Source organism: Nerophis lumbriciformis, linkage group LG33 (genome assembly GCF_033978685.3).
Source record: "Nerophis lumbriciformis linkage group LG33, RoL_Nlum_v2.1, whole genome shotgun sequence".
NCBI classification, from domain to species: Eukaryota; Metazoa; Chordata; class Actinopteri; order Syngnathiformes; family Syngnathidae; genus Nerophis; species Nerophis lumbriciformis.
In genome coordinates, this window is record NC_084580.2 from 4,974,865 (window position 1) to 5,119,043 (window position 144,179).

A 144,179-nucleotide genomic window follows, 5' to 3' on the forward strand; every position below is an offset into this window, starting at 1 on the left:
ATCTGCCCAGGCATTTACGATCCACTGGCAAATGTTGGCGTATGTCGTCCGGCGCTGTCTGCCCGTCTTAGTGAAGGTGTGTTCGCCTTCGGAGCTGTGTGAAAAAAGCCACCCGGCCTCTTCGCGTAAACTTCCCTTAACCACTCGCTCATCTTTTCTTCATCCATCCATCCCTTCGAGTTAGCTTTTATGATGACGCCGGCTGGAAAGGTCTCTTTTGGCAAGGTCTTCCTTTTGAATATCACCATGGGTGGAAGTTAGCATGGCAAGCTAGAACCACAGTGAAGGATGACTTCTCATTCCCTGTGGTGCGAATATTCACCGTACGTGCTCCCGTTCCACAGTGCGGTTCACAGGAATATCAGTTGCTGTGAAATACGGTAGTAATCCGTGTGCGGATGGAGAGATTGCGTCTTTTTATGAACCGGATCCTTGTCGCTTAGTAGGAGCCATTTTGTGGTCTTTACAGATGTAAACAGGAAATGAAACGTACGGTGATATCCGCGCGTTTTTTCTTCTTCTTCCGGGGGCGGGTGGTTGCTTACAGTAGAAGAAGAAGCGCTATGGGGGCGGGTGCTTTCCTTGGCGGTTGCTTGCGTAGAAGAAGAAGCGCTTCCTGTTCTACCGGGAAAAAAGATGGCGGCTGTTTACCGAAGTTGCGAGATCGAAACTTTATGAAAATGAATCGTAATAAAGCGCACCGGGTTATAAGGCGCACTGTCAGCTTTTGAGAAAATGTGTGGTTTTTAGGTGCGCCTTATAGTGCGGAAAATACGGTACTAGATAAATCAGCTGTGGTTTCAGACATGGAGGGGACAGTGGGCACAGAGGGTGGAAATGTGTGAGAGAGCACTGTAGAGGATGGAGATGGACCTAAGATGAAAAACATACATACATATAGGCACACATATTAATGAGATACTTTGACTATATTAATTTCCCTTCAAGTGTAATGTTTATACTAAGAAATTAAATGTATACCGTGACAGTCTTTTCCTCACCTGATTCATCACTCACAGTTGAGCCTGAGGATGTGGACTGGCTCTGGGCTGATTCTGTGCCTCCAAAGTATTTTAACAATGCTCCTGGGGAAGTTTCACATAACTTATGAGTTGATGTAAAAAATAATGTTTATTTTACTCAAATAAATTACCGTGCTCTGCTGCAAATGTAGTAGTTATAAAATTGCTGTAAATGTGAACATGCAGACAGTAAACAGGAAGGAAGAAAAAACAAAGCTTTAATTCATTATAGTATCTGGTAAAAGTAAGAAAAAAAGGGAGAAAGAACATCATAACTAATTACTTTACAAAGTTTAAAAAAGGGTATGAAGGAAAAGAAACTGATAAGGTGATCTGCCATCTATTACTGTTGCCTGGTGCAGAAGAGTCTAAAAAGACAAATGGAAAAAATAGTAATCTGTGTTAAAAACATTCTAATGTTTGTTTGGAAAATACTTCCTGGCTTTATGTTGTTTTTCTTTAGTACCTGCGTTTTAAAAATGCTTATTTGTTGTTTTAGTCACTGATCGGATTTCAACTACTTTTGCCTGGCTTACCCATTAGAGGGAGACACGTTCTTTCATTCGTCCATTACAGACTGGACCTGAATGAGTGAACATCGTGTCCGTGTTTCTGTTCAATATCCCCCCTCTACAGGTAAAGAAATTTGGTTATTCAACACTTTGAAATGTATTTTTTGCTCTCTGTCTGTAAGGTACTTACCTACATGCTTTAAAGCTGCCTGCGTGTGAATGACCGCGTGTGACTGCGTGCGTGTGCGCGTGCGTGGCGTGCATGTGCGCGTGTGTGTTGAGATTAGTTTGATGCAGAGATGTATTTTTTTAATGTTGTGTAGTCTTTTTTTTTTCATGAGAGTAGAATTTGAGAAGAAAGATTTTGCTCTGTTGTTATTTTGTAGAGGAAAATGTTAAAAGTTAAAAGTCAATGCTTTACTAGTTATATTTGGTGATGATAATTATGCATTTCTATTTGTGTTTACACTAAAGGAGTGTCAGTTCTGATCTGATTAGCTATTGATAAAAATATTACATATTTGTACAGATTAAAGTTCCAGCACAATGCTTTATTTTTCTACTTCTTTCATGTTTTAAATAGAGAAATGTAATGCTTAAAAAAAAGAGTAATGTTTTAAAAGGTGCAATGTTTAAAAAGTATTGTTTAAAAGTGTATGTTTTTGGAAAATTGACATTACAGACTGGACCTGAATGAGTGAACATCGTGTCCGTGTTTCTGTTCAATATCCCCCCTCTACAGGGGTGTAACATTTTGGAGGCACCGCTGGGATTGGGTGAGACGAGGTTCGACTTCTGCCAGCGACAGACGTCCCCAGCTCTCATTCAGTCCCGTTCAACTTACCCAGGGAGGCAGCATCCAGTGACTGAAACGGTGACGGTTGGAGTGTCTACAACGCAGCACAAGCAATCTGAGGTGAACTTAAGGCACCAGGAGCGCCATTGCCATAGTTTAGCACACAAACTACCACTGCAACAGTACACTGAGTCGTTGCCACAGCAATAATGGAGTCAACCGAGACAGAGACATTGCAGTTGGAAATAATTGGACTTTTATGTAAATTATCAGCAGACAATCTAAAAGAACTATGTGTCTCTCTTGCTATTGCTGGAGATGCTCTTAAACATGTGGAAGGAAAAAATAGAGCATCGTTAATTACAATGATAAGTAACCACCTGCAGAGAGAGGAGTTAGAGCAACTCGAGGATATGGGAATGGCAGAGCTCCTCTCCTTCAAAGACGAAGTAGACAACATCTGTAATAAGGTAGCACCAAAAGAAGAGCCAAAAGGACCAGTTCCAGGTCAAACCCCTATCTCCTGGCACAAAGAATTTAAAATAGCTGGACAAATTGGAGAACCAGGACAAAAAGACCGCCTCACATTTTCCAGTTTAGCCCGACAGATTGAGCATGGCCTCCTCAAAGGTTTCCCAGAGACTGAAATTGTTGATGCTGTCATAAGAGCCATTGTTCCAGGAATGCAGCTACGCAGCTACTTAGAGGGGAAAAGTGACCTCACGTTACCGACTTTGAGAAGAATACTCCGCTGTCATTACCAAGAAAAGAGTGCCACAGAATTATATAAGCAGCTGTCATCTGAAGTCCAAGGCACAAAAGAGACTTCTCAAAACTTCCTCATCCGTGCTCTCGATCTAAGACAGAAGATTCTGTTTGCCTCACAGGAGGCGGAGTCAGGCTTAAGGTACGACCCAGTGCTAGTGCAGAACATGTTCCTTCACTCAGTTATGACTGGCTTGCAGAATGATAATATCAAACGGGATCTCCAGCCATATCTAGAGCAAGCTCGTGTTTCTGATGAACTCCTGTTTGAGAAACTGAATATTGCATGTGCCTACGAAAGTGAGAGGCAAGACAAGAAAAAAATGACAACACCACAGCGACCTGTAGCTGTTCACTCTGCTCAGTCTGACCACACTCCAGCTGAAAAGAAGAAAAAAACAAGCCAGTCAAGTCACAATAAGAATCAAACTGATATTCTCAGAACTGCAGGAGATGAAAGTTAACATGTCCCTCTTAAAAGATCTTAAAGCCGAAGTGGCTTCCATTAAAGAGTCTATGCAGCAGCCCTCTTACTTCCCCAGACAGCACCCAGATCCATCAGCTGCACCAGACTGCCCTCCACATCAGTCAGCACCAGTTCACTATCACCCACCACAGAGACACTGGGCCACTCCTGCCCCCGCAGCACAACACTGCTATCCTCAACTCAACCAAAGGTTTGGCAATCAATATGCTCCGCCCACACCTGCACCACGCCGTAGAGCAAGATGTTATGCTTGCCAGCAGACAAACACTGAAGACTGCATTCACTGCTTCAAGTGTGGCAGTAGTGAACACTTCGTAGCTGGTTGCAGAATGGGAAGATTAGGTCCATTCAGAGGGAGTGGTTTAAACGGGCAAGGGTCACCCCAGCGGGGCAGGGAGTGACCGTCTCATCAATCGTGCCCCAAGTTTGTGCAAAGTGTGGTGTACATGGAAGAAATGTGAGGCTGAGACAATGTGCAACATGTAAAGGTGTGTTATACTGTTCAAAGACATGTCAACATGAACATTGGGAAGTCCACAGGAATCAATGTACAACAACCTCATGCAATACAGTCCGAACTACACCACAAAAGAGAAAACAGGTCAAAGTCGCTCCACTAGTTGGAAGGAGATATTTAATTGACTGCCATATTCAAGGTCAGCAGGTTAGAGCTCTGTGGGACTCTGGCTCACACGTGACTGTAGTGAGTGAACAATGGAAAACAAAGCACTTACCACATGTAACATTAAGGGACATTTCTGAACTTCTTGAAGCTGATGAAACTTTAAACCTCATTGCAGCTAATGGGGGAGACATGCCATACACAGGATGGATAGAGGTGAGATTTAAATTAGCTTCAGATGGAGTCCCTACAGCAGAGGTCATTGTTCCCACCCTGATCATTAAGGTAACAATCTTTCTCAACCTATCATTGGCTCAAATGTGATTGGACTGATAGTCGCTACTGAACTGCAGCAGGATAATGCCACCAATAAACAGCAGCTAATCAAAACTGTCCAAGCAGCTTTTCCTGGCTTTGGGATGGATCAGGCTGAAGTTTTTTTGGAGCAAATTACTGCTGAGCAGCAACCTCATGAGTATGTAGCTAAGACGACCAGAGAGCGAGTGCACATCCCCAGACACACCTCTGTAAAAGTAGAGTGTCGAGTTTTGACTGCACCTTTACAAGAGGAGACAACGCTGATCTTTGAGCCTAGTGTTAATCCACAATGGCCAGAGGGCCTTGAGTTTACTGACATTGTTGTGATGTTGAGGAAGGCTGCAAAACCATTCATACTTGTCAACGTGCAAAACCCAACAGATCATGACATCGTGCTCACTGGCAGAACTGTTATTGGGACGGTACAGCAAGTTCAAGCAGTTTATCCAGCGACAGTCTTTGAACGGCCCTGCACCACCCCTCCAGTAACAGTGAGTAATGTGGGAGTAAGGAATGAAAAAGTTTCCGGTGGTGAATGGGATCCCCCAGTCAACTTGGATCATCTCAGCTCACCTGAAAAAGAAATAGTGGAACAAATGTTAAAAGAAGAGTCAGGCTCCTTCTCAAATTCTGATGACGACATCGGCTGTATTGAGAATCTGCAGCTCACCATCTCACTGAAAGACATAGAGCCAGTGGCCAAGACCTACCTCTCTGTACCAAAACCACTGTATCAGGAAATGAAAAGCTACCTACATGATCTCATCACACAAGGTTGGGTGCGCAAATCAAACTCCCCCTACGCGTCCCCAATTGTGTGTGTCCGAAAAAAGGATGGGAGCTTACGACTGTGTATAGACTACCGTGAGTTAAATCGTAAGACTGTACCAGACCGTCAGCCCATCCCCAGGGTGCAGGACATCATGGATGGCCTGGGTGGCAACTCCTGGTTTTCACTCTTAGACCAGGGGAAAGCCTACCACCAGGGGTTCATGGCAGAAGAGAGTCGCCCCCTCACTGCTTTTGTGACCCCCTGGGGTTTATATGAATGGATTCGAATCCCTTTTGGCCTAATGAATGCACCGGCTGCCTTCCAGAGGTGCATGGAAGAATGTCTTGAGGGGGTTCGAGATGACATTTGTGTACCATATCTTGACGATGTCCTTGTGTTCAGTCAGTCATTTGAAAGCCATGTTGAAAATGTCAGAACTGTGCTGAGGCGACTGAGAGAGAACGGTATAAAGTTGAAGCCGTCCAAATGTGAGATGTTTCGACGAGAGGTTCGCTATCTTGGGCGGATCATTTCAGCAGAGGGTAGCAAAATGGACCCTGCTGACACCATAGCTGTCAGAGCCTTAAAAAACAAGCCACCAACCAATGTGGGAGAATTAAGAGCTATCATGGGTCTCCTGAGTTATTACCGTCAGTATATTCGGGATTTTTCTCAAATCGCTGCTCCTCTCTACGACCTCATGAGAACCCCTGCTGATGTACAAAAGACTGACGAACGTGCTAAAAGAACAAGACAGCTTAAAATAAAACACAATGGCGCGCCATCCAACCAGCCCATTGTATGGACAGAAAAACATCAACACTTACTTGAGGAACTGTTGGACCACTTAGTTGAACCACCAATCCTTGCCTTTCCTGACTTTAACAAACCTTTTGTTTTACACACAGACGCTTCCAACCTGGGCCTGGGTGCAGTTTTGTATCAGGAACAGGAAGAAAAACTGCGTGTAATAGCATATGCGTCCAGAGCCCTCACCACATCCGAGAAGAACTACCATTTTCATTCTGGAAAATTAGAGTTCCTCGCCCTTAAGTGGGCCGTGTGTGAAAAATTTAGGGACTATTTGATCAGCTCATCATGCACTGTGTACACGGACAATAATCCGCTCACATATGTCTTGTCTACAGCTAAACTAAATGCAACTGGATGCAGGTGGGTTGCTGAATTAGCGGATTTTCACCTGACCATTCGATACCGGCCAGGAAAGGAAAACGTTGATGCCGACACACTCTCGAGGATGCCATTGGATATTGAGACAATGTTTAAAGATTGTACTGAGGAAATGTCATCTCGTTCGGTACAAGCAGTCATACAGTCAATTGAGTACCCAAATCCTAACACAGTGTGGTCCATGGCTCTGTCTGCTCAGTGTAAAGACATCAACAAGCCAGAATATCAGCCTCTCTCGCTAGCGAAGATTTGTCATGCTCAGAAGGAAGATAAAAATATCGGCCCAGTGATGGAGTGTCGTCAGTTAAATAAGAGACCTGAAAACAAACAGTTAAGATCATTCAGTGTGCAGAGTAAAAGACTGATGAGTGAATGGGAAAAACTTACCTTGGATGATGACGGCATCCTGCGTCGAAAAACAGCTACACGAACACAGCTCGTTTTGCCAGAAAAGTACAAAGCAACTGTTCTGAAGGAGCTGCATGATGATATGGGGCACCAAGGGATTGACTGAACCACCTCGTTGGTAAGAGAACGCTTCTTTTGTCCTGTTGCATATAGATGCAACAGGACATTCAACACTATGTGGCTCGAAGCTGTTCATGTTTGAAAAAGAAGAAGCCCAGCCGAGAGATTAAGTCACCCATAACCAACATTGTCACAACTCAGCCCTTTGAGTTAGTCTCCATTGATTTTCTACATGTTGACCAGAGTGCAGGCGGGTATGAGTACATTTTGGTAATTATTGACCATTTCTCAAGATTTGCCCAAGCGTACGCTACAACCAACAAGTCAGCAAAAACAGTGGCAGATAAACTTTTCAATGATTATGCACTGAAATTTGGATTCCCTCAACGTATCCATCATGATCAAGGTGGTGAATTCCAAAACCAGCTCATAGCACAGCTGAAAAAGACCTCTGGAGTGTTAGGTTCGCGAACAACGCCCTACCACCCTGAAGGAAATGGACAAGTCGAACATTTTAATCGTACACTCATACAGATGCTGAGAACACTGACAGAAAAAGAGAAATCAAGCTGGAAAGACTCATTGAATAAGTTGGTTTTTGCATATAATAGTACGAGATGTGAAGTCACTGGCTTTTCTCCTTTTTATCTTCTTTTTGGGAGGACGCCAAGACTACCTGTCGACATACTTTTCCGCCTGACACCAGCAACAGGTACACCTGACCACAGAGAGTACATGCGAAAGTGGCGAAAAGGGATGCAGGAAGCCTATGAAATTACAAAGAACAATGCAAGAAAGTCAGCTGAAAGAGGAAAAAGAAACCATGATCGCAAAGTGAGGAGCTCAGAGTTGGAACCAGGAGACCGTGTTCTGGTCAGGAACTTGACCCCTAGAGGAGGAACTGGCAAGCTACGCAGCCATTGGGAGGAAATTATCCACAAGGTTGTTCGTAGGGTGAATAAGGATGCTCCAGTTTACGAAGTTGTACCGGAACAAGGAAAAGGGAGAGATAACAGGATACTACACCGCAATCTCTTGCTCCCGTGCGATCACCTGCCCTTGGAAGTTCCCCTAAAAGTTGCCAGACCGCAGAGAAAAAAACCGACAAATGAGGGGACGATCAATACTCAGCAAGAGGATGACAGTGATGAGGACTCAGAGGATGACTGGTTTTATTACCTACCTCTACAGCCTCCTCAAGATGCACAACCGCAGGCATGTAATGAAGAGGAGCATACTGGCCAGTCGGCAGGCACTGAACCTACAAGGACACATGACAAACAAGGAGAGGAACAGGAAGGACTGCTACAGCCGGAGGAGGATCACAGCAGGATTGATTTGCTGGACAGCGATGAGGCATCTGAGGGACTTGGAATTCTTGGAAATGACCCTGTGCTGCCACCTCTGTCACTCCCTGCACATGAAAGCCACAGTGACAACAGACAAGCACAAGAGCGGTCAAGGAGGGAACGACGACCACCAAAGTTATTCACCTATGATGAGTTTGGTAATCCAGCCTGCTACAATATGGATGTCCCAGCCAGATCCATGTACCCAATGCAACATTACGGAGCCTATCAACCAGGGACCCGGTGGCCAGATTCTGTTCAGGCCCCCACCTACCAACCTGTGCTTCTGTACGGGTAACCACTCACATGGACTCTTGTGAAACTGAACACATCACACCCATGTACATACACATACATTCATGGACTCTGACACGCACATTCACACTCACATAGACTTTTGCGAAAGCAGAGTGCTCACAAACACACACATCCCACTACACTCATGGACTTTTGCGAAAGCAGAGTGCACACAAACACACACATCCTGCTACACTCATGGACTTTTGCGAAAGCAGTGTTAATACACACGCACACTCGTCCTGGACTGTTGAAACAGCTGCGATTTAGAATAGACGTTACCGGTTAAGCGCAAGGACTTTGGGTGGGCCGATTGTCTATGCACGAACTGTTGAGAATCTGAATTGTATACTATGTGACTGCCTTATTCGATGAATGTCGAGGACGACATCTATATTGAGGGGGAGTGTGTAGTACCGGTAGTTATAAAATTGCTGTAAATGTGAACATGCAGACAGTAAACAGGAAGGAAGAAAAAACAAAGCTTTAATTCATTATAGTATCTGGTAAAAGTAAGAAAAAAAGGGAGAAAGAACATCATAACTAATTACTTTACAAAGTTTAAAAAAGGGTATGAAGGAAAAGAAACTGTGATAAGGTGATCTGCCATCTATTACTGTTGCCTGGTGCAGAAGAGTCTAAAAAGACAAATGGAAAAAATAGTAATCTGTGTTAAAAACATTCTAATGTTTGTTTGGAAAATACTTCCTGGCTTTATGTTGTTTTTCTTTAGTACCTGCGTTTTAAAAATGCTTATTTGTTGTTTTAGTCACTGATCGGGTTTCAACTACTTTTGCCTGGCTTACCCATTAGAGGGAGACACGTTCTTTCATTCGTCCATTACAGACTGGACCTGAATGAGTGAACATCGTGTCCGTGTTTCTGTTCAATATCCCCCCTCTACAGGTAAAGAAATTTGGTTATTCAACACTTTGAAATGTATTTTTTGCTCTCTGTCTGTAAGGTACTTACCTACATGCTTTAAAGCTGCCTGCGTGTGAATGACCGCGTGTGACTGCGTGCGTGTGCGCGTGCGTGGCGTGCATGTGCGCGTGTGTGTTGAGATTAGTTTGATGCAGAGATGTATTTTTTTGTGTAGTCTTTTTTTTTTCATGAGAGTAGATTTTGAGAAGAAAGATTTTGCTCTGTTGTTATTTTGTAGAGGAAAATGTTAAAAGTTAAAAGTCAATGCTTTACTAGTTATATTTGGTGATGATAATTATGCATTTCTATTTGTGTTTACACTAAAGGAGTGTCAGTTCTGATCTGATTAGCTATTGATAAAAATATTACATATTTGTACAGATTAAAGTTCCAGCACAATGCTTTATTTTTCTACTTCTTTCATGTTTTAAATAGAGAAATGTAATGCTTAAAAAAAGAGTAATGTTTTAAAAGGTGCAATGTTTAAAAAGTATTGTTTAAAAGTGTATGTTTTTGGAAAATTGACATTACAGACTGGACCTGAATGAGTGAACATCGTGTCCGTGTTTCTGTTCAATATCCCCCCTCTACAGGGGTGTAACACAAACAATTTGTGCAAACAACATATCTCACTAGTAACCTGATGCTAAAAACATATTGCTAGCTAGCTAACGTCACCTAGCTAAAGCTAATTACAGCTACAAATCTCTTTGATAAACTTTTTATTACCAAGTCATGCAAACATACCTTTATCATGGCATTTTTTCTCCTCTTCCACTTTCTTCTTCTTCCTTTTTTCTGCACCTGAAAGATATGTCCTTTTTTGTGACATTGTTTTGCCTCTATCTGCGCTTTTGATGCCCAGTGCGCACTGGCATTGCACGGCGGGCGGCAAACGTCACAGGTGCAGCAGAGGCAGTTTTACATTTAAAGAGAGGCAGGAAGAATCACTAGGCCTAGATCAGCAGCAGCACTCTGTTGACCTAAAATTGTGTTTTTGTACAATAATATATCTTTGATCATTTAGAAATCATCAGTCAGACTCGTACATGCAAAAAATAAAAAATTAGAAATTTTTGTTAATTGCTTTTGGGGGCCCCCTGGTGGCCACGGGGCCCTAAGCAAGCGCTTAGTACACAATTTGGAATCCATCCACAAGTAAGGATAATTTCACTTTATGTACTTTATTATGCCGAAAGAGGCGATTTCAGCCACTTGAATGACGGCGAAATCATTAAAGGCTCACAATTTTTAATTCATCCACAAGTAATGCACAAGTAAAGAAAACTTGGATTATTTCACTTTATGTACTTTTTTATGCCGAAAGAGGCGATTTAAAAGAGGCGATTTCAGCCAACAGCCGAGTTAGATATACTTTTCGAGACGAGTGACGCAACCGAGTGACGTAAGCGCGCTCCCGCGTCAGGGGGTGCATATTATGGCAGGGGTGCGTTTTCCGGCACAACACCTGCTCTGATGTACGCTATGTGTGTTGACTGCTTGCTGAGCTAGGAAATGGCTTATTCTTAACATACTGTACAATTGCAACCACTCAAAGGCTGACAGAAGATGGCAAAAGCAAACTTACTAACTTGACCTCTGAACCCAACTTCGTAGGCCATTTTAAAACAATAAAGTCATACCGTTGACTTATATAAATAAAACTTAAATATTTGACTATGGTTTAAAAATTGAATAATAGTTTGAAAATATAAACATTCGCTTTTGACCTCAGCTACAATGGCTTTTTAAGGGGAACTGCACTTTTTTAAACATTTTTAAAAAAGTGCAGATGGATGTTGTTATAATTTTTGAGGGATTCTGAATATTAAATAATAGCGATCAAAAGTTTGCTTACAACGGAGCCTCTGGAACTGTGCAATTCCGCCTATAAAGCCCTTAAAAAACATCCAAACACCTCTATTAAGATTTTATTTACAAAACCACTGAAGTTGGCACGTTGTGTAAATGGTAAATAAAAACAGAATACTATGATTTGCAAATCCTTTTCAACTTATATTCAATTGAAGAAGACAAAATATTTAATGTTCGAACTGAGAAACTGAATTTGTTTTTTGCAAATAATCATTAACTTAGAATTTAATGGCAGCAACACATTGAAAAAAAGTTGTCACAGGGGCATTTTTACCACTGTGTTACATGGCCTTTCCTTTTAACAACACTCAGTAAACGTTTGGGAACTGAGGAGACCAATTTTTGAAGCTTTTCAGGTGGAATTATTTCCCATTCTTGCTTGATGTACAGCTTAAGTTGTTCAACAGTCCGGGGTCTCCGTTGTGGTATTTTAGGCTTCATATTGCGCCACACATTTTCAATGGGAGACAGGTCTGGACTACAGGCAGGCCAGTCTAGTACACACACTCTTTTACTAACAAGCCACACTGTTGTAACACGTGGCTTTGAATTGTCTTGCTGAAATAAGCAGGGGTGTCCATGATAACGCTGATTGGATGGCAACATATGTTACTCCAAAACCTGTATGTACCTTTCTGTGACGACCGGGGCGCATTGTGATGCGGGGTTCGTTCTCTCAGGAATGCAGACGGGCGTCAGACACAGCGTGCAGGTAAGAAAGTATTTATTTAATAATAACTTATACTGGAAAAAAGAAAAGGGTGCTCATAGCACATAAGGCAAAAAACTAAAAGAGCTAGCATGGGAGCTAGAAGGTAAAAAAAAAAGGAGTTTAGCGTGGAAGCTAACAGGTACAGAGCCGGAACAAAAGTCGTCAACTGTTGCACGAAAACAAACTACGAAGCCAGAACGAATGACAGGGAGGACAGACTTAAATAATAATGTCAGTGATGACAAACAGGTGCGTGTCGGGAACAAACGCGGCAGGTGAAAATAATAAGCAGCCATGGCAACAAACTCAGGTGTACAAAACAGGTACTCAAGGAGTCCAAAACTAACCAAAAACACAAGTATCTTGAAAACGTAAATAAAAAATATGATCCGGGCAGCGGATCACAACACTTTCAGCATTAATGGTGCCTTCACAGATGTGTAAGTTACCCATGCCTTGGGCACTAATACACCCCCATACCATCACAGATGCTGGCTTTTGAACTTTGCGCCTATAACAATCCGGATGGTTCTTTTCCTCTTTGATCCAGAGGACACGACATCCACAATTTCCAAAAACAATTTGAAATGTGGACTCAGCGTTTCTGGGTGCTGTTGATAAATGGCTTTCGCTTTGCATAGTAGAGTTTTAACTTGCACTTACAGATGTAGCAACAAACTGTAGTTACTGACAGTGTTCCTGAGCCCATGTGGTGATATCCTTTACACACTGATGTCGCTTTTTGATGCAGTACCGCCTGAGGGATCGAAGATCCATAATATCATTGTTTACGTGCAGTGATTTCTCCAGATTCTCTGAACCTTTTGATGATATTATGGACCGTAGATGGTGAAATTCCTAAATTCCTTGAAATAGCTCATTGAGAAATGTTTATTCTTAAACTGTTGGACAATTTGCTCACGCATTTGTTCACAAAGTGGTGACCCTCGCTCCATCCTTGTTTGTGAATGACTGAGCATTTCATGAAAGCTGCTTTTATACCCAATCATGGCACCGGCCTGTTCCAAACTAGCCTGCTCACCTGTGGGATGTTCCAAATAAGTGTTTGATGAGCATTCCTCAACTTTCTCAGTCTTTTTTGCCGCTTGTGCCAGCTTTTTTGAAACTTGTTGCATGCATCAAATTTCAAATGAGCTAATATTTGCAAAAATAATAAAGTTTACCAGTTCGAACGTTAAGTATCTTGTCTTTGCAGTCTATTCAACTGAACATAGATTGAAAAGGATTAGCAAATAATTGTATTCTGTTTTTATTTACGATTTACACAACATGCCAACTTCACTGGTTTTGTACACAATGTAAGTATATATGTAATGTAGTAACATTATAATAACATTTAATATTTACGTATTTTGATAATTTTAAGCATACATTTCAAAAATGCATCACAACGTTTGCTTTTTTTTCTTCATCACTGATTATTACTCACTGCAGATTTAATGAGAGCCAACAGACATAATAAAACATCCCTTACTGTACAAGGTCTGCTGTCACTAGGATGCCGATTGCTGGGATGTTCATATATTCCCATTTAGATGAAGAATAACCATTATCCTCACGCAGAAACAGGATGGGGGCTGAGGAACACATCTTTTTGTGTAGTTCTCGCCATTTTCGGGTCCTAAATGGCTGTCAAAGTGTACCAATTTGTCGGAATACCTCCTCAGATTTCTCCTGTCCAGGTGAGATGCATGATTTATGATCTACAATAAACTTAAAGGAAGCAAGAAAGCAGCACACCAATCGATAATGTAAACACAGGCACACACGGTAGAGATCATGGCGCCGCTATAAATAGTTTGTCTGCGTTAGCGCTTATAATAACAATATCACTAATACTTGGTTAATATTTAAGTCACAAATTGTAAATGGAGTATTGTTGGCGGTTTTTGAATGGCTATTCATTGGATTTTATAGGCAAAATAGAGGACCTCCCATTAGCTCCTCTGTAAGCAGACTTTTATTTACGTTTATTTACAAGTTAGAATTCAGGATTGTGAACGATAGGCAAAATTCCCCCAAAAAGTGCAGTTCCCCTTTAAGTTTGGAGCCCATTCAAAAACAGGAAAATTCTGCTCTTTTGGTATATGAAACATACTTGTTCCACCTGTGACCCCACATACCTTGTCTATCTTGTATTAATTGAAAAAACATAGCGATCTTGTGCTAACCTCAGACAACATTTCCTAAAATTTTGACGATAACTGTTTAAACATTAGAGATTAAATGTAGCGATTGACCTCTGACCACATCATCAGTGAACCAAATCAATAGCATTCTTGCTTTGACCTAAAATAAACTTTTATTAGATTTTTTTCTTTGAAATCGGAATTGTAAATGGACTAAGGTGACTGCTGACCCAGGCTACATCAGCCATCATACCTCAGATATTTTTCTTTTCAAATAGGGTTCTTGCTTTGCAAAACATTCTTTAAAAAAATTAATGTTTTTTTAACCATGCCAAAAAATCTAATTTGAACTGTAATATCATTAAAAAACAATAGACAATATTGGTATTTTAAACATGTGTTTGAAAGAAGAACATGTACTCATTTGACAATGTTGTCCGTTAAATGTTGCAGCATATTACAAAACAACAGGGGCCTTGCTTCATTAATCAAACAAGTGCTTGTAAAACATCTATCAATATCAATAGTGTGAGAAATAATAAAATACAAATCATACTGTACCAAACACTGTCGTTGGTAAAGATGTCAATGAACGCAGCATGAAGTCATTGACAGTGTCTATCATATTCGCAGATATTTGGAACAGAGAAAGAGAAACAAAAGTAACTTAACAGAGGTGAGAGATGTCAAGTAAGTAAAATTATTGAAATGTTTTAAGAACATATGAAATGTTTTTTTTGTGTATGCAGGAAACTGAAGGCATCACGGATCCACCGAGTAAGTCAAAACATCTCTGCTGGAATGTATCAACATATCAAACTAACAACATTTCTTCCTGTTTTAAGGCGATGCCAGCGCAAAACAACACAAGATGGGAGAGAGTGAGGACAAAGCATCTCTTAAAGAGTCGACCAAAAAGTCGCACTTGTGTGTTCTCCTATGAAATATTTAATCAGTTTTGTAAAATTGCCTTTCCTACTTAGGCTGTGTATTACTTCAGTGCCAAATACTTGGTCTTGATGTAGGTTGTAGTGCAGGGGTGTCAAACTCATTTTAGATCTGGGGCCACATTGACAAAAATCTACTCCCAAGTGGGCCGGACTGGTAAAATCAAGGCACGGTAACTTAAAAATAAAGACAAATTCAGATTGTTTTCTTTGTTTAAAAATAGAACAAGCACATTCTGAAAATGTACAAATCATGATGTTGTTGTTTTTTTGTTTTTTTTACAATTACCTGTTGCGGTTAGAAGTATGTATACTTTATTTGTCATTATTTATATTTTCTGAATAAATGTTCATCAGTCAGCTCATCGGTGTTAATTTTCAATCTATCAAGATAAAAAATTATATAAAAATCAAATTACAGTATGTTATTTATGTAGTTTGATCATTTTCCTCGACTGATGTACTAACATCATGTGGTTAATTTTGTACATACAGCATCATCTACAAAGATGATTAATTGCTATTGCGACATCCAGTGGACACATTTAGAACAGCTGTTTCTTTCATTAAAAAATTTCAGGTTAATTTTTATACATAGCAAACTCATCCCACGGGCCAGATAAAACCTGTTCGCGGGTCTGATCCGGTCCTCGGGCCGTATGTTTGACACCCCTGTTGTAGTGGTAAAACATGTTACATAGTATAATTTATTCCTTATTGCAGGGGTCTTCAAACTGATAAAAGATGGAGCAGGGCCCCATACTTACAGTATATATCTTGTATATAATGTGTTTCAAATTAAACTAGTCCTAAAAGATACATTGTTATTGTGCAATGCTACGATATTCAAAAAATACAGTATAGTGCCGCAAGTTGCTAGCTATCTTAAACACTAACATGAATAATATAATTATATATTAATGTTTTTATTTTAAACCTGCAAGGTAGAGTGGCCATACAATATGCCACTGCCTTTCATAAACAACACTAGAGTGTTTGATCACTGTTAATGTCTGTCTAAAAACAATTACAAAACCCAAAACCAGTGAAGTTGACACGTTGTGTAATTCGTAAATAAAAACAGAATACAAAAATTTGCAAATCCTTTTCAACTTATATATTCAATTGAATAGACTGCAAAGACAAGATATTTGATGTTCCAACTGAGAAACGTATTTTTTTTTGCAAATAATCATTAACTTAGAATTTAATGGCAGCAACACATTGCAAAAAAGTTGGCACAGGGGCATTTTTACCACGGACATGGCCTTTCCTTTTAACAACACGCAGTAAACGTTTGGGAACTGAGGAGACCACTTTTTGAAGTTTTTCAGGTGGAATTCTTTCCCATTGTTCAACAGTCCGGGGTCTCCGTTGTGGTATTTTAGGCTTATTGTGTCACACATTTTCAATAGGAGACAGGTCTGGACTAAAAGCAGGCCAGTCTCGTACCCGCACTCTTTTCTATGAAGCCACGATGTTGTAACACGTGGCTTGGCATTGTCTTGCTGAAATAAGCAGGGGCGTCCATGATAACGTTGCTTGGATGGCATCATGTTGCTCCAAAACCTGTATGTACCTTTCAGCATTAATGGCGCCCTCACAGATGTGCAAGTTACCCATGCCTTAGGCACTAATACACCCCCATACCGTGATTTCTCCAGATTCTCTGAACCTTTTGATGATATTACGGACCGTATATGGTGAAATCCCTAAATTCCTTGCAATGGCTCGTTGAGAAATGTTGTTCTTAAACTGTTCGACAATTTGCTCACGCATTTGTTCACAAAGTGGTGACCCTCGGCCCATCCTTGTTTGTGAATGAATGAGTATTTCATGGAAGCTGCTTTTATACCCAATCATGGCACCCACCTGTTTCCAATTAGCCTGTTCACCTGTGGGATGTTCCAACTAAGTGTTTGATGAGCATTCCTCAACTTTCTCAGTCTTTTTTGCCACTTGTGCCAGCTTTTTTGAAACATGTTGCAAACATCTAATTCCAATTGAGCTAATAATTGCAAAAAATTAAGTTTTCCAGTTCGAACGTTAAGTATCTTATCTTTGCAGTCTATTCAATTGAATATAGGTTGAAAAGGATTTTCAAATCATTGTATTTTGTTTTTATTTACGATTTACAAAGTGCTAACTTCACTGGTTTTGGGGTTTGTACATTTGTGAAAAAATTGCGGGTAGAATATAAAAAAAGGGTATTTATAATCAACCAAAAAATTCAAGACCTCCCATTAGTGTCACAAAATTCTTCCTTAATCAATAAATAGTTATTAGGTCATGTGCCATGTAATAGTCAGAAATAGCTACAATTCATGCTAACTTTATTATTTTTTATTTTTTTTTAAACAATTGAGCTGCACATGAATATGTAATCAGTAAAGAGATAAATTCACTGTTTGCATCTGATAGTTTCTCTGCCATCACTATACACTAAAGTCGACATTTCATCAAAAAATAGCAGCAGCGACATCATGATTAAAGTTCACTATTGCACTTGTGGCTCAGAGTCAATTCTCCTTTCACAGTGTGAAAGGTCAAACTAAAGAGGATAAGACACGTTCCGGTTAGGAGCTTGTGTAGACTTGTCAGTCGCTGTTACTGCTGCTGTCGTCTCCCACCACCATGTTGCTGTACTGCTTCTGCTGCTCCTCTTTGAACGACTCCTTCACTTTAGCTCGCTTCAGGCCCCCGTCCCTGCAGAAGGACGTCAAAAAAAAACCATCAGACATGGCATATTTTTGTGGCCCTGTAAGCCTGTTTTGCATCATGACTGAGACACCCAACTTTCCCAAAAGGCAAAACAAACACTGTCTCAAGTACTGTATTGACCCAAATAAGACACTAATTGTTCCCGAGAAGAAAGAAACAAAAACAATTGCCTCACGGCCCTATGTAGTCTAGTCTGACTAGGGCTGTCCTATCTAGTCTTTGCAAGTGAAAAGCTTAAGCATGCTTGAATCAGAGAGGAAATGTGGAAATAGGAAAGCTGTCGTCAAATACATGCTAGAGCTGTCCTCTCTAGTCTTTTACTGCGAACTAATAAAGCCTCCTCCAATGACAGGCAAAATGTCTAGATAGGACAGCTCTTGTTGGATACAGACTCGACCTGCCATACGTAGTCTTTGCGCATGAACTGGTGTAGCCTGGTAAAACCTGCTTGAATGTGAGGTGAAACGTGTGGATAAGACAGCCCTAGTCAGATATAGACTAGAGCCGACCCATTGAGTCTGAGCGTGAACTGATGAATCCTGCTCAGATGAGAGGGTAAACGTTTAAGTAGGATAACTCTTGACAGAAACAGACTAAAGCTGTCTTTTCTAGTCTTTGCACGCAAACTGATTAAGCCTGCTGGGATGTAAGGCGAAATGTCTTCTGCACAGTCCAGTGGCAATCGATTGAATTGCTCACCTTTTCTCCTCCAAACATATTTCTGGGTATGGTGTCCAAACAGCTAAATTTTTGTTTTATCTGACCACAGAACTTTCCTCCAGAAGGTCTCATCTTTGTCCATTTAATATCAGATGAAACAAAAATTTAGCTGTTTGGCCATGATACCCAGCAATATGTTTGGAGGAGAAAAGGTGAGGCCTTTAATCCCAGGAACACCATTCCTACCGTCAAGCATGGTGGTGGTAGTATTATGCTCTGGGCCTGCTTTACAAAGAGTAAATAGGACAATGAAAAAGGAGAATTACCTCCAAATTCTTCAGGACAACCTAAAATCATCAGCCCGGAGATTGAGTCTTGGGCGCAGTTGGGTGTTCCAACAGGACAATGACCCCAAACACAAGTCAAAAGTGGTAAAGGAATGACTAAATCAGGCTAGAATTTTACAATGGCCTTCCTAAAGTCCTGACTTAAACATGTGGAAAGAAAGAAGTCCATGTCAGAAAACCAACAAATTTAGCTGAACTGCACCAATTATGTCAAGAGAAGTGGTCAAAAATTCAACCAGAAGTTTGCCAGAAGCTTGTGGATGGCTACCAAAAGCGCCTTATTGCAGTGAAACTTGCCAAGGGACGTGTAACCAAATACAAACCCTGTTTCCATATGAGTTGGGAAATTGTGTTAGATGTAAATATAAACAGAATTAGGGCTGGGCGATATATCAATATATGCGATATATCGCGGGTTTGTCTCTGTGCGATAAAGAAAATGACTATATCGTGATATCGGAGTATACGTTCTCACGCAGTTGCTTTTAGCTGCAGGCATTACACTACAGGCTCCTCTCACTCTGTCTTGTCGCTTCTTCTCACAGACAACAAGCGCACCTTCTTACACACGTCACATACTATCACGACATACGTCACATACGTATACGCCCTCCTTGAGCAGAGAAGTAGCAGCATGGCTAAAGTTAGCTGTGATGCGAGTGGGAAGACGAGAGAAAGAAGGTGCGAATCTGGGAACAAATGAAGGAATAATTAATTCCCCCAAAAAACAGCAGGGGGTCCATCGTCAGGCGGTGGTTTGGCTTCAACTGGGAATATGTCAAACAGACAACCGTAATTTGTCAAGTGTGGGGCGAAAGCGTTTCTACAAAAAGTAGCATTACTGCTAATATGTAGCATCAAAAGTCACCTGAAGAGTGATTGAAACTCTGCACGTCAACATCTCCGTTCGGTGCCACACCATCAATATGCCGAGGCAAACATTTCCACATCAACACCGTATGGAAAAAAAGAGTCAACAGAAGGAGATATCGTCCGCAGGAACCTACCACATAGCGAAGGACGAGCACTATTTGATTTCCTATTATGCAGCTCATTTTTATTTGACACTTATTGAGTCCACAACTGCGTGAGCAAATAGTCAAACAGTTTAAGAACAACGTTTCTCAAAGTGCAATTGCAAGAAATTTAGGTATTTCAACATCTACGGTCCATAATATCATAAATAAATAAATAAATGATAAATGGGTTGTACTTGTATAGCGCTTTTCTACCTTCAAGGTACTCAAAGCGCTTTGACACTACTTCCACATTTACCCATTCACACACACATTCACACACTGATGGAGGGAGCTGCCATGCAAGGCGCTAACCAGCACCCATCAGGAGCAAGGGTGAAGTGTCTTGCTCAGGACACAACGGACATGACGAGGTTGGTACTAGGTGGGGATTGAACCAGGGACCCTCGGGTTGCGCACGGCTACTCTCCCACTGCGCCACGCCGTCCCCTTAAAATGATAAATGGGTTGTACTTGTATAGCGCTTTTCTACCTTCAAGGTACTCAAAGCGCTTTGACACTACTTCCACAATTACCCATTCACACACACATTCACACACTGATGGAGGGAGCTGCCATGCAAGGCGCTAACCAGCACCCATCAGGAGCAAGGGTGAAGTGTCTTGCTCAGGACACAACAGACATGACGAGGTTGGTACTAGGTGGGGATTGAACCAGCGACCCTCGGGTCACGCACGGCCATTCTTCCACTGCGCCACGCCGTCCATCAAAAGGTTCAGAGAATCTGGAGAAATCACTCCACGTAAGCGGTATGGCTGGAAACCAACATTGAATGACCGTGACCTTCGATCCCTCAGACGGCACTGTATCAAAAACCGACATCAATCTCGAAAGGATATCACCACATGGGCTCAGGAACACTTCAGAAAACCACTGTCACCAAATACAGTTCCTCGCTACATCTGTAAGTGCAAGTTAAAGCTCTACTATGCAAAGCGAAAGCCATTTATCAACAACATCCAGAAACGCCGCCGGCTTCTCTGGGCCCGAGATCATCTAAGATGGACTCATGCAAAGTGGAAAAGTGTTCTGTGGTCTGACGAGTCCACATTTCAAATTGTTTTTGGAAATATTCGACATCGTGTCATCCGGACCAAAGGGGAGGCGAACCATCCAGACTGTTATCAACGCAAAGTTCAAAAGCCAGCATCTGTGATGTTATGGGGGTGCATTAGTGCCCAAGGCATGGGTAACTTACACATCTGTGAAGGCACCATTAATGCTGAAAGGTACATACAGGTTTTGGAACAACATATGCTGCCATTTAAGCGCCGTCTTTTTCATGGACGCCCCTGCTTATTTCAGCAAGACAATGCCAAGCCACATTCAGCACGTGTTACAACAGCATGGCTTCGTAAAAAAAGAGTGCGGGTACTTTCCTGGCCCGCCTGCATTCCAGACCTGTCTCCCATCGAAAACGTGTGGCGCATTATGAAGCTTAAAATACGACAGTGGAATAACTGAAGCTCTACATAAAACAAGAATGGGAAAGAATTCCACTTTCAAAACTTCGACAATTAGTTTCCTCAGTTCCCAATCGTTTATTGAGTGTTGTTAAAAAAAAAGATGATGTAACACAGTGGTGAACATGCCCTTTCCCCAACTACTTTGGCACCTGTTGCAGCCATGAAATTCTAAGTGAATTATTATTTGCAAAAAAAAATAAAGTTGATAAGTTTGAACATCAAATATATTGTCTTTGTAGTGCATTTAATTGAATATGGGTTGAAAAGCATTTGCAAATCATTGTATTCCGTTTATATTTACATCTAACACAATTTCCCAACTCATGGAAACGGGGTTTGTATTAACATTGCTGTATGTATACTTATGACCCAGCAGATTTGGTCACATTTTCAGTAGACCCATAATAAATTCATAAAAGAACCAAACTTCATGAATGTTTTTTGTGACCAACAAATATGTGAGCCAATCACTATATCACAAAAAAAATAAGAGTTGTAGAAATGATTGGAAACTCAAGACAGCCATGACATTATGTTCTTTACAAGTGCATGTAAACTTTTGACCACGACTGTACACTCCACTGACATGGAAAGATGCATCCATAAACGAGAGACCGACAAACGTGTCTCAAAAGGTTGTTGACAAGTTAGCAAACTACAGAGGAGTTAACATGCTAATTTTAGGATAATGCTAATCAATGAAGAATAGTCCGTCTATCCATCCATTTTCTACAGCTTATCCCTCTCGAGGTCGTGGGGGGGCTGGCGCCTATCTGAGCTGCATTTGGGCGGAAGGCAGCGTACACACTGGACAAGTCGCCACCTCATCGCAGGTGAAGAAGAGTCATCAAATCAATTCACTTTTTTGTCTTAATGTGTTTTCTTAAAAAAGTGGGGTTGTCTTATATTCAGGTCAATACAATAATTGCAAAGTGTGTGTTCCACTTGAAATAAAAGTGTTCAAAGTCCATCTTACCATTGTAGATCTACCAGTCCTCCCTGGTGAGCGATGGCTGACTTCACTCTGTTGGCAAACTGGACAGCATCTTCCCCTTCCTGCGAGTTTTAAATTAAACCAACATCTCAGTCCAATGACGTGTGTGTTTGTATACTGGCAGAGGTGGTTCAAGTGAGGGCGAGCACACGCAGCATGCATGCCCTCATCAACCATTTGCACAGACCTGTTGAAGCATGGCCGGTAGATACCACACATCACAGACGAGGGCCCAGCTGGTCATCATCCTCAGGAGGTAGCTCACCATGCTGTACTTGGAACTGTTCCAGAAGGCATCGCCAAACTTAGGGTCGTACTGGGGCATGAAATCAATATAAAAAAAACATCCATCCATCCATTTAGGATCAAATTAAATTTAAGTAATAAAATAACATTTCTAGGGAGAACCTGAAAAAAACAAAACTCAAATAATGAAGATACATACATTATATATATATATATATATATATATATATATATATATATATACACACACACACACACACACACATACATACTGTATACACACGTGTATATATACACAGTCATATACACACACATATATATATATATATATATATATATGTATATATATATATATATATATGACTGTGTATATATACACGTGTGTATACAGTATATATATACACACACGTAATCATACTGTATACACACGTGTATATATACAGTCATGGTCAAAAGTTTACATACACTTGTGAAGGACATAATATCCTGGCTGTCTTGAGTTTCCAATCATTTCTACAACTCTTATTTTTTTGTGGTAGAGTCATTGGAGCACATACTTGTTGGTCACAAAAAAAATTCATGAAGTTTGGTTGTTTTATGAATTTATTATGGGTCTACTGAAAATGTGACCAAATCTGCTGGGTCAAAAGTATACATACAGCAATGTTAATATTTGGTTACATGTCCCTTGGTTAGTTTCACTGCAATAAGGTGCTTTTGGTAGCCATCCACAAGCTTCTGACAAGCTTCTGGTTTAATTTTTGACCACTCCTTAGACTTAGACTTGACTTAGACAAACTTTAATGATCCACAAGGGAAATTGTTCAACACAGTAGCTCAGTTACAATGAGGGAAAGTGTAAGGATGGAAAGGACAATGCAGGTATAAATAGACTAAATATAGCGATATAAAATACAACATATAAATAAAGTTGATTTGATTTGATATATACGAATATATACATATGTGTACAGTATATTATATATACAGAAACATTATATTATGTCTATAACATATATATACAATATATAACAATTATCATGTACAATATTACAGTATATGTGACAACAGCAGCATAAAATAGAGAGTAGATCCAGCAGAAAATAGAAAATAGACAATAAAAACAAAGAGAAGTAGCTGACATAGAAGGTGTCAGGTAATAGGCAGATATCATCTATTGCTGTATGGCGAGTGATTGCCAGTGATTGTGACTCCTCTTGACACAATTGGTGCAGTTCAGCTAAATTTGTTGGTTTTCTGACATGGACTTATTTCTTCAGCATTGTCCACACATTTAAGTCAGGACTTTGGGAAGGCCATTCAAATACCTTAATTCTAGCCTGATTTAGCCATTCCTATACCACTTTTGACATGTGTTTGGGGTCATTGTCCTGTTGGAACACCCAACTGCGTCCAAGAGCCACCCTCCGGGCTGATGATTTTAGGTTGTGCTGAAGAATTTGGAGGTAATCCTCCTTTTGCATTGTCCCAGGCCTTTAATTCCAGGAACCTACCGTCAAGTATGGTCAAAACAGATTAAAGGTATCACCTTTTCTCCTCCAAACATATTGCGGGGTATTGCGGCCAAACAGCTGAATTTTTGTTTCATTTGACATCACATGGACAAAGATAAGATTTTCTGGAGTAAAGTTCTGTGGTCAGATGAAACATAAATCTAGCTATTTGGCCACAATACCCAGCAATATGTTTGTAGGAGAAAAGATGAGGCCTTCAATCTCAGGAACACCACACCTACCGTCAAGCATGGTGGTGGTAGTATTATGCTCTGGGCCTGTTTTGCTGCCAATGAGACTGGTGTTTTACAGAGAGTAAATGGGACAATGAAAAAGGAGGATTACCTCCAAACTCTTCAGGAATCTCTGTTGGTTTTGTCAAGAGGAGTGGTCAAAAATTCAACCAGAAGCTTGTGGATGGCTACCAAAAGCGCCTTATTGCAGTGAAACTTGCCAAGGGACATGTAACCAAATATTAACATTGCTGTATGAATACATTTGACCCAGCAGATTTGGTCACATTTTCAGTAGACCCATAATAAATTCATAAAAGAGCCAAACTAAAAACAGGTTAAAAACACAGCTGAGAATACCTTAATAGCAACAGGGTAAATTGTTCCTCCAATTTCAAAACTCCCCTTTTTAAACATCATGACCGAAGTGTTGTTGACGCAGGTTCCTATGGAAATGAGAGAGCAACATATCAAATAAAACAGGAGTACAATCTTGCAGCACCTGTCGTCACTCGAAGCTAGAAAAACAATCTTATTCTTAAAGGGGAACTGCACTTTTGTTGGTATTTTGCCAATCATTCACAATCCTTATGTACGGCAAGAGCACGTTTTTTTTATGCATTCTAAATAGTAAATAAATGCGATCAAAAGTCCGCTTACAATGGAGCCAAAGGGAGTTGCTCTAATCTGCTTATAAAAGCTCTTAAAAAAACTTTCAAACACCTCCATTAAGGTTTTATATACATGCTGTAAGTAAATATATAATGTAGTAAAAGATACATTTATAATAACATTTTAATATTTACGTATTTTGCTCATTTTAAGCATACCTGGCGCATTAATTTAAAAAACGCATCACCTTTGCTTTTTCCTTTGACAACATCAGTGATTATTACTTACTGCAGACTTTGTGAGAGCCAATAGACATGATAAAACATAACTTACTGTACAATGTCTGCTGTCATTAGGATGCCGGTTGATAGAATCTTGTTATAGTCCTGTTGTGAGGAAGAATGACTCATAATCCTCGCAAAGAAAAGTAGTATGGAACCAAGCGTATTTTTGTTTGTCGTTCTCGCCATTATTGGGTCTAAATTGGCTGTGTAAGAGGCTTGATTTATGATCTACAATAAAGTTTGACGACCAAGGGCGCAGCTTACCACCAGATGTCAATATAGGCACACAAGCTGGTGAACATGCTACAGTTTGTCTGTGTTAGCACTTATAATAACCATATTACTATCCATCCAGCCATTTTCTACCGCTTGTCCCTAATACTTGGTTAATATTCAAGTCACAAAATGCAATTTGAATTTGGCAGTTTTTGGATGGTTATTTATTGTGTTTTATTGGCGGAATAGAGGACCTCCCATTGGCTCTGTTGTAAGCAGACTTTCATTTACGTTTATTCACGAGTGAGAATGCATTAAAAAAAATACGTCCTTCGTCATTTCGAAAAAAGTTCAGTTCCCCTTTAAGTGGCAATTACAATGAAAAAAACACATCAAACTGAAGTGTTTACTTACCCTCTGGAAATATTAATATAGGGAGTTTTTCTTTGTCATTAACGTGATCTTTCAACCTGAAGGCATACAAAAAGATCATGGAGAATACTAATAGATTTTTCAATATTGCTTAATCAATTTAAGTATATATTGTTGGCTATAAAATTTGTCATTCTTATAGCCAGACCTGTATGTTTATTTTTGTACCTGTTTCGGCTTCAACTGTTGCCTTCCTCAGAGGTTGTCACCTGAACATCACGTGACAACCTCTGATATAAGTAGAGTAACTCACTTTTTTTTAATGCATAATTAACCCTATTTGATCTTAGGTGTGGAAAGACAGTCATGTCAAACCTGCACTTACTTGGAATGCCAAATGCATTCAACTGACCTTTTAGTCACGAGATGGCGATCTTTCATCTCAGCGCGCTCAAACCAAACATGGGGACAAGATCGAACCATAGCTCGCTGGACGACTCCCATCAATCCTCCGTGGACCTGGCCCACCTGACACATGTGTTTATTTTTAAAGTCACTGACAAAACGTGTGGATTGTACTAATAAAGAGTCTACCATTCCTCTTCCTACCATCGCATAGCAGCCATCATTACAGAGTATAACAATGTCAATAGGAGTAGTGTGGTTAGCAACACAGATTCCTCCTTTTTGGGGTTTGTTTTCCCTGATGAACCAAGACAAAAGCAATGTAAGGATTTTTTTTTTTTTTTTTTAAATGGTGTGTATAATTTTAAGGAAGGACCTGTTGTGATAGCGAATGGCGGCAGACAGTCCTCGTGCGCAGATCCTATAGCACATGACATGTACCCACTCACTGAGCCAGAACTTCATCCTGAAAAGACGGACAAAGATGCAGAAAATGGCCATGAAAACCAGGTTAGTGGATAAGAAAAGTAAGTTGTAAAATTGTAGTTACAGCACAGTTTGCATGCAGCCACCTCCAGTTGGGGAGAAGTCCCACTGCAGATGTTCCGATGACCAGCCAGGTGAGGCCGATGCAGGCCAGAGTTATTCTAGGGAGAGAGCGCAACATAACGTTTGGAACACTGACTCAAATGGTTGGATCCTTTAGAAGCCGATCCACATTTTCAGGAAAATATCAGATTTTTTACGTGGAACTGTTTAAAAAGAAAAAGAAGGTACGTTTGCTAGATTATTAGAGTTTCCTGTGCTTGTTATTTTCATGTGTAAAGTAGCCATTAAGGGTTAAAAGGAGTTTGGCAAAGCTTTCTCTGGTAATACTATAACTATATTAACACAGTCAGCATTGCCAGAACTCAACAATTCATGTTGATAATGTCGTTTATTCCATTAACACCAAGAATAATTAACTAAACTGCCCCAGCCTAAAATATTTTGATTATTCATGCTGTCTTATCTTTAAAATAATTTTGCTTTATTGAATTTATTGGATGAGCGAAATATGTTGTTGTTTCAAAAACATTTAAAAAAAAAACTTATTTTAAAAATAATTGTACTATAGTTAGCTTATTCAAACTTCAAATCAAATTTAATTTGTAAGGCACTTTTATAAAGTTAAAATTCAACCTAAAAGTGCATGACAGAGTTAAAAAACAATGCCGCAATAACTAGTTATTAATATACCAATTGCAATGTGCTGCATTTCTATTGGGTGTCAACCCTAAAGTTCAAATTCTATTTTATTTTTTCTGTTTTCACTTTTTTGTTTTGTTGTATAGTGGTTGGCTTCTTTTGACAATTGGGTGACTTTCTAAGCCCCTTTCTCATCATCATTTACAAAACAGTTAGGAAGTGTTGAAAAATTTTGTAATGTAACTTAACACATGGCTTGTACAGTAAATAAATTATTACAGGGACAGCTTGACCCTGGAACAAGACATGATTGAAGAGAAGTTCTATTGTGTTATACCTTGAAGGTTGTAGTGCATTTTTAAATCCCCAGGGAGACATTTAACTATTAAAAGCACCGTGTGTGTACCTGAGTGGTGCCAGGATGCAGTATCTCACAAATATACCAAGGCCATATACCAGAGTCAGCCTCAGACTGATATACTGGAAGTCATTGTTTGTGCGGGTCAGCAGGTTCCAGGACACCAGTTCCTCTGAAGAGAACCTCTGTGTCACCTTTATTAAAAAGTTGAAATACATTACAATACCATACACATGTGCGCTATTACTGATGTGAAATACGGTAAGGTAGTGCACCTCATCCTCTACAATGCTCTCAATTCCTCTGCGAGTGAAAAAGAAACTGTCGCTCAGCGTAAAATCACCGCCCACTGATGGTTTGGGTCGACTCCGTCTTAGTTCCTCAAGCTCTTTCTCCATGGAGCCATCTTCCCTCTGAATGAGACCTGTGAGACACACACACACACACACACACACACACACACACACACACACACACACACACACACCCACACACACACACACACACACACACACAAAGTATGCATCCAGAAAGTATTCACAGCGCTTCACTTGTTCTCCTATTTGTTATGTTACAGCCTTATTCTAAAATGGAATACATTCGTTTTTGTCCTCAAAATTCTACAGATAACACCCTATGATGATAAAGTGAAACTTTTTTTTTTTGTTTGGAAAATGTATTAAAAACACTCACAGCCTTTGCTCAATACTTTGTTGATGCACCTTTGGCAGCAATACACCCTCGAGTCTTTATTAATACAATGCCACAAGTTTGGCACACCTATCTTTGGGCAGTTTCGCACATTCCTCTTTGCAGGACCTCTCAAGCTTCATCGAATTGGATGGCAAGCGGTGGTTTTCATCCAGGATATCTCTGTACATTGCTGCATTCATCTGAGTCTAGTCAAGGAGGTGACCAAGAACCCGATGGTCACTCTATCAGAGCTACAGCATTCCTTTGTAGAGGGTGTAGAAACTTCCAGAAGGACAACCATCGCTGCAGCAATCCACCAATCAGGCCTGTATGGCATATTGGCCAGAGGGAAGCCATTTTTTAATCAAAAAGTTTGCCAAAATGCACCTGAAAGACTCTCAGACCACGAGAAACAAAATTCTCTGGTCTGATGAGACAAATATTGAACTCTTTGGCGTGAATGCCAGACGTCATGTTTGGAGGATACCAGGCACCGTTCATTACCAGGCCAATACCATCCCTACAGTGAATTATGGTGGTGGCAGCATCATGCTGTGAGAATGTTTTTCAGTGGCAGGAACTAGGAGACTAGTCAGGATAAAGAGAAATATGAATGCAGGAATGTACAGAGACATCCTGGATAAAAACCAATGCTTCTCATCCAACCTGATGGAGCTTGATAGGTACTACAAAAGAGAAATGGCCAAAGAGGAATGGGCGAGAATGCCCAAAGAGAGGCGTGCCAAGCTTGTGGCATCATATTCAAAATACTTGAGGCTGTATTTGCTACCAAAGGTGCAGAAACAATGTATTCAGCAAATTCTTTAAATATTTATCAACACAAATTGTTTGTGTATAGTTTTTGTATATCTAATAGATTTGTAAATATTAAAAAAATATATATATATATTTTCACATTGTCAATATGGTGTATAGCTGGTATTCTGACAGGTGGCTTCTTCCCGGAAGTGAAAACCAGTGGTGGGCAACCAAGCCAAGATGGCTGTTGTACATCAAGCAGAGGCTTACATCTTCTTGCTAAAAGCAGATATCAGCAAAAAAATATATAAAAATGCCATGGAATAGATCCCTATACTTAATCAAAAAAATATTTGTTGAGTGATATCAGGGATATATGTCGGTCGCACTCTAAGACATATCAAAGTATTGTGTTCCAGATGCCATTCTACATGACAAAACAGATGGAAACTTGGAAAAGCATGGTGGTCTACCACTTCTTTGTGTGTGGCTAGGTCAAGGAAATTTGTATCAAGACTCTCTCGGATAAATATCCATCATTTTTGCTCGGGTAAGGTTGCATTTAACTTTGCCTCAGGCTTGTTGCTGTTGCACGCGCAGTTTACGAATAGTGTGTTTTACCCTATTTTTAACAAATATAACTATAGATGTCAACTTTGTATATGTGCTGAAAGCTTCATTTATGATCCCTGTCTTTGGTAAAATCTTAACTCTTTTACGTTTTGCTGGCATTTGCTTTTTATTTTTATTTTTTAGACTCGCCGAGTTGGTGCTTTTCGAAGCACTCGTAGCAAACGTGTTTAAGAAACATAAATAATAATACTAAAATGGGAAATAATAAATGTTAAAAGTATATCAAACAAACCTTTAACAAAGTAATCACTGAAAACTCATGCATTCTTCAACTCTGCTCCTTTGGACTGGAGTATGTGCTGCTTTTCTGGTCATTCGTAAAATCTTGCACTCTTCCTCCCTTTTTAATTACCTGTCCAGGAACTCTGAAGAAACGTTTATCCTATTTGCGATGGGAACCATCTGTTCAGCCGAAAACAACACAAGCATAGGGCATTATTTCTTTGACAAAGGCTAAATGGCGCCAAGTACCCATTGAAAAGTACCACGCGTATTCATTGGGCGGGACATAAGCCGGACGTGACGTCAGTAACATCCCAGCAATTGTTTGTAGAACTTTGTGGACAAAAAATAATGTAGTCCATTTTAGAATAAGGCTATAACATAACAAAATGTGGAAAAGTGAAGCGCTGTGAATATTTTCCGGATGCACTGCAAGATGGCCAGCATCATGCCTGCTTACAAAAAAAAAACTTTCTTGGCTAACTGATAAGCTTGCTAAAACTCATACTAAACCCTTGCATGAGTGACAGTCCACTAAAACCGTTATTCCAGTTTCAACTTGACATTATCTGATAACACAGGGGGCAAAATCCAAGATTACAGATAAGGGCCTGTTTAAAATATCCATTTGAAACATGTACTTTTCCATCTTAATTCTGCACAACCCATATGGTTTGAAGTGTGCATTATATGGAACAATGAATGTCACAGCGACCCAATTTGCAAAAGCCACTTGAAGCTGATGTATGATTTCTGTTTACTGTGCGTGTTAGGTTATCGAGTAATTTCTTTTTGCAAGATAGTTCCCTCAGCAGCTTTGCCTTGTTGCCTGTCATAAACCTGCAGACACACTTATATTTTACACATGCATCTTGATTGGTGACTTTCAAAACAGGTTCATTGCAACATGCTTGTCCAGACTTGAACTTGATTTTGCAACATGCCTGTCACCTAACCTCAATCTTTCACAATGTGTATCTTCTATGCACTTACCACTAGATGCAGAGGCTTTAAGTGCCTGTTCAACTGTGCTTGCCTTCTGTAACTTCAGTGTAGCCCACTATAGAAACATACAGACTGTTAGGCAGGTTTTTCACTGATTGTCATGCCTATACAAGTAAGAAAGTACTGTACCTCCAAGGTTTTCACCAGGATGTTCATGTAGCTTTCAGAGACACCCAGCGAGAAGCCAAACATAGACGGGATCACGATGAGGCTGACAATGAGACACAGCCATATCCTCACAGCCCAAACGACCAGAGCCCAGAAGTCCTCCATCTCCACCTTTTCCCACCCTATTCCCTGTGTGCATGCATACCCATCACTGTCAGGAGTCATTTTATGCAGCCATGCATGACGTCACTTGACTAGCAACTTGAGCTACCCTACGACACATGTGAGCAAGATCACATGATTCCACCGACGAAAAATATTGAACAAACACAATTTAGAAATAAGCCGACGAGCTTTTAAAGGTGTCCTACCTGTGTTTATCCCCAGCAGCAAAAAGGCATCATTATTGTTACGCTTACACCAACGAGTCTTGTTTCTTCCTACACTCAACTCAAGCTCCTTGAACTGACGCCACGCCCCTGTAACTACAGTGGACTAAAGGTCAACAAGTTGCGTTCAAGAGCACAACAAGAACTTCGTTGACTCCAAGACATAAGTGAATAAAATGACCTCTACTATAACGATTACCACTAAAATGAGATGTCATATTTTACGAAAAGTTATGAAGGGCAAGTTCATTCAATTTAAATCATTTTTGGGGCGTTCACATGATCCGTTCACTGGTGGTTGTTGCACAAAAAGTGGACAGGGCCGAATCAAATAGCAATATTATCAATACTATAATATATTATCAAGAAAAACAAAATCACAAAATCTTGTTTCCTCCGGCCTCCTTCTAGACATGTCTATCAAGCAAACGTCTACACCGCCGCCATTTTGGAGCGGTATTAGCTCGTGAGCAGAAATGACAGAATGCCTCAATACTGTGCAGCTCTGGGATGCGTGAATAAGCGCACAGCGGACACAAAAACCAAGAGAATTACATTCCACAAGTAAGTACAAACAATAAAATGTATATTAAAAAAACAACAAGTCCAGTTGATGAAATATACTTGGTCTGTACTATGACAAATGTGTAACATCAGAATAACTCGAAGTTCGTGCAGCCATGTTTAAACGGTGTCTGTAAAGTGAGCCAACGCTATTTTCTGTCGTAAACCGTTCGTTTTGCTTTTAAAAGGTGATATTAGGTTTTTCATTAATATCTGCGAAATCAGAATCGACTCTGGAATTCATAACAAATTGTCTATCTCTAAATGGACCAAATTTTGCTTCCACAAAAATAAACGGAAGAAGATTTTATGTGATGCTCTGGTAAACGGAAGTTGATCCCATGGATTCGCTAGTAGTGAGTTAACATTGGCGTCATCTTTTCCCGGGCAGCCCAAGCTTTGTAAATATCCGCCAAAGGTACAACACAGGAACTGTGTTTTTGTCATCTCAAACTCTTATCTTGTCCATTTTTTAAACAAAATACACATAATAAACAGGACTACGACTTTATGGATGAACATTAACAAATATGCTCGACTCTTCAGTTTATTTCTAACATGCATACGATACAATGTAATGCATTACATATTTCCAGTTGTTTCATTACAGCACGTCCGAAAAGGAGTAGGAAGAAGCAGAGTTTATATAATCCTACCCCTTTTCATATCATAATAATTGTATCCAATTTCCTTGTTTTCTGTAACAGAACAGTGAATAAATACATACTATACCTTAGTAAGTAAACAAATATTAAATACATAAATAATCTTTATCCCAAAATGTGCAGCATGGAGATGCACTCATCAACACACAGGTACGACTGGACGAGTAGGGTACATGAGGCGTTCTTTCTTTCAAATAGATTGAATTTTTTTATAGCTATGAATTATGAAACGTGTATAAGAAGATTTGTAAATAGAACAGTTAACTATGTAACAGAGGTGTGGACTCGAGTCACATGACTTGGACTCGAGTCAGACTCGAGTCATGAATTTGATGACTTTAGACTCGACTTGACAAAATGTAAAGAGACTTGCAACTCGACTTAGACTTTAACATCAATGACTTGTGACTTCACTTGGACTTGAGCCTTTTGACTTGACATGACTTGACATGACTTGCTACTTTCCCCAAAATCCAAAGCTTAAAAAGTTATTTGGGAGCGCTCCGTATCTTTCATTTTCTTCGTCTGTGTCTCTCCGCGTGTTATTCCTGTCAGCTGGTGTGCTGTCAGTACAACAGCCAATCAAATTAGATCTACGTTGTTTTCATCACGCAGCATTCATCCAATCAAATTGCAGTACAACCAATGAAGAAGAGTTGTCCAACAACGTGCCAGTGATAAACAATTATGCCAAAGTTGGTTTCGTTCGGGTATAAAAACTACGACTTGGTCAACAAAAAACGAATTGCCGTATGCAAATCACGCAGTTCGAATATTACAGACGGAGACGCAACAACGTTCAACATTTGAAGTTGCACAAAGAAGGGTAAGTTTTGAATGTAAGATAACGTTTATTGGCTAAGTAACGTGACTTTTATTTGCTGTGTAGTTAAATCAGTGAGGCTGCAAACTCACTGCTAACGTTATAACCATAGACATCTTATAAGTAGACGCAGCATAGAGCGCTACTGCCTACTGGCGCAGACGACGCGCGGGGCCGCCATCTTGGAGTGGTGATCCGCTCCACTCAGTGCAATTCATTTGGCAGGAGCAATGAACTGTCAGCGCATTTAATTTATCTTACCTCACTGAATACCACTGATTTTCACCCCCCTTTTTTGTCATACGTGTAGCTATGATAACAGACACATGTTTTGGCGTGTTTTAGTATTCATAGTTTGCTTAACAGTAATATAATATTCTTATACGCTATAAGTGACCAGACGTCCGAGATCAAAACTGGGAATATAATCCCAGAGAAGGGGGAAAAACGGTAAACTATTTTTAAGTTGAAGAAACAATATGATTAGGTTATATATACATGCGTATATCCTACATAAACAATGTATGAATACATTAGATATCTATATATCTTAGGGACCTATAGACTGTATCTCTGTTGCTTCAGCAGCAGAGAGTTTATTCTGTCTTGACACTTTGTATTGATATTTTCTATTACATTCTTCCCTTAAATGATCATGTTTGCAGTGATTGTTTTATATGTATTATTTTATGTAAGTCGCTTTGGATAAAAGCGTCTGCCAAATACTTAAACATAAATAAACACCTGAAAGTCTTCATATCAGCTAAAACCACCAATCTGTTTCACTGGATTCAGAATAAAACCAAATTCTGTTTTACCCAACAATGTTAGTATTTGAATATTGTTACTTGAAGACTTATTCCTGGTTACAATTATACTGTTAAGAAAGTATTGTCTTATACTTTGCCTAAAATGAGAATGCATCATAATCAGTGGCGGCTGGTGAATTTTGTTTTAGGTGGGGCTGAAAGTTTGTAAACCAAACCCCTGTAGGGGCGTCATCCTCCCCCAGAAGATTTATTTGTGATTTTCACATACAAATATTGAAGATCTTTGATCCTTCTCAACTCTGTGGTAATATTATTTTCATAAGATACAACCAATAGTACGTTAATGTTAAATCTTACTTGTGAAAAGTAATCCCCCGATTCCTATTTTCAACAGTCCGCTCATTTGAGCAGGAAAACGCTGAACACCAGCCCGGCATCTTTGTTTTCTACCTGTCAACTGTCAGTTTAGGCTGCTCGCCGGCTCCTCATCACCACTTCAAGATGGCGGCCAAATTGCTCACGTCACAGCAACCTGCGTCTACTTATAAGATGTCTATGGTTACAACGTCATTGCAAACACGGCAATCTGTTGCGTCCACTGCAGTTTGCAGTGGACTTTTTGTCAAGTGATTTTTTTTTAAGCAGGGTTGCATGAGGTACCTACACATAACGTTACGTTAGTCAATGTATCACACACAGTAACGTAACGTTAGTCAATGTATCACACACAGTAACATTACGTTAGTCAATGTATCACACACAGTAACGTAACGTTAGTCAATGTATCACACACAGTAACGTAAAGTTAGACGGTGGTCAGCAGCACCGCGTATTTTAGCCACCTACAAAAAGACAAACATAGTCAAATAAAGGTCAGTTAAAATGTATACTATATTAAGAATATGTGTACATATTGCATAGGGTCCTGACATCTAAAAAGTACAACTCTGTTCATTGTTATGTTCATGTATTTGTTATGTTTTTCATGTGTACGCACACATAAACACACATACAGTATGAGATGAGATCAATGAGATAAAGGTAAGAACAGGATAGAAACTGCTGTGGAACTAGTTACAATGCAATATGCCATTGAAATACAATGTTAACACTTTTGTGCAAATAAGTACAGTTGCACTTGTTTTTTTCAAATGTGTTTATTCTGTAAAGGAATGAGTTACATGTTTAAAATGACTGGTTAATAGTGCTATTTTGAAGTGCAATGTCAGCACTATGTTTTTCCCTGCAATTTCAAATGCACTTGTTTTAATAAATAAATACCGGTACAGCGTTTTAAAAGCATACACAATCTGTGTAAATATATTAGTCTGTGGTTAAACGACTTGAAAGGACTCGAAACTCAAAATGCAGGACTTGGGACTTGACTTGAGACTTTCCAGTCTTGACTTTGGACTTGACTCGGACTTGCCCTGTCTTGACTCGGGACTTGACTCGGACTTGAGGGCAAAGACTTGAGACTTACTTGTGACTTGCAAAGCAATGACTTGGTCCCACCTCTGCTATGTAATGATTTACTGAACCATCTAAGTCAGGGGTGTCCTAAGTGGCACCTGGGGGCCATTTCCTGCCACCAGCTTAAGTTTTATTTGCCTGCAACATGTTGTCGGGAAAAAAACAACAGTAAAAATTTTAAGAATAAAAAGGCAAAAATACGTAATGTAATGGGAAAAAATCTGACATTTAATACAACATTTGAAAGTCTAAATATGTGGAGGACATTTTGATATTTTTTAATTTGGGAAAGAATGCTACAGACATTATATATCAAAACATAGTTTCAGCTTTTTGTTATAAGTGACAAATTGTGTCATTATTAATTAATAGTATACAAACTTCAGCTTTTTGTCATTACATTAAATTTTTTGTTATGCTCTTTTTTCCTCACATTTTTACTCTTGTTTTTTTTCTCGACGATATGTTGCGGGCCAACAAAACTAGGGCACTGGTCTGCAAATGGCCCCCTGGCCACACTTTAGAAACCACTGTAATAACTAATGATTGTACACTTTCACCTATAACACAAAGCTGACACTAAGTTTAGCCTTTAAATATAATATGTGAAACATGTATTTTTTTTACAAAATAAAAAATATCAAAATGGCCCTCGTATACTTTGACTTTTCGTTATGCAGCCCTCGGTAAAAAATGTTTGTACACCCCTGATATAAGTACTTAACCTGGTATGTTATGGATGTGATATGTTTTAACGCCTCTGCAGGTTTCCTAAAGAAAAAGAATTGAGGAGGCAGTGGGAAGTTGCTGCGAGAAAAAAAGGTTTTTCCGCCACAAAGTCCTCCGTCCTGTGCAGTGAGCACTTTAAACCACATGACATTGATGCTACCGGCCAGACTGTCAGAATAAGAGAAGGTGCCAGACCATCTGTCTTCAACTTCCAGTACCGTCTACAAAAAGTATGTGTCTCATATTACAAAATGGGTTTTATTCAAGTCTTCAAGGTTTTAACAAGTATGTTTCCCCCTACATTAGCATGTGTTTACCAGGAATACTAAAACCTCCAAAAAGGCTCAAGAGAGATTGAAAGCGGAGTCTGAATGTTCAGGAAATTTGCAACAGGCTAAACCACCATCATTACATCTTCCTAGCGTAGTAAGTATTTACGTTTGCTACGACTGAAATGCTAGTGAGCCTAATGCTAGTGGTGGTCATGCTCCAACCCAGAGCTGGGCAAATATTTTAACTCGGGGGCCACATTGAGAGAAAAAATTTGTCTGGGGGGCCAATGTGTATGTGTGTATAAATTATATAATAATAATAATAATAATGGATTAGATTTTATATCGCGCTTTTCTATTATTAGATACTCAAAGCGCTCACAGAGAAGTGGGAACCAATCATTCATTCACACCTGGTGGTGGTAAGCTACAGCTGCCCTGGGGTAGACTGACGGAAGCGAGGCTGCCAGTTTGCGCCTAAAGCTCCTCCGACCACCACCTATCACTCATTCATCATTTATTCACCAGTGTGAGCGGCACCAGGGGCAAGGGCGAAGTGCCCTGCCCAATGACACAACGGCAGCGATTTGGATGTCAAGAGGCGGGGAGCGAACCTGCAACCCTCAGGTTTCTGGCACGGCCGCTCTACCCACTACGCCGACTGTTAGGATGTTGATATATTCCCGTTTAGATGAAGAATGAATCGCAAAGAAAAAAGGGGGCGGAACGACGCGCCTTTTCAGGTCTTTTTTGCCATTTCCAGGTCTAAGTTGGATATCAAAGTGTACCAATTTCTCAGTTTATGTCCACATCGTTTTACTATCAATGTGAGAGGCATGATTTATAATCTAGAATTAGCTTTCACGAGCTCCGAGGCGAGAATCAGCTGATGATGTCAATACAGCAGCATAAGGAAGTTGCCCCTCTCTGTTCAATGCGCCTTAACGTTAAAGCTTATAATAACAATATCATTAATACTTGGTTAGTATTCATGTCACGAAATGTAAATGGAGTATTGTTGGCACTTTTTGAAATGTTATTTATTGGGTTTTATGGTCTAAATAGACGCAGTGGCGTCATGGCTGCCATTGGTTCCTTTATAAGCAATTGCACGTTATTGCAATTGTGTTCTTGTCTCTCTTAAGGATTGTGAATTATAGGCAAAATTCCCAAAAAAGTGCAGTTCGCCTCTAAGTATGTGGGAATACTTGGTGCTGTAGCATGACTCAACTCACGGGAGTTGTCTTTAGGTACACCTGCACAAGCTGATGATATCAAAATGTACGCTGTAGCAATAATTCTGCCTTTACAAGATAATATTTATACTCACTTGTTATGGAAACTATTAAATTAGCAAAATGTTTATTATTGGGTTTGTACTTGAACTGCACTGCTCAGCACTAGGGCTGTTTTTAATATTTTGCCATTCTTGTGTAGAGTTTGCATGTTCTCCCCGTGACTCTGGCGGCTTCTTCTTCTTCCCACTTTCAAAGACATGCACCTGGAGATCGGTTGATTGGCAACACTAAATTGGCCCTAGTGTGTGAATGTGATTGTGAATGTTGTCTGTCTATCTGTGTTGGCCCTGCGATGAGGTGGCGACCTGTCCAGGGTATACCGCGCCTCCTGCTTGAATGAAGCTGAGATAGGCTCCAGCACCCCCCGCGACCCCGAAAGGGACGAGCAGTAGAAAATGGATGGCTGGATGGATGAACGTACAGTCAATTAATTAATTCCATGGGCAAACTCTCCCCATCATAAAATTATAATGACTCTACAGTTAATTTTACTAACTGTCATGCAAGTAAAAGGTGCTATATTTATAATTAAACTAAATAAAACTACAATTGTTAAGAAAAAGCTACTGACTTTTTGAAGATGCTCGCCTAAAAGAGGCTCTAATAGAAAGTTGACAGGAAGGCGTTTGCAGTGCGACACCGCCATCTAGTGGCATTTTATAGTTGTTGCTCCTATTAAGTTGTGTAGTGCAGGGGTCGGGAACCTTTTTGTCTGAGAGAGCCATGAAAGCCAAATATTTTAAAATGTATTTCCGTGAGAGCCATATAATATTTTTTAACACTGAATACAACTAAATGTGCGCATTTTTAAGTAAGACCAACATTTTTACAGTATAATAAGTCTCTTATTCTTTTTGATAACATTGTTATTCTGAAGCTATAACCAATGATAAATAAAATATTTCTTACCGTTGCGACTTCTTGAACAAGTGCGGTAGAAAATGGATGATTGGATTAAAATGCATGAGAATGTTTTATATTTTGAGCGTTATTTTTAACACTGTGATTACCAGCGGAATTATTCATTACTTATCATGTTAAGCAATGTCAGCTAAGATTGATCTGAGAGCCATATGCAGTCATCAAAAGAGCCACATTTGGCTCTTGAGCCATAGGTTCCCTACCCCTGGTGTAGTGTATTGTCTGTCAAAAATGCCAAAGAAAAAGCAACTAACATTTACACCAATTGTATCTAACTTACTAAGCATATTAGTAGGTGATAACTCACTGACTTTCAATTAAAACTGCAAGTGTACTTCTTTTTTCAGATGGTGATCGATTTATGTATTTTTTGGCACCTAAAATGTTATTTCTTAAACAATTTTCTAGGATCACTGCTATGCGCTGCCTGCTTCTCCTGCCGATGTCAAGACCAGACTGACTGAAGCCTTGGTGAGGGTGGAGAGTCTGGAGCACGAGTTGAGGAATGTTAAGGACAGAGAACGGAGGTCCAAGAACACTGTGTTTTGTCTTCTGAAGGATATGAGGGGCAAAAACCTTATCAATGAAGATCTCAAAGAGAAGCTGCATTCATACTCAGGTGAAGTCACACTTATATAGTAGCTCACAAAAGTGAGCACACCATCCCCATTACAGCAACCATTTTTGTTAAATCTTTTCAAGGTACAATACAATACAATACTGTACAAATGAAACCTAGGTCTACTGGATTAGATTTTTATAGCGCGTCAGAGAGAACTGAGAACCTATACTATAGCAGTGTTGATTTACTATTCAATGAAAATAAGTCAAAAGACAGCCATTATTGAATAGCTAGCCGGTAAAACACAAACGAGCACAGCTCATAGTGAAGTTAGTGAACATATCTAATGTGTGTCAATATTTAGTGTGACCACCGTTAGAGACTTGCTATACAAGATGTACACTGACGACTCTAAGGTCAGTCAGGTCCATAAATATTGGGACAGTGACACATTTCTAATCGTTTTTGGCTGTATTCACCACAACAATGGATTTAAAATGACACAAACACAATGTGATTTAACTGCAGGTGTTCAGCTTTAATTTGAGGGTATTTACATCCAATTCCTGCAATAGGTGAATTACAACTATTTGTAAATGTGCCTCACGTGTTTTAAGGGACCAAAAGTAATGGGACAGATGGCTGCTCAGCTGTTCCATTGCCAGGTGTGTGTTATTCCCCCATTATCCCATTTAAATGGAGCAGATATAAGGTCTAGAGCTCATTTCAAGGGTGACTTGTATTTGGAATCTGTTGCTGTCAGCTCTCAGTTAGTGCTGTCAAACTTAAAAAAAAGAGTGATTAAATAATATGATCTGTAATTAGTTAATTTAATCTATTTTTAAATCCCACCTAAAAATGCTGAGAAAAGCACTCAACTTGATGTCAGAATCAGAATCAGAAGAGTTTTTATTGCCATTGTTTGAGAACGGGTTCACAAATTTTACTTGGCGCAATCGTGCAACATAAAACACATATAACACAGAATAGGTAATAACATGAGCTGTAACTGAGCTATCAGATCTTAATGAATTTATGTATTTTCATTTAAAGATGACCTTTGATGATTTTCCTTTTTTCTGACTTACAAATGTTTTGGATGCCTATGAATGTTTTGCAATCGTTTTGTAACTGTGGGTCATTTGTGATGTCACAGATTGATGGATGTTCGAATGCCCTCTTGTGCTGATGCTTGAAGCATCCAGTATTATTCCTTGCCGTTTCATGCTCTCCAACCTGATTTGATATCTATAAAATTTACGTGGGACTGGACCAGTAAGTAGACAATGGATTAGGTGCTAAACTCAGGCGAAAAAGACAGCGCCATTGTGACATTACAACTTGGTTTGAGAAAACACAAAAGAAGGTAGGAAAAACATATTATTTTCATCTAGGGTTGGGCGATATTCCGGTATTATAGGTAATACTGGTATATTTTAGAAAGCTGTATATATTTGAGACAATACCGCCATACCGCCTTTTGATGTGCCTTTGTTACGGCCGGTGCGGTGCCCAGTAGGATCCGGCGGGCGGGAAGGGTCTACCACGCATTTCCGACACTAACCCCCTGCCACATTCACCTTCGCGCACCTTACCTTTTTATTAACCAAAGGTAACACACGCCGGTAAAAAAGATTTAACAGAACAGCTGTCAGAGCCGACAAAAAGCCGCTGCAGCGCTAACTGCTAAAGCTAACAAATACAGTGAAACCCTCGCTGACATCACTCGTTGCTTGGTAACAGACACTGCCTTTTAAAGATACCATCTGAATGCTTCTGTATATATGTATATAGTATAATATTTATTTCCTGTAAACAAGACATGAACATAAATCGTTCTCAGGACTGGACTGTGCACCTTACCTCCTTTTGCACTATTTTTCTTTTCTTCCTATGTTTTGATACTGGAGTTGCTTTTAATCTCATTGTACCTGTGTATAGTGACAATAAAAGGCATTCTATTCTATTATATTCTATTCTACACACGTGCATGCACGCGCTGCTGTCCTATGAAACTTCTCTCAACTGCATATGACATATTTACAGTTTTTTTTTTTTAAGTAAGGCATTAATTACTTTCCCTAGTAATTAATTAAATGTTTTAAAAAGTAATTATATTAGTAATTAAATTACTTTTTTGGTTAATTAACGAGTACATATAATTCATTACTTTTTTAAAGTAATTTGAGAACACTTGTAGCAACAGTAATGTGGTGTTGAGTTGAAACTAAACACTTTATTTAAAATATATATATATCGTATACCGTGACAACAACCTCAAAATACTGGGATATTTCATTTTGGTCCGTATTGCCCATCCTTATTTTCATCTAATCGTGGCATGTGCACAATATCATTGACATGTGACATGCAGTAAGATAAATGATAGCTTTTTTATGCAAATCTGTATTGATCCCGGTTGGGTTGTGTACCTTATGTCTGACAGGCAGTATTGTTTTATGAAATTTATATCGACCGTCACTGAAATGTTTGTCTTCAAGATATATATTTAACAGTGTGCATTTTAGCAACATTTACACCACATTTACACCAAACCATATCTAATACATAGTATCTAGACCAGTTGTCTCCATCCACCAGTCCTGAGAGCATGCAGAACTGATCTGTGAAGAATTTGCTACATAGAAACATACATTTTTTTATAAAGGCCAGCATTTTCTCTGACTTTATTTTTTACCTGTCCCACTCGACACACCACTAAGCTTGTTCATAGATGTATAATAACATTTTGTATAGGAAGTCACCATTTTTCATATTTGTTATATCTTTGTACATGGGACAATGCACTTTAATGAACATATAAATTGGAAATGTGCCAGATTTTGACCAAAAGCTAATCTCCATCTGCAGTCCCCAGCAATTAACCCCAGCAGGTTAATGGTATAGTACCATTGCATGTAGGACCATCTCATCGGAAAGAAACAAGCCCAGGGCTCCCACAAATTCAGTGTTATGGTGAGTTGTATTTTTCATGCACTTATTTTGGTTGTATTTATCTGTCACACGTGGAATGCCGGTGTGTGAAAATAATGCCTACATTAAACCGGTCCCTGGTGACAAAAGGCTTAGGGACCCCTGATCTTGACCACAAGGAAGTGTGTTAAATGTAGGTTAGAATTATCACAGGTCCCAATTACATTTTAATGAAAATAGATGTATAACAAAAATAGTGTAAATACAATTATTGTTTTTAACAGACTTGAACTGATGCAGTCTGTTTTATTAAATAAAACAACAGGTCTATATAAAGTGCTAAAGTTAACGTAACACAAAACAGTATGTAAGTGTTGACTGCCAAACTTATTGCTTTTTCATCTGCTTCAGATAATCTACAATACATAAAACAGTGCTAGCATGTTAACAATAATATAATATTTGTCACAATTAGATGTTAAACTTTGTAAAACGTTCACTTTCAAGACAAACATAGTTGAAGATTTGTTCTCTGGGACATGTATACCCAATATCCCAGCCTTTGTAGAAGGTGAAATATAGTCAGCTGAGTAACTATTTGAAAGGATATTAAAGTGTTTGGAGGATATTGTATATTTTGTAAATCAATAAAATACATCTGAAAAAAAAAACACTTTGCAAAACATTTTCCACTGATTGAAAGACATTTCTAGGTTGATTGGCAACACAATTGACCCTAGTGTGTGAATGTGACATGTGCATGTCCACGTGCACGAACACAGACAGTTACAAAAACACATATCTGGGGTTAAAACGATCTCTGTCCACACAAGTGTACTTTCAAAATTGTCTCTGTCTACACACAAATTCATACAAGTGCTGTCATGCACAAATGTTGTCCAATAGAAGCCTGGAAAAGCAACCACAGCTGACGTGGTGGCATTAAACCTCTGTTATTAGACTTAGACTTCCTTTTATTGTCATTCAAATTTGAACTTTACATTACAGATAAGAATGACATTTCGTTGCATTAGCTCATGGTAGTGCAGGATAAAAGAGCAATAAGGTGCAGAGTGTTTGCATTTACAAAAGAAGGTGCATATATATAAATAGATTACTGTACAGATAAATATATTGAAATTTTGCATATGCATCCACGTTTATGGATGTATGTTATATTGTCTTTATAGTCCAGCGAGTTAATCCGTTTTTTAGGGTAATTGAAGGGATTATTATGATGTGTTCAACAGTATTATTAAGCTTATTTTGATACACTATACATTATCTTTACTGCACTTACTGAAGAGCCCTGAACACTTGTGAAAGTATAACACATTTTATTCACAACATTGTGATATATTACATGCGCAGTGAAGTGTCCATTATTTCTAAAATCAGCGCACACTAAGGGAAACCTCTTGACAAGTTAAGTGCCTAAAGCACACGGACGTGCGTGCCCCTGCAAAACTCTGGGGGAATTATAAAGCATTTAATAATCCATTCATCCATCCATCTTCTTCCGCTTATCCGAGGTCGGGTCGCGGGGGCAGCAGCCTAAGCAGGGAAGCCCAGACTTCCCTCTCCTCAGCCACTTCGTCCTGCTCCTCCAGGGGGATCCCGAGGCGTTCCCAGGCCAGCCGGGAGACATAGTCTTCCCAACGTGTCCTGGGTCTTCCCTGTGGCCTTCTACCGGTCGGACGAAACACCTCCCTACGGAGGCGTTCATGTGGCATCCTGACCAGATGCCCAAACCACCTCATCTGGCTCCTCTCGATGTGGAGGAGCAGCGGCTTTACTTTGAGCTCCTCCCGGATGACAGAGCTTCTCACCCTATCTCTAAAGGAGAGCACCGCCACCCAGCAGAGGAAACTCATTTCGGCCGCCTGTGCCCGTGATCTTGTCCTTTTGGTCATAACCCAAAGCTCCTGACCATAGGTGAGGATGGGAACGTAGACCGACCGGTAAATTGAGAGCTTTGCCTTCCGGCTCAGCTCCTTCTTCACCACAACGGATCGATACAGCATCCGCATTACTGAAGACGCCGAACCGATCCGCCTGTCGATCTCACGATCCACTCTTCCCTCACTCGTGAACAAGACTCCGATGTACTTGAACTCCTCCACTTGGGGCAAGACCAACCAGGAGATGGTACTCCACCCTTTTCCGGGCGAGAACCATGGACTCGGACTTGGAGGTGCTGATTCCCATCCATAAAGTGATATCTTACATGCTCAATGAAGTGTACATTGTTTTTAATATCAGTACACACCAACAATGAAGAAGGACACATCATGTTTTTTTTGGTTTGTTTTTAGCCGCTCAGGCACGTTATGCGCGTACACAGTCGCGCCGGGCTCCATCGACACAAATGGAAGCAACGCACTTAAGTTAACTTAATGATTTGTCGTTAAATAAGGATTAAAAGCATGAGAAAATGTTGCACCTTTCTTATGACACAAAGCAAAAAGTCTTGCTTGTCAAAGTTGTTCCATCAGCTGGAGGTTCGACAGCGATTGTATTCAAAACAGCTGACTGTCATTGGCGCTGGTAGGAGTGTCACAAAGCTAATTTTAATGCATCTTTTTTTTTATCAGTGTTGTCTCAAAATAGCAGAATGTTCATTTTAAAAACATACAGTAAGTCCATGTGTTTAAAGAAAGCGAGGCAGTGTTGTTGGGCTTTGGAAATGACGGCGCACAGTCGCAACGTCATCAGAGAAGTACATGTCTTCGTTTGAGCTGTGTATACGCATATGCTGAGGGTTTTGAAACTCTACACTTTGGCCAGTATTTGCAAAAGTCTGTGTTTTTAAGGACAAAATTATGCAATTGCGTGTGGACAAGAGGCCTAAACGCAGAGATAAGCATGCGTTTATTTAGTATCCGTGTTCGTGTGGACATGGCCTGAGTGTTGTTTGCCTATCTGTGTTGGCCCGAATGCAGCTGGGATAGGCTCCAGCCACCCCCAAGAGGAACAAGCGGTAGACAATGGATGGAGGAGATGTTAGTAATGACTGTCATGACAGGTTTGGACTTTTATTTATTTTATTGTTTTGTTTGTATTGTTTCCTTTCCAGTGCGCTTCTTACCCAGAAGTGACACAATTTCTCCATAGTATGTGTAATAGATAGATGCACATTACCAAATATATATATAAATAAATACCAAATCGGTACAATAAAAATGGTGCTGGTACTTAAAATATGGAAAGTGTACAAATTAATGTTAAAAGAACAAAAACGATGCCTTTTTATTTCAATGGAATTTTGTGACAATTAAGTTAAACAGACTAGTGATTTAAAAATGTCAGTCATATAAATTAGATTATAATTAAGCAATACATTTTAAAATTACTTACGAACTAAAATCCACAACAAATTGTCATAATCATTGCAGCAACAAACAACTTGCTTGGGTGGTAATGTTGGAGGCTTATCATTTTGGGGTTTCGTGAACGCAGCCTTGCTTGCTGCAGTTGTCACTGGTGCATATTGAGGAAGTTCTGGGTTGTCGTTGAGGCTACAGTGGCTTGTGCTGCGGCTAACAGGATTATGAGAGTGGCTGTTGGTGTGTTAAGGTCGGCAATAAAGTTTAGAAATAGTGTTAGACTCTGTGCATCAGTCTGGACAATACATTACTGGCCGAGTCATACCAAAGACTAAAAAAATGGGACACATCCCTGCTTGGCACTCAGCATCAAGGGTTGGAATGGGGGTTGAATCACCAAAATGATTACCGAGCGCGGCCACCGCTGCTGCTCACTGCTCCCCTAACCTCCCAGGAGGTGGAACAAGGGGGTAGGTCAAATGCAGAGGATAATTTCACCACACCTAGTATGTGTGTAACTTCAGTGGTACTTTAACTTTAACTTTAATGATCGTTAATTTGTCCCATTAGTCCTTTCCAAGTTTTCTTGTTGTTCTCATTGGGTTGAGTTTTTTTCTTGCTCTGATGTGGGATCTGGATGTCGTTGTGGTTTGTGCAGCCCTTTGAGACATTTGTGATTAAGGGCTATATAAGTAAACTTTGATTGATTGATTTTATCGTTGTGGTGGTGTTTAGAGACAAAAGGATTAGAAATGTGTCGATGTCCCAATGTTTTAAATCTATACCTCATTTCTGTAGTATAGTCCTTTCAAATGTACAGTAAAAATGCTTCCTAAAATATGAGGGGTGTACTCACCTTATGTGAGATACCACAGTTCCAAAAGCACTGACATGAACATGTCTAAACAAAATTTCAGACTTTCCAGTCCACCTCTTGTCCAAACAGGGCAGTGAGTGCACTAAAGACCAGAGGGAGTTTGTACTCGACCTTCACTTACATGGTCCAAAGACTTATAACTATTTGAGAAAATCTCTCCATCTTCACCTTCCACATCCACACACACTGCAAAGGTATTTCATTTTGACTCTAATTAAAAAAACAATTGGCCCTAGTGTGTGGATGTGAGTGTGAATGTTGTCTGTCTATCTGTGTTGGCCCTGCGATGAGGTGGCGACTTGTCCAGGGTGTACCCCGCCTTCCGCCCGATTGTAGCTGAGATAGGCTCCAGCGCCCCCCGCGACCCCAAAGGGAATAAGCGGTAGAAAATGGATGGATGGATAAAAAAACACAAACAAACATAACATCAACCAATATTTTTTTTGTTCACAAAGGTGGGGGAACTGTTTGGTCTCCAAACCTGACCTTGACTCAACTTTGGAAAAGAGTGAAGAAGTAGAAGAAGACATGAGAGCTTCAAATTAACATAATAAACTAAATGATGCAGCAGTTAAGATATTTAACCAAGCCCTGTCACAAAAACTTGAATAGTCTATTTAAAACAAGAGGATAGGCTCCAGCACCCCCCACGACCCTGTAAGGGACAAGCAGTAGAAATGGATGGATGGATAAAGGTCCACAATCAGATGACAGGAATACCTTGAACCTGCGGTTGTTCTTCTAGCCAGCAGAGGGTAGTAAAAGGCAAAATTATCCTTTTTATAAAGGACATGTACAAATGTGCATATACTGTTTATTTGTCGATATGATTGACACCACAAAGATTGTATTTGTATAGCACAGTATTAAAGTAAATCTTGAATGTAAAAGTTCTACAAGCTTTCATGTTTGCTTTTAAATGTCTCTTGAGACGAAACACACACGCGTAGCGCTTACCTAATGTCTTGTGAGTGTATGCACACTGAACCCAAGAAGTGCTGACCTAATTCGTGCCTGCATGTGACAAATTCTGATGAAATGGCCCAAACCGCTAAGACGTGTTACTCACTAGTACAACACAGATGTCTTAATAAGGTATGCAGCCACAAGATCCTTGTGGGAGAACAAAATATGAAAGCTGCCTCTGTCCCACCTAAGATGAACAAAATAATCAAAACTCATGATTATTTTCTAGGTTTAGACATTTCACGGTCTGCTGCACATGAGTGTAACAGGAGTCATGTATGTGGGCATGAAAGGAGGGTAGAATTAAATAAGATAACTTCCAAGCTGAGTTTTGAATGACGCTGTCGTTGTATTTTGCAGTATTGTGCATCATACTAGAGCTGTTTCTTATATTTTGGTCCCTTTGACAAGTAAAGTTAGAGGGGTAAAATATAAATAAATAGTAACAAGCGCTGTTACTTTAATAACTCTTGGAAAATTAAAACAGAGCATTATTTGTTTTTTAAAGTGAGATTTCTTGATAATGATATTTAATGTTTTATATTGTTGTAAAGTTTATTGCATAAATTTAATCTGGATCTGTTGTTGTGGTTACTGTTGTCTTTATAGACAACAAGGAAGAGGCCATGAAGTCACACGATGAACTCAAAATATGTTTTTCTGTCAATGTCCTTCGGTATCTTATTTTAAATTGATAAGAAAACCGCCTTCCCATTATCCAACCATCTTTATGTGCAACCAAATCTGCATTGTTTTAAAAAAATAACCAGCTGCAATCCTCCTAAATTCCAAATAGTTGATTTCCAGACTAAAACTAAATTATAACTCGATAAACGCTTTTATTAAACGAGGGAGTCTGTGTCAGGATCCCTCACGACAGGTAGGATTTATGTTTCATGTTCCTGTGTTTTTGGTATTATTACCTGTCCGCCCTCATTCTCACCCCAGATTTTCACTGGATGCGTAACCACTGCTAAACAACGCCGCCATGGAACGTTTCTGCCAACCGCTGTTCAACAATCCCCACGGCCATTTGATGCGCAGTGTTGTGGCTACGGCGCACAGCGAAATAGCGCAGACTTTTATGAGATCTCCCAAATCCTCTCGTAATCATGTGATATGGGGAGTTGCAGTAAAGTGAACCACAAACAGTAAGGTTCATGAGTGGGCAGGTAGGCAGTGCTAAAGAAGTCTGATGAAGCGGAGCTGTCAGTGGCAAGTTGAGGCACAGTTCATCGTCTCTCCGTGTACAGTATGGACCAATGAAGCCTCTTGCTTCTTCTCCCTCTACATTGCTCCTGGGAGGAAAGCAGACACCGGCTACAAGAACAACACTCCTCCCTCCCTTCCTCCCCTCAGTGCCTCAGAGCCACAGCTTACTCCTTCCCTGCAGCATAATGATGTGTCTCTGATCTGCAGCCTTTGCTCGGTTCCCCTGATGTGGTTGGACACATTCCTCCTGGCTGAGCCTGTCCGTGTCATGACCAAGTACCCAGTGTCGCTTCATGCAAGCAGTCGCTCCTGACGCCATTCTTTTTGCAGAACTTTCAGTTTGCTTCCATGAAATATGCGATGGTCGCAGGAGTGCACGGTTCCTCTTCAGCTGCTACTACACTCTGTTTTCACCCTGGCAGCCGGCCATGAAGGGCTGGACTTCCCTCACTTTGCAGGACAAGGTCAGTGTGAACCTCATTCATTTCTCTGCATACCTAAACGTAATGCATGACTTCAAAAGGTGAATACGCTCATTGAGCGACAGGAACAGGAGATCAGATTCATTGCAATATTCAAATGAACTTATCCTAAACCTAAACAGTACTTATCCAGGGTGTACCTTGCCTTTCGCCCAAGTGCAGCTGGGATAGGCCCCAGGCCCCCCGGGACCCCGAAAGGGACAGGTGGTAGAATTGGATTATCCTAACAGAGCTAGCACTACTACTGTAGTTTGTAAATTGTAGACAGGGGACTTAAATTGACTAAACTGTAGAGCAGGGGTCACCAAAACTTTCGACTCGGGAGCTACCGGTACATTGAGTCAAAATAATTTGTGTGTGTGTTTGTGAATTTGTGCGTATATATATATATATATATAAATATTTACATGTATATGTGTATGTAAATATATATGTGTTTATATATATATATACTGTATGTATATACAGTATATATACAAATATATGTATACATATATATGTATATATATATATCTATCTATACAGTATATGTATACATACATATATATATATACAAATATATGTATACATATATATGTATATATATATATATATATATATATATATATATACAGTATATGTATACATACATATATATATATATATATATATATATATATATATATATATATATATACGTATATATGTGTACATATATACGTATATATGAGTGTGAATGTTGTCTGTCTATCTGTGTTGGCCCTGCGATGAGGTGGCGACTTGTCCAGGGTGTACCCCGCCTTCCGCCCGATTGTAGCTGAGATAGGCTCCAGCGACCCCAAAGGGAATAAGCGGTAGAAAATGGATGGATGGATGTGTACATATATATATATATATATATATTTATATATATATATATATATATACACATGTAAATATTTATATATATATCACATGCATTTTGACGAAAATTGGCCGACACCGATCGGCATTCCATGCTTTGTAAATTGGATTTGGGTCTATTTATTTTGTTAGCGTTACTGAATACGAAAACCCCCGAGTTTCTCCTTCAAACAGGCTAGTTAGTAAAAGGTACTATACATCAGATGTTAAGAGATAGTACTTCCATGCCCTAAATCAGGGTTATCAACTGTAGGCCTGGCGGCCTGCGTGTTCAGTTAGAAATACTTGAAAGACCCTAATATGTTTGCAGCAGATTCCTAAAAACAATAGAGCGCTGTCATTATAACTAGCTTTTTGGCACTAGGTGTTTAAAAACAGAAGCACGCACAATTGTTTTTCTTTTGAATTCAGTAACACTAACAAAATAAATAGACACAAATCAAATGTCCAAGCAGATAATGCTAGTTTTCGGGAATAATAAAACGTAGGAATAATAGTAATAGGAAAAATGTTGAACAATTGAATAGCCTCATATGAATAAGCCACTGCACTGTAGTTCATTTACCATATAGTCCCATTCCAACTGTACTGCATTAAATTCTCCAGGTCATGTTCCTCAGCCAGGGTCCATCACCCACCCAGTGAGAACCAACGCTGATGGAGACTTCCTGTCCCACTCTCTATCTCACAATTACAAGCATGGGCAAGTCAGGCACAACCGACAACCCTTCGCCTCCAAGTCTCAGGTTTACTACAAGCTAGACTACACGGGTCGCACTTTATTGTTCAATTTGACCGCAAACAATCGGCTCGTTTCGAGCGACTATATCCTGGAGAGGCGTAATGGAGGCACCAAAAGGACTGAGAGTGACCGTCCCTCTGCTGGGATGTCCTGCCATCTACTTGGCACCGTGGTGGATTCAGGGGTGAAAGGAACTGCTGCCATCAGCACATGCAATGGAATGGTAAGCAATCCTGTTATTATGCCGAAAACGTGGTATTGTTTATAGCTTTTCATATAGGAAACGTTTAAAATGATCCACTGCTTGCTGGGCTATTTTTGGCCTGATGATGCTGTCATCAGTCAGGCTACAACTGTCTAAATATGACAGTATCCTGTCTGTTTTGGTTTTCCCTTCAAAGAGTTCCTGACACTATTTGCAGAATGGCCACACCGCAGACTTGCTGACGGCTGCTGCGATGAGACCCTTTAGTCAATCACCATCACTTAAACAGCTTCTACCTGTTACTGAACTAGTTCTCGGTACAGTGGACCCTCAGCTCGATTGGTTAGGCAGGCTGACATCTTACAATGTAAAAAGTACAAGTTAAACATGTTCAATCAATCAATCAATCAATCAATGTTTGTTTATATAGCCCTAAATCACAAGTGTCTCAAAGGGCTGCACAAGCCACAACGACATCCTCGGTACAGAGCCCACATAAGGGCAAGGAAAAACTCACCCCAGTGGGACGTCGATGTGAATGACTATGAGAAACCTTGGAGAGGACCGCATATGTGGGTAACCCCCCCCCCCCCCCCCCCTCTAGGGGAGACCGAATGCATTGGATGTCGAGTGGGTCTGACATAATATTGTGAGAGTCCAGTCCATAGTGGATCCAACATAATAGTAAGAGTCCAGTCCATAGTGGGGCCAGCAGGAAACCATCCCGAGCGGAGACGGGTCAGCAGCGCAGAGATGTTCCCAACGAATGCACAGGCGAGCGGTCCACCCTGGGTCCCGACTCTGGACAGCTAGCATGTTCTAAAAGATGATCAAGAAACCATACCCAAACAAAGACAATACACTGCCAATTATTTGCCACTTGCCAAGATTTAACATTTTCCATCCCCATCCATTTTCTACCGCTTGTCCCTTTCGGGGTCGCGGTGGGTGCTGGAGCCTATCACATGCCTTCTGCATTCGGGCAGAAGGCAGCGTACACCCTGGACAAGTCGCCACCTCATCGCAGGGCCAACACAGGTAGACAGACAACTTTCACACTCACATTCACACACTAGGGCCCATTTAGTGTTGCTAATCAACCTATCCCCATCATATAAAAATCTAAATTTAGGATTTCTTATTAAGTAAATTTATCTGTCCATGCAGCTAGTTTATTTTACTAGTTTTTAGTATTCATTTCCTAAAATCTAGTATTTCTATCTTATATTTTGACAGCTCTTTTTTGCAGTGTACAAAGCAGCTTGGTATCTGCTGAACTAGCCTTCCAGTCTGTCAAGTTCCTTTTTTAAACTTTAATCATGTTTTGGAGTGCATAGAAAAGCGGAAAGGAAAAAAAAACACTAACAGAGACAATGTTATAATAACGGAAAGTACAAATCTGCTCAGTCAGCATTAATACTGCTGATGAGTTCATTGTAAACCACAGTACGGCAAGTGTAACATGCATGAGTCCCACACAAACAGTAGAGTAGCGTGACCGACATTTTAAAGCGCATGCAGACGTAGCTAAAGCTGCTAGATGCTCACCAATCATGATCATATAATAAACTTCAAATGCATCAACTGGCATCTTGTGGAGTATATGACAAAAATATTATGCAGTAGCATAATATAGACCTCATATCTTAAAATGTAAATGTTTCTTTTCTTTCAGAGAACCTATTCTGATATACAGTATTACCCAGAATTTTAGGTCAGCAAAACTGCACTGTTTTTAAAAACCCTAGTGAGTCCACTTTATAGGAGGTGGAACCTCTTCCAGCTGCAGCCTCAAAAAGGAGGCATAATGCTCACACAAAATGAATGAAGAATAAAACTTTTGGGGGAAATTGGTAAAATTATATAGGATAATTCTCACTTCATTTAAAAGCGTTTTGCACTGAATCTTGGCCGTTTCCTGAGGCACACCGCCAAACGAGAACAAACAAGTTCAGACCTATTATACCACTTTTTCTTTACCTCAATTAAAGGCCCGCCTTCTGACACGTAGACAAATGCTTTTGACCTGTAAGGAAAGAATTTACTCAGGCTGACATCCGATGATCACATCACAAATGTATTAGTTTCAACAGTCTGGTTGGGAGAAAGATGAAAGGTAGTCATTGTACTCTAATGAGCAACCTATGTCCCACCAATAACTGCAGTTAAGGTCACACACTGGCAACAGCGGGGACTTTATCCTGTAGTTGCACAACGAAACCAATCCACAGAAGCAGGAAATGGCCATAAAGCAGTTCCACATGGTCTCTGTATTTACAACAAAGATCTGTGCTTTGTTAACCACACCTGTGGTTCTTTCACTTTGCACCAAAACACCTTTCTCAGGTTAAAGGTCTCCAGAGGGCGTTTGATAAGTCTTGCCTCATAATTTAGAGCAAGACACTTTACTAAGTTTCTTCAGATTTTTTTCCCAAAATGATACGCACTGAGGGCTACATTTCTTCTTTCATTCTTATTTTGTACTGAATAAACTGCAATGTCAGTGCAAAGTGCTTCCATACAATATGTTAATACTTTATTTCACCATATAATACATTTAAAGCTAGCAGTACTTAAGCGCATTCAATTTTGGAACAAATGGTCAGGAGCACACATAGTGCAAATAAAAGTGGGCACAAGCCCAGACTTCCATTTGCTTTACAGATTATATGAATCATGCATAGCGATGAATGTTTGGATGGGCCTCCCAGTAGCATTCCTTCCTGGACCATCTGCACTCCACCCCCTGCTTTGCTCGTGGAAGTTAAACATATATAGGAGATGACATGAAGCTATGATAGCACCAAACGTACAGTGCATCCAGAAAGTATTCACAGCACTTCACTTTTTCCACAATTTGTTATGTCACAGCCTTATTCCAAAATGAAATAAAATATATTTTCTCCTCAAAATTTTACACACAATCCCCTATAATGACAATGTGAAAAAGTAAAAAAATAAAATAAAAATTGCAAACATATATATAAAAAAAATCATATGTACATAAGTATTCAAAGCATTTGTTCAATATTTTGTTGATGCAGCAATTACAGCTTCAAGTCTTTTTGAATACAATGCCACAAGCTTGGCACACCTATCTTTGGGCAGTTTCTCACATTCCTCTTTGCCTATACCTCTTTGCAGCATCTTTCAAGCTTCATCGGGTTGGATGAGAACTGTTGGTTTTCAATGTCTCTGTGCATTGCTGCATTCATCTTTCCATTTATCCTTTTTCTTTTTTTAAACATTTGTTTATTGGATTTTGGACATATGCAGTCCAGAAATACAATTAAAAACATGTCAAATGTTTTTTTTTTGTCCCCTAAACAAGTAACCCACAAACATTATACATTCAAATAAAAAAAACATGCATTAGTCACATAAGTACTTATGTGACTAATGTATGTCAACATTCCTGAATGTCCTCAACACGATGTAGCAATACACAAAAGCAGACAAAAGGCTCATCAGTTATTTACCTTTCAATTACTTTTCACTCTGGGATACAATTTGAGATCAGTCTCTTTTACATATTTTAGGAAACCACCCCATACTTCCTGAAATTTCAAAAGACAACCGTTCAATGTCAGCCTACTTTTGTCCAATTTAAGCAATATCTCTAATCCAGCGGGTGTGGCAGGGAAGCGCTGCAGTCTTCCAATTTAGCATAATGAGTCTTTTTGCCAACAAAGTAGTAAACACTAGTACCAAGTTATTTTTGGATTTGCTCAGAGAAAATGACCGAGGAGTTATCCCAAATAGTTCGCTTAGAGGATTCGGTTCGATCTTTTTGCCAGTTATTAAGGACAAAGTATTAAACATTTCAGTCAAATAACTGCACAGGGATGGGAAAAGACAAAATATATGCTTAGTTAGCTGGAGACTGTTGACACTGATCAGATAATACTGATACTGATACCGTCATACATTTTAGCCAGTCGAACTTTGGTATAATAGGTACGATGTATTAGCTTGTATTGAATAAGGCTGTCTAGCACAAATAGGAGACTTAGGAACTCTACTTAAAATCTCTGCCCAGCTTTCCTCAGATAGGGTCACTCTTAAGTCACCCTCCTAAAGTGACTTCATTGAATTCAGAGATTCAGGGCGTAAATAAAAAATGTGATTGTAAATACGTGTAATTGATTCTTTTAATGTCAGATGTGGTGTCAAAAAAGCATCTAAAGCTGTCTGTCTGTTAGTTTGGAAACCCGGGAAAAGCATTACGAACAAAACTGTGGATCTGTAAATGTCTACTAAAGTGTTGATTAGGGAGTGAAAATGTATCACAAAATTGCTGGAAAGAGGCAAAAATGTTGTCAATGTATACATCTTTAATGTTGTTTATCCCCAGACCTGACTATCTTTAAAAGGCAAGAGAGAGAGGGAAAACATGGTTAGCAGTGATGGGTGCAAGACTAGAAATAGTCTGTAGGACAAAATAGCACTTCAAATGAATCCAAATTCTCAATGAACATGCAAACTTCACACAGAAAGACCCAGAGCCCGGGTATCCAACCCAGGATCTTCTTATTGTGAGGCACACGCACTATACCCTGTGACACAATGCTGCCCAGGAGCTTAATACATGAAATAAAATGGTTACCAAAGTCAAATCTCTCTAGGACATAAAATAGATAATTTACATAAAAAATTCAAATGCCTTTTCAGCATCCATAGATATCACTGCCTCTTCAGTATTAAGAGCAGGTACATCTTACAATATATTGAAAAACATCAAAGGTTAGGAAAGGAGTGCCTATTCCGAATGAAACCGGTTTGAGCCGCGTTAATGATAGAAGGGAGAATAGTATCCAGACGTAAAGCCGGCAGTTTAGATAACGATTTTAAGTCCACATTTAACAGACTGATAGGGCGATACGAAGTGCACGACAAAGGGTCCTTGCCTTTTTTCAAGAGGAGAGAAATTGAAGCTTGGTTGAGCATTTGCAGGAGGCGGCCAGATTCAAACAATTGTACATGTCCAATAATCGGGAGGCTAGCTTATGCCAAACATTTTTGAAAAATTCATGAGGATAGCCATCTTCTCCTGGGGAATTTCCATTTTGTAGTGATAACACTGCAACATTTAATTCCGCAGCAGTAATTGGTCTGTCTAACTCTACAGCAGCAGACTGATCAACCGAGGGAATCTCCTGATCGGCAAAATCAATTATCAAGCTCAGGAGTAGAACAATGAAATTGAGTAGAGTAGGACGACGCATAAAAATTCCTAAATATAAACCCCAAAACCAGTGAAGTTGGCACGTTGTGTAAATAAAAACAGAATACAATGATTTTGAAAGTAATTTTCAACCTATATTCAATTGAATCAGAATCAGAAATACTTTATTAATCCCAGAGGGGAAAATTAAGATTTTCAGCACAATCCCATTGAAGAGCAGACAAACATTACAGGGAGACAGAACAGGATCGCTGACGGGTCTGCCAACTTCCGGCGCCCCTTACAAAAAAGGTGAGAAACAGGTAAAAGCTGGGGAGGGGGTGGGGATGAGAGAGAAAAAATATTTGGTGTAAGCCTGGGCCCCTGGAGAGGGGGTCCAGACTGAGGCCAAGGGAAATAAACCTCATAGCCATAGCACACATAAACATGTGTGTAAGAGGGAAGGACATTAAAGACATTAAAAGAGCAGAGCAAACAGTCACAAAAGTAAAACAACAACAACAACAACAAACATATACACTGTGGTGGCCTCTGCGGTGTTCCACGCCATCGTCTGCTGGGGGGTGGGGTAGGAGCATGGCCAGAGACAGGAGCAGACCCAACAAAGCAACCAAGATTGCCGAATCCAACCTCAACCGCCCACCAACTCTCGGCCAGTGTCCAGTCCGCATGGATGAGCGAGGATACGTCCAAGGAGACCGAGGTGTCCGATACCTGCTCATTCAGCCAAGACACTGTGAAGCTTGTCCGTCCCGGCGCTCAGCGCCAGCTCCGCAGCCCTGTCTCTTCATCCGCATCTCCTCCAGTCTCTCCAAACAGACTCTGGTGTGGCAGAGCAGCTGGTCTCCATGACCAAAAGGCTCCCGGGAGGCAGGTCCAAAAGTTCACAAAAAAGCACCGCAGAAGTCACGAAAGTGCCACCCCTTGTCGCACAGTCCCAAAGGGTCCCGAACCAAAAGGCAAAAACCCCCCTCAAAAAACACATGAAAACAAGAGGGAAACATCAGGAATACAAAAGGAGGCCACAAGAGCACAGAGCTCCTGCCAACAGCAGCCACTACAGCGGCGCCATCTTGAGAAAAAGAAAAAAAAATAGACTGCAAAGACAAGATACTTAACGTTCAAACTGGAAAACTTTGTTATTTTTTGCAAATATTAGCTAATTTGGAATTTGATGCCTGCAACATGTTTCAAAAAAGCTGGCACAAGTGGCAAAACAGACTGAGAAAGTTGAGGAATGCTCATCAAACACTTATTTGGAACATCCCACAGTTGAACAGGCTAATTGGGAACCGGTGGGTGCCATATCGGTATAAAAGTAGATTCCATGAAATGCTCAGTCATTCACAAACAAGGGTGAGGCGAGGGTCACCACTTTGTGAACAAATGCGTGAGCATATTGACGAACAGTTTAGTTTGAGAACAACATTTCTCAATGAGCTATTGCAAGGAATTTAGGGATTTCACCATCTACGGTCCGTAATATCATCAAAAGGTTCAGAGAATCTGGAGAAATCACTGCACATAACATTGAATGCCTGTGACCTTGGATCCCTCAGGCGGTACTGCATCAAAAACCGACATCAATGTGTAAAGGATATCACCACATGGGCTCAGGAACACTTCAGAAAACCACTGTAAGTAACCACAGTTTGTCGCTACATCTGTAAATGAAATTTAAAACTCTACTATGCAAAGCGAAATAAATTTATCAACAACACCCAGAAACGCCGCTGGCTTCGCTGGGCCGAGGTCTTCTAAGATGGACTGATGCCAATCCACATTTCAAATTGTTTTTGGAAACTGTGGACGTCATGTCCTCCGGAACAAAGAGGAAAAGAACCATCCGGATTGTTACAGGCGCAAAGTTCAAAAGCCAGCATCTGTGCAAAGCATGGGTAACTTACACATCTGTGAAGGCACCATTAATGCTGAAAGGTACATACAGGTTTTGGAGCACCATATGTTGCCATCCAAGCAAAGTTATGATGGACGCCCCTGGTTATTTCAGCAAGACAATGCCAAGCCACGTGTTACAACAGCGTGGCTTCATAGCAAAAGAGTGCGGGTACTAGACTAGCCTGCCTGTAGTCCAGACCTGTCTCCCATTGAAAATGAGTGGCGCATTATGAAGCCTAAAATACCACAACGGAGACCCCGGACTGTTGAACAACTTAAACTGTACATCAAGCAAGAATGGGAAAGAATTCCACCTGAAAAGCTTCACAAATTGATCTCCTCAGTTCCCAAACGTTAACTGAGTGTTGTCAAAAAGAAAGGTCATGTAACGCAGTGGTAAAAATGCCCCTGTGCCAACTTTTTTGCAATGTGTTGCTGCCATTATATTCTAAGTTAATGATTATTTGAAAAAAAAAATGTGTTTCTCAGTTTGAACAATAAATATCTTGTCTTTGCAGTCTATTCAATTGAATATAAGTTGAAAATGATTTGCGAATCATTGTATTCAGTTTTTATTTACGAATTACACAACGTGCTAACTTCACTGGTTTTGGGTTTTGCACACTATTTGATCTCAAGATTATTTGTAACTATTGAATCTACGGAATACAAAATATTGGGATGCTGATATCTGGCGTAGTTGATGAGCTAATAGTTTACCAGCTTTATTGCCATTTTCATATAACTGAAATCTTAAACAAAGTATTTGTTCAGTAGCACGGTCTGTCACAAAGACATCCAGTTCTGCCTGTAGAGAGAGCCTTTCCTTATAAGTGTCTAGATTTTGAGAGGTGAAGTACAAATTATCTAACAGAGATATGTGTTGTGTCAAACTAGTCAATGTATTTTCTTCCTGAAATTTTTCTCATAACTTTTATAGGATATTATCTCCCTCCTAATGTAGGCCTTGTGCACCTGCCAGACTACAGAGGCTGGCATCCCAGGAGTCTTGTTCAAGAGCACAAAAAATGTATTTGATGCAAAAAAAAATCCACAAAGTTCTCATTTAAAAGTAATCGTATATTTAGATGCCACGGCTGATTGTCAGGTTTTTAAAGAATAAATCCATTGACATTGGAGCATGATTAGAGATAACAATTGCATCATGTTTGCATATAGATATACAAACCCCGTTTCCATATTAGTTGGGAAATTGTGTTAGATGTAAATATAAACGGAATATAATGATTTGCAAATCCTTTTCAACCCATATTCAATTGAATGCACTACAAAGACAAGATATTTGATGTTCAAACTCATAAACTTTATTTTTTTTTTGCAAATAATAATTAACTTAGAATTTCATAGCTGCAACACGTGCCAAAGTAGTTGGAAAAGGGCATGTTCACCACTGTGTTACATGGCCTTTCCTTTTAACAACACTCAGTAAACGTTTGGGAACTGAGGAGACACATTTTTTAAGCTTCTCAGGTGGAATTCTTTCCCATTCTTTTTTTGATGTACAGCTTAAGTTGTTCAACAGTCCGGGGGTCTCCGTTGTGGTATTTTAGGCTTCATAATGCGCCACACATTTTCAATGGGAGACAGGTCTGGACTACAGGCAGGCCAGTCTAGTACCCGCACTCTTTTACTATGAAGCCACGTTGATGTAACACGTGGCTTGGCATTGTCTTGCTGAAATAAGTAGGGGCGTCCATGGTAACGTTGCTTGGATGGCAACATATGTTGCTCCAAAACCTGTATGTACCTTTCAGCATTAATGGCGCCTTCACAGATGTGTAAGTTACCCATGTCTTGGGCACTAATACACCCCCATACCATCACAGATGCTGGCTTTTCAACTTTGCACCTATAACAATCCGGATGGTTCTTTTCCTCTTTGGTCCGGAGGACACGACGTCCACAGTTTCCAAAAACAATTTGAAATGTGGACTCGTCAGACCACAGAACACTTTTCCACTTTGTATCAGTCCATCTTAGATGAGCTCAGGCCCAGCGAAGCCGACGGCGTTTCTGGGTGTTGTTGATAAACAGTTTTCGCCTTGCATAGGAGTTTTAACTTGCACTTACAGATGTAGCGACCAACTGTAGTTACTGACAGTGGGTTTCTGAAGTGTTCCTGAGCCCATGTGGTGATATCCTTTACACACTGATGTCGCTTGTTGATGCAGTACAGCCTGAGGGATCGAAGGTCACGGGCTTAGCTGCTTACGTGCAGTGATTTCTCCAGATTCTCTGAACCCTTTGATGATATTACGGACCGTAAATGGTGAAATCCCTAAATTCCTTGCAATAGCTGGTTGAGAAAGGTTTTTCTTAAACTGTTCAACAATTTGCTCACGCATTTGTTGACAAAGTGGTGACCCTCGCCCCATCCTTGTTTGTGAATGACTGAGCATTTCATGGAATCTACTTTTATACCCAATCATGGCACCCACCTGTTCCAAATTTGCCTGTTCACCTGTGGGATGTTCCAAATAAGTGTTTGATGAGCATTCCTCAACTTTATCAGTATTTATTGCCACCTTTCCCAACTTCTTTGTCACGTGTTGCTGGCATCAAATTCTAAAGTTAATGATTATTTGCAAAAAAAAAAAATGTTTATCAGTTTGAACATCAAATATGTTGTCTTTGTAGCATATTCAACTGAATATGGGTTGAAAATTATTTGCAAATCATTGTATTCCGTTTATATTTACATCTAACCCAATTCCCCAACTCATATGGAAACGGGGTTTGTAAATTTAAGTAATTTATTATCAACTAGAAAGTAGTCAATGCTGGTGAAAGTGTGATGAACGTTAGAGAAGAAGGAATATCTGTTATGTACGTGAGGGGTGGAAGGAGACGACACCACGGAGAAGCTCAGGTTACCAGGTTTATTGTAACCTTTGATGATTGTGTGGGAGGTCTATGCTACTCTATGTGTTGGTTGCAGGACTAAGTGTGAAATTAACCATGTAAATAATACAAGAGGATGTTGTACGTGCGTGACGGATGGAATCTTCGTCAGTCCAAAAGGACGAGGCACAAAGGAAGTCCGGGGACAGGCAGGAGGTCGAGAGCAGGAGAGAAGCGACAAGGTCCGTGTCCAGGCAAGGGTCGAAGATCGAGGGAGACAGTCCAAAATCTGGATGGAGGTCGAGGTACAGAGCTCGAGCATACGGAACAAGGCGGGCACGTGGAGGGAGACAAGGGACATGAGTCAACAAGACAAAAGGACACGGAGAACAAGGGCGAGGACAACAAGAGGGAAGCCAGAGACGTAATGCTTACTGCAGAGAGCTAACGACGTTCCGGCGTAGGTTCCAAGGAGTGACTGGTCTTTATGCTGTCCTCCTGATTGCTGCCATGTGCGCTGATTGCTGACAGTCTGCAGATGCGGTGAAGCGTGAGCGTGAAGCGCTCGGTGCGTGCGGGAGCGTGTCCTGGCATGCTGCCAGACAGAGCGTTGGATCTTGCTGTGGGAAGATTGTGGGTTTGAGACCGCGCCGTGACAATATCGCCTTCTCGAGGGATAAAAAAAAGCGCCAGACATCTGAAACAGAAAATTCTTCCATAATAGACTGAATTACCTTAGCAGACCTTGACGGTGGGCAAGTTTTGGGTGATGAGCGATCAAGCCGAGGATCAAGCCAACAGTTAAAGTCTTGTCTTAGTATTAAATAGTACATTGACAAGTCATGGAGATTCAGAAAAAGCTGTCTGAAAAAGATGTCATCGTCATACTTGGGAGCATAAACATTTAGAAGGGCTACTGTGGGTGTTGGAAATCTGGCCAGTGACGATAACATACCTCCCATTGGCACCAGGCATACTATTCGAGTGTACGAAAGGAAAAGATTTATGTAGCAAAATAGCAACTGCCCTTGATTTGCCTGAAAATGATGAGTGGTAGGTCTGCCCAATGCATCCTATACTCAGCCTGAAGTGATCAGAATGTTTAAGGTGAGTCTCCTGCAAGAAGATTAACTGGGCGCACAGATGACGGAGATAATGTAATAAATTACTGCTTATTATAGGATTATTAAGCCCTTAGCAATTAAAACTGGCAAACCTAATGCCACACCTGCCGGATGTCGCTGTTCGATTATGCTGGGTCATAGCAAAAATATGCAAACATCAAATATACAGTATACAAAAATGCAAGTCTGTGGTAAAACAAAACAAAATAAGCTTGAGTGATGCAAAAAAAAGAAAAACCAAACAGTGGCCCCCATAATCCCGCCCCGAAGCTCTGGCAGAAGCATTCCTGCCTCACAAAAAACAACCATTGCACCTGTTCTACACTGACAAACAATGCGGTCGGCGCCAAAAACGTGACATGAAGTTAGCAAATAAGATGGACTAAGGTATATGTTTGACTAAGATGAAAGAGGCTGTTTAATTACAGCTTTCTATCAAAACCTATTCCTTCAATCGAGTGTGCAAATATATATATATATATATATATATGAAGAAGACCGATATACAACCGGCAAAATAGTCAACAAGACTGTCGACAAAAACATTAAAATGGGAGTTGTCCCGGATTTGATCTAGCAGGCATGCTAGCAGGCCGTTGCCATTTTGGAGCTAAAGGACTACAGATACCAAAAGCATGAGATATCTTGCCTTTCTTATCAATTATGTTCTACTTTATTTAGATGGTATAGTTCCTGTGTTCTGTTGGGATGACTGCTAAGTATTTTTTTGGTACAAAATGGCAACTGCCTGCTAGCATGCCTGCTAGATCAAATCCGGGACAACTCCTATTTTAATGTTTTTGTCGACAAAGTCCACTGCCTTTGTTGGATCATCGAATCTGTGAGTCTGGCCGTTGGATAAAGTGATCCGCAAAGTCACCAGAAAAAGTAGACCAAACCTCACTTTGGGACATGAATGTAGCCTCTTTTTCACCGCAGCAAAGGCCGCTCACTTCTGAGCCACAGCCGGGGGAAAGTCTGGAAAATGTAAATCCTCTTGCCCATATAGGATAGCAGAGAAGCTTCACCCATCCTTCTCAGAATCTGGTTCCAGACTTGAAATAAATTCACTTGTACAACAAGTAGCCATGAAAGTTAGGCATCTTTAAGCCTGGCACGGAGGGTCTGGTGGGCACGGTCCAACATGGCCTTGTCGTCAAGTTTCAGAACCTCCTGCAAGAACTGAGCAGTGAACTCAGTCGTATGGGGGCCCTCACAGCCCTTCGGGAGGCCCACCACTCGGACATTATTCCACCTCGAGCGGCCCTCCAGATCATCGCATTTTTTAGAGAGGAGATCCACGGTGGCAGTTAGCTTGTTGACGCTAGTGCGGAGTTCAATTAGCTCGTTAGTATCTCCTCTCTGACAACGGATTTAAAATTGTCAAGGATGTCGGCTGGCATTTCGTCCATCTTCTGACTTATCCATTTACAAAGGGCCGAGTCGATGACCGACTCCTCCATGGTATCTGGATCCGGAGATGCACGTCCTGGCTTGTCGGATTTCCTTCGGCCAGACATCGCGGAATTCGCAGGCGCAATCCACAAAAAATAAGCTACATACAACAGGTCAGTAAAAAGTATGGTAGTGTTGACGGCTGGAATTAGTAAAAGTGCCAATAAGATATAAAAAAGGTCACATTTTCATGGAGCCCTCGCTACGCACGTCTTGCACCGACCATGCTTAACCGGAAGTCACCTTCTTTCCTTCTATCCTAAGTTGTCTCCCAGTTCCCGTCACTGAAAAACATCCCCACAGCTTTATGATGCCACTACCATGCTTCACTGTAGGGATGGTATTGGCCTGGTGATAAGCGGTGCCTGGTTTCCTCCAAACATTAAGCCTGACATTCACGCCAAAGAGTTCAATCTTTGTCTCATCAGACCAAAGAATTTCTCATGGTCTGAGAGCCTTTCAGGTGCATTTTGGCAAACTTTTTACTAAGAAATTGCTTCCGTCTGGCCACGATACTATACAGGCCTGATTAGTGGATTGCGGCAGAGACAGTTATCCTTATGGAAGATTCTCCTCTATCCACAGATGAATGCTGTAGCTCTGACAGAGTGACCATTTGGTTGTTGATCACCCTCCTGACTAGACAAAGATGAATGCAGCAATGTTCAGAGACATCTTAGTTGAAAAACAAACACTTCAGTTTGAGAGGTGCTGCAAAGAGGACTTGGCGAAGAGGAATGGGCGAAACTGCCCAAAGATACGTGTGCCCAACCTGTGGCATTGTATTCAAAGAGACTTGAGGCTGTAATTGCTGCCAAAAGTCATACTTGCCAACCCTCTTGGATTTTCCGGGAGACTCCCGAAATTCAGCGCCTCTCCCGAAAACCTCCCGGGACAAATTTTCTCCCGAAAATCTCCCGAAATTCAGGCGGAGCTGGAGGCCACGCCCCCTCCAGCTCCATGCGGACCTGAGTCCGCTTTCCCACAATATAAAGAACGTCTACAGTAAAGCAGTCCGTCTGCCGTAAACAGCAATGTTGTGACACTCTTAAACAGGACAATACTGCCATCTAGTGCATTTGATGAAAGCACTTTTGTGCGTGCCACACAGCAATGCATAATCAGAGAGGGTGTTCAGCATGGTTAGAAAGATAGTGACAGAGAATAGAACAAGGATGGACAATTCAACCCTTAACTCAACAATGAGTAGATGAGTGTTATGTGTGTGTATATGTGTAAATAAATGAACACTGAAATTCAAGTATTTCTTTTATATATATATATATATATATATATATATATATATATATATATATATATATATATATATATATATATATAGCTAGAATTCACTGAAAGTCAATTATTTCTTATATATATATATATATATATATATATATATATATATATATATATATATATATATATATAGCTAGAATTCACTGAAAGTCAATTATTTCTTATATATATATATATATATATATATATATATATATATATATATATAGCTAGAATTCACTGAAAGTCAATTATTTCTTATATATATATATATATATATATATATATATATATATATATTAGAGATGCGCGGTTTGCGGGCACAACCGCGGAGTCCGCGGATTATCCGCGGATCGGGCGGATGAAATTAAAAAAAATAAGATTTTATCCGCGCGCGGGTCGGGTCGGGCGGATTAATTAGATTTTTTTTTTTTTTTTTTTTTTTTTTTTGCGGGTGGCAGTTAAACCAATTCGGAAATATATATACATAGTTAAATGTTGTTACCCACATACGAAAAACGAGCAGGCACCTGCTGCATATGCCACAACAGAAGAAAAAAAAAGAAAAGAGATGGACACTTTTACGGAGTGGAGAAGGGACGCCTCGCCGGGGTCCGGGACCGAGGCCCCTTCCCCCGAGAGGGCCCCACCGGGAGCCGTAGCTGAGGCGATCCGCGAGAAGGGCCCGACGCACGTCCAGGGTCACTACCGCGCCCACCGCACCGACACCCCGCCTCGTCCGCCTTCGCCGCGGCCGGCGTCACGCGCAGCAGGTAAGCAGCTTACCTGCCCGCCACCCCCGTGGCCGGGGGCTCGTAACATGGGTCACTCCGCGCGCTCCGCCCGCGCAGCTTACCTGCCCGCCACCCCTGTTGCCGGGGGCGCGTAACAGGGGTCACTCCGCGCGCAGTGCGCTCACGAAAGGGGTGGGGCTCACCCTGGTTGATATAGACAGCAGCAGGACGGTGGCCATGGAAGTCGGAACCCGCTAAGGAGTGTGTAACAACCCACCTGCCGAATCAACTAGCCCTGAAAATGGATGGCGCTGGAGCGTGGGCCCATACCTGGCCGTCGCCGGCAGCGAGACGCGCTTGGAGGTGCGCTCAGCGCGGCTCCCATATGATTGCGCACTGGTGTGCGTCTGGGTCGTGACAGCGTGGCACGCGAAAGTCTGTGCTGCATTGGATCAGTCTCCTTTCTTTAACAGGCAAAAGCTTTATAACCTCACCATACCTGCCAACTTTTGAAATCAGAAAAACCTAGTAGCCAGGGTCCAAGGGCTGCAGGCCCCGGTAGGTCCAGGACAAAGTCCTGGTGGAGGGTTCAGGGCTTCGCCCCCCGACGCAAAATGATTATTAGCATTCAGACAGGTTAAAATGTTGCTAAAACCATCACTTTTCTATCAGTCACAGTGACTTTTCAAAACAAAAATATTACAGCAAAAATCATATGGGTTGATTGACATGTTTATTCTGTAAGCTAACTTCAATAGTTTGAAATTATTTTGACAGTTAATGCCAGTTATCCTGTCAACCTTTCACAAGACTTCAATTTGTTAATTGAAAGTATAAAGAGTATAAACACTTTTTACAGTAAACAAATGGTAAAACAGTACTAAACAATTCCATTAAAAAAAAAATTGGTGTCATTATTAACTTTCTGTCCAAGCTTGTATAATCTACTGCCTTGTTCAATTGTAAAAAATATTCTGTGCCTAAAATTCACATTTCTATCACAATTATCATACTGTAAACATGGTAAGCTAACTTCATTAAAATTAATAGTCCTGTCAATAGCATGGAATTACAATTCCATAGTAGTGTAGTTTTTTTGTAAGCCTTTCAAAAGAATTCAAAATATGAAAAATTAATTTAAGCCATTAGACACTTGAAAAGTGGCACATCACATCTCTAATGTAATCATTTGAACTTTTCAACAGAAATAGCACTGCAAAAATATTAAGGACATACTTCTGTATTTTGGTAGTTATGCTGTCAACATTTAACAAGATTTCTTCAACTTGGACTTGAAAGCATAAATAGTATAAACACTTTTAACAGTATGTCGTGCTGTGAAATACAGCCGACAGGATTGCGCACCAAACACGAAGCAAGGCCAAAGTGCACGCGCGCATGGTGCAGGAGAACAAAGGACTTCTTTCATTTAAGGTTTGTGATAAACCATCAAACTCATTCGTTAAAAGGACTCTATAGTAATATAAAGCAAATTTTTCTGGACATTATCATGCAAGAAAAGTTTATTTTTGGGACCGCGATCACCGCGTAATGATTTTTAAAGGTTGCATTACAAACATTTAACTGTCCCATGTGATCAGCCAGTGCGATTGGAAATCCATGCTCAATTATTGCCTCCGTAAATAAAACTTCGGGCGGGTGCGGGCGGATGGCGGGCGGGTGCAGTTCTGATCAAACGTTACATCGGGTGGATGGCGGATGGTTGACGACTTTCTGACGCGGTTGCGGATGAAATAAATTGCCTATCCGCGCATCTCTAATATATATATATATATATATATATGTATACATCCATCCATCCATCCATTTTCTACCGCTTATTCCCTTCGGGGTCGCGGGGATATATATATATATATATATATATATATATATATATATATATATATATATATATATATATATATATATATGAAATACTTGACTTGGTGAATTGTAGCTGTAAATATACTTCTCCCCTCTTAACCACGCCCCCAACCACGCCCCCCGCACCCACCCCCCACCTCCCGAAATTGGAGGTCTCAAGGTTGGCAAGTATGCCAAAAGTGCATCAACAAAGTATTGAGCAAAGGCTGTGAATATTATGTACATGTGATTTTTTTTTTTAATTTCTAATAATTTAGCAAAAAAAAAAAAACTTTTCACATTGTCTTATGGAGTATTATGTGTTGAATTTTAAGGACAAACATTGTTATATTCCATTTTGGAATAAGGCTTTAACGTAACAAAATGTGGAAAAAGTGAAGTGTTGTGAATAATTTCCGGATACACTGCATTGTGTGTTCTGTCTTGGAAGGGGAATGAGTATAGCTTTATCTGCTGACATGAGAATGTGTTCACACAGAGAGAGTGAGCATCGTGAAATCAGCTGTGTTTTGTGCTGCACACAGCGTCTGGGAACTGTCCCCACCCCACATGGCAGGGGAATTTTCAGCTTGCATGCCTTGTGGATGAGTCCATTAGAGCTTGTAACCAAAGAACAATTTCCTAATCAACAGTCAAGTTTTTCCCCATATCTGATGCAAGAAAAACAATCCAGCGGACCCAACAAAATCAAACACATGTTCTGTGACACTGTTTGACCATTTGGTTTAAAACTTTCTTCGCAAAACATCAATTATAATGGTTTTAATCTCTCTAATCTAGAGTCATGACCTTTAAATAAATGTACAATCAGTGTTTTAAATAATATTCTAACATTTTCCACAGTCACACAAATCTCATACAAATATAAAAATAAGTTAACCACTGTTAAACTAAGGTACATCCATTCTTTACTTTGACTTTGCAGTGTACTTTTATTTCTTCTTCTTTTTTATTATTGTCGGCTTATAGTTGATATATATATATATATTGTGCTGGGCAGCCTATAATGCACGTACTGGACCAATGACCGCAAGGCTAATTTACGTAAAGGATCAAACCAAGTATAGGCGCTGTCGTCCTTAACTGCAGTTATCTCAATCATTGCATACATTCAGTACTTAAAATACAAATATTATTAGCCATTGTTGATTTTTTTATAATACGTATCTTAAGGAAATGGAGGCAAAATCGTCAAAACCATCAGATGCGCTGTTGATTCAGTTTGCTCTTGAACAATTACAAACTGGTGTCTGCTAAGGGGAAACTACAGTAAGTGCCACACAGATCCCCAGGCAGCATTAGATTTACCTTATTCAATACAACACTGGCATTTAACAGAAGTTGATCATTCATAAAACTCCTCTACCATTCCTCAGATAAAAAATATATACATAAAAAACAATGAAACCCAAGGCTATACTATAGATTGTGATTATGAATGTTTCCCCAATAGTCACATCTCTGGTGTTTATTGTATTTTTCTTCTCCGCCTTTACTGTCATCACACATACAAAAAACTAAATCCATCCATCCATTCATCCATTTTCTACCACTTAGTCACTGTTAAATGGTCTCATTAAATGCTAAATATTTACAACTGTCGGTATGGAGAGATTTATAATGTCTTTTTCTGCAATTAAAAAAAATATGTTTTTGACATATGTAAAAAGGATTTTCTAGCAGTCACACCATAAATCAAGACTGATCAATAAAAAAGGTGTCAAACATTGTTCAGAGGACCCACACATTTCTTTCCAAAGGTATGTAGAAAATAATAAGAGAAATTACTACAGTACAGTATAGATTAAGTCGTTTGAATTAGTCAAAGAAAAAGTATTTTTAGACATCATGTTTTTTTTTTAAACAGCAGCAAAACAATGTGCAGTACTGTAGTAGCCTATCTAAGTGATTGCTGCCCCTTTTTAATATCAAATCCCACTTATAAATGAATTGAAATAGCTGCCTGGCACTATTCTTCTTTGCAAAGTATAGCAGGTGGATTAACAATGCCCAGGGGGACCCCCTGAGAGGAAACATGATATCCTGTGCAAAAAGTTGAATGAAATGTTTTATTGATTTCCCCCTATGCTTATGAAACTGACCTATAAATCTAAAGTGTGCAAAAGTGCAGAATAGCAGGACAAATGAAACCAAGACTATAGTCAATCACATGGCCTCATTTCTCGCAACTGCTTTTGGCTCGGATTAGCCACCTTGTTTAATTACCGAGGGGAAAACTATTGGACACAGTTTTCCGTATGTTGCCACGTTGCACCACAATCATTCCTGAAAGTGTCAATAAAACCATTATTTTTGATTGGCTGTTTCTGTGTAGAACACTAGTCAGTCATCTTTCATAAAGAGAGGGAGGAGTTCAACCCTGAGCAGTCCAGGCTTGTTTGGACTTTAAAACGTCACACACACGCACAGACACACAGTAACGCACACATATGCACTCAAAATCAATTTAATAAAGATGACCCTGAACCCGGGTCAGCGGTGGAACGTTCATAACGCCAAGTTGTCTATATAGTCTACCCCAAAGAAAACTAGCCAGAACATCTTTTGTGTGCCTGAATAATTGTCGGTGTTTGTGCTTGAAGGCGTGTGTCTACGTACTTTTGTGAGCTTCACCAGTAAGAACTTGTAGCGAATACTTGGCAAGAAGTCACTTTATTGCTGCTATGATTGTAGACAGGAGGTGCCTGCAGGGGGGAAAGGAGAAAGGGAGAAATGGAAGGGTGTTATAAACTCATTAAATGAATATTGACAATTCTAACACGGCCGAAATCTGCAGGTAGTTTAAGCCAATGTCTAAGTTTAATATGAGCACCACAATCTTGGATGATTATTACTTGTTGTAAATGCATTATATCAGTTCTACCCATATTCAATAATCTACTCTTTTTTTCAACAGAGAGGCTTCTTCTCCCTGCCTGAGGGACACTTCTTTATTGAGCCACTCCCCAAATCTCCAAGTGATCTTGAAGGGTCTCCAGAGCCCCACATCATCCTCCCAAGAGTTACCACGGCAACACACCGGGAGAAACGCAGTCCGGAGGGCAGACATGCACGCAGTTCATGCGGAGTTCAAGGTGTGTATTTTTTAGTTTAGTTTAGTTCATTCATTTCGATCCCCATTAGCAACAGCAGAAACTGAAGTGAAATTATTCAGTTGGTTGGTTACAGTAATTGGCAAGCTATATCTTAGTTCATAGAGGATGACTTAAAGACAGATAGTACCATTATGATCTGGTAAGTGAACTGTTTCATTGATGAAATAATGTGACAGCTCCTATATCCAGATCTTCACCAAACCTTAATGTGTTCTTCCTTGGGTGTCCACTGTGCGTGTGACCTTTTGTTTCGTTCATGACTTAATGAAATTAAATTAATTAAAATTTTGATTAATTTAATATTTTTGTCCATTTATACATCAGATGCCAAATATGTACAAGTGGATAGAGAGCGGGAGGAATGGGAGAGGGTACACAGTCCCATGAAGTCCCGCTCCCAGCGCTCGGTCAGCAGGGAGCGTTGGGTGGAGACCATGGTAGTGGCGGATTCCAAACTCATTGAATATCATGGCAGCGACAATGTGGAGTCCTACATCTTCACCATTATGAACATGGTGAGGCTGGACTTCTGTCACATTCATATCTCACTCGTTGTTAACTCAATTAATTTTATATTGGAAAGGTGGCAGGTATCTTCCATGACGCCAGCATTGGGAACGCCATCCACGTCATCTTGGTTCGACTGATTTTACTACAAGAAGAAGAGGTAAAGAAACATTTATGGTTTTTTGCATTAAATGGGTCCTATTATGCAAAACCAACTTTTTTTTAACCTGTTTTTGTGTATTTGGTAACCCCACATGTCCTGAAAATGTGAACTTGGCGGCATGGCGAAGATATTCATAAAACAATCTTGCTTTCTTGCAAACTTGCTCCAAACGAGTCGTTTGGAATGTGAGACTTTAGTGACTATTTTACCTTAGTTACGGCAGCGGATATCTCCATATATGGTTTACTCGCAGAGCTTTGCGTGAGTCCGACATTTTTCTTCAGTTGTAGTCGCTAAGTTCCTTATTTTTCTCTATCCTCTTGTTGTGGGGCAGACTGGTTCGTATATGCACATGCTATTTCTAATAAAAAGTAGCGTATAGTTTTAACTTACATCTGTCAGTATAGACTTGATATGGAAGTGCTAAAAATTACAACATGGTTGACGGGGTGGAGACTCAGTCGAAAGGGGCTTAGCCTGGAGTACAGCACTTAAATAAGACCTCCCACAAAACAGCGCATTCTTAAGACAGTCCGAAAAGCGCCTTTAAGGTGGTATGTAAACATAATCTCTGCAACATGTTGACCAAAGCACCACCATTACATGTTATGTAGATCACAAGGAAGTGTTGTAAATGTACAGAAAAAAAATTATGAAATGATTTGACAGACACATTATATTTGAACTTTGAGCTTAACTGTCATGGATGTTTGGTATTATGGCATTTTTTAACTCTGCTGGCTGTCCCAGAAAGGACTGAAGATCGTTCACCATGCAGACACCACTTTGTCCAGCTTCTGTGCCTGGCAAAAGAACTTAAATCCACAGAGTGACACGCATCCTGCCCATCATGACGTGGCTGTGTTGGTCACCAGGTAAGTAATCCACGCACACACAGGCACACTTGCTTATAAAATTGCATATAGAGTATACAGTATGTGTCCTACTTTCCAGTAAACATGACCTAACACACAGACTTGTTTCATTAGCTGGTAACACAAGTAAGTAACACACTCAAGCACAGTGCTGGTGGCGGTGGTAACATCATATTCTGGGCATGAATGGACAGGAAGCATGGATTCCAATAGGCAGCTTACCAACATGATAAGCCTTCAAAGATGACACGCTAAGAAGATGAAGAGGATGAAGTATGTCTCTTCTAGACCTGAACCAAATTAGGCACCTCTGGGGCATCCTCAAGTGTAAGAAAGGTGGAGGAGCCCATGGTGTCTAACGTGCACTGCGATTTCTACTTATTAAGATTCCAAATCGATTTATCATTTCGAGAATCGATTAAAAAAAATTAAGTATTTTTTTGTTGTAATTTTTTTAAGGATCCGTTTTTTGATTAAAACATTTAACAACTATTTATATTATTATTGATAATGTTAATACATTGTTCTATTTAATTATTGTATATAATACATAATTCTATTTAATTATTGTATATGTTCTTAATTGCTTTGTAAATTTCTATCCTAATTATTGTAAAGCTGTGATTGGGTTGGAGTTGGGGTTGTTCTTTTTCCTTTTATTAGACTTCTTAACATTCTGTGATTGTTTGTAGGTAAAATTTAAAAAATACATAAAAAAAAAAAAAGGTTTTTGGCCAACACTGCGTGTACAGTATGTCAGCAGCCAGGAGGAGCTTTTGTTGAATGTAACCTGTTTTGAAAAGTTTTTATTATGATTTATCTATCAAATAATATATTACGAGAATTGTGTTAAATTGAAGCTCGGATCTGAATCGAATCGTCATCCCAAGAATCGGAATCGAATCGTGAGGTGCCCAAAGATTCCCACCTCTTGTGCTCACACTAAATATTCACACTCCGGACTAATTTAAACACATTCTCTGTGAGGGGTACGTACATGTGTTGCCAGTTTTTAGACAGGAATTGCAGTGTCTTCATTCCAACTATATATTTTACTTAAATACGCCTTGATCGTATCAGGAAGGACATCTGTGCTGGGATGAACCAACCATGTGAGACCTTAGGCCTGTCTCACCTTTCGGGGATGTGCCAACCGCACCGTAGCTGCAACATTAACGAGGATTCAGGCTTACCCGTCGCCTTCACCATTGCCCATGAGATGGGTCACAGGTCAGTGTCAAAATGCTTTGTTAGCTGTACGTCCTAATGTGGGGGCTTCATTTGCAACTATCTTTACCGAGATTCTTCAGAATTTGTTAATAGCAACATACAATACACTATGAGAGAATGAAAGCTATTCTTGTAAGAGAGTAGATCTTCTTCTTGTTGAATGTGTATGAGCGCAGCTTTGGAATTCATCACGACGGCCAGGGGAACGACTGTGAGCTGGGAGGGAGGCACCCCTTCATCATGTCAAGACAGCTGATGTATGACAGTTCACCTCTCACTTGGTCGTCTTGCTCCAAGGAGTACATCACACGCTTCCTTGAGTGAGTCCACATTCAAGCTTTTGTGGTCCTTTGGTTGTCTTATTTCAAAGTTTTTGATTCGAAAAAAAACTGGCCCACCATGTTTACGATATCTGAAGCTAAACGTCGACTCATTGCGGAGCGTTAGAGCAGTGACGTGCAGTCACTAGAGGCAGGTGAGGCGGGGCCTCACCTGCCATTATGGAAAGAAAGAAAATGTAAAAAGATTTTTTTTTTTATTAAATTGTTATATGTATCCAGTGATTATACTATAAAGTTATTTTCCATTTAACTTCACCCGTTTTAGATTATTTTTATTTAAAATCGCTGAATTTTCACATTTGCCGTTCAAATACTGAGAAGAGACGGTGCGGTGAACAGCAGCCAGTTGAGGCACGTCACTGCGTTGTGCCTCACCATGGATTGCGGACTCGGCTAACTGCTGGCCTGCTGTGCAGTGAGACCGTATTGCTATATGAATTATACTATACATTTCCATAGTTTAGTTAGCTGAGGTATATAATGTACAGTGTATTTTGTCAACAACTGTATGTGTGTAAAGTATTTCTTGTGCTGAGCGATCATAAAACGGCTGCAAAAGACGCACTGGCTGAGGCTCGCCTCCTGCACCCCCGCCGTAGAATGCACGGCAACCCCTGACGGGAGTGTTATATCAACTAAAGCCCACACTTAAACTTTCCACGTGCAAGATTGAATCTATTTAAAAAAAGTTATTTCATAAGAAGCCAAAAAGTACAAAAACAATAATGTTGTTGGAGGAGTTGTGAATGACTGCAGGGCCACAACATTAGGTACACCTGCAGACTGCAGGTGTACCTAATTCACAACTCCTCCAACACGAACATTATTGTTTTTGCACTTTTTGGCTTCTTATTAAATAACTTTTGTAACCTATTTTTATGAGCTTTCCTCTTTGTGATGTTAAGTTCCTGTTATGCGCTGTTATACAGTATATGCCTTGAGCTCTTATTTTGAAGGCGCTAAGAGCGGAAGTGATGACACGTTGGAGTTGAGCGGAAGTTTTTGAAAGAAGGTAAATAAAGTGGTCCTCGTGTAAACTGGAGCCTCCGTGTTTGTTATTTTGTAGTTTCATACAGTATAGGCGACATTTATAAACCCTCGGTTACACTTTTTTAAATAGATTCAATCTTGCACGTGGAAAGTTTAAGTGAGGACTTTAGTTGATATAACACTCTCGTCAGGAGGTGCATTAATCCAGCACAACACCGGCTCATGGACTTATTTTATAAGTAAAGGTAAGACCATAATAACGTTTTTTTTTATTAAATGTGCTTTTTTGTGTGCTACAGTTTGTATGTGTAAAGTTAAGTTAAAGTACCAATGATTGTCACACACACACTAGGTGTAATGAAATTTGTCCTCTGCATTTGACCCATCCCCTTGATCGCCCCTTGGGAGGTGAGGGGAGCAGTGGGCAGCAGCGGCTCCGCGCCCGGGAATATTTTTTGGTGATTTAATAACCCCCAATTCCAACCCTTGATGCTGAGTGCCAAGCAGGGAAGAATGCTGGTATGAGCTTTTAAACATAACCCGTTAACTGCTGCCAATCAAATGGTGAATAAGATACTCTTTAGGGTTCATATGTTTGTAAATCTGACTGTGATGAAGTCAGTGCCTCACCAGTCATGAACCTCACCGCACGTCACTGCGTTAGAGGCTATCATCTTTGTCCAAACAGTGTCAGGTTTCATAACCCATTTTGTGAAGCATTAACCCAGGAAGGACATGGTGAGAGACCAACATTTTGTACCAAAATAACAAAGCAGCTTGGGCTAACATAAAACTCACCATGGGAGGAGGAAACAGGAATGTACCCCAAAAGGGGAATGATACAAGGAAAACAGCTATTAGAGATGCAATGAAAAGCATGGAACAAAGAAAGCGAACACAGAGAACAAGAATCACAGGAAAATTAATAAACCAGCGACTCACTCCTTCTTCATCTTTTAGTTTAAAGGCAGGGTGCACCCGAAGGTGCATGCCACCACCAACTGTACTACAGTATGTAGCATGTGCTATGATACTACGTTTTATACTGTATATAAAAATTAAATACAAAATGAAATAGTGTCCAATCTCCGGTGACTAGCTTAAGCCCCAGCTGAGCTAAATAAAACACCAATTCCTAATGACAAATCATAGACATAGGTGTGCTCACTTGCAATTTCTTACCAGAGCCTTAAAGGTAATGATATAATACAAACAGGAAACAGATAAAATAAAAACACAAAACCGGAAATTCTGTTCCATACAATATTCATAACAAGGAGCTCAGTAGACGTCTATTGGACATTTTCTTAGACAAAAAAGCGACTAGATTTTAGTATCACGGTACAATAACGGTAACTTTATCACTGTTTTGAAAATAACATATTAGTAAATGTTGATGTATTTTTCACTCTATAATAAGGCTTTGACATTTACGGTTACAACCCAATAAATATTACTTAAGTTGTTTTGAATCTAACTCATTATTTCCAGTTTTTAAGAGACACCAATTATTGTTGAGAAGCTTAAGATCAAGTATGCAAAATAATAATATTTGTTTAATATTCAAAATAATCAATGTTTAGCAGTATAATTCACTTCTGCAGCTCACTATCACATAATGGGTTACAGCAGTTTGTTAAGGATTTATAAAGTGTTTATTGACCTACTACAAAAGCACTCGGAAAGCGCAGACCTACGCCAGGCCCTACCACCCAATAGTAACAAAATCCCGAATGCAGTTCTCCCCGGGTTCTTCGGCTTTCTCCCACCTCCAAAGTCAGGCACCTGGGGATAGGCTGATTGACAACACTAAATTAGCCCCAGTGTCTGAATGTGAGTGTGAATGTTGTCTGCTAACCTATGTTGGCCCTGCAATAAGGTGGCGGCTTGTTTAATGAAAAGCCCCCAATAACATTTTGAGTTATTTTGCTATCTAACAGACCAACCAACAAACTAATGGCCATGATTACATAACATCCTGGTGGAGGTAATATATAACTAAATTTATTGTATTGTAAAGTGATACATTACTTTTACTTAAGTTTTGGATTACATTTTTTTTTACTGCACTCTTGCCTGCCACTGTTTTCTTATGAATAAGTTGAGAACCATGCAATTATCTAATTGTATAATTGTCGACGTATTTAATTTTAAGGAAAGACAAGGAAACATGCCACATAGGGGTTTTTAAAGTGTGGGTCTACTCAGGCTCAACTGTTTTTGGAGTACAGTTTTCTGCTCTATTTACAGTACTCTGTCACCGTAGGAATTGAAAATCCATCCATCCATTTTCTACCGCTTATTCCCTTTGGGGTCGCGGGGGGCGCTGGAGCCTATCTCAGCTATAATCGGGCGGAAGGTGGGGTACACCCTGGACAAGTCGCCACCTCATCGCAGGGCCAACACAGATAGACAGACAACATTCACACTCACATCCACACACTAGGGCCAATTTAGTGTTGCCAATCAACTTATCCCCAGGTGCATGTCTTTGGAAGTGGGAGGAAGCCGGAGTACCCGGAGGGAACCCACGCAGTCACGGGGAGGACATGCAAACTCCACACAGAAAGATCCCGAGCCCGGGATTGAACCCAAGACTACTCAGGACCTTCGTATTGTGAGGCAGATGCACTAACCCCTCTGCCACCGTGAAGCCCGGAATTGAAAATATTATTTATATTGCTATCTATTTTGCCTGTTTGAAAAAAATATACAGGTGAAACTAAGAAAATATGAATATCGTGCAAAAGTGTTGGGATCGTGGGGGCGCATAGCTGCGAGGGTTGTGTTCTCATGGATGCGGAAGGATTAGAAGGAAGTGGCAGAAGCAGCGTACAGTAAGATTTATCCCAATGACGAAGGCAAAAGTACAAAAGATAAACGTGCCGCTAGCATGGTTAAGCTACGGCAAAGCTACACAAAGAACTAGCATAAGTGTCGTAGCAAGTCGCTAGCAAACTTACATTAAGAATGACAGAGTGTGGCAAATGAATGTAACTTTTCGCAAGTGGCGAACATTGATCCAGCGACTAAGGCTGGGTGAACAATGAAAATAAAGGGGATGTGACAGGTGGGACCACAAATCATTAACTGAAGACAGGTGTGTCCATTCAGTGCCCTAGGCAACAAGAAAAGTAAACAGAGGAATGACTGCTCAGGACAAAACAGAACACTAAATTGACAATAATAACCAAAAAAAAAAATGATATGGCTCGGGACAATAGATCATGACACAAGGAGTTGTTTATTCCAGCAATTAGATTTACAAAGTTAAACTGATTACATTGGCTCAAAACATGCAACTCAAGATATTTCAAGCCATCTTTTGGTATAATTTTGATGATTATGGTTTACAAATTATGGAAACCCTGAATTGAAAATCTCAGAAAATGTATGGGTTTTAAAAAACTGTAAGCCCTGATCATCAAACTTATAACAAAGGCTTGACATATATCATTTTGAATGAAATTGGTTTATATTACATATTAGTTTCATATTTGAAGTTGAATTGTTGACATTAACGAACGTTTGCGCAATATTCAAATGTTTTGAGTTTTACCTGCATTTCCTAATTTTTCTCAAGCTGCTGGGACTCCCTGAAGTCTGCCATACAAATAAATAGAATAGTCAAAAATGTCTCTTGTTTACCATCTTATTATCTTTCTATGTCTTTCAGTCGTGGATGGGGTTTCTGCCTGGATGATCGTCCTTCCAAAAGAGACCTGACAACCCCACTGGCACGCCTCGGTGTTCGCTACACCACGCACCATCAATGTCAGCTCCAGTATGGTCAGAATGCCACCTTTTGCACAGAGGTGGATGTAAGTATTACTCAGCAAGTTAAAGAGAAAGCATGATAATAGTCTCATATCTGGAGATTTGTGTCATTATTTAGAATGTTTGCCAGATTCTTTGGTGCTCTGTGAATGGCACTTGTCGCTCTAAACTGGACGCACCTATTGATGGCACGCGCTGTGGACCAGAGAAGGTAGATCGGGTGCCAAATCCTAAAAGTGGACCTAACAGGATGCTTCTGTATCGTGCTGTGGCTGTAAAAGACTTAATTTGGTTTTGCCTCAGTGGTGTATCTCTGGAGAGTGTGTCATTGTGGGCAAACTGCCTGAGACGGTGAATGGAGGCTGGGGACAATGGAGTACTTGGTCCTATTGCTCAAGGACTTGTGGCACTGGAGTTCAGTCAGCTGAGAGAGAATGTAACAACCCCAAGTAAGAGCTAATTTTACTCTTTGCAGCACTCGTTTTATAGTTCTGCCTTCTACAAAATACTTTGGCTGTCTTCCACAGACCGGAGTTTGGAGGGAAGTACTGTACGGGTGAGAGGAAGCGTTATCGGACCTGTAACACAAAACCCTGCCAGAAGAATAATCCGACTTTTAGAGAAATGCTGTGTAGTGAGTTTGACACTGTGCCCTACCACAACGAGCTCTACAAATGGATTCCTGTGGCGAACCCCTGTAAGTGTTGCCACACATCCCCTTAGCCCATTTATGAGCTTTTATGTCTTCCAGTAGGGGGAAGCATTTACAAAAAAATACGCCCCCCGTTTTACTGCAGTAAATCCCTGTGAGCTACACTGCCGACCTGTCAATGAGTATTTTTCGGAGAAGATGCTGGACACTGTGACGGACGGAACACCGTGCTTCATGAACAACAACTCAAGGAACATCTGTGTCAACGGAGTGTGCAAGGTAGTGTGGCTGGGTAAGACACTCAGAGAGAGAGAGAGGGGATGTACCTATGAAACATCTTACATCATAAATCCAGGGTGTCCAAACCTTTTCCACTGAGGGTTACCTGAAAAATCAAAAAGGCCAAACAAATTTTATCAGCACATTGTGAGGGAAGAGAATACATATATGAATTGTTACAGTTTACACAGTACAGTACATATTCTGTACAATTGACCACTAAATGGTAACACCTGAGTAAGTTTTGCAACTTGTTTAGTCAGGGTCCGCTCATATCCATTCATATATCATTTCATTTTATAAAAATACTTTAATAAACTCCTTAACTTCAGACACTTCTGATTTTAAGTAACACATGTGTGAGTCTCTAATAAGTTTATGGTTGTGTGTTTCTGTCTTAAGGAAGTGGGCTGTGATCATGGCATCGACTCCAATGCAGTGGAGGATCGTTGTGGCGTGTGTTTGGGTGATGGCAAAAGCTGTGAGACTGTTTATAGGTCGTTTGACAAGGGAGACGGCTTCGGTGAGTTCACCGGAAATTATATTTGAGCAAGTAAAAGTGTAAACTACAGTGAAACCTCCCAGTTTAAAAACTGTCAGTTCCAGAATACTAATCATGAAATTAATCAGTTCCAGGGTCAAGCTGTCGCCATCATACAATAAAACCTTGCAGTGTTTAAAATTTTAGTATAATGAAAAAACGAGTTGACTTTATATTATGAATTGTGTTTTATGTATCCGTTAAACTCCAATTATATTTGCAATCTGCAGAGTATGTGAAAATACCATCTAAATATCCACAAAACACCATAACTTCAGACGACCATTTTGAATATTCCGCTCGCAAAATATTCGGCAATCTCTGGAGAGTCGGGATAAGATGACACCACATGGGAGACTCGTACTGCACAGATTAGTGATACTGAAAATACGCAACAATTGGAAAGTGATGTGCTGTGTATCATTCACAATCCCTTTGTAAGGCAATAACATGTTTGTTTTTCTTTTTTTTATACATTCAAAATCATAAATAAATAGCTAATAATTGAGTCAACGGATCGGGGGTACTCTAATGCGCTCATAAAACCCTCTAAATAACCATTCAAAAACCACCGACAATACTCCATTTACATTTTGTGACCTTAATATTAACCAAGTACTGTATTAGTGATATTGTTATCATAAGCACCAACCCAGACGGCTTATTTTAGCAGCGCATTGATGGCAGTGAGCTAACAGCTAGTTTATGCTGCTATATTGTTGACACACTGACAAGCTTCATCTCAAAACTTCTAAAAGTAAATTCTAGATTATAAATCATGCCTCTCACCTAGTAGTAGATGAATGTGGCTATGTACTGAGAGGCTGGTTGACTTTGACATCCCCCGAGATGGCGAAAAAGACACAAAAACACGCTTGTTGCGGCACATGTGTTCTCTTCGTGAAGATTGTGACTACTTATTCATCTAAACAGGATTATGTGATTGTGTCGTCGGTCGTTATCCCAGCGAGAGCGGACCTTGTGCAGTAGCTGTTTGTTTTATTATGGTGTATAATGGTTAGTTTGTATGTTTAGCACTTAGCAATTCAGCTGTATCAAGTGTTTCACTCAAGCTGCATCCGTTTAGCACTTGGCTTATAAAACTTGTTGCTCATCCTCCTTGTGTTCAGGCTAAAATATATAAGGTTCTGGATCATAATTAGTCCCAAAGTAGTCGCTGTAGGCTCTGATGTAGTAGTAAACGTCATGGATCATGTCAATAAATCAATCAATCAATGTTTATTTATATAGCCCTAAATCAAAAAAGTCTCAAAGGGCTGCACAAGCCACAACGACATCCTCGGTACAGAGCCCACATAAGGGACGTCAATGTGAATGACTATGAGAAACCTTGCAGAGGACCGCATGTGTGGGTAACCCCCCCTCTTTAGGGGAGACCGAAAGCAATGGATGTCGAGTGACATAATATTGTGAAAGAACAATCCTTAGTGCATCTAACATAGTAGTGAGAGTCCAGTCCATAGTGGGGTCAGCAGGAGACCAGCAGGAGACCATCCCGAGCAGCGCAGAGATGTCCCCAACCGAAGCACAGGCGAGCGGTCCACCCCGGGTCCCAACTCTGGACAGCCAGCACTTCATCCATGGTCACCGGAACCGGAATAACCCGGCGAGGAGGCAGAGGAAAAAAGAAAAGAAACGGCAGATCAACTGGTCTAAAAAGGGGGGTCTATTTAAAGGCTAGAGTATACAAATGAGTTTTAAGATGGGACTTAAATGCTTCTACTGAGGTAGCATCTCTAACTGTTACCGGGAGGGCGTTCCAGAGCACTGGAGCCCGAATAGAAAACGCTCTATAGCCCGCAGACTTTTTTTGGGCTCTGGGAATCACTAATAAGCCGGAGTTCTTTGAACGCAGGTTTCTTGCCGGGACATATGGTACAATACAATCGGCAAGATAGGATGGAGCTAAACCGTGTAGTATTTTATACGTAAGTAGTAAAACCTTAAAGTCACATCTTAAGTGCACAGGAAGCCAGTGCAGGTGAGCCAGTATAGGCGTAATTTGATCAAACTTTCTTGTTCTTGTCAAAAGTCTAGCAGCCGCATTTTGTACCAACTGTAATCTTTTAATGCTAGACATAGAGAGACCCGAAAATAATACGTTACAGTAATCGAGACGAGACGTAACGAACGCATGAATAATAATCTCAGCGTCGCTAGTGGACAAAATGGAACGAATTTTAGCGATATTACGGTGATGAAAGAAGGCCGTTGTATTAACACTCTTAATGTGTGACTCAAAGGATAGACTTGGGTCGAAGTTAATACCCAGATTCTTTACCGAGTCGCTTTGTGTAATTGTTTGGTTGTCAAATGTGGTGGTATTATTAAATAGGTGTCGGTGTTGAGCAGGACCGATAATCAGCATTTCCGTTTTCTTAGTGTTGAGTTGCAAAAAGTTAGCGGACATCCATTGTTTAATTTCATTAAGACACGCCTCCAGCTGACTACAATTCAGCGTGTTGGTCAGCTTTAGGGGCATGTAGAGTTGGGTGTCATCAGCATAACAGTGAAAGCTAACACCGAATTTGTGTATGATGTCGCCTAGTGGCAGCATGTAGATACTAAAGAATGCAGGGCCAAGAACCGAACCCTGGGGGACTCCGCACGTTACCTTAACATAGTCCGAGGTCACATTGTTATGGGAGACGCACTGCATCCTGTCAGTAAGATAAGAGTTAAACCGTGACAAGGCTAAGTCTGACATACCAATACGTGTTTTGATACGCTCTAATAAAATATTATGATCGACGGTAATGAAAGCAGCGCTAAGATCAAGAAGCAGCAACATAGATGACGCATCAGAATCCATCGTTAGCAATAGATCATTAGTCATTTTTGCGAGGGCTGTCTCCGTAGAGTGATTTGCCCTGAAACCGGATTGAAAGGGTTCACAGAGATTGTTAGACGCTAAGTGTTCATTTAGCTGCTGTGCAACAATTTTTTCGAGGATTTTCGAGATAAACGGAAGGTGGGACACCGGTCGCTAGATTGCCATGAGGTCAGAATTGAGTTTAGGTCTTTTGAGCAGAGGATGAATAACCGCTTTTTTGAATGCTAGTGGAACAGTGCAAGAGGAAAGTGATACGTTTTTAATATTTAGCACTGATGGACCTAATAATACAAAAAGCTCCTTGATTAGTTTCCCAGGAAATGGGTCAAGTAAACATGTTGTTTGTTTTGTCCCATTTACACATCTTAACAATTCCTCCAATGTTATTTCATCAAAGAGAGAGAAACTATTTTGGAGGGCAGTATCCGTCGTATATACAGTTGTATCTGTGTTAATAGAACCCAGTTGTAGCTGGGATGCCATCCATCCATCCATCTTCTTCCGCTTATCCGAGGTCGGGTCGCGGTGGCAGCAGCCTAAGCAGGGAAGCCCAGACTTCCCTCTCCCCAGCCACTTCGTCCAGCTCTTCCTGTGGGACCCCGAGGCGTTCCCAGGCCAGCCGGGAGACATAGTCTTCCCAACGTGTCCTGGGTCTTCCCCGCGGCCTCCTACCGGTCGGACGTGCCCTAAACACCTCCCTAGGGAGTCGCTCGGGTGGCATCCTGACCAGATGCCCGAACCACCTCATCTGGCTCCTCTCAATGTGGAGGAGCAGCGGCTTTACTTTGAGCTCCCCCCGGATGGCAGAGCTTCTCACCCTATCTCGGCTGCTTGTACCCGTGATCTTGTCCTTTCGGTCATAACCCAAAGCTCATGACCATAGGTGAGGATGGGAACGTAGATCGGCCGGTAAATTGAGAGCTTTGCCTTCCGGCTCAGCTCCTTCTTCACCACAACGGATCGATACAGCGTCCGCATTACTGAAGACGCCGCACCGATCCGCCTGTCGATCTCACGATCTCACGATCCACTCTTCCCTCACTCGTGAACAAGACTCCGAGGTACTTGAACTCCTCCACTTGGGGCAAGATCTCTTCCCCAACCCGGAGATGGCACTCCACCCTTTTCCGGCCGAGAACCATGGATTCCGACTTGGAGGTGCTGATTCTCATCCCAGTCGCTTCACACTCGGCTGCGAACCGATCCAGCGAGAGCTGAAGATCCTGGCCAGATGAAGCCATCAGGACCACATCATCTGCAAAAACAGAGACCTAATCCTGCAGCCACCAAACCGGATACCCTCAACGCCTTGACTGCGCCTATAAATTCTGTCCATAAAAGTTATGAACAGAATCGGTGACAAAGGGCAGCCTTGGCGGAGTCCAACCCTCACTGGAAACGTGTCCGACTTACTGCCGGCAATGCGGACCAAGCTCTGGCACTGAGCATACAGGGAGCGGACTGCCACAATCAGACAAACCGATACCCCATACTCCCTGAGCACTCCCCACAGGACTTCCCGAGGGACACGGTCGAATGCCTTCTCCAAGTCCACAAAACACATCTAGACTGGTTGGGCAAACTCCCATGCACCCTCAAGGACCCTGCCGAGAGTATAGAGCTGGTGCACAGTTCCACGACCAGGACGAAAACCACACTGTTTCTCCTGAATCCGAGGTTCGACTATCCGGCGTAGCCTCCTCTCCAGTACTCCTGAATAGACCTTACCGGGAAGGCTGAGGAGTGTGATCCCACGATAGTTAGAACACACCCTCCGGTTCCCCTTCTTAAAGAGAGGAACCACCACCCCGGTCTGCCAATCCAGAGGTACCGCCCCCGATGTCCACGCGATGCTGCAGAGTCTTGTCAACCAAGACAGCTCCACAGCATCCAGAGCCTTAAGGAACTCCGGGCGGATGTCATCTACCCCCGGGGCCTTGCCACCAAGGAGCTTTTTAACTACCTCAGCAACCTCAGCCCCAGAAATAGGAGAGCCCACCACAGACCCCCCAGGCACTGCTTCCTCATAGGAAGACGTGTTGGTGGGATTGAGGAGGTCTTCGAAGTATTCCCTCCACCGATCCACAACATAGCTGGGATGCATTGTCTTTAATCTCCTTTCTAATGAGTTAAATGTTCTTATTAAAGAAATTCATAAAGTCATCTGCGGAGTGAGTGGAGCTACTGGGAGGAGTCCCTTGTTGGGTTAGCGATGCTACTGTACTAAACAAAAATTGTGGATCATTTTTGTTGAGGTGGATGAGATTTGAGTAATATTTAGCTTTAGCTAAGTTAAGCATGTGTTTATAAGTTATTAAACTATCACTCCATGCTTGATGGTAAACCTCAAGTTTAATCGCGCGCCATTTGCGTTCCAGCTTTTTCATTGACTTCATTGACTCTCAAAATGGCTCAGGAATCTCTGTGAAATTTATATTTTTTTTATCATAAATTTTTATGCGGAAATGTTGGCCCTGCGATGAGGCCGTGACTTGTCCAGGGTGCAGCTGGGATAATAGGCTCCAGCCCCCCTGCGATAGAAAATATGTGGATGGACTTTGTAAGACTTTTAGTATTATAAATCAGATATATATGACAATCGCTTCAATATAGAGGCAACTTGTTTTTCCATTATACTCGTACTATAAAGGTGTACACACACTCGGCCAATCGCATGTGCTCTACGTCCCAGCATGATTCTATGCACATGGAGCGAAATTATAGTATGTTAAAGCAGATTTGTTGATGGTTACTGACACAATTTATAATATACATAAAATACAAAGACTCAAAATTATCAAATAGTCACCGCAAGTTTGCTTGCCTGCGACTAAATTTGTGTGTGTATCATTTAATTTATTCCCTCCTCTCGCAAACATTAATGACAGTGGCAACCTAGCACAAAGTGAATAGTCAGAACGACTCCAAATAAGAAATAGTCCAATAAGTCGGAGATATTAGTGTAATACAGAAAAATAGAAGTGATGGGATGAGCAAATGTCTCATGGTGCGAATGCACAGCACGGGCGCTATTCTACCATGTGCTTAAGAAGAAAAACTTTGCAGTTGCAAACATAAGTCTTTCACTGCGCGCCTTTATCTAAGATGTGCACTCTTGGTGGAACTAACCTGAAATGTGGGTGTTCCCTGTCAAATCCTGCATTGCCTGTATTTTCTCATTGACCTAAGTACTTTTGCCTCAACGTGCTTCTGTGGCTGCAATAAGTCCAGTGCCCCGAGAAGGCGAAACATTATATTGCATTTAGATGTAGTCTACTCCACACGTAACACAATGGTAAAGGAGACCTCCATAAAGCTTTCTAATCTCTTCTGATCGCTTCAATTGGACTATGTTTATACTGCAGGTCAAAGTGGACCAAATCAGATTTTTTCAAAATCAGATTTTTTTCCGGGTGACAAGTAAAATGTGATCTTTATCAGACTCCACTATAAACGCGCACAGGCCCCAATGTGTCCTTGACGTCACTTGAATGTGCAGTTCGATAAAGTGAAAACAAAGAATATTGACTGGATTTCGTAATTGAACAAGGCAGTCGTTACTACCAGAGAAAAATATCGGCGCCACAGATCAGCATGTTAGTGGGTTTGTGCAGTGGCTGTTGTGTATAGGAAGTAGGCAGATAATGGAAAACAACTGCAGGAGAGGAGGAAGAGAATTGTAAAAAGGAAAGCATACACGAATAACGTACCTCGACCAAAGATGACTTAAAAGTTCCAAACAGGTGAATTGCCGTTTAGACTGCAGTCACATTTGAAAAGATCAGATTCCAAACGGATTTGGACTACCTCCTGATGTGGTCCAAATCTGATGCAAAAATATCAGATTTGAAGCATTTGAGGGGAAAAAAACTGTTTTGGTGTCCACCTTCAACATCCATTGGAGGAATAAAGGACCATAATACCACTCCGAATTAACAATCAAAAATCAAAATGCACATCATTTACCAGGCTGTGTCTCTGCTTCACTTGACACCACTCCCACTCTCGCGCATATCCTGCGCATATCGGCCGCATTTGGACAATCGTTCAACACATACAAAGATTTCGGCTGGACCGTGAGGCCATTATTTACTAGGTGACTTTTTCATCGAAAATATATGTAGCGTCTATCAGGCGCTATATATAGGACGATGAGGACGTCACCAATAATGATTGATTTTTTTGACAGTTAATATCAAACTGGCTGCTGTTATGCTTCCCCTCGCAAGCATAGACACACACACACACACACACACACACACACACACACACACACACACACACACACACACACACACACACACACACACACGGGGTGGTGTAGCTAGGTTGGTAGAGCAGCCGTTCCAGCAACTTGAGGGTTCCAGGTTCGATTCTCGCTTCCACCATCATAGTCACTGCTGTTGTGTCTTTGGGCAAGACACTTGACCTACCTCCTCCCAGTGCGACCCACACTGGTTTAAATGTAGCTTAAAGGCTTTGTAGAAGGGGTTTCACTATGTAAAGCGCTTTGAGTGTCTCGAAAAAGTGCTATATTAATATGCTTCACTTCACTTCACACACGCACGCACTCTGCTCCTCCTACTTATAGGACAAACACACACATAAGACTTCGAGGGATTGTCCTGCGGGGGGATGAGGATGCCACTATGTGGCTCCAGTCCTCCTGACTTGTCCCCTGCTCGTCCATCCCTCAATTGTAGCTACATGTTAGACACTTAGGGTATGGGGGGCTTGGGATGGTAGGGTCCCACCATGGCCTTGATGTCCCCCAATTGTAATCGCATTATTAGTCCCTACAAGCATACATATCTCCCTCACGGTACAGTATACACATCAATAGACTTAGACTTAGACTTAGACTTCCTTTTTATTGTCATTCAAATTTAAACTTTACAGTACAGATAGGGTCTGGAGGTTGGCTGTAACGGCTGACCTCCTAATTTTAACTAAAAAGTAAATCATGTACAAAGCCAATAACACAGGGCTGCGCAGAAAAATGCAACAGTACTTCTCAACAAGAGAAGGAAAATACAATCTTAGGAATAGAAGGAACCTAAAACATTGATATTCATGCACAACTTTGAAAGCATTTATATGTGAGATTAAACTATGGAATGGATTAAGTAAATAACTCAAACAATGTACTTATATGAGCAAGAAACAGTACAAGCAGATGGTGTTCACAAAGTATACAAAAGAAAATTTGAAGTAAAATGTATGATATCACTATCAGATACTCATGATGGGACAAAATCATAAGGGTACAATCAAATAGGCTCTGCTTTATCCTATTCTTTTTTAACATTGTTATTTCTTATTTCTCACGACCCTCTGTCCCTCTACTGTCTCTCTCTCTAACCAACTGGTTGAGACAGACAGCCACCCAAAAAGAGCCTGGGTTCTATCCAAGGTTTCTTCCCACAGACAAGTTTTTCCTTGCTTCTGTTGCTTTTCTGTTTTCTTTTTTGAATGGTGCTTGGGCACATGGGTGGGATCAGACAAGCTCTGCTTCTTCCCACTCCTTTTGGGCTGTTGACCACTTGAGCAAAAATGTTTGCTTGTCAAGATTTAATATGTTTCAAATAGAAATACATTGACTGATTGATTGATTAACATTGAGCAAATGCAGCTTAAACTATAAAAAGCCAAAAACAATAAAGCTGGCACTCTTACCCAGGTTGTCTCCCTCTATTGCTCGCCACAGCATCCTTACCAGATAACCAGCCCAAATGTGTAACACTTCAAAAGGCCTAGACATAAGTGCAACACCCCCCAACCCCGCAACTCCCCTGCTGCACAAAAGTAGAAAGACACACACACACCTTCCCACAAACATCATTAAACTCCACACACTCCACTTACAGTTGCTTGTTTCTCTGCCATCTCCCCTCCCATCCACACAAATTGAAAAGCAGGGACAGGGCAGTGCCCCCCACGCCGAACACACACATGCCAACCAATCCCGCAGACAGAGCCCACCCTCTATTAAAGATCAAAGTGAAGCTGTAGTCGTCTGAATGTGCGTGCCCCACAAGCCATGGTGGTCCATATATTGTATTACCTTGCCGTGACTCCCACACCACTTCCTGATTTTGACAGGGTACGTGGATGTGGGGGTGATACCAGAGGGGGCGCGGGACATCCTGGTAAAGGAAACTGAAGAGACAGGTAACTTCCTGGCTCTGAGAAGACAGGGCTCTGAGGAGTACTTTCTCAACGGCAACTACATCATCCAATGGAATGGGGAGTACCTGGCTGGTGGGACCACCTTCTACTATGAACGTAGTGGGAACATGGAGAACCTTACCGCACCTGGACCCACTAGAGAGCCAGTCATGCTCCAGGTACGCCCACCTAAGGATTCCTTGCTTGAAGGATGTCAACATTATAGTAATACTTTGTAATAAAGAATGGGCTCTAAGTTCATCATAGGCATTATGACCCTTTGCATGATAATCCATGCTGTTGTCCAGTTGTTGTTTCAGGAGAAGAACCCAGGCCTTAAGTACGAGTACATTGTTAAAAAGACCAAAGAAACAGTAAATGATGTTGTCAAACCCATGTACTGGTGGAGACATGGCGCATGGACAGACTGCAGCACTACCTGTGGGCTAGGTGGGTCCTGTGTTTGATGTTTAAAGGGATGATTTTTCCTTAAATTTAAAACACTTCCTTGTGGTCTACACAACATGTAGTTTGGAAGAAGATAAGATTGTTCTATAAATATCTCCGACATGTGTCCGTGGTTAGATTTTTTAAATTGTTGGTACTTATGGGGATCCAAGATACACAAAAACAGGTATAAATAGGTAAGGAGTTTTTTTTTTTTTTAATAATAGGGACCCTTTCAGACATTCCGCCTTTCGATAGTGTTTTCTTGTGCCACAAATTAGGATTTTTACCTCATCAGTTAAGGACTGAATTGTTGTGTGGATGCTCAAAAGTTAAAATCCTTTTCACATGAATGTTACTGTACACCTAAAATAATGTTGACATTACCAGAATAATCATTACAGTCAAATTAGATTGTTTTAATGTCAGGTTCTCGGGGGGGCATACTTTTGTATTGTATATGGGTATTGCCGTATTGACCCAAATATAAGTGAATATTTTTTCTTCAAAAAGAAGTCTGAAAAAAACCCATCTTTTTATCTTTGGGTTATGTAGATGTATTATACAGTTCATGCAAACAAGTGGCACCAAATGACTTATCCCCAAGCAAGTCATAGCATTTCCTCCTGTAACTCACACACACCAGTGACTGGCAACAAAGAAAACCACTGGAAAGTTTCTTAAATGTTGTTCGAAAGTTAGCGAATACCAGAGGCTCATCAAACAAGTGTCAAGCAGTTAATATGACATATTTTTCATTGCTTTTTAAAATCCTTCAGTTGGTATTTCACTGATATTCAAAAGATTAAGATTAATTTGGACCTAATTTGGCTCTGCTTTTTTCTTAAAGTTAGAGGGGTCGTCTTATATTCAGGTCATACGGTAATGTAATATGCTGCAATGTATTAACTAACGTTATTATTACCAGTTTATTTAGTTACAATATTTTGTATATTTTTATAACATTTTGACCTAGCAATCACATTTCTCAGCATTTGCACAAAGGCTGGATTTACACTATTTGGTTTAAGTGACTCAAATGTATTCTTTTAAACTATGAATCAGATATCTACCACTGTGATTGCAGTGCAAGTGTAAGTTCAGATATACCCGTCATTGCGATCCGCAGAGCAACATCCAGTTTCTATCTTACTTTGTATTTTGCAGCATCACCATAGAAAAAGCACTTACTTGATATACATTTCAGGGTAATGATTCTTTCTGATCCCAGATAGTATACCTTGATGGTGATCTTCTACCTTTTCGCGATCTATAGTGCATGTCATTTAAGATTCAAGCACCCTAAGTAAGTACCCTAGCCATGGGATACTGCTAGGCCTTAGTGGAGGTACTGTATGCACTGCGTTTTTGCTCCTGTTTGGTTTCGTTCTGCTTTACTGAGTTGGTTTTATTTATAAAACCATCTCATGATCTATAATATCATCTGTAATCACAAGATGATTGTGATTATAGTTTTACAGACTTAGGTGCTAGACCATTTTTCTGTCTGTCTTAGGTGAGCAGCACCAGCCTGCACGCTGCTTCGAGTTGGATTTGGGTGTTGTAGACGAATCTCTCTGTGACCCAGAGAGTCGTCCAGAAGATAGACACCGAAGGTGCAAGACCACAGATTGTCCTGCCAGGTCCAAATCCTCCTGATTCGTGTTTTATTTTTCATCAATCTTTTGGCCGTTCTGTCTCACTTCTCCCTTTGTTTTAAGGTGGTGGGTGGGTCGCTGGCAGCAGTGCACGGCCACCTGTGGTTCGGACAGCTTGCGGAAGCGTACGGTTCTTTGTGTCCGTACAGTTTTGGGTGAGGAAAGGGTGCTCCATCCAGTGGAGTGCAAGCACCTCCTCAAACCTAAACCTGTTGTGCCGTGCAACAGAGATGTACCTTGTGGACAGGATTGGGATGTTGGACTCTGGGAAGATGTAAGTCCTCTTCAGAATCATGTAGGATAATTTTCTCATCATATCATAATCGGCCTTCTTCCCAGTGTCCAGTGACATGCGGAGGAGGAGTTCGCTCCCGCACCGTGAAATGTATGCTGGCACCCAAAAAGCAGTGCGACCTTGCAACCAAACCACGAACCCGGTCTCTGTGTGCTCTGCAGAGCTGCCCAAATTCAAGGCTTCAACGACGTCCTGGGCCTCCTCCTAAATACCGCCGCATTTACCTGCCTAAGAGCCACCCTACTGAGCGTTCTCCCCCACTCACAAGGACCTCAGCCACAGCAGTTACTGCCACAACCTCTAAGATCCCATCAACCGATCATTATGACAATAATGTTGTTGAGAAAAATCAGAGGAAAGCAACAAGTATGGAAAATACAGAAACAGAGGAAAGAGTGGATGTTGAGGAGGGAAGCACACCAAACGTGGTGATGAACAGTCCTGGTTATGACTACATCACAGATGATAGGACACGAGAGGAGGAGGGAATTATCGATCTGGACGTTGGTACTACTTGGGTCAAGAGTTCTCTTAAATCAACCACACCAGTGTCGCATATAATCACACCCACTTTACAAACACGTGGTCCTTGCATGCACACAACCACACAAGCCACCACATCGTCCCTCTTCACCTCGCATGTCACTACCGAGATCACTCATGACAGCAACCCACGCATCTCTTCATACAGCCCCCAGATGCACAAGGTTCCTCTAACTACTCCCATGTTGAAGTTGCATTCGGTTCCACCCAAAACCCGTCTCAACACAACACAAGCTCCATTCCATTCCAGTACTGCAGCATTCCCCCAGATTACCATTAAGGTTATTAAAGTGAAGAAGCCCACAGTGACTACCAAGAAAAGCAACTCTGCCAAAGAAACCCCAACCCATTCCAAAGGCAACCGCTCTGACAGCCAGAATCAGCCAGATTCAAATCCCAGAAGCAGCCCCTCCCAGGACCAGGGAGGGCCAGTCAGTATGGAAGTGTTCTGGGTCGTAGGAAACTGGAGTGAGGTGGGTGCAGACATTTCGGGCCATCATATATTATACCAAGAAAGTGCAGTGCCAGTATTTTCCAAGGATTTAAAAATATGTTTTGTTATGTTCTAATGCTGACCACCCTCCATTGATATTATTATAATTAATTATCATACTGTAGTAAGCTGAGGTCTGCATATTACATGGGTAGGGTTTTTAGATTGAAATTCCTCAAAAGTACACAGCAAGACGCTAAGCAAATTTGAGGATCCTACCAACAACTTCAACTTACTACGATGGTAATTCATAAAATCCCCACATAATTACTGGAGTGTAGTTTGCATGAAAGCATAATAATAATTGAAGATAGTTAAAGGGGCTGTTTGCAACTTGCTCATAGTTAAATTTGCCATACCAAAAAATATAAGAACACCACCGGCAAACGTTTGTTACCAATAGTGGTTGACCAGAACATACATCATTTTGTAAATATCTCTATTTTTCACAATTGCTAATTCAATTGAATAAAAAAAACATGTCAGCCCGATGAATTTGATTGGCGTTCAGGCTTATCACTCACCCTGTCTTTCCAATATGTATGTGCAAAGAGCACGTGCACAGACACAAATGCAGTCTAATAGAAGCAACAAACAATTTGTATATTCTATCATAACAACAACATGACTACAAAATAGGATATGTAACATTAGCTAACAAAGTCGCTATCATTGGCTGACAACACACAAACCTAATGCGCATGTGCGTGTTACGTATGCAAGTACATGCTGTACACTATTACGTCCTAAGAGCCGTAAGTGGACGGGACACAATGCTTACAATACATTAGAAAGTTAGCACCCTCTATGCATCTGTGTCAAGTTTACAAACAGCCCTTTTAATAGTAAAGGTCTGGGAAACTGTAACATTTTGTTGTGGTACTTTATTGGTACACTATTATTAATGTTTGATCAAAAAGGAAGTGCTTGTTGTATTCAAAATGTCCAAATTCTATGTTTAACTGTGATATTGTGTATGATTTGTCCTCGCACATTCTAAAACTAGTTTAACTGAATAATATAAATTAGATGTGAAAATGACTATTAATACTATTATTTCTGGTCCTTCGGCGTTCCACACTTGCTGGCATTAGTTTACCCAGCTGTTGTGCTTAGCTAGTCTGGACGCTGCAATATTATACTGTACTCCTTGGTCTTCGCTTTGCTGTAGTGGACCATTTATCCTGATGCCTTCAGTCTCCACTTGGATACAATTTTCCAATTCCATATTTTATATCTCATTCTGAATAATGCATTTAATATAGCTTAGCTTTCACAGTTTCTCATTGTACGGTTGTGAGTTGAGTCAAGCCGTATCTGTACTATGCAGTGGAAAAGCGACATAAGCCTGCTAGGATGAGCTCCAGCTTTCCAATGCACAGAACAAACGGTAAAATTAAATGGATAAATAATAAATGGTGGATGAAATCCTTTGTTTTTGTCTGTCCCACTCCAGTGTTCAACAACATGCGGGATTGGTGCAATATGGAGGACTGTCACTTGTAGCTCCCAGAAGGACAAGGATTGTGAAATCACAAAAAAACCAGAGCCTGCCCGCACCTGCCATCTACAGCCATGTGCCACGTGGCAAAGTGGCAGCTGGAGCAAGGTAACATCCTCTAGTCCTTAAAATACTAAAAAAAACTCCAATCTATCAATATACAGTATCTGATAAATGTTGTCCACAGTGTCCTGATCATTGTACGGTAGTGGGTAAGCGGTACCGGGATGTCCAGTGCGTTGATTCCCAGAGTCACCGTCCTCTTCGACCCTTCCATTGTCAGGCGGTGTCGAGCAAACCTGTCAGTGCTTTGATCTGCCCCCTAAAGGCCTGTGTAGACTGGAGCATGTCACCCTGGGCACCAGTATGTCCTGTGTAATGGCATATGTGTACACAAATACAGTTAATTAATTACTTCTCTAACTCAGTGCACCGGGAGCTGTGGTGTGGGTATGAGGGAACGGCTGGTGTACTGTCCAGTGCCTCATGGTTGCGGCGCCACACTGAGGCCAAATAGCACCGAAACATGCAGCCTGAAGTCCTGTACCCTTTGGACGACAGAAGAGTGGGAGCAGGTCTAAGACAGACAATCATATATAACAGGGGTCGGGAACCTTTTTGGCTGAGAGAGCCATGAAAGTCAAATATTTTAAAATGTATTCCCGTGAGAGCCATATAATATTTTTTAACACTGAATACAACTAAATCCGTGCATTTTTAAGTAAGACCAACATTTTTAGAGTATAATAAGTCTCTTATTCTTTTTAATAACATTGTTATTCTGAAGCTAACCAATAATAAATAAAATACTTCTTCCCATTAATGCGACTTCTTGAACAGGTGTGGTAGAAAACGGATGGATGGATTAAAATGCATGAGAATGTTTTATATTTTGTACGTTATTTTTAACACTGTGATTACCAGCGGAATTATTCATTACTTATTGTGTTAAGCAATGTCAGCTAAGATGTATCTGAGAGCCAGATGCAGTCATCAAAAGAGCCACATCTGGCTCTAGAGCCATAGGTTCCCTACCCCTGATATATAATGTGCATTTTCCATCATAAAAAGGAGGCTGCAAAAGTGTATGTTATGACTCCACAGTGCTCTGTAAGCTGCGGAGGAGGTCAGCAGCTGCGTGACGTCATCTGCGTGAGGGCTGAGGATTCTAGTGTGATGCCAGACAGCCTTTGTGAGAAGATGTCCAAACCAGAAGTGTTCAGGAAGTGTAACACGCAGGAATGCCGCTCTACCACAGGTTGGTTACAAACATCTTGCTTTCAGTTGGCCTTGAATTAGCTATATTCCCTCTTTAACAGGTCCAGTTTGCAGAAAGAACACAATGTCCTCTCGCTTCTGCGACAAGCTGAAGCTGCTAGGTCGTTGCTCTTTCAGGTCGGTGCAACGACAGTGTTGTGTCACCTGTAGGTCATAGACGGGTATATCCTCTCACTGCACCTCCCAGCTACTGTTATTCGTCAACGCGGAACAGGAAATATTTGACCGACAGTGGAACCTCTAAAGTTGGTGATGCTGGTCGACTTTCCATTTGTTTGGATTTGCAATCTTTCTTATATCGTGAAAATGATCTGTTCCGGAGGAGGCAACCTTCAGTATTTGCACAGAAAATGTTTTAAAGTGTAAACATTTGGCAAATCATGGCCATCATTAAATGTTTTCTTCACAGCCATTGTTGTTTACGTGACACAAAGCACAGTTTTGAAAGTAACACTTTGGTCAAGGCAGTTCAACACAATGGTTCAGGGGACCACATTTTTTTAAAGCAAAAGACCAGAAGCCGGTATTGTATTGTCCTGCCAACTCATTGTCTTTTTAACAGAGCAATACTAATAACAAAGGTTGTCTATATAATGAGCGTATTTCTTACTAGTAACAGTAAGATACATTAAAGACACATTAATGTCAACAAAAATGCACAGGACTGATTCACCTGGTCAGAAGTAGAAAAGTTACCAAAGGAGTGTACAGTAAAAAATTGTCTCTACTGCGAGAAACATGCATTGTCTCTACTGCTCATTTAAGGTCTTCTGCAAAAAAAAAAAAAAAAAAATTCTGTAAGTGTAAACAGAAATTACTTGCGGGTCAGTCTGATCTTCTATAGTTGGAACCCGATTCACTTGTTTTAACTGGCTGGCTTTAGGTGGTTGCTGAGTTGGTATCTAACGTAACAATGTTGACAGTTTTGACTCTAAAATATTTGACAACTTCTGAAAATCTTGCCCATATGTATTAACTGCAGACCCATTTGACTTTAGAGGTTCTACTGTATTTCACTGAGAACACTATATGATGTTAGCACTAACGTTTAGGCTGATTCCTCAGCAGGGTGCAAACTGTACACTACATGAGGTGCAGTGGTAACCACTTTAGTATGCCATAGCAATACCGCAAGCACAAATTTTACTTACTCATAAACTGGATGATGTACACGTATTTTATTCATTTAAATGTTTTTGTGCGTCAAAGGTGCTTTGCCTTAACCGGTACTGATGCTGAATGTGTATTTTAAACTGGCAAAAGCAGAGCAAAGCATGTAAAAAATCATATTTGTATCTGTCCTTTTTTATACTGTAGCATTTAGTGTGGTAGTCTTTGTTCTCATTGTGTTTTCAAATATTGCGCTGGGACTGTGTGTTTACATCAATCAGAGGGAAAGTTTCAACAACTACTCTTAAAGTGACTGTTTGCAATTTGTTTAAAGTTACTTTTTTCAAACCCCAAAACACAACAAGAACCCCACGGCTAGCTTATGTTACCATTAATGGTTTAAAAGAAAACATTAAAAAAGTTTATATTTTTCACAATTATATGGAATAAAAATTGTTTGTCGGCCCAAGAAAAAGGCTGGTGTTAATGGCTGTTGGCCACCGCTATATCTGGAGCTCTGAAGCAATTAACAATTTGCAGTCATGTTGTCATTTTGATACGCTATACCATATTTTTCGGACCATACGGCGCACCGGATTAAAAGGCGTACTATTCAGGTTTATCTTCATACAAAAGGTGCACCGGATTATAAGGCGCATTAAAGGGGTCTCTTTGTGTTGGCCATGTGATGACGGCCCGATAGGGACAAGCGGTATAAAATGAATGGATGGATGGATAAAGGGGTCATATTACGATTTTTTTCTAAATTTAAAACACTATCTTGTGGTCTACATAACATGTGATGGTGGTAGCTTTCTGAGCGTCTCTTCGGGATGCGCCGTTTTGTGGGCAGTCTTACCTACGTGGCTCACCTTCAGCAGCGTCTTCTCCCTGTCATCTTTGTTGTAGCCGTGTAGCGTGCAAGTACGGGAGTCGAAGAAGTGTCAAAAGATGGAGCTAACTGTTACTTAAATCAATAACGAAGCATCAAAATGGATGAATGAATGGATCTTCTCATCCGTGGCTCAATAATGCAACATCAACGCCGGAAATGTGTCCGACCGGAACCTTCTAATAACTAAAGTTCCGTGGGTGAATTATGTAAACCCACTACCGTTTTTAGCGCTTTGATAGCTAGTCTACTGACAGACATAAGTAAGAACTTTACGCTACTTTATACTAGAAATGGCAACAACGGAAGATGAATGCCACATACTGTAAGAAGATAGAGAAAAAGAAGAAGCATATGACTACAATGGCGGACGCGCGCACATTTTCAGGACTTATGCAGATCAGCTGGTACATCAGCTGGTACCAGAAGGTTTTGTATAATATTGCGAAACAAAACGCCAGGTAATATGTCTGCTAATAGGTACCATTTTGCGGTCCTTTTACACACACCATAATAATACTCGTATGTTTAATGCGCCGGCAATCCATCAAGCGGTGTGGCTTCGTAGCTTACCGAAGTCATATTAAAAACATTTGGACAAAGTTTTGAGCGTCGTGTGTAAGGTTCTATATTATTAATGGAACATTTAAAGTTTTGGTGTTGTTTACTGGCGCCACACGTATCTCTTATGTACAACTGCCATCTACTGGTCACACTTATCATTACACCATGTTCCAAATAAAATTGCTTCGAAGTCGGTAAGCACAACCAGAATTATGCCGTTCATTAGGTGCACCAGGTTATAATGCGCACTGTCGATTTTTGAGAAAATTTAAGGATTTTGAGTGCGCCTTATAGTCCGAAAAATACAGTACCGGTACGTTAAATGATAGTTGGTATGAGTAGCTGGACTTTGCCAAATCGCTATCATGAGAACAAACATAATTAATATGTGTGTGTTTAGTGGGCCGTAGTTTATGTTCTCATAAATATAACGCTCCAATCCACAGCACTTTCGAAAGTTAGCACTCTGTAGGCAGCCATGTGAGGGTTGCAAACAGTCACTTTAAATGAACTGCAGAACTCTGTAGTTGAATCTGTGATGCTCCTCAGGTGTGAAAGTGACCAATTAAAAAAAAGAGGCGTTGCGGGTCATCCCTCTCAGGTCCCCCAAAACCAGATGGCTACTGTTTTTGTATGATCTTGTACATATATTCTCTATCAATAAATGTATACAATGTTTGTGCTTACCATTTATGACATAATATCCTTGACGGGTCATTCCAACAAGGACAACTCAGAATGCCCAATCCTGATGCAGGATGTGTAACATCAACCTCAGCAGCACAAAGCTCAGGTTCAGGGATCAAGTTCATCCGGCCAACATTTTCCCCAGGTTTCCTCTGTGCCAGATAACCAGACACGGATTAAAACAAGCATCATGCATTTGCTGTTATTCAAGTCAGACACCAAGAGTTGGTCAGCACTAATGGAAGTAGTAACACATTACTGGGTCAACGTGGAGCATCAACTCTTCCTATCAGTGAATGTGTTTGCGTGTTGTCACGGTGAGCCCATCCTGCTGCATTGTTTAACACAGCTCTTGTCATGTTATGTCAGAGTGTTGCTTCATCTGACTGTTTGCATAATAGGCCCTAGAAGAGTTAGCTTACACACATTCATACAGTGTACCAAATACTAATTACAGTACATTTCAAAATTGAGTGGTAACGTGTTTGCTAAAGCTGTCTTTATAGGATTCAACATAAGGTGACAGATTCCATCCCATCCATCCATTTTCTACCGCTTGTCCCTTTCGGGGTTGCGTGGGTTGCTGGAGTCTATCTCAGCTGTATTCAGGCAGGCAGAAGGCGGCGTACACCCCGGACAAGTTGCCACATCATCGCAGAAGGTGACAAATTATCTTTCTATATTGAAACATATTGCAGCATGATAAAAGTGTATCGAAAACTTAAAAAAACAACAACACATTTTTACATCAGTTCAAGAATGTAAAAAAATGTTACCTTGAAGACTGACTTTTTTTTTTAGCATGCACACTATTATTATTATGCTTTGCATAAGTAAAATACTGTACTTAAATCTTAGGCTAATCCATTATAGTGTACCTGTCAACTATTATACGCTAACACACATATTCATGTAACACAAGTAGTCAGTATTGTTTAGTAGTAAATGCTAACAATGTTAACGTGACAAAGTGCTAACTCTAATCAACTGTTTCAATGCAGTTACACTACTGTAATTACATTACTAAACACTGTTTTGACCCTCAAAGACTGCCATATTCTTGCCTATAGCGACTGGCCATGTAGGCTAACAGCTGCTAGTACACAGTTTAGAGCAATTTTTCTCAACCATTGTTGGGCCGGGAGCGCCTCCTAAAGGACCACCAAAAATATCTGTTTTTCAGCTGTGGTCCGCAGCGGTACGTAATACACTTTTCCAACACTTGTGGACGTAATGACAATCTCAAACAAACAGAAAATGGGGGTCTATTTAAAGGCTAGAGTATACAAATGAGTTTTAAGATGGGACTTAAATGCTTCTACTGAGGTAGCATCTCTAACTGTTACCAGGAGGGCATTCCATAGTACTGGAGCCCGAATAGAAAACGCTCTATAGCCCGCAGACTTTTTTTGGGCTCTGGGAATCACTAATAAGCCGGAGTTCTTTGAACGCAGATTTCTTGCCGGGACATATGGTACAATACAATCAGCAAGATAGGCTGGAGCTAGACCGTATAGTATTTTATACGTAAGTAGTAAAACCTAAAAGTCACATCTTAAGTGCACAGGAAGCCAGTGCAGGTGAGCCAGTATAAGTATATATATACCGTATTTTTCGGAGTATAAGTCGCACCGGAGTATAAGTGGCACCTGCCGAAAATGCATAATAAAAAAGGAAAAAAACATACATAAGTCGCACTATGAAAAAAACTGCGACTTATAGTCCGAAAATTACGGTATGTAAGTATATAGTTATATAAAGGTATATACAGTATAGGCGTAATATGATCAAACTTTCTTGTTCTTGTCAAAAGTCTAGCAGCCGCATTTTGTACCAACTGTAATCTTTTAATGCTAGACATAGGGAGACCTGAAAATAATACGTTACAGTAGTCGAGACGAGACGTAACGAACGCATGAATAATGATCTCAGCGTCGCTAGTGGACAAAATGGAACACATTTTAGCGATATTACGGAGATGAAAGAAGGCCGTTTTAGTAACACTCTTAATGTGTGACTCAAACGAGAGAGTTGGGTCGAAGATAATACCCAGATTATTTACCGAGTCACCTTGTGTAATTGTTTGGTTGTCAAATGTTAAGGTGGTATTATTAAATAAATGTTGGTGTCTAGCAGGACCGAAAATCAGCATTTCCGTTTTCTTGGCGTTGAGTTGCAAAAAGTTGGTGGACATCTATTGTTTAATTTCATTAAGACACGCCTCCAGCTGACTACAATCCAGCGTGTTGTTCAGCTTTAGGGGCATATAGAGTTGGGTGTCATCAGCATAACAGTGATGTTTGTCCTCAAAATTCTACAGACAATACCCCATTATGACGGTATAGCTCGTTTGGTAGAGTGGCCGTGCCAGCAACTTGAGGGTTGCAGGTTCAATCCCCGCTTCCGCCATCCTAGTCACTGCCGTTGTGTCCTTGGGCAAGACACTTTACCCACCTGCTCCCAGTGCCACCCACACTGGTTTAAATGTAACTTAGATATTGGGTTTCACTATGTAAAGCGCTTTGAGTCACTAGAGAAAAAGCGCTATATAAATATAATTCACTTCACTTCACTTCACATGACAAAAAAAAAATTTATGTTGCAAATGTATTAATAAACTAAAAAAAAATCACATGTACAAAACCCAAAACCAGTGAAGTTGTCACTTTGTGTAAATGGTAAATAAAAACAGAATATAATGATTTGCAAATCTCTTTCAACCTATATTCAATTGAATAGACTGCGACGACAAGATACTTAACGTTTGAACTGGAAAACGTTATTTTTTGCAAATATTAGCTCATTTGGAATTTGATGCCTGCAACATGTTTCAAAAAAGCTGAAACAAGTGGCGAAAAGACTGAAAAGTTAAGGAATGCTCATCAAACACTTATTTTGAACATCTCACAGGTGAACAGGCTAACTGGGAAAAGGTGGGTGCCATGATTAGGTATAAAAGCAGCTTCCATGAAATGCTCAGTCATTCACAAACAAGGATGGGGCGAGGGTCACCACTTTGTGAACAAATGCGTGAGCAAATCGTCCAACAATTTAAGAACAACATTTCTCCACGGGCTATTGCAAGGAATTTAAGGATTTCACCATCTACGGTCCGTAATATTAAAAGGTTCAGAGAATCTGGAGAAATCACTGACGTAAGCGGCAAGGCCGTGACCTTGGATCCCTCAGGCGGTACTGCATCAAAAAACGACATCAGTGTGTAAAGGATATCACCACATGGGCTCAGAAATATTTCAGAAAACCACTGTCAGTAACTACAGTTCGTCGCAACATCTGTAAGTTAAGTGCAAGTTAAAACTCTGTAATGCAAAGCTACCATCCGGATTGTTATAGGCACAAAGTTCAAAAGCCAGCATCTGTGATGGTATGGGGTGTAACTTACACATCTGTGAAGGCACCATTAATGCTGAAAGGTACATACAGGTTTTAGCAGAGGTGTGGACTCGAGTCACATGACTTGGACTCGAGTCAGACTCGAGTCATGAATTTGATGACTTTAGACTCGACTTGACAAAATGTGAAGAGACTTGCAACTCGACTTAGACTTTAACATCAATGACTTGTGACTTCACTTGGACTTGAGCCTTTTGACTTGACATGACTTGACATGACTTGCCACTTTCCCCAAAATCCAAAGCTTAAAAAGTTATTTGGGAGCGCTCCGTATTTTTCATTTTCTTCGTCTGTCTATCAGCGTGTTATTCCTGTCAGCTGGTGTGCTGTCAGTACAACAGCCAATCAAATTAGATATACGTTGTTTTCATCACACAGCATTCATCCAATCAAATTGCAGGACAACCAATGAAGAAGAGTTGTCCAACAACGTGCCAGTGATAAACAATTATGTTAAAGTGGGTTTCGTTCGGGTATAAAAACTACGACTTGGTCAACAAAAAACGAATTGCGGTATGCAAATCACGCAGTTCGAATATTACAGACGGAGACGCAACAACTTCCAACTTCGTTCAACATTTGAAGTTGCACAAAGAAGGGTAAGTTTTGAATGTAAGATAACGTTTATTGGCTAAGTAACGTGACTTTTATTTGCTGTGTAGTTAAATCAGTGAGGCTGCAAACTCACTGCTAACGTTATAACCATAGACATCTTATAAGTAGACGCAGCATCGAACGCTACTGCCGACTGGCGCAGACGAGGCGCGTGGCCGCCATCTTGGAGTGGTGATCCGCTCCACTCAGTGCAATTCATTTGGCAGGGGCAATGAACTGTCAGCGCATTTAATTCATTTTACCTCACTGAATACGACTGATTTTCACCCCCTTTTTTGTCATACGTGTAGCCATGATAACAGACACATGTTTTGGCGTGTTTTATTATTCATAGTTTGCTTAACAGTAATATAATATTCTTATACACTATAAATGACCAGACGTCCGAGATCAAAACTGGGAATATAATCCCAGAGAAGGGGGAAAAAAACGGTAATCTATTTTTAAATTGAAGAAACAATATGATTAGGTTATATATACATATGTGTGTATCCTACATAAACAATGTATGAATACATTAGATATCTATATATCTTAGGGACCTATAGACTGTATCTCTATTGCTTCAGCAGCAGAGAGTTTATTCTGTCTTGACACTTTGTATTGATATTTTCTATTACATTCTTCCCTTAAATGATAATGTTTGCAGTGATTGTTTTATATGTATTATTTTATGTAAGTCGCTTTGGATAAAAGCGTCTGCCAAATACTTAAACATATATAAACACCTGAAAGTCTTCATATCAGCTAAAACCACCAATCTGTTTCACTGGATTCAGAATAAAACCAAATTCTGTTCAACCCAACAATGTTAGTATTTGAATATTGTTACTTGAAGACTGATTCCTGGTTACAATTATACTGTTAAGAAAGTATTGTCTTATACTTTGCCTAAAATGAGAATGCATCATAATCAGTGGCGGCTGGTGAATTTTGTTTTAGGTGGGGCTGAAAGTTTGTAAACCACACCCCTGTAGGGGCGTCATCCTCCCCCAGAAGATTTCTTTGTGATTTTCACATACAAATATTGAAGATCTTTGATCCTTCTCAACTCTGTGGTAATATTATTTTCATAAAATACAACCAATAGTACGTTAATGTTAAATCTTACTTGTGAAAAGTAATCCCCCGATTCCTATTTTCAACAGTCCGCTCATTTGAGCAGGAAAACGGTGAACACCACCATCTTTGTTTTCTACCTGTCATCTGTCAGTTTCGGCTGCTCGCCGGCTCCTCATCAGCACTTTAAGATGGCGGCCAAATTGCTCACGTCACAGCAACCAATGCTGCATCTACTTATAAGATGTCTATGGTTATAACGTCATTGCAAACACGGCAATCTGTTGCGTCCACTGCAGTTTGCTACCTTATTCATACTTTTTGTCAAGTGATTTTTTTTTAAGCAGGGTTTCATGAGGTACCTATACATAACGTTACGTTAGTCAATGTATCACACACAGTAACGTAACGTTAGACGGCAGTCAGCAGCACCGCGTATTTTAGCCACCTACAAAAAGACAAACATAGTCAAATAAAGGTCAGTTAAAATGTATACTATATTAAGAATATGTGTACGTATTGCATAGGGTCCTGACATCTAAAAAGTACAACTCTGTTCATTGTTATGTTCATATATTTGTTATGTTTTTCATGTGTACGCACACATAAACACACATACAGTATGAGATGAGATCAATGAGATAAGGTAAGAACAGGATAGAAACTGCTGTGGAACTAGTTACAATGCAATATGCCATGGAAATACAATGTTAACACTTTTGTGCAAATAAGTACAGTTGCACTTGTTTTTTTTTCAAATGTGTTTATTCTGTAAAGGAATGAGTTACATGTTTAAAATGACTGGTTAATAGTGCTATTTTGAAGTGCAATGTCAGCACTATCTTTTTCCCTGCAATTTCAAATGCACTTGTTTTAATAAATAAATACAGCGTTTTAAAAGCATACACAATCTGTGTAAATATATTAGTCTGTGGTTAAATGACTTGAAAGGACTCGAAACTCAAAATGCAGGACTTGGGACTTGACTTGAGACTTTCCAGTCTTGACTTTGGACTTGACTCGGACTTACCCTGTCTTGACTCGGGACTTGACTCGGGACTTGAGGGTAAAGACTTGAGACTTACTTGTGACTTGCAAAGCAATGACTTGGTCCCACCTCTGGGTTTTAGAGCAACATATGTTGCCATCCAAGCAACGTCATCATGGACGCCCCTTCTTATTTCAGCAAAACAATGCCAAGCCACGTGTTACAATAGCGTGGCTTCGTAGTAAAAGAGTGCGGGTACTAGACTGGCCTGCCTGTAGTCCAGACCCATTGAAAATGTGTGGCGCAATATGAAGCCTAAAATACCACAACGCAGACTCCGGACTGTTGAACAACTTAAGCTGTACATCAAGCAAGAATGGGAAAGAATTCCACCTGAAAAGCTTCAAAAATTGGTCTCCTCAGTTCCCAAACGTTTACTTAGTGTTGTTAAAAGGAAAAGCCATGTAACACAGTGGTAAAAATGCCCCTGTGCCAAATTTTTTGCAACATGTTGCCGCTATTAAATTACAAGTTAATGATTATTTGCAAAAAAAAATTAAGTTGATCAGTTTGAACATCAAATATGTTGTCTTCACTGGTTTCTGGTTTTGTACATAAGTATTCACAGCCTTTGCTCAATACTTTGGCGATGCACATTTGGCAGCAATTCCAGCCTTTAAGTCGTTTTGAATATCATGCCACACGCTTGTCTTTCAAAGTTGACCAGCTTCCCAGATTGGTGCTACAACCTTCTACTAAACAGGTGAGAGACTTGAATTCAATGTTGTAAACTCAAAGGCAAAACAGCAGCAACAAAAGCATCTCAAGCTTCTTCTTGATTTAATGGCGGGTCGCAACCAACGTTATTAGCAGTTCAGTTAGTATCAGCTCAAGCTAGCTTGTAGTCAGTAGCTGGCTACACGCTGTCAGAGGAGCACTGAGCAAGGCATTATGTCACAACGCTCAAAAAATAGTTTGGCGCTGTTAGTACTTACAAAAACTGCCACTGCAGGTTGGTTAATATGCAGTTCACTGCATGTAAATTGGGTGTTTTTGGATGTTTATTTAGGGGCCTTATTGGCGGAGTAGATGAATCCAAGTACCTGCATTCCTAGCTGCCTCGTACAAGTTTTTTTCAAGATTTGTAATTCACAGAAAAGGAAAGGGGAAAACATTTGTTCTTGTTTCACTTATGGATTGTGAATGATGTGCATGTGATGTGTAACTGTAGCTCAAAACTTAGAGGCTGGATAGTTCAGAGGGTTGTGCTGCTTCAAATCACAGGCAGGTTGATTGGTAATGTTTGAAATTGTTATTTAATTCAAATAATGCAAATTAGTAATATTCTATGGTTCATTAGGATCAAATTAAAATTCAAAAGTCTGATAAAAAAAACTGAACAAGGGGGTCAGAGTTCAAATCTTAGGTAGGTTGATTAGTAATGTTAGATTTTTTTTTTAAAAGTGAGCAATAATCTGTTAAGAATCATGTGGGTTATGATGCTAAATCCCTGAACAAGTGGGTTAGGGATTAAATCCGAGATTGGTTGATTGATAATGTTGATTGAACTTGTTTTTAAATAATTTGATGCAAGTGAGTATTAACCTGATCATGATAAATCCAAATGCAAAAATCTGTTTAAAAATGTTAATAACCCCAACTCTACAATGAAACCCTACTGGGAAACCCGAACCGTAATGATGGCTTGAAACCCTAATGCGAAACCCGAACCCTAGCTGTACAGTTTGGACAAACCTAACCCCTAACCCTAATCCTAATTGGAAAAATTAACACTGAAACCCATTGAAACCCTAATGGCAAACCCTGACCCTGAATCTAGCTCAAAATTTACAGACTGACTAGTTCAGTGGGTTATGATACTTGATCTCTGAACAAGTAGGTCAGGGTTCAGCTCAGGTAGGTTGGTTAGTAATGTTTGAAACAGTTTTTTTTTAATATTGAAATAATGCCAGTGAGTAATAATCTGTGAATAATCATGCTAAATCATTATGAAAGCATGCATTGTAACTCCCTTTCGCAGCACACTACACATACCTACTTTGCCAGAGAAGTCGCATTAAAAAAGTTGTCAAAATTGCCTGAAATATATCTGTTGGCATTGACCTTAGGAGCAAAACATGACTCATTCGAAATCCTCACCAGAAGATCATGCTAATTTTATGTTAAACAAACAAAAAAGGCCTTATCTTCTATATTGTATATCTTAGTCGACGAAATTTAATAATTTTAGCTGACAAAACTGTTGTGTAATTTCGGTAACTAAATTAATTACTAATTTAGATTACTAAAATTGGACTAAAACTAAAATACATTTTAGTCTCTATGTGTCAAAGTCAAGGCCCAAATGAATTATCTATGGCCCCCGGGATGATATTTAATTAGTATTGGAACCGGTCCGCAGGCCACAGCTGCCTGCTGCTGTTTTGCACGCACCAATACTCCATTAGTGTTGGCGCTAGGAATTTTCAATATGGGGTCCCAGGGACCCCATCAGGTCATAAAAATATTATATTATTGGGTCACACTTTTTTGTAACTGTTTTGAAAACAAATGGTAAATGTATGCATTATCCTGTTATATCTCACATTTTAAATTGTGTTTTGGAAAAAGGTTGTCATAAACTTTACTTAATTCATTAAAAAAATAATACAAAAGAAAAACACATTTTTATGCATATGTAAATGTATTCAGTTATAAACATTCATTCGCTTTTTTCTTTCCTTCATGAATCTAAACTTTACTGCTGCCGGTTTTTATTGTAATATTTTCAGAATGTGTTTGTTCTATTTTTGGCCAAAGTAAGACAAAGAAAACAATATGAAGTTGTCTTTATTGTTTAGTTTTAATGCCATGATTTGAATAGTTCGTCCCACGTGTGCACAGATTTTCCTCCATGCGGCCCCTGAGCTAAAATGAGTTTGACACCCCTAGTCAAAAGAAGAAGAAAAATGCCCTCTAAATGAACACTGCAATGAGCATCTAATCCAGGGGTGTCAAACTAATTTTAGATCGGGGGCCACATGGAGAAAAATCTACTCCCAAGTGGACCGGACTGGTAAAATCACAGCACAAATAACTTAAAAAATAAAGACAACTTCAGATTGTTTTCTTTGTTTAAAAATAGAACAAGCACATTCTGAAAATTAACAAATCATAATGTTGTTGGGTTTTTTTTTACACTTCATGTTGCGGTTAAGAGTGTTCTATCGTTATTTGTTATTTATACTTTCTGAATAAACTATGTGATAATGTTCATCAGTCAACTCATTGGTGTTAATTTTCAATCGATGAAGATACAAAAATAATATCAAAATCAAATTACAGGATGTTATTTATGTAGTTTGCTCATATTCCTCGACTGGTGCACTGTTTTTTTTTTTTTGTTTTTTTTTTTACATATGTAGCATAATCTACAAAAATACAGAGAATTGCTATTGCGACATCTAGTGGACACATTTAGAACAGCAGTTTCTTTCATTCAAAATGTCGGCTCATTTTTTATACTGGCAAACTGATCCCGCGGGCCGGATAAAACTTGTCACCCCTTTGACACCCCTGATCTAATCCCTAATCAGTATGCAAATAAGACAGTCTCAAGTTTCTTATGATAAACTGAAGACAAACACGTGTCTGACAGACTCCTGTATGCAAAGTATTAGTTCAGTTTTTTTTGGGGGTGAGGGGGTTAGCTTACTGACTTTCTGCTCCTCCCTTAGCAGCTCACAAAGACAAAGTTAACACTGTGTAATGCACCCGTCTTTTTTAGAGCTTTTAAAAAGGGTAGTGGTGTTCCTGCATGTACTGGTAGCAATCAGAGACAGCGACCAGAAAATCAGTATTAGCAAGCAGTGCTTCCTCTGCTCCTCCTTCCATTCCCCCAACACATGCTGCCCCAAATCAGCCTGCTCAGCTACCGGTGACTTAAAAGGTCTTTTTTTCCCCCTTTTTTCATGTAAAACACTTCCTTGTACAGAACATGTGGCACTATGGTCAAAATGTTGCATAGATTATAGACTTAGACTTAGACTTAGACAAACTTTATTGATCCACAAGGAAAATTGTTCCACACAGTAGCGCAGTTTCAAAGGATGGAAAGGGTAGAGATGGAAAGGATACTGCAGGTATCAAGTAGACTAAAAATGTACCATAGAAGCAATATAAAATATAACATATATGTAATATTTACATATTATACATATATACACAGTATATAGGTGTGGTGAAATTAACTTCTGCATTTGACCCATCCCCTTGTTCACCCCCTGGAAGGTGAGGGGAGCAGTGAGCAGCAGCGGTGGCCGTGCCCGGGAATCTTTTTGGTGATTTAACCCCCAATTCCAACCCTTGATGCTGAGTGCCAAGCAGGGAGATAATGGGGCCCATTTGTATAGTCTTTGGTGTGACGTGGCCGGGGTTTGAACTCACGATGATGATTGGTACTTTCACTTTTTAACTTTAATATAACGTATACTGATATATTATATTATTATATTATATTATATTTCTATATAATATATACAATATAAAACAAATCCCAATTACCATGTACAATATTACAGTATATGTAACAGCTGCAGCAAAAAAAAAAAAATAATAATAATGTTTTACAAACCAGCCACTTTCTGATCATCGCGCCAGGCTGCGTTACCTGCAGTCAGCCATGTTGTCGTTTTTAGTCTGTCTACCGACAGATATAAATGAGAACTATACGCTACTTTGAATTAGAAATGGCAACAGCAGAAGATGCATGTGCATGTACGAGCCAGTCTGCCTCACATCAAGAGGATAAAGAAAAAGAAGGAATTTATTGGTTACAGTATCGGACTACATTGGCGGACTCGTGCAAAGCACTTCGGGTAAAATCTCAACCGTACGGAGATATCCGCTGACATCACCAATTGAAAAAAACCCATTACAAATAGGTAAAATTCCAAACGGCTCGTTTTGAGGAAGTATGAAGGAAGGCAAGATTTGTATAAATATTTTTACCTTAACTGCTTTTAACAAATGGAAAGCAGCATTGATGGAGACAAGGGGCTCCAGAGGCATGTGTCCAGCCACAAGCATGTGCATGCTTCAATTGTATGGACTAGAGCACATGTGTCAAACTCACGGCCCGGGGGCCATATCTGGCCCGCCACCTCATTTTATGTGGCCCGCAAAGGCCTGGAATTACCATGCGTCTATTTGTTTCTAAATGTAGTCAACTTTCTATTTTGACAGAAAAAAATACATGTACTGTGTGCAATTTCATATATTTTAAATGTAATCTAATATTGCAGCAAATATTATATTATCACACATTACAAACATCAAAATCTGCTTGACTCATGATTTTGAAGCAACTTATCTATGAAATTGTACAATGTAAAAAAAAAAACTGATAGCTCAGTTGCCAGAATTTTACTGTATAAACACAAGACAAAAAAATGTGTAATATTGTTTTTCCATTTACAGTACGACACCGTAAAAACAACAACCGTAGATTGAACAATAAAACAGTGGTACTGTTTTCCCATTTACATTTACAGTATACATTGTAAAAAAAACATGGTACATTTTATGGTAAAATTTCGGCAGCTAAACTTTACTCTAAAATCTACATGTTTTTCTTACAGTGTACATAAAATATGTAACAATAAATAATTGTGATTTCTCCAGATTCTCTGAACCTTTTGATGATATTACGGACCTTAGATGGTGAAACCCCTAAATTCCTTGCAATAGCTCTTTGAGAAATGTTGTTCTTAAACTGTTGGACAATTTGCTCACGCATTTGTTGACAAAGTGGTGACCCTCGCCCCATCCTTGTTTGTGAATGACTGAGCTTTTCATGGAAGCTGCTTTTATACCCAATCATGGCACCCACCTGTTCCCAATTAGCCTGTTCACCCGTGAGATGTTCCAAATAAGTGTTTGATGAGTATTCCTCAACTTTCTCAGTCGTTTTTGCCACTTGTGCCAGCTTTTTTGAAACATGTTGGAGGCATCAAATTCCAAATGAGCTAATATTTGCAAAAAATAACAATTTACCAGTTCAAACATTAAATATCTAGTATTTGCAGTGTATTCAATTGAATATAGGTTAAAAAAGATTTGCAAATCTTTGTTTTCTGTTTTTATTTACGATTTACACAACGTGCCAACTTCACTGGTTTTGGGTTCTGTATATAGTTTTTGTTTTGTTTTATTTTTGGTATGTGTAATACAACATGCAACTGTACTATTTACATTTTCTAGAAAGCAGTACATGGTTTGAGGGCCGATATGTTTTTGAGTTTGTAGAAAATGAAATAAAAAAATAATTGAAGATGTCATCATACATTATACTATAGTATAAAATGGTATGCATATATCTATTTATATAATACTGCGTGCAAGGTAAAATACACCACAATTAGATATACAGTTATGTTCATCATAATAGCAGTGTGTTTAAAAAGATGAGTAAACCTCAAAATGCTTCAAATACATTGTATTTTAATGAACACAAATGCATTGGGGACACTGCACATTCTATTTCAAAGCCAGACAATTAGAAAAAAGTAATTTAATTTGATAATATTTTACAGAAAGTCAAGAAATATAAAACAAAAAAATAGCAGTGTTGACATCTTTCTTTACAAAACTCAAATGTACTATATAAACTAAGAAAGGCTTGCAGATTCAACTTTCCTTAGAATTACCAACTATAATTTAGTTGCATAACCAGGGTTTCTGACAACTGCTTCACATCTGTGGCACATGGAGTGCACCAACTTCTGGCATTGAAGCCCAGGACAATTGTACTACGTTCCACAATTCTTCTGCATTTCTTGGTTTAGCCTCATGAACAGCATTTTTTATGTCACCCCACAAGTTTTCAATGGGATTAAGGTTCGGGGATTGTGCTGGCCACTCCATTACTTGTATTCTGTTTGTCTGGAGCCATGATTTTGCTCGCTTGCTGGTGTGTTTTGGGGTCATTGTCTTGTTGAAACACCCATTTCAAGGGCATTTCCTGTTCAGCATATGGCAACATGACTTCTTCCAGTATTCTGATGTACTCAAACTGATCCATGATCCCTGGTATGCGATAAATAGGACCAACACCATAGTACGAGAAACATCCCCATATCATGATGCTTGCACCACCATGCTTCACCGTCTTCACTGTGTACTGGGGCTTGAATTCAGTGTTTGCAGGACGTCTGACAAACTGTCTGTGGCCCTTATACCCAAGAAGAACATGCTTACTCTCATCAGTCCCAAAATATTACGCCAATTCTTTTTAGGCCAGTCAATGTGTTCTTTGGCAACTTGTAACCGCTTCAGCACACGTCTATTTTTTAACAATGGGACTTTTGCGGGGGCTTCTTGCTGGTAGCTTGGCTTCACATAGACGTGGTCTGATTGTTACAGTACTCACAGGCCATCTTAGATCTTCTTTGATCCTCCTGGAGCTGATCATTGGCTGAGCCTTTGCCATTTTGGTTATTCTCCCATCCATTCCAATAGTCGTTTTTCTATTTCTTCCTCGCCTTTTTGGTTTTGGCTGCCATTTTAAAGCGTTTGATATCATTTTAGCTGAACAGCCTATCATTTTCTGCACTTCTTTATAGGTGTCCCCCTCTTTTATTAAATTCTTAATCAAAGAACGCTCTTCTTCTGAACAGTGTCTAGAACGACCCATTTTACTCTGTTTTTCAAGGACAAATGCACAGCCAGCATATGCAGCGTCAGTTGCCTTGATCCTTAAATAAGGGCCACTTGTTTAACACCTTTTTTTTTTCAAATAATCAATGACCTCACTAATTGAACTACGCACTGCTATTTTTTTGAACACGCCCCTTTCAGTAAATTATACAGTTTCACAGAATCAGCAGCATTCACGTCATGCCTGTTGGGTCTTTTGGTTTTCTATACCTTTACTAAACATTCTAGAAACTTACTTGCAGTGTAAAAGTTGAAATTCTAACAAAAACAATGATTTATCTTGCTAGTGATGTGGGACTGCTATTATTTTGAACACAACTGTATGTATATTTTACACTATAGATATTAGGGATGTCCGATAATGGCTTTTTGCCGATATCCGATATTGTCCAACTCTTTAATTACCGATACTGATATCAACCGATATATACAGTCCGTCAAGACTTGGACTTTGGCGTGGTTTGTTTTCACATGGTGCAAAGGAATTGGACCGGACATGGCATGAAGTTAAATACATGATTTAATAATTGACTAAAAAAAGAAACAAACAAAAGGCGCTCACAGCGGAGGTACAAAACAGTGGCTTGAATAAACAAAAAAAACTTACGTGGCAAGAAAAGAGCAGCATGAACTATGACCTGGTCAGAGTAAGCACAGCATGTCAAGAGTGCAGAGCATGAATGTGATGTCGCCAGGCCGACCAACAGAAAATGACAGGCTTAAATAGTCATGTGGTGATTGAAAACAGGTGCGTGAGTTCAAATGAATCAGGTGCGTGAGTCCAAGACGTGAAACAGGTGACACTAATGGTTGTCAAGGTAACAAACAAACAAGGAAGTGCAACCAGGAACTAAAAAGAGACCAAAAAACAAACAGCACATACCCAAACAAAACATGATCAACTGACATGACACAGTCGTGGAATTAACACTTTATTATGCCTAATTTGGACAACCAGGTATGGTGAAGATAAGGTACTTAAAAAAAATTAATAAAATAAAATAAGATAAATAAATTAAAAACATTTTCTTGAATAAAAAAGTAAGTAAAACAATGTAAAAACAGTTACATAGAAACCAGTAATTAATGAAAATTTGTCAAATTAACTGTTAAAGGTTAGTACTATTAGTGGGACCAGCAGCACGCACAATCATGTGTGCTTACGGACTGTATCCCTTGCAGACTGTATTGATATATAATGTAGGAACCAGAATATTAATAACAGAAAGAAACAACCCTTTTGTGTGAATGAGTGTGAATGAGTGTACATGGGGGAGGGAGGTTTTTTGGGTTGGTGCACTAATTGTAAGTGTATCTTGTGTTTTTTATGTTGATTTAATAAAAAATAAAAATAAAAAAAATGATACCGATAATAAAAAAAAAACGATACCGATAATTTCCGATATTACATTTTAACGCATTTATCGGCCGATAATATCGGCAGGTTGATATCATCGGACATCTCTAATAGATATATTTCACAGTATATATGCAGCTGAGATAGGCTCCAGCACCCCCCAAGACCCCACAAAAAGGGACAAGCGGTAGAAAATGGATGGATGGATAATACCAGTTGATACCAATTGGCATTTTTAGCATTAATAATGTATTAAACTAGCCGGAATCTATGATACAAATGTCACACATCACAGTTGTTGTTTTCAAAAGAGAAAAACAGGTAATTTATGACTCAGACTTAAACTCTGTTCTCCTCGTCCATTAGAGATGCGCGGATAGGCAATTATTTCATCCGCAACCGCATCAGAAAGTCGTCAACCATCCGCAATCCACCCGATCTAACATTTGATCAGAACCGCATCCGCCCGCACCCGCCCGTTGTTATATATCTAATATAGACGATGCAAGGCATTAGTGAGGTTATAAAGCTTTTGCCTGTTAAAGAAAGGAGACTGATCCAATGCAGCACAGACATTCGCGTGCCACGCTGTCACGACCCAGACGCACACCAGTGCGCAATCATATGGGAGCCGCGCTGAGCGCACCTCCAAGCGCGTCTCGCTGCCGGCGACGGCCGGGTATGAGCCCGACGCTCAATCAATCAATCAATCAATCTTTATTTATATAGCCCTAAATCACAAGTGTCTCAAAGGGCTGCACAAGCCACAACGACATCCTCGGTACAAAGCCCACATACGGGCAAGGAAAAACTCACCCCAGTGGGACGTCGATGTGAATGACTATGAGAAACCTTGGAGAGGACCGCATATGTGGGTAACCCCCCCCCCCTCTAGGGGAGACCGAAAGCAATGGATGTCGAGTGGGTCTGACATAATATTGTGAGAGTCCAGTCCATAGTGGATCCAACATAATAGTAAGAGTCCAGTCCATAGTGGGGCCAGCAGGACACCATCCCGAGCGGAGACGGGTCAGCAGCGCAGAGATGTTCCCAGCCGATGCACAGGCGAGCGGTCCACCCCGGGTCCCGACTCTGGACAGCCAGCACTTCATCCATGGCCACCGGACCTGTGCCCCCCCCCCTCAAGGAAAAGGGGAGCAGAGGAGAAAAGAAAAGAAACGGCAGATCAACTGGTCTAACAGGGGGGCTATTTAAAGGCTAGAGTATACAAATGAGTTTTAAGATGGGACTTAAATGCTTCTGGCATTGAATGGATGGCGCTCCAGCGCCATCCATTTTCAGGGCTAGTTGATTCGGCGGGTGGGTTGTTACACACTCCTTAGCGGGTTCCAACTTCCATGGCCATCGTCCTAGCTGCTGTCTATATCAACCAGGGTGAGCCCCACCCCTTTCGTGAGCGCACTGCGCGCGGAGTGACCCCTGTTACGCGCCCCCGGCAACAGGGGTGGCGGGCAGGTAAGCTGCGCGGGCGGAGCGCGCCGAGTGACCCCTGTTACGAGCCCCCGGCCACGGGGGTGGCGGTAGGGTGACCATTTCCATGACACCAAAAAGGAGGACATTATGCGGCATATCAATAAATTACTATGGTGTACATAGGACTCTGGTATACTCTTATTTATAGTACAATTTTGAGTGGTTTAAAGATGATGTTTGTGTGGCTGAATAGGAAAAAATATTAAAGTCAAGTGTTTGTTAACAGTATTTGTATTTATTCAATACATTGTGGTGTTCAAAAAGTGACCACTGAGATGAATCTTTTCAAGTGCAGAGTGCCACAAAGCATAACATGTTTGGACTTAAATGTAGTTAACATATATAATTTAAAAAAAATGCCACAAAATGTTTTCCACATCAACATCAAGGCTGCTTGCTGCATATCTGGTTGCGTTATGCAGAATATGGGCCAAACAGTTTGCAGGGAGCACATCTTTTTGGCTCAGTTTCAGCTTCTGATACACTGTTATGTTTGCCACAATTGACACTGGCATTATCTGCTGCATATGCAGACATGTTTTTCACCTCTAAGCCAGACATCTCAAGTTTTGCCAGCAGCTGGTTTGTTATGGCTTCTGACGTTTCGTTGCTGTCACTATAAAAATCCAACAGGACATGTTGGATGCCTTCATCAAAGTGAAAATACCTTACCACAATGGGAAAACACTTGTTTGTTCCTTTATTTGAGGAGTCGGTTGCTACGGAAAAGGGTAGGTTGTTTTCTTTTATGTAGTCGGTATGTTCCTGTACTGACTAGTGAGCGATGACGTTCTCGCACAATGCCTTGGCTTTTGCTCGGCCACAGGCCATCCCTTTAGCTGTGGGATAGTCACTGAAAATCTCCCGGTCCACTTTCATGCCGCAGTCTAAACTTCTGTAGGACTGGTGATGCTTTACAGCAGTGGTTCTCAACCTTTTTTCAGTGATGTACCCCCTGTGAACATTTTTTTAATTCAAGTGCCCCCTAATCAGAGCAAAGCATTTTTGGTTGAAAAAAAGAGATAAAGAAGTAAAATACAGCACTATGTCATCAGTTTCTGATTTATTAAATTGTATAACAGTGCAAAATATTGCTCATTTGTAGTGGTCTTTCTTAAACTATTTGGAAAAAAATATGTAAAATAACTAAAAACTTGTTGAAAAATAAACAAGTGATTCAATTATAAATAAAGATTTCTACACATAGAAGTAATCATCAACTTAAAGTGCCCTCTTTGGGGATTGTAATAGAGATCCATCTGGATTCAGGAACTTAATTCTAAACATTTCTTCACAAAAAAAGAAATCTTTAACATCAATATTTATGGAACATGTCTACAAAAAATCTAGCTGTCAACACTGAATATTGCATTGTTGCATTTCTTTTCACAGTTCTTTTTGACAGACATTTTAGTGAGGGTCAAACCATCATGGCATGGGGGAAACTCTGGGTTTATGGTAATGAATGGAATAGCCTACTTAATTTGATGTTCAGTTTATGAACTTACATTACATTACATACCCCCAGGGTACCATTTGAGAACCACTGCTTTACAGCATGGTACACCTTGCACAGCTCCGCAGCAGTTATCTTGTCATGCAGGGGCGACGAAACTTCATGAAAAAATGTCCTCATTGAAGAGGTACCTGCCGCATGTTTATTACTTTTATGTTTATCCGTACCCGCATGCCGTTCAATTGCAGCTTTCCCCTGACTACTTACGTCGACATCACATCGACAAAGTGTGCAGAAGCCATGGAATGAGTCTTGACTGCTTTTCGTTATAAATTCGTGCTCTTTTATCCATTCAGAATTAAACGAGGTCTTGCGTTTTGGCATGATGCTAACTTTCTGTCAATGTTATGCCGCAGCAGCACATGGACCCTTGTTTACTTTTTTAACCAATGATAAGCAGATTTGTATCCGACACCGCTCTTAGCCAATCATTTGATACGTTACTGCGTTGGGGGCATTTTTTACGGTCTTTGATTGGCTATCGCGCTGCAGCCCAGCAAAGATGAAAAAACTCCGCTCTTCAAGCCTAGTGCCTCAAAAAGGAGGACAAATACGTGTCCGGCTTGAAGCTGCGCCGGACGCCGGACAGGGCATTAAAAATCCGGACTGTCCGGCCTAAATCCGGACACCTGGTCACCCTAGGTGGCGGGCAGATAAGCTGCTTACCTGCTGCGCATGACGCCGGCCGCGGCGAAGGCGGACGAGACGGGGTGTCGGTGCGGTGGTGACCCTGGACGTGCGTCGGGCCCTTCTCGCGGATCGCCTCAGCTACGGCTCCCGGTGGGGCCCTCTCGGGGGAAGGGGCCTCGGTCCCGGACCCCGGCGAGGCGTCCCTTCTCCGCTCCGTAAAAGTGTCCATCTCTTTTTTTTTTTTTCTTCTGTTGTGGCATATGCTGCAGGTGCCTGCTCGTTTTTCGTATGTGGGTAACAACATTTAACTATGTATATATATTTCCCAATTGGTTTAACTGCCACCCGCCTGAATCTATTTAAAATCTAATTTTTTTTAATTTCAAGCACCCGACCCGACCCGCGGATAAAATCTAATTTTTTTTAATTTCATCCGCCCGATCCGCGGATAATCCGCGGACTCCGCGGTTGTGCCCGCAAACCGCGCATCTCTATCGTCCATACACCTCCTCCTCTTTCCTTTTCTTTTTTCCCACTTCCCCCATTTCTTCACCATCGTATACAGACACTTGTTTCCCAACACTGTCTTGTGGTCCGAATCATTAGTGTGTGTACACTTCAGCCTATGTTGTCAATGTAACTATTCATTTTATTCCTGAAGTTATGATGTTGTGAGCCAAATCATTAGACACAAGCTGTTTGCACTTTGTAGACTGTAGGCCTAATATTAATTTCACTGCTAATAATTTCTCATGTTATTATGTTGTGATCTAAAACAATATTGCCAATGCAAGAGTTTACTGTTTTCATCAATTATGCATATGGATTAAAACACCTGTTGCATTTTGGATGTATTGTCTGGTTATTAGCAGGCACATAAACAAATCTCTTTTTTTTAATACTAACGGCTTGTAAAAAGATCATATTTGACAAAAAAAAATCCGAATCGGACATCTCACCCTGCAGTGTGAAAGTAGCCTTAGATTACAACTCACACAAGAATGCTACTGTAGAAACAAAACATATATTAATGGTATAACATTGACCAGCAAATTTTAAACGTGCAAAAAAGATTTAACAATACTATATAAATATGTAATATACCGTAAACCTACTAAGTCCAGGTCCATGGGTCTATGGTCCAGCACAGATGAGTTGATCTATTTGGTGACCTGTAAGTAAATTCTTCTGGCCTGTGGAAGCTGACACTTAGCAGAGCACCCTGACGTAAGCCTGTCCAGGACACGGTGCTGATAACGTGACAAACAACTATTTATCATTGTAAGGCAGGAAACAGCAACCTCATATTACCAGACACTCCAACGCATAACACAACAAACATTAAATATTTACATTTAATGAACAGAGAGAGGAGATAAGAAGGGTTTGGGTTAAATGTATTTGTGCATGGTATCCCCTCTGAAATTGAGCTAACACGTTCTCCTGTGATTGTAAAAAAAAAAACATTTAAATGAAAGGGGAATGTAAGTTTAATATGGCAGCTTACGCCTCAAATCTCGGGCTAAACCCTGAGAGAAGGCAGTGCAGCATCTGCAGGCTTTGGAGCAAGCGGTCCAGTCTGGTGGCTGTCATCTGGACCCCATCAGGTCGTATGTCCCCAGGCAGTCAGACTGGCATCCCAGGCTGTACCAGACATGCTCCTTTATTAAAGCCACAGCCTTCTCTGACCCTGCATCCAAAAAGCGGGCCCCAGAAAGAACACAAACTCACACATGGTTCCCATAGGTCACTTTGCTTACGGTATTTGTGACTTTGTGCATTTCATTCCCTTGCCGACCACATGTGCATTGGGAGCTGAAGTAACATGGAGCAAAGGGCTTTTCATCTGCTTAATGATAGCATAGCCCGAGGAGACGGTCTGACATGCTGGCGGGGGTTGGGGCAGTGAAAAGCTGGGACACACGACAAGAAAATGGTGGATTTCCACACTTGGACTTGGCACTGTTTATATTATGTTCAACACTGGTGCAAAACACAACATGAGTTTTTGAAATGTCAGTACAGTCGTCCCTCGTCACATCACACTTCACTCTGTTGCAGATTTAAAAGAACGTTTTTAAGTGTATACTATATATTTGTGGCCTCAATTAAATGTTACATTCAGTATTGTTTATGTCTTATGTGTAGAAAATGGATGGATGGATAAAACCAGTTGATACCAATTGGCATTTTTAGCATTAATAATGTAATAAACTATAGCTATGATACAAATGTCACACATCCCAGTTGTTGTGTCTTATTGTCTTATTGTGTCTTATTTTCTATTATTTTTCAGCCCCTCAATTAAGGTTGTGTCCTGCCTCGTCATTCTGACCCGAAAGCGTAGCTTAGCAGATTTATTGGCCGGGTAAAGACTCGGTTAAAGTGAAGGGTGTTACCCCCGACGAAAACATTGGCCCTTGAGGGAACGTCTCCCCTGTGCTACTACGGTCTGCACCGGAGCCGAACAGCAGGACAGGTGTAACAATTACATTATTACCTGTTACTCTTTATAACTCCCTGTGCAGATCTGAATGCTTATTATTTAAATGTTTACCTAAGTTTGAAGGGTTAATACTAATCGCCACGTTTGGCAAGGCGTGTTTTAAAGCAGCAATTGCACGCCGGCGCCTCCATGTTTAAAGCGTCACATTTATTGTTAGTTTTGAAGCCCAAATACCTCCATATTGTGCTTCACACACCCTATTTATTAACTAGTGGAATTGCTGTTTTTTGCCATTCTTCTTCTCCATGACGTTTTTGCTTATATGTGCTTTGTGTGTGCGTTTTGACTCACTCAACATCATGTCCCTCGGCTCAGTACCTCACCGCTGCACAGCAGCATGCAGATAAAAAAAAAAACAGTAATGGTATTTTTCAAAGGCAGTATAGTACTGTTTTCAATTAATTGGTACCGCGGTACTTTATTAGTGCCGGTATTCCGTACAACCATAGTGCTTACTGTGTTTGGCAATGGACCAGTCAGTAATATAATTCGTTGTTACGTTCTCATAGCGTAGCCTACTTTACTTAAGCCTCCATTGTTTACAAGTGTTCAAAGCAGCAGCAGTGAAAGCATTAACATGATATTGAATAGAAAAACATTTTACCATTAATATACACATGGATATTTCCAGGATTTAGCATTGGAGAGAAACAGACTGTAGAAGTTTAACCTTAGTGTATAGTTACAGACCGGATGATGGTGGCGCCCTCTGCTGCTGGCCCACCGGAGACGAGGATGATGGTGGCGCCCTCTGCTGCTGGCCCACCGGAGACGAGGATGATGGTGGCGCCCTCTGCTGCTGGCCCACCGGAGATGAGGATGATGGTGGCGCCCTCTGCTGCTGGCCCACCGGAGACGAGGATGATGGTGGCGCCCTCTGCTGCTGGACCACCGGAGACGAGGATGATGGTGGCGCCCTCTGCTGCTGGCCCACCGGAGAGGAGCATGGTGGCGCCCTCTGCTGCTGGCCCACTGGAGAGGAGCATGGTGGTGGCGCCCTCTGCTGCTGGCCCACCGGAGAGCATGGTGGTGGCGCCCTCTGCTGCTGGCCCACCAGAGAGCATGGTGGTGGCGCCCTCTGCTGCTGGCCCACCGGAGAGCATGGTGGCGGCGCCCTCTGCTGCTGGCCCACCGGAGAGCATGGTGGTGGCGCCCTCTGATGCTGGCCCACCGGAGAGCATGGTGGCGGCGCCCTCTGCTGCTGGCCCACCGGAGAGCATGGTGGCGGCACCTGCAGGCCCACCGGAGTGCATGGTGGCGGCGTTTGCTGGCCCACCGGAGTGCATGGTGGCATCTGTTGCAGACCCACTGGGGTGGGAAGTAGCTGTGCCTCCCCAGCTGCACAGCTACTCATAGCCCCCCCTCAGGGGACGGATCCCAGACATCACCAGATAGGCCCACAGACGACAGGGGTGGGAGGGAGACGGCTTGGAATGAGGCCGAACTTTTCTTTAATTTAGCCATTAATTCCAAAGCCTTGTCAAGCCTCTCCGCCATGGACATCTCTGCGAGGTTCGAATTTGGCATGGCGGACATCTCTGCAAGGTTCGAATTTGGCTAGATTATTATGTCAGAGTTTGTTGATGACGAACTCCAAGATGTAGAGATGACGGCAGGCATTGAGCAAGAAAATATGATTTAATTAAACACTATGGCAAAAAAACAAACAAAAGGGTACAAACAAAAGGTGCGCACAAGGCGGAGAACAAACTTGACTATGAACTAAAATAGCACAAAAGCTAACTGTCGACAAGAAACAAAAACACTTACTGTGACACGAAGGAACTATGACAAGAGCAGAGTGAACAAAAGTAGACAGAGCTACAACAACAACTATTATGACAGGTAGTAGTGACAAAAAGTATTAGCGACACTGACAATGACAGCGACAATAATCCAGCACTGACTGGAGGGGAATGTAGGTTTAAATAGCAGCTGGCTGATTGACACCAGGTGTGGCCAGGTGCCAATCACCTGCAGCTGAGGGGAAGCAGCACTCAGGGAGACAATGAGGAAATAACCAAAATAAGAGTGTTGACAGGAAATGACAGAGGAAAAACTAAAACTAGACCAAACTGTCAGGGACAAGCCTGACACTAAGAGCCACTTTTTTTTTTTTTACTGTGTTACTGCAAAGAGCCACATCCTACACATGGGCACACATGAACATCACCCCATCCCTTCCTCACACACACACACACACACACATACACACACACACACACACACACACACACACACACACACACACACACACACACACACACACACACACACACACACACACACACACTTTCTTGTATTTGTTACCTTCTTGGGTAACACCTTAGTATGGGGAACATATTCTAAGTAACAAATACGTAATTTAGAGTTATTTGGACACTATTAACATTTGTAGTTTTGTGTTTTGTTAGTTAGGGTTAGGGTTTGGGTAAGGGGTAAGGTCAGGGTTATATCAAACTGATTTTTACTTTTGATTGGACGTGTCATTGTGAAAATGCTTAAACGAAAATTAAAAAGTATGTTGGAGTTCAGGTGTTGGTGGAGGGAACAGTGATAAAGTAATCTTAAATAATTTGTATTAAAAAGGGGGCAAATAAATATAAGAATATTATTCTTCCATCTGCTCCTTTCTGATCATGGAAATGTATCAGAAACAAAAAACAATGAAAGTGTCAACTGTGCGTGGCTTGTATATATGTATTTTCATGAAAGGAATAAAAATCCGCGACCCCAAAGGGAATAAGCGGTAGAAAATGGATGGATGGATGTTACTAATTTGCATGTTAATAAGCAACTAATTAATGGTGAATATGTTCCCCATACTTAAGTTTTACCCCTTCTTGAGACCTCCAAAAATGCCTACCTCTAGTATTATAATAAAAGTCCAAATTTTACGAAAAACAATGCAAGTCCAAATTTTACAAGAAGAACTGAACATTTGTGCAATATTATGATAAAAGTTGGAATTTTACTCAACAGTCGCAATTTTACATGAAAAATGTTGGCTATTTTATGAAAAGACTCGTAATTTCACTCGACAAGAAAGTTGCAATTTTATAAGAAAACTAACATTTTGGCGATATAATAATAATTGGAATTTTACTCAAAAGATTTCACTATTTTACAAGAACAACACAAAAATTGGCAATGTTGTGATAAATGTCAGAATTGTATATGACTAATGTCACCATTTTGCATTAAAAAGTATCAATCAATCAATCAATCAATGATTACTTATATAGCCCTAAATCACGAGTGTCTCAAAGGGCTACACAAGCCACAACGACATCCTCGGCTCAGATCCCACATCAGGGCAAGGAAAAATTCAACCCAATGGCACAATGAGAAACCTTGGAGGGGACCGCAGATGTGGGGACGGTATCGAAAGCAGCGCTAAGATCAAGAAGCAGCAACATAGATGAATCCATCGTTAGCAATAGATCATTAGTCATTTTTGCGAGGGCTGTCTCCGTAGAGTGATTTGCCCTGAAATCAGATTGAAAGGTTAAGTAATAATTTTACATAAAAAAGTAATAATTTTACGAGAAAATATCGCTACATTACAGAAACAGAAAGATCATGAGAAATTGTTCCCAATTTTATAAGAAAAAAGTCTAAAAAGACTGCTTTTAGTTATTTTTTTTAATTTTAAATGTTTTGTTTGTAATCGTTTTTCAATCTTCATTATTTACTTCATTATGTATGTCTCGTTATGTATGTCAAGTATGTCTCTATATACATTTAAAAAAAAATAAAAATAAAATAAATTTTGGCCAAAGGGGCCACATTTCAATTTCTTACACACACTTGTTATTTCATATGTTGAACAGAGGGGGAGCACTTCAAATTTTCACACGCACTTGTTATTTCATATGTTGACCAGAGGGGGAGCACTTTTAAAACCAACACACAGTCAATTTGAAAAGTCCCTCATTTTCTACAACCCTAATTTTGACAGATTTCACCAACAGGGGTGCAAATGAGACATTCTCTATTAGATGCAATGGTTTTCCATATTGGGACCACAATTTTGGTCATAAATTGTTCACCAGTCCTCATATGGAAGGTACTTTTCCTTGTTGATGTTTCAAGAAGGGTAGAAATACAAGAACACACACACACACACACACACACACACACACACACACACACACACACACACACAGACCTCTGCTCAGCCAGATTTATTGTAAATGTCACACACCAACATGACTTTTACAGTACTAAGACCACAAGCCAGTTATTTTCAACAATTAACATTGTGTGCACTGTCTCACACACAAAAACTCTCAGTTCAACCAAGTCCTCAAACAAAAATATTTTATTTTTTCTGTTACTATGCATGTTGTTTAGTGGGACTTCTGGCATTCCTTGTGACGCTGAAGATTTGAAGCTTTGAAATGCGCTAATGACGCCTGACATATAAGGCAGAATGGCTTGCCATTACGTTCAACAAAAAAATATAAACTCTCCCACTCTGTTAAAAATGTCCTGTGTTCTTCTTCATATTTTCGTTTTGCTGTGCTTTTTTTCCCTGCCATTTTGAGAGCGAACTTGTCACAAATTGTTTACTACTGTGATCTCAAGCACATGCACGTTTGACGTCACTCAAACCGGCTTCGGCTTCTTCTTCTTAAGTTAGACTGACCATACGTCCTCTTTTGCGGGGCTGTCCGGGCGGGGTTTCTTAAACGCCTCAAATGTTTGGCATTTTGAGTTAGGGTTGTGTGTATTTTCAATGTACGTCCAGGGTTAAGAACGGGGTTAAAACAAAAATTGTGGAGGCGAGCGCACGCAGCAGCATTCGTGAGGGAGGGGCAGAGACAGAGAGCGAGAGAGTCGAGAGACAGACAGGACACAAGAGAGAGATATGGAGCGACAGACAGGACACAAGAGAGAGATGTGGAGAGACAGACAGGACACAAGAGAGAGATGAGGAGAGAACGTAAATGCAACTTCACGGATGATTTGTGGAAAAGGTATTCGTGTTTTGGTCCTGGCTGTGACACATGGGAAGCAGAATGCACTGTGTGCAAAGCAGGAAGGTATATATCTGTGGCAAATAAAGATCTACAACAGTGGTTCTTAACCTGGGTTCGATCGAACCCTAGGGGTTCGGTGAGTCGGCCTCAGGGGTTCGGCGGAGGTCAAAACACACCCGACTCATCGTGTAAATACAAACTTCTCCCTATCGGCGTATTACGGATACGGCAACAGCTGACTGGTTTGCAGGTGTGTAATTTGTTGTGAGTTTATGCACTGTGTTGGTTTTGTTCTTTAAACAAGGTGTTGCTCATGCACGGTTCATTTTGTGCACCAGTAAAAAAAACATGGTAACACTTTAGTATGGGGAACATATTCACCATTAATTAGTTGCTTATTAACATGCAAATTAGTAACATATTGGCTCTTAACTAGTCATTATTAAGTACTTATTAATACCTTATTCGGCATGGCCTTATTATAACCCTAACCCTCTCACCCTGACCCTAACCAATACTTGCCAACCCTCCCGGATTTTCCGGGAGACTCCCGAAATTCAGCGCCTCTCCCGAAAACCTCCCGGGACAAATTTTCTCCCGAAAATCTCCCGAAATTCAGGCGGAGCTGGAGGCCACGCCCCCTACAGGTTTATTTTTAGGCAGTTTCATTAACGTCCTCCCAGCGCGGCAACACACAACAGCAGTCACGTTTTCGTCTACCGTAAAGCATCACCCAACCATGCAAATTTTGCATTTCCTTTGGAAATCGAGGTCCCAGAGTCTGGAGGAAGACAGGAGAGGCACAGGATCCACGTTGCCTGAAGTCTAGTGTAAAGTTTCCACCATCAGTGATGGTTTGGGGTGCCATGTCATCTGCTGGTGTCGGTCCACTCTGTTTCTTGAGATCCAGGGTCAACGCAGCCGTCTACCAGCAAGTTTTAGAGCACTTCATGCTTCCTGCTGCTGACATGCTCTATGGAGATGGATATTTCAAGTTCCAACAGGACTTGGCGCCTGCACACAGCGCAAAATCTACCCGTGCCTGGTTTACGGACCATGGTATTTCTGTTCTAAATTGGCCCGCCAACTCCCCTGACCTTAGCCCCATAGAAAATCTGTGGGGTATTGTGAAAAGGAAGATGCAGAATGCCAGACCCAAAAACGCAGAAGAGTTGAAGGCCACTATCAGAGCAACCTGGGCTCTCATAACACCTGAGCAGTGCCAGAAACTCATCGGCTCCATGCCACGCCGCATTAACGCAGTAATTGAGGCAAAAGGAGCTCCAACCAAGTATTGAGTATTGCACATGCTCATATTTTTCATTTTCATACTTTTCAGTTGGCCAACATTTCTAAAAATCCCTTTTTTGTATTAGCCTTAAGTAATATTCTAATTTTGTGACACACGGAATTTTGGATTTTCATCTGTTGCCACTTCAAATCATCAAAATTAAATGAAATAAACATTTGAATGCATCAGTCTGTGTGCAATGAATAAATATAATGTACAAGTTACACCTTTTGAATGCAATTACTGAAATAAATCAAGTTTTTCAAAATATTCTAATTTACTGGCTTTTACCTGTATACTGTATATATGAAATACTTGACTTAGTGAATTCTAGCTGTAAATATACTCCTCCCCTCTTAACCACGCCCCCAACCACGCCCCCCGCCCCACCCCCACCCACGCCCCCCGGCACCCCCCACCTCCCGAAATCGGAGGTTTTAAGGTTGGCAAGTATGCCCTAACCCATACTTGCCAACCTTGAGACCTCCGATTTCGGAGGTCAAGTATTTCATATATATACATATAAGAAATACTTGACTTTCAGTGAATTCTAGCTATATATATATATATATATATATATATATATATATATATATATATATATATATATATATATATATATATATATATATATGTATATATATATATATATGTATATATATATATATACATATATATATATATATATATATATATATATATATATATATATATATATATATATATATATATATATATATATATATATAAAAGAAATACTTGAAGTTCAGTGTTCATTTATTTACACATATACACACAGATAACACTCATCTACTCATTGTTGAGTTAAGGGTTGAATTGTCCATCCTTGTTCTATTCTCTGTCACTATTTTTCTAACCATGCTGAACACCCTCTCTGATGATGCATTCTGCTTCGTCTCCTTGTTGTGTGCGCAGTTGTGCACTGCACTCTCTAAAAGCTGTAGATGTTAATGTCACATATGCATGTACAGTAGAAGGCAGTATTGTCCTGTTTAAGAGTGTCACAACATTGCTGTTTACGGCAGACGAAAACATGACCGCTGTTGTTGTGTGTTGTTGCCGCGCTGCGAGGACGTTAATGAAACTGCCTAACAATAAACCCACATAAGAAACCAAGAACTGGCCCTCGATCATTCTACAGTTATAACGTGATTGAACAGCCATGCTGTTTATATTGTGGGAAAGCGGACGTGAAAACAGGCTGTCGACACGTCACTCAGGTCTGCCTGAATTTCGGGAGATTTTCGGGAGAAAATTTGTCCCGGGAGGTTTTCGAGAGAGGCGCTGAATTTCGGGAGTCTCCCGGAAAATCCGGGAGGGTTGGCAAGTATGCCCTAACCCTAACCAAATAGCTCTAAATTAAGTCTTTATTACTTAGAATATGTTCCCCTAGTGTCCAAATACTCTAAATTAAGTCTTTGTTACTCAGAATATGTTACCCTAGTGTCCAAATAACTCTAAATTAAGTCTTTGTTACTTAGAATATGTTCCCCATACTAAAGTGTTACCAAAAACATATAACTTCGTCTTGAATTTGAAAAAAAAAAAAAAAATTATTTGTCACTAAAGAAGGGTTCGGTGAATGCGCATATGAAACTGGTGGGGTTCGGTACCTCCAACAGGGTTAAGAACCACTGATCTACAAGCTCATATCGACACTACAAAACCGCTGTGCAGGGCGAAAGCTCGTCTGCTGTGTTGTGTTGAAATATAATTAACTTGTTTTGAGGCATTATTTATGTTTACATTGTATATAAGAGGTTATTTGGAATATTTCTACCTCTGCACTTTTTCTAAAACTGTGAATGTTACAGAATATAAGTGTGACTTATTTTGTTATACTGTCAAGCAGCGTTGGCGTTACCACACTTTCTGTGTCTTTTTACGCATTGAAAACAGAAAGGACGCGCAATTCCTGAAGCCCGCGCGTCACCTGGACACGGATTATTTTTGTTACCTACCACGCGGTTTGCTTGTTTTTTTTATTGTATCGATTATTGCTTTCCGCCAGTGTTTTCTTGTGTTTATTTTTGCCGGGTCAAATTTCCGTATACTGCCTCAGTTTGCACTCAGACAAGTTTACCGCGAGGGGCTGTTAAAACTTCAGACTTCATGGTAAACACTAAGGAACTAATAGAGTTGTTACACCTTTCCTGCTTTCGGCTCTCAGACCGTAGTCGAGGAGCGCAGGGAAGACGTTCATCCAGGGCCGATGTACTTCGGGGGTAACACCCTTCACTTCACTTCACTTTACAGCTCCGGACTCGAGGGTGAATGACGAGGCCGGCGGTTTGTTGCAACTTTGTGACTTTATTGGTGTCTTGCACACAGCAATCCACCAAGCTACTAGCACCTGCAGAACTCACTGTTACCGCTCCCTCACCTCTCTCGCCCACCCACTCACTGAGGTCACTCACCTCACATGCTGTCATATCTTAAAGGGCCACACACACACATAAGCTACTCTCATAGCAGAGTTAAGAGCCGTATGAAACCAGCCAAAGAGCCGCATGAGGCTCGCGAGCCGCGGGTTGGTCAGGTCTGTGCTATATCACCTGGGATGTTGTGTTGTGGTGAAAGATGGCTAGTGCCGGTTATTGGTGTCCAAAGTTCACAATGAAAGATAGAAAGCTAAAAAACTAAAAAACATTTCTGCCGAGCAGGGGCAAATGCCGACTCAGCGTGAGGGAGCGTGGTGAAGAGCGGTTAATTTGCATCTAACAACTCAGCCTCTCAAAATGAGCTGTTTTAAAAGGGAACAAAAATATGGCTTACTAATAGGTTTGTAAAACAAAATCTATGCATATAAATGTATATATATATATATATATATATATATATATATATATATATATATATATATATATATATATATATATATATATAAATGAAAAATGTATATATATGTATGTGGATATATATATATATATATTAGGGTTGTACGGTATACCGGTATTAGTATAGTTCCGCGATAATAATGAATCATATTCGGTACTATACAACCTCCACATAACCCCCCCCCCCCATCACAACATCTTGTTTCGTTTTTTTTTAATTTATATTATGTTTATAAACTCAGGAAATATGTCCCTGGACACATGAGGACTTTGAATATGACCAATGTATGATCCTGTAACAACTTGGTATCGGATTGATACCCAAATTTGTGGTATCATCCAAAACTAATGTCAAGTATCAAACAACAGAAGAATACATTATTAATACATTTAAGCAGAAGTGTAGATAGAACATGTTAAAAGAGAAAGTAGGCAGATATTTACAGTAAATGAACAAGTAGATTAAAAATTAATTTTCTACCACTTGTCCTTAATAAATTTGACAAAATAATAGAATGATAAATGACATAACATGTTACTGCATACGTCAGCAGACTAATTAGGAGCCTTTGTTTGCTTACTTACTAATAAAAGACAAGTTGTCTTGTATGTTCATTATTTTATTTAAGGACAAACTTGCAATAAGAAACATATGTTTAATATACCGTAAGATTTTTTTTGTTAAAATAAAGCCAATAATGCAATTTTTTGTGGTCCCATTTATTTAGAAAAGTACCGAAAAGTATCGAAAGTATCGGGACGACACTAATATATATATATATATATATATATATATATATACATATATATACATATATATATATATATATATATATATATATATATATATATATATATATATATATATATATATATATACATATATATATATCCATCCATCCATCTTCTTCCGCTTATCCGAGGTCGGGTCGCGGGGGCAGCAGCCTAAGCAGGGAAGCCCAGACTTCCCTCTCCCCAGCCACTTCGTCCAGCTCTTCCCGGGGGATCCTGAGGCGTTCCCAGGCCAGCCGGGAGACATAGTCTTCCCAACGTGTCCTGGGTCTTCCCTGTGGCCTCTTAGGGAGGCGTTCGGGTGGCATCCTAACCAGATGCCCGAACCACCTCATCTGGCTCCTCTCGATGTGGAGGAGCAACAGCTTTACTTTGAGCTCCCCCCGGATGGCAGAGCTTCCCACCCTACCTCTAAGGGAGAGCCCTGCCACCCGGCGGAGGAAACTAATTTCGGCCGCTTGTCCTTTTGGTCATAACCCAAAGCTCATGACCATAGGTGAGGATCAATCAATCAATCAATCAATGTTTAATTATATAGCCCTAAATCACAAGTGTCTCAAAGGGCTGCACAAGCCACAACGACATCCTCGGTATAGCCCACATAAGGGCAAGGAAAAACTCACCCCAGTGGGACGTCGATGTGAATGACTATGAGAAACCTTGGAGAAGACCGCATATGTGGGTAACCCCCCCCCTCTAGGGAGACCGAATGCAATGGATGTCGAGTGGGTCTAACATAATATTGTGAGAGTCCAGTCCATAGTGGATCCAGCATAACAGAGGATGGGAAGGTAGATCGACCAGTAAATTGAGAGCTTTGCCTTCTGGCTCAGCTCCTTCTTCAATACAGCGGATCGATACAGCGTCCGCATTACTGAAGACGCCGCACCGATCCGCCTGTCGATCTCACGATCCACTCCTCCCCCACTCGTGAACAAGACTCCGAGGTACTTGAACTCCTCCACTTGGGGCAGGGTCTCCTCCCCGACCCGAAGATGGCATTCCACCCTTTTCCAGGCGAGAACCATGGACTCGGACTTGGAGGTGCTGATTCTCATCCCAGTCGCTTCACACTCGGCTGCGAACCAATCCAGTGAGAGCTGAAGATCCTGGTCAGATAAAGCCATCAGGACCACATCATCTGCAAAAAGCAGAGACCTAATCCTGCAGCCACCAAACCGGATCCCCTCAACGCCTTGACTGCGCCTAGAAATTCTGTCCATAAAAGTTATGAACAGAATCGGTGACAAAGGGCAGCCTTGGCGGAGTCCAACCCTCACTGGAAACGTGTCCGACTTACTGCCGGCAATGCGGACCAAGCTCTGACACTGATCATACAGGGAGCGGACCGCCACAATCAGACAGTCCGTTACCCCATACTCTCTGAACACTCTCCACAGGACTTCCCGAGGGACATGGCCGAATGCCTTCTCAAAGTCCACAAAGCACATGTAGACTGGTTGGGCAAACTTTCAAACCCTCAAGGACCCTGCCGAGAGTATAGAGCTGGTCCACTGTTCCACGACCAGGACGAAAACCACACTGTTCCTCCTGAATCCGAGGTTCGACTATCCGGTGTAGCCTCCTCTCCAGTACACCTGAATAGACCTTACCGGGAAGGCTGAGGAGTGTGATCCCACGATATTCTTAAAGAGAGGAACCACCACCCTCTGCCAATCCAGAGGCCCCGCCCCCGATGTCCACGCGATGCTGCAGAGTCTTGTCAACCAAGACAGCCCCACAGTATCCAGAGCCTTAAGGAACTCCAGGCGGATCTCATCTACCCCCGGGGCCTTGCCACCGAGGAGCTTTTTAACTACCTCAGCAACCTCATCCCCAGAAATGGGAGAGCCCACCACAGATTCCCCAGGCACTGCTTCCTCATAGGAAGACGTGTTGGTGGGATTGAGGAGGTCTTCCCTCCACCGATCCACAACATCCGCAGTCGAGGTCAGCAGAACACCAGCCGCACCATACACGGTTGACAGTGCATTGCTTCACCTTCCCGAGGCGGTGGATGGTGGTCCAGAATCACTTCGAAGCTGTCCGGAAGTCGTTTTCCATGGCTTCCCCGAACTCCTCCCATGTCCGAGTTTTTGCCTCTGCGACCGCTGAAGCCGCACACCGCTTGGCCTGTCGGTACCTGCCTCCGGAGTCCTACGAGCCAAAAGAACCCGATAGGACTCCTTCTTCAGCTTGACGGCATCCCTCACCGCCGGTGTCCACCAACGGGTTCTAGGATTACCGCCACAACAGGCACCAACTACCTTGCGGCCACAGCTCCAATCAGCCGCCTCGACAACAGAGGTGCGGAACATGGTCCACTTGGACTCAATGTCCAGCACCTCCCTCGTGGCATGTTCAAAATTCTTCCAGAGGTGGGAATTGAAACTCTCTCTGACAGGAGACTCTGCCAGATGTTCCCAGCAGACCCTGCCAGGTCTGTCCGGCATCCTCCCCCACCATCACAGTCAACTCACCACCAGGTGGTGATCGGTAGAAAGCTCCGCCCCTCTCTTCACCCGAGTGTCCAAAACATGAGGCCGCAAATCCGATGACACAACTACAAAGTCGATCAAGGAACTGCAGTTTAGGGTGTCCTGGTGCCAAGTGCACATATGGACACCCTTATGTTTGAACATGGTGTTTGTTATGGACAATCTGTGACGAGCACAAAAGTCCAATAACAAAACACCACTCGGGTTCGGATCCGGGCGGCCATTCTTTCCAATCACGCCTCTCCAGGTTTCACTGTCGTTGCCAACATGAGCGTTGAAGTCCCCCAGTAGGACAAGGGAATCACCCGGGGGAGCACTTTCCAGTACTCCCTCGAGTGTATCCAAAAAGGGTGGGTACTCTGAACTGCTGTTTGGTGCGTAAGCACAAACAATTCAGGACCCGTCCCCCCCACCCGAAGGCGGAGGGAGGCTACCCTCTCGTCCACTGGGTTGAACTCCAACGTGCAGGCTTTGAGCCGGGGGACAACAAGAATTGCTACCCCAGCTCGTCGCCTCTCACTGTGTGCAACGCCAGTGTGGAAGAGAGTACAGCCCCTCTCGAGAGAACTGGTTCCAGAGCCCTTGCTGTGCGTCGAGGTGAGTCCAACTATATTCAGCCGGAACTTCTCTACCTCACGCACTAGCTCAGGCTCCTTTCCCCCCAGCGAGGTGACGTTCCACGTCCCAAGAGCTAGCTTATGTAGCCGAGGATCAGACCGCCAAGTGCCCGACCTCTATGGCCCCTCCCATGAGTGGTGAGCCCATTGGAGGGGGGACCCACGTTGCCTCTTCGGGCTGTGCCCGGCCGGGCCCCATGGGGACAGGCCCGGCCACCAGGCGCTCTCCATCGTGCCCCAACTCCGGGCCTGGCTCCAGAGGGGGACCCCGGTGACCCGCGTCCGGGCGAGGGAAAGCTGAGTCCTTGTTGATGCATTCCCATAGAAGTCAATATATATGTGTATATATATATATATATATATATATGTATATGTATGTGTGGGGAAAAAAATCACAAGACTATTTCATCTCATATATATATGTATGTATATATATATATACATATTATCAGCATTACCTATAGGTACCATATAATATGAATATGACTATAATTGACAATAATTATGTGGTTGACATATGGAATTGTGAAATTTGGGGCAATAAAAATTAGTTTGCGTCTGTAATATTTGTCGGTAAACATGTAAACAATTGATCAGATCAACTTAGATCTTTGGCAATTGATTAAAGTTCCATTAAAGAGTTTAATTAGAAAACATTTTGAACAGTAGGGTTGTGAATCTTTGGGTGTCCCACAATTTGATTCAATATCGATTCTTGGGGTCACGATTGGATTCAAAATCGATTTTTTTTTTCAATTCAACATGATTCTCGATTCAAAAACGATTTTTTTCCTGATTCAAAACGATTCTCTATTCATTCAATACATAGGATTTCAGCAGGATCTACCCCAGTCTGCTGACATGCAAGCAGAGTAGTAGATTTTTGTAAAAAGCTTTTATAATTGTAAAAGACAATGTTTTATTAACTGATTGCAATAATGTAAATTTGTTTTAACTATTAAATGAACCAAAAATATGACTTATTTTATCTTTGTGAAAATATCGGACACAGTGTGTTGTCAAGCTTATGAGATGCGATGCAAGTGTAAGCCACTGTGACACTATTGTTCTTTTTTTTCTTTTATAAATGTCTAATGATAATGTCAATGAGGGATTTTTAATCACTGCTATGTTGAAATTATAACTGATATTGATACTGTTGTTGATAATATTCATTTTTGTTTCACTACTTTTGGTTTGTTCTGTGTCGTGTTTGTGTCTCCTCTCAATTGCTCTGTTTATTGCAGTTCTGAGTGTTGCTGGGTCGGGTTTGGTTTTGGAATTGGATTGCATTGTTATGGTATTTCTGTGTATTGTTTTGTTGGATTGATTAATAAAAAAATAAATAAAAAATTAAATTAAAAAAATAAATAAATAAATAAAAAACTAAAAAATCGATTTTTTTAAACATGAGAATCGATTCTGAATCGCACAACGTGAGAATCGCGATTCGAATTCGAATCGATCTTTTCCCACACCCCTAATGAACAGGGTTATTTTTAGTTCAATCGCTGTGATGCTTGTTTTTTTAATGTCTTAAGTTAAGACTTCGTTCTTGAATGGTATTATTCATGGTACATAATTGTACATAATGTTTCTATATCAAATCTTTACATACACTGTTGAGGAGTCAATGATGGGTTGACTTATTCTGTGACGTGAACACATTGTGTTTTCTTCCTGGTCATTGGAACACTGTAAAATCAAATCTCTGCAATCATGTTTGAATATCCGGTATATGAAGTTTTCATTGCATTTTTATATCACCATATTTATTAAAAATAACTTATGCTCTACACAATGTAGGGCTGGATAAGGAGATCATTGGTTGCCTATTGCTTGGAACTTTAAAATGCAATTCAAGAGAGCTCCATCTATTGACGGCGCAGCTGAGATGAGAGCATCTCCAGAGCCAGCAAATCTCACTCATATTGCCTGTAGAAGAATAACAGTAGGGTGAATGACAAACAAAAATTGCTCCTTGGCCTCTAGAGAAATCCTGCAAAGCTTGCAAATCTGTCTTTGCAGTCCTTCATCCCTCGGACAATCCTCACTGACCACATTACTCTCTCTGAGCAAACATTCAAATGATATTAAAATGGACATGTAAAGAATATTAGAGTTTAGGTCACCATTTGCAGTGATTCAATTTATTCGTCCGCTCGGAACGGTTTCCTGCTGGCCCCACTATGGACTGGACTCTCACTATTATGTTGGATCCACTATGGGCTGGACTTTTGCTGATATGTTGGATCCACTATGAACTGGACTTTCACAATATTATGTCAGACCCACTCGACATCCATTGCTTTCGGTCTCCCCTAGAGGGGGGGGAGGTTACCCACATATGCGGTCCTCTCCAAGGTTTCTCATAGTCATTCACATCGACGTCCCACTGGGGTGAGCTTTTCCTTGTCCTTATGTGCGCTCTGTACCGAGGATGTTGTTGTGGCTTGTGCAGCCCATTGAGACACTTGTGATTTAGGGCTATATAACTAAACATTGATTGATTGATTGATTCTATAAAATATAGCTATATATATCTATAAAAATGTTATGCTAATTATTGTTACAAGCATAATCAATATGCACGCTCTGCTCCCTCCACAGTGATTATGGTTATCAGAGTGGGAAGAGATGCTGCAAAAAGGAAGCGCTGATAAGATTGCTTTGTTTGCATCCCGAGATAAAAAAAACACACGAGCACAGTCAGACTGCATGGCCGCTCTGGCCTGAGATCGTTGACAGAGACTAAAGGAGGCAATAAAAATAAAAAAAGACTAAAGGGCGGGAAAGTGAAGGAACAGACCAGACGCCAACAATAAAGACGTGAGGATCAGTGCAAATTGATAAGGCTACCATCAAAACAAGTGTGTTTTGGATTTTTTCATGATGCCACCAGTGAAGGCAAGAAGGAAAAATGTGATGATAAACATGTGAAAGATTCTGGATACTCAGTAAAATATTTTACAAAAACAATAGCATGTAGCTGTGGGTATATTGGCTAATTACTAGCAGGAATAATGCGAAGAGAAGCTCTTCTTGTCCCAAGGGTGAGTAGATTTATTCTAATTCACTTTTATAAATTAATTAATTCATTAATTAATCTCTGTACTCCAATGATGGTTGAAAATAATTCAATCATTTTTGAATGGGGTTTTATCTTTATTTGAAACTCTGGTTCGGCGGTTGAGACCGACTTGGTGGCTGTTGGGCTTTGCCTAATTTTTAAACAGAAATCCTAACAATACTTGCAGCTGGCATGTTAGCAATCTGCGTGGATACATTGTGATGACATGGGAACATCTCTTTAGTAGGCGGTCGCTAAAGTGTTAACTCTCAATGTGATATGCAAACTGTGAATATGCCAAAACTAGCATTTAACTTTGGGAGAATCGGCAAAAAAATTCAATGCTAGCATGCAAATAGCCAACATGCTAATGGTTAGCATGCCCAATAGCTACTCAAAATTACCACAACTGGCAAATGCTTGTGTAAATTTGTATTACATGACACAGAACAAGTCCACAATTCGAACATCCAATTACCCCAAATTATTTCCAGTTTCGGAGTGGATCACACTTGCCTTCATGATGTATATGTTGGAATTGATGTTTCCCTTCAATGAACCGCAGAGCCCTAATGCGGGTAACTCATGCAGCCCAGACTATGAATATAAATCTTTAGCTTGACTGTAGGTTAGACACAACCTTAGTACTAGTGTTGTCCCGATACCAATATTTTGGTACCAGTACAGGTACCAAAATATATTTCGATACTTTTCGGTACTTTTCTAAATAAACGGGACCACAAAAAAATTGCATTATTGGCTTTATTTTAACAAAAAAATGTATGGTACATTAAATAAAATAGTGAACATACAAGACAACTTGTCTTTTAGTAGTAAGTAAGCAAAGAAAGGCTCGTATTTTAGTCTGCTGACGTATGCAGTAACATATTGTGTCATTTTCCATTCTATTATTTTGTCAACATTATTAAGGACAAGTGGTAGAAAATTAATTATTAATCTACTTGTTAATTTACTGTTAATATCTTCTTACTTTCTCTTTAACATGTTCTATCTACACTTCTGTTAAAATGCAATAATCACTTCTTCTTCTGTTTGGGTGCTTTACATCAGTTTTGGATGATGCCACAAATTTGGGTATCAATGCGATACCAAGTCGTTACAGGATCATACATTGGTCATATTCAAAGTCCTCATGTGTCCAGGGACATATTTCCTGAGTTTATAAACATAATATAAATGTTAAAAAAATGAAAGAAGATTTAGTGATGCTAAAAAATATCGATGTAATCATAGTAGTATCGACTAGATACACTATTGTACTTGGTATCATTACAGTGGATGTCAGGTGTAGATCCACCCATGGCTTTGTTTACATTCAGGAACTGCGTTATTAGCGATGACGCCGGTGAGTTACGGTGTGTAGTGAAGCATGTTTAGCTATTCCTCATCATGCAGGGATGATAATTGTAAGAAACTTACTTTATTTGTCGTCATGGAGACGAGGATTAGTGATTTGGAAGTAGTTAAAACACTGCAGACTGCCGATGGACTTTAGCCGCTGGCTAGCTAGCCATGTCTTAAAGCACCTCTTCTTGAGGGCGGTTCAGTGTTATAACTTCACCTTTATCGTTAGTTTTTAAACCAAAATGCGTCCGTTCTCAATTTTCTGTCTACACACTGTGTCTGCTTCTAAGTACTCCGTGATTGTGCGCGGCCGAACATGCTCGCCTGCTCGTAAACCAGCAACGTCACGACGTGACGACAACAGGGGTGCGGGGGGTGGTGGGGGACCGGTATTTTTCAGAGGCGGTATAGTACCGAATATGATACATTAGTATCGCGGTACTATACTAATACCGGTATACCGTACAACCCTACTTGGTACTCACTTGTGTTGGCGGTATAGCTCGGTTGGTAGAGCGGCCGTGCCAGCAACTTGAGGGTTGCAGGTTCGATTCCCGCTTCCGCCATCCTAGTCACTGCCGTTGTGTCCTTGGGCAAGACACTTTACCAACCTGCTCCCAGTGCCACCCACACTGGTTTAAATGTAACTTAGATATTGGGTTTCACTATGTAAAGCGCTTTGAGTCCCTTGAGAAAAAGTGCTATATAAATGTAATTCACTTCACTTCACAACTGTCTTGAAAACAATGGATGTGTGTTGAGTAATTTTCAGTCAATAGTAAATCTATGCAGCTATACAAGCTGTACACTGACTACTCTAAAGTGCATCCGAGTTTACTTTTCAATGATATGTGTCCCCTTGCACAGTGCCGTCAAATTGATACAGTTACAGAACGTAATGGAGGTCGACTAAACCCACTTCAACTCTTCTAATTGTCCAATGACTAATTTATACAATCCACTGAAATCCTTGCAGATGTCGTTTCTCACGGGGGTCGGCAACCCACGGCTCGAGAGCCGCACGTCTTTAGTGCCGCCCTAGTGGCTCCCTGTAGCTTTTTCAAAAATGTATGAAATTGGAAAAAGATGGGGGGGGTAATATATTTTTTGTTTTAATATTGTTTCTGTAGGAAGACAAATATGACACAAACCTTCCTAATTGTTAGAAAGCCCACTGTTTAATATGTTTGTGTTTATGCCTCACTCGCCTATTTGTCCTACTAATTTCGGCGGTCCTTAAACTTGCTGTAGTTGTGTGGACTGTGACGCAACAGTTTGTTTACATGTATAACGTTGTCTGACGCTGCCACAGAAAGACGTAACTTATGCCACTCCTCCTTTGTCTAATTTTGTCCACCAAATGTTTTATGCTGTGTATGAATGCACAACGGTGAGCTTTGTTGATGTTATTGACTTGTTGGAGTGCCAATTAGGCATATATTAGCTAATCAATGCTAACATGCCATTTAGGCTTGTTGTATGTACACATTGCATCATTGTGCCTCGTTTGTAGGTATATTTAAGCTTATTTAATTTCCTTTACTTATGTCCTCTGTGTATTTAATTCATATTTGCATGTCTCATGACACCTTATCTGTATGTAATATTGGCTGCATTTCTGATAGTTGTTTGTGTGCCATGTTGTTCCAGACCACAGCAAATGTTACCTAGCTTGCAAAGATTGCAATAAAATCCATTACAAAAAAGACAGCCTGCCGTTTCCTTAACTTGGACACACACGTCTATACTTTTGGCCATTCTAAGCCAGTCATTTCCAGGAGTTATCTCACCCTCTGAGAAGCTTACATTTTACTAAAGTTTTCCAATGTTGTGAAAATGTGTACAATAAATATTACAGTAAATTTCTGTCAACAAAGATTTGCGTCAGCCTGCAACACATAGTCATTTTGATAGTGGGCTAAAATATGTAATATAGACATTTAAATCATGTGTTGCTGTCATTATAACACTTGTATAAGGCATTTAATTTTTTGCGGCTCCAGACAGATTTGTTTTTTGTATTTTTGGTTCAATATGGCTCTTTCAACATTTTGGGTTGCCGACCCCTGGTCTAGCAGCATCCAGTCCAGATAAACTGTCACCTCTCCCACACTCTCAAATGTTCTATCATCTTGCATGTGTGCAAGCGGTTACGCAGACACACACACACAACACACGCACGCACACACAAACACCCACACACACAATGGGAGCGCAGCGTTTTCTCCCATATGTGAGAGGGGAAGTGGAGTGAATGAGGGAGGGCTAAAGTAACAGTCACACGGCTACACACAAACACACACTCATTTGTATTGTGATCAACCTTCAGGTGAGGACATCACACCAGGACTCTTCACATCAAAGACACAATGACCAGGAAGAGGGGGAAGACTTGAGTCTACCACACCAGACGTCTGCCTCAGTGCCTCTTTGCTGTGCAGCTGTTTGCAGGGGTCGGGGAAGACCCATGGTAGGGATGAGGAGAGACTATCTGTCATACGCTTGGATTGGCTGAAGGTTTTGCTAACAAAGCTTCGGACTGCTAATGGAGAGTCTGTCAGGTAGCGACCACACTTACTGCCTATTATTTTAAATCACTGGATGACGAAAACGTCCACCTGGGTCGCCGTTAAATTTTTTTTTTTTTTGCCTAATCTGGAAATAAGACTCAGCCAAGAGAACATGTTCAACAGTTGAGACTGAACAAGACTGGAACACACATTTAAAATATTCCCCTTTTTTCACTTAATTAGTGATATTTCCGACTGTTTTGCTTACCTAAGAGTGACTTGGACAGCAGGCTTTCTGATTACCAAAAAGTACAGACCTCAGTGGAATGCCAACCGGGGATTGAGCAGCTTTTAAGTCTAACATAAGGCAGAGGGAAATAGCAGAGTTTAATACATGTGCTACATAATTTTGATTCTGCAGGGGGAAGATCTCACCCGGCGTAGACGGTGGCTGGCTCCACTCACTGCCCTCCCGGCCTATCTGAGCCCCCAGCAGCATGTCCCAGGCTTTGAGGCTACCTCTAGTCCTCCACACAGCACACTACCATGATCAGATGGGCTGCTGGAGGGAGTAAGGCTGCCTCGTCCTGCTCCAGGACTGACTTTGGGGCTTATTCTTGCTCTAGGACCAACCCCTCTACGCTGTTTCCCTCGTGGTCTTTGCCTCTCCTACTAGCCCTGGTAGCTCTCACCTTTACCCTACCCGGAGCAGCCTGCCACCAGCTCAGGAGAGACAGGCCGAGGCTCACCGTACAGCGAACCTACAGGGCTACGTTGAACAATTTCGAAAGTGAGGCCGCCTACAAGCCCAGGGCCACGGAGGGCCCCTTGGGTCGGACTGGAGGGCCGCAGGGAAGGCATGTGCGCAGTTACAATCATTTGCAAGGGGACATACGGAGGAGGAAGCTTTTCTCTTTCCAAAAGTTTTTTTTGAGAATCGACAAGAGCGGAAGGGTCAATGGAACCAAGACCAAAGATGACCCACTCAGTAAGTTTTTTGATTGAGTGAAGAAAGTCATGTAGTGCACTTGTATTTATGGTGGGGTGTTTGACTCACCTGACTTCGGTTAATGGTAGCTTCAGCTCAGTCCCCACTAAATGTTAGTGTGAATGGTTGTCCATAAATGTGCGCTGTGATTGACTGGCGACCGGTTGAGGGTATACTCTAGTCCGCCTTTCACTCAAAATCTGCTGGGATAGGCTCCCACTCCCTGTAAACCTGAATAGGCTAAGTGTAATACAATGGATACATGTGTAGATTACACTTGACAAAAAGGATCTGGTTGTTACCAACCTGACAAATCACGCGTAATTCTCTTAGAAAACAAAATTATGCATTGCACACTTGACTAAGATGAAGCATCTTGGTCTTTTTTTTTTGTTTCTAACCAGACATCCACTAGTATCTGTTCCTGCCCAAACACTCAGCACAGAGTTGGTAGCTTTCAGATGGCTTTAAAAGGAGCTGAGGCAGATAACCGAGCCATTATCAGGCAGTCTTCACAGCAAACAGTAAACATCGCTGATAACAAGCATAGAGATTCAAACAGGGTAGGGGGGGGCTCAGCTTATAATCTTCCTGACTATGTCCGCTTGCAACGGTCAAGCACATCACATCCTCCCCACATCAGACATTTTGCTTCAAGTTTTCGTTTCGGCGTTCTCATTAACTATCAGATACTCAACAATACTGTAAGTGGGTGTGTTAATATAGCAGCCAACACGTACACATGTGCTCACACACATCTTCTCCTCACATGCTCTTTTCTACCCCACCACCCCCACCCCGACCCCAACTTCGAGTGGTTGTGGAACCTTTTAATGTTCCCCTGGGGAGTCCTAAACCACATTTTCAATCACAGAGACTTAAGTATAATGGCATGGGGTGAGGAAGAACGTCAGGAGGAGATTTTTGTTTTGACAGGGTCAAAACTTTATTTACCGAGCGTATTAAACGTTGATGTTTTTACTGCCGGACGTCTCAGGTTCCAAAACTGACATACTGGAGAGACGTCGTCTGACTATTTATCACATTTGCCTTGTGAGAATTCTTAATGTTCATGTGTATTCAGGAGCTTTTCAAAAGTTTGGGAGTTAGAGCGGCCATTCTTAAAAGGGCTTGCGCTGGAGGGAGGCACAAGTTCATGAATGGTGCGGCTGATCATTGTGGTCACATCAAAGCCATGTGTCCTCCACATCAATGAGCTTGCCCTCAAAAAGCTCTGTCCTGAGGGGGTCCGGGGACACTGTATCAGGTTTACACGGTAAAGGACACCACACAACAGCAGCTTCAGTCTTCGGTCCCTGGGGCCAGACATGATCCCAGGTCTGATGTCTTTTGTGGGCTACCCACACAGCCCCTTGAAGTGACAAAATATCCCGGTATTGTTCCACGAGTGGTAGGACGGCCTTGCCCATCCTGAGCATGAAACTGCTTAGTAAACATGTCTGGGCAGTTCCGATATGATGAATTAATTCAAATGTTGGGGATGTACAAGCCCAGTTCCATACCAGCTCACTGTCTCTTTAAGATCCAGTATCCAGTCTCCCGCAGAGTTATGGGGATGCCAGCCCAAAACTGTCCCATATGGCTTTTCAAACCTGGTAGGAGCTTGTGCTACGCTTCAAGAGAGGGAGGAAGCTACTTTGCTAAGTACCTATCTGCATGATGTACATGATGCATGGCTGAGTGGTACTTTTTTATAGACACAAAGATACTACTATTTTAAATAAAACAGGACTTAGACACGTACGGTGCAAGGCATGTGTGTATGTAGGAGTTTGTAGGTGGCATGTGTGCACTGATATGCCTCTAGACATAGTAATTGTGTGCAAGTGTACACATTGGTAGTCTTTAATCACAGCAGTGATCTTTTTGTGTGGCTAAAAACACATGCCGCCTTTTTGGAAGTTTTGGAGATGTAGATCTTTTCATTGAGATGAGTAAGACGATGGATATCCTCTGTGTAAATACGCCCAGTGCGGTCTTTTTCTTGTGTTATTAGGACACATCCTGACTCAGTATAGGAACGACACACTGCATTGTGCAGGCTGTGAAAATTAAACATTAAAAGAAGATTACGGTAGAATCAAGTGCTTGGAATCTTTTGGAAAAACACTTGAATTCCTCAAGCAACGCACCATTTACACTTGTTGAGCGTATCAAATAAGCCACACGATACCTGATTTTGGTTGCTACATTTCACATAGAGCCACTTCATCAGCTACACTTGCGCAAGCTAATAAGATCCATCTTATACAAGTGCTGTAACCAGGGGCGCAGAAAAGGGGGGGTAAAGGAGACGGATTCTAGGGGCCCATGATGGAGGGGGGCCCAGAGAGGCCCCTAATGATGATGAAATTATAATACAGAAAAAATAATGACACTGTGTTGGGGGCCCTGTAAAGATTCTTTTCATGGGGCCCAAAATCCCTAGCGGCGCCCCTGGCTGTAACAAACAAATCTGTATTTATAAATGATGATAATGCTTGTTTTGAGCGCTATTAATTGTTTATCACTGGATGAAACTTTGAAAATATGGTTAATGGTCAGTTTAGTGTAAGATATTAAATTGGAACTGGGGTCCCCAAACCATACTTGCCAACCCTACCGAATTTCCCGGGAGACTCCCGAATTTCAGTGCCTCTCCCGAAAATCTCCCGGGACAACCATTTTCCCGAATTTCTCCCGATTTCCAGCCGGACTTAAGGCACGTCCCCTTCAGGTCCGTGCTGACCTGAGTGAGGACAGCCTGTCGTCACGTCCGCTTGGCCAACCAAAAAGTTTACATTGTATTGCGCACTCTGACGGCAAGTGTGGGAGTCTTTTCTTTTTTTTTTTAAACTTTATTTATAACATTCAAATAACATTCAACATTTACATACAATCAACAAAAAAAATAAATCAAAACAAGTACAGAAACAGTACAAAACAGCGCCAGGGGGTTTGTAAACTCAATAAAGCAACTAAAGAAGAATGCAATATATATATATATATATATATATATATATATATATATATATATATATATATATATATATATATATATATATATATATATGTCTTAATAAGGTTATCCAAAAAATAGTGCTCGATACCGTAGTAGAGCTGAATTTGACCAAGCAACCCCCCCGTACCAAAAAG

The 144,179-nt window shown here is 40.8% G+C and overlaps 4 protein-coding genes and 1 long non-coding RNA gene across 13 annotated transcripts in view; 3 read left to right on the forward strand and 2 right to left on the reverse strand.

Annotated features, from left to right (window-relative positions):
- The window catches only part of LOC133575628 (uncharacterized), a 3,053-nt gene extending 1,867 nt beyond the window's left edge, over positions 1–1,186 (reverse strand). The window contains exon 1 of the long non-coding RNA XR_009811515.1: positions 1,002–1,186. This is a non-coding gene — a long non-coding RNA (uncharacterized lncRNA). The remainder of the gene's footprint in view (positions 1–1,001) is intronic.
- Positions 1,187–17,519: 16,333 nt separating this feature from the next.
- agpat9l (1-acylglycerol-3-phosphate O-acyltransferase 9, like) lies at positions 17,520–32,358 on the reverse strand. Of its 3 annotated transcripts, none has more exons than XM_061928693.1 (14): positions 31,652–32,342; positions 31,302–31,469; positions 31,161–31,227; positions 28,136–28,284; positions 27,909–28,054; positions 26,887–26,961; positions 26,691–26,780; positions 26,519–26,612; positions 26,322–26,437; positions 25,952–26,007; positions 24,786–24,871; positions 22,620–22,748; positions 22,415–22,494; positions 17,520–17,913 (listed from the first exon to the last, which is right to left on the reverse strand). In XM_061928693.1, exons 2-14 carry the CDS (start codon positions 31,443–31,445, stop codon positions 17,805–17,807), a joined length of 1,341 nt encoding a protein of 446 aa, XP_061784677.1. In that variant the 5' UTR covers positions 31,446–31,469; positions 31,652–32,342; the 3' UTR covers positions 17,520–17,804. The 3 variants fall into 3 exon arrangements, 2 of the variants coding, with proteins under 2 accessions (XP_061784677.1, XP_061784678.1); XR_009811529.2 differs by having other exon boundaries at positions 17,850–17,913; positions 22,620–22,713; positions 31,652–32,358; XM_061928694.2 differs by lacking the exons at positions 28,136–28,284; positions 31,161–31,227; positions 31,302–31,469; positions 31,652–32,342 and having other exon boundaries at positions 26,865–26,961; positions 27,909–27,927.
- LOC133575832 (THAP domain-containing protein 6) lies at positions 32,097–48,874 on the forward strand. Of its 5 annotated transcripts, XM_061928696.1 has the most exons (7): positions 32,097–32,233; positions 36,731–36,923; positions 37,000–37,119; positions 39,593–39,655; positions 39,743–39,803; positions 46,924–47,077; positions 47,339–48,018. In XM_061928696.1, the coding sequence occupies exons 1-7, from the start codon at positions 32,154–32,156 to the stop codon at positions 47,427–47,429; spliced, it is 762 nt and encodes a 253-aa protein (XP_061784680.1). In that variant the 5' UTR covers positions 32,097–32,153; the 3' UTR covers positions 47,430–48,018. The 5 variants fall into 5 exon arrangements, with proteins under 5 accessions (XP_061784680.1, XP_061784679.1, XP_061784683.1 ...); XM_061928695.1 differs by having other exon boundaries at positions 39,593–39,803; XM_061928699.1 differs by lacking the exons at positions 46,924–47,077; positions 47,339–48,018 and adding an exon at positions 48,798–48,874 and having other exon boundaries at positions 39,593–39,803.
- Positions 48,875–49,217: 343 nt separating this feature from the next.
- On the forward strand, positions 49,218–95,909 carry adamts12 (ADAM metallopeptidase with thrombospondin type 1 motif, 12). 3 transcript variants are annotated; one of them, XM_061928689.1, is made up of 24 exons: positions 49,280–49,525; positions 51,032–51,390; positions 70,711–70,888; positions 71,234–71,424; positions 71,493–71,576; positions 72,330–72,454; positions 73,535–73,684; positions 73,861–74,004; positions 78,692–78,836; positions 78,911–79,003; positions 79,096–79,241; positions 79,320–79,489; positions 79,590–79,723; positions 80,126–80,246; positions 89,221–89,465; positions 89,595–89,736; positions 91,250–91,376; positions 91,455–91,665; positions 91,731–92,702; positions 94,179–94,331; positions 94,411–94,587; positions 94,652–94,798; positions 95,328–95,481; positions 95,543–95,909. In XM_061928689.1, exons 1-24 carry the CDS (start codon positions 49,417–49,419, stop codon positions 95,656–95,658), a joined length of 4,593 nt encoding a protein of 1,530 aa, XP_061784673.1. In that variant the 5' UTR covers positions 49,280–49,416; the 3' UTR covers positions 95,659–95,909. The 3 variants fall into 3 exon arrangements, with proteins under 3 accessions (XP_061784675.1, XP_061784673.1, XP_061784676.1); XM_061928691.1 differs by lacking the exon at positions 51,032–51,390 and having other exon boundaries at positions 49,218–49,525; XM_061928692.1 differs by lacking the exons at positions 49,280–49,525; positions 51,032–51,390 and adding an exon at positions 70,485–70,590.
- A 44,611-nt stretch (positions 95,910–140,520) lies between these two features.
- The window catches only part of LOC133575909 (fibroblast growth factor 10-like), a 15,433-nt gene continuing 11,774 nt past the window's right edge, over positions 140,521–144,179 (forward strand). Inside the window, exon 1 of the mRNA XM_061928828.1 lies at positions 140,521–141,023. Coding sequence (XP_061784812.1) covers positions 140,582–141,023 — 442 coding nt within the window. The 5' untranslated portion in view covers positions 140,521–140,581. The remainder of the gene's footprint in view (positions 141,024–144,179) is intronic.

Bases quoted from the DNA above. Each gene is read 5' to 3' on its own strand.
- LOC133575832 (XM_061928695.1), top strand. From the start codon at position 32,154: ATGCCTCAATACTGTGCAGCTCTGGGATGCGTGAATAAGCGCACAGCG. The intron at 32,234-36,730 runs GTAAGTACAAAC...ACGCCTCTGCAG, and splicing joins AAGAGAATTACATTCCACAA to GTTTCCTAAAGAAAAAGAAT. The intron at 47,078-47,338 runs GTATTTCATTTT...TTGTTCACAAAG, and splicing joins CATCCACACACACTGCAAAG to GTGGGGGAACTGTTTGGTCT.
- adamts12 (XM_061928689.1), top strand. From the start codon at position 49,417: ATGCGATGGTCGCAGGAGTGCACGGTTCCTCTTCAGCTGCTACTACAC. The intron at 51,391-70,710 runs GTAAGCAATCCT...TTTTTTCAACAG, and splicing joins TCAGCACATGCAATGGAATG to AGAGGCTTCTTCTCCCTGCC. The intron at 71,425-71,492 runs GTGAGGCTGGAC...TATATTGGAAAG, and splicing joins TCTTCACCATTATGAACATG to GTGGCAGGTATCTTCCATGA.
- agpat9l (XM_061928693.1), bottom strand. From the start codon at position 31,445: ATGGAGGACTTCTGGGCTCTGGTCGTTTGGGCTGTGAGGATATGGCTG. The intron at 26,008-26,321 runs GTCAGTTGAATG...GTATGCCTTCAG, and splicing joins CGCCATCTCGTGACTAAAAG to GTTGAAAGATCACGTTAATG. The intron at 17,914-22,414 runs GTAAGATGGACT...GTCCTTCTGCAG, and splicing joins GGACTGGTAGATCTACAATG to GGACGGGGGCCTGAAGCGAG.